The following is a 111,196-nucleotide window of genomic DNA, read 5'->3' as shown; positions in this document are numbered from 1 at the left end:
ACAATTTTGTAGATACCACACTATTATTGAATGTCTTATATGCTAATTTTATTTGAGGTTGTGCTTTTCGAGAAATTGGCATAGAGTGGTTGAATGTTCATAATGAACTACATAAGGTAATCCCATTATTTCTGCACAAGAAATTTGGAAGACTATCAATGAGTATTTCCACCATTCACGGTGATGATGTTTATATGTTTCTTGAGGAAGATTCATTAACCTATAAGAAAGTTGTTACGCCTATGAAGAAGTGTCCTTTTGAAGGATACAACTCCTCTAAAGCTGGACTCTTGATTTATTGGGGGATCTATAGGTTGAATTGGATCTTTAAGAGAAAACTAAAAGCGTGATAGTTGTATTGCAAAATATAATGCTAATAATAATAAAGGGTTTGCAATCGAGAGACAAGATTTATACTATTTTGAAACCTTGCTCATATAACTAGAATTTCTTCTACGTAATTCTAAAGACTCTAGTTGAGTAGTTGTCGGAACTACAATACCAAGTAGTACCGTGTGATGAGTGAAGGTATACAATTTAGTTAAATCTTTGTATGAAGCCGATTCAAGCGTCTATAAATGGCATGAACAATTCAACAACATATTAGTGTCATATGGATGTCAAAGTACCGTTGTTGATAAAAAAATGTGTACTTTCTTTAGAGCAAAGCAAGACATATGTGTTAATCTCTTTGTTTAGATGATTTAATATCATGAGTGCTAGCATTGAGAATGTGTATGAGACAGAGAAATTCTATTTGAAACACATCATAAAACCGTCATTGAAAATGATAGTTTATTATGTTGTTAAACTCATTTCTCAGCTCGCTATATTAGGTTGTCAAGATGTTGACGTTTGAATATGGTTGAAGCCACTGGCATCTTTTTAAACCGGACCGGCCGGATGGTATAGGGGAATTTCGGGCACTCTGAGAATTCCGGTGAATATAGGAATTAAAACTCATGTTGGTCTCATTATGTTGTTATAACACTTAGTAGAAATATTTTTCATTGAAAAGTATGGGTATTATGATAGTAAGCATGTGTTAACACCTTTTGTGGCAAATATCCATCTTATGAAAAATAATCTCCTTGTGTTTTCTCATACTAAATATGTCAATATCATTGGTAGCCAATTGTACTTGATGGATAATGTATGTGAGACATAACATTGCCTACATTAATGGCATCTTGGTGATAACCCATTGTGTCCTTATAAGGAACTTTGATGTATATTGTCGATTATCCAAGTACTATAGCAGAGCCATTGATTATGGATGATATTTAGTAGATTTCCATCATTGTTAGAAGGGTAATATGTTATAAACCGGATCGGTAATGTTTATGTGTTTACCTTTGGTGGAAATTGAGTGTCTTGGATATCATCCAAGCTAATCGCCTTTAGAAAAGGCATGTGATGATCTTTGAGTGGGTTAGCAACCTCTTGGCAAATCTTCCCATTGGCTCTAAATAGCCTCGATGTGTATATGCTTTGTAACTGCCTCATTGCAATAGCTAAGACATGTTAACTTATGTCTGCAAAGGAAAAGAATACATGTAAGTTGAGATATAACTTAATCAAGCGGTACTGCTAGAGATTATGTTAGGTTGGACTTAGTTTGGCCACATGTCTAACCGCACCACTTCTTTGGAGGCAAGTGGTTATAAGTCGAGGGGATGGGACTTTTTGCCTTAGATAGAGGGCGACAATCGACGGCAACCCACCTATGTGATTGGAGATCCCATGAAGTAGGTTCAAAGGGAAAAACAAGTCACCTCGTCGCTCTGGTATGCTATTGTCTTTCTTTGAGACGTCCCACCCTATGACTAGATAGCATTATTGTATACTTTGTATAACTTGAATAGCAATGAGAAAAGGATGAGTTATTTTACTCTTAATGGAATCCATAGTCCATTATTTTTTATGAGATAGTGTATTTTAACTGCTATGTACACTTGATGGATATCCACCTACGTGAATGTAGAACTGGGTCGGTTCTTATGAGTATTCAGGCAAGTACTCTAGAGCATTCACATAACATAAGGCAAAAGTATGAGGGCCAAAAAGCAACACCATGAAATGGGGCATATAATGAAAGAGCAATGTGGGTGCATGTCCTCTATTTTACTACAAGGAATGTTGGTTCAAAGATTTTTTTAATCCACCACTTTCACGTATTATAAGACATGTTACCCTAATTTGGTTCAAGCCGAAAAGCACAAGATCTTATGCATTGTTTTTCGATTCTCTCGGCATTTCGTTAACCCATTTCTTTTGTAATATCCTATTCCAAAATAGTGGGGACTATTAGTATTTTGAAATAGTGGGGATTGTTGGAATCTCTAAGTGTATTTCAAATACTTGTGAAGTGTGTGCAAAGTGGAGGAGATGAACCATATGTGTTCTCTCCACTTTAGTGCATAGTAGATAGTCCCATTGGTTATCCACCACATCGGGTAAGGTTCGGCCCTGGGCTTGGGACTTCTTGTTGTGGGTAGTGGTTTGACCAATAGCTTTAAACTTGTTTTGCCTTTTTCTTAAGCAAACAAGTTTAGGTGTTCTATTAGGAGTTGGTCTCTCTTTCTCCTAACCTCTATAAATAGATTTGTGAGTCCATAGAGAGAATAGACTTGATCGAAACTCAACTTGGAGAAACGAAACTCAAACCCGGTTCTTTTCTTCTTCTTCTTCTTCTTGTCGGAGGAGAGAGTTATATTCTTTGTTCTAGAGGGTAGTCCGTTTCTAGTGCAAAGTCAGCCGCTGTTAACCATTGAATCGTGGAGGGAAGACGCATCATTGTTGCCTTTCGCACCATTGGAAGGGGCGAAATCTTTCCTTAAGGACTGACCCTAATCCAGCGCTTTGGTTATTCCGATTCTTTTGCTGTCCTTGTTTCTTTATTGCTCTTGTTCCTTACGTTTCTACTTTTGGATTCTTTGTGTTCATACAACTATTCTAACGATTCGAATCATAAGAGTGCGACGGTTGGGAGGATGGTGGAGAAGTGTTTGCTAGAGTGGGAAATTGATGGAGTTTTTACTGTAACGTGTGATAATGCAAGCTCGAATAACTTAGGAGTTGAGTTTTTAAAGAAAGGTAGTCTTGGAGCATGAGTTTTTGCATGTTAGATGTTCAGCTCATATATTAAGTCTTATTGTTCGTGATGGATTGAAAACATTTGATGAATATCAGTTAAGGTGCGGAATGCGGTGAGATATATGAGGTCTTCCCTGTCTAGGTGGGCTACTTGGAAAGAGTGTGTGAAGATGGAGAAAATTGATTGTGATATAAATGTGTGCTTAGATGTACCGACTAAGTGGAACACCACATATAAGATGTTGGAGGCGGCAGAAAAGTTTGAAAGAGCATTTGAGAGACTAAAGGATGAAGATGGTGGATATATGCAATACTTTGATGAATCCATAGAGCACGGGGATGGTGATGAGGATGAGGGACGTACAAGTAATCCAAGCAAAAAGTCTTATAGTGGCTCTCCAGAAAAGAGTGATTGGGACAGAGTTAGAATGTTTGTTCAAGTTCCTCCAAGATTATTTAGAATCAACAAACAACATATTTGGGTCTAACTATGTCACTTCCGATATTTTGTTTCATGAGCTTATCACAGTGAGGAGTAGTTTGAAACAATTATGCGACTCTGAGGAAATCCATTTATGTGAAATGGGTTTGAGCATGGTTGAAAAGTTTGACATGCATTGGAGCCTCGAAAATAAGATCAACTCGTTATTGTTAGTTGCGGTTGTTCTCGATCCTAGGTTCAAGTTTGAATATGTGAGGTTTAGTTTGATGGATTTATATGAAGCCTCGAAGATCGATTCGATTGTAAGGAAAGTGAAGACTACATTACAGCGTTTGCATGAGTGGTATGCTGGGAATAGCTCAAGTATGGCAATACAGAATGAGAGTGAAGAAATTGTCTCTGACGATGAGGTCAACGACTTTGCTACTGAATGGAGAAGGTATATCCAGAAGTAGCAAATTAAGGTTAGGGAGTGTGTCAGAGGTTGAGAAGTATTTGACATATCCTCTTGAAGAAGAAAGTGGACATAAAGCTTTTGAAATCTTGGGCTGGTGGAAGAATAATGCCACCGAGTATCCATTCCTCTCTCTCCTGGCGCACAACAAGTCGTATACTTGATCCATTTCACTGTTCCTTGCGGCCTAACACGGTTGAAGCCCTCATATGCATACAAGATTGGCTCCGGTCTAATGCAAAGCCAATCGATCTTCAAGCTTCAATGAAAGAAATAGAACAATATGACGTAATGGATACAGGTACACTTTTCAGCAGCTTTGTACTGATATCTTTTGTTTATAGCTTTAATTAGTTATTTATTTAATCAGAATTGTTCGAAGCAGCAACTTCATCGTTATTATTGCAGACTTCTTCTCAAAAAGTTGAAAGTTCCATTTAACTCTATCATTTCTTTTCAGTACAACCTTCAAGCCCCTACAACGTTTTTAACATCGATCGATGATAAGTGACTATCTCATCCCCAAGACGCGGTCAATGAGAATTGGGGTCTTGGGGACCATATACACAACCAAATGCAGGAAAAAGGCTCAAGATCTAAATCGAATTAAGGTATGTGATGAAAAAAGGCAAGGTCAATATTTGTTATTTGAATTATTGTGTTCTCATTTTTTTTTTCTTTCTCTTCTCTTGGTTAGTTATTTATTTTTTGTATCTATTTCAAAAACGTGCATGTTATTGTGAGGTTCTTCTTTGTTTTGCTTCTGGTAATGACCTGCCTATGTTTTGGTGTCCTTCTTCTATTTGAAGAAACGCTTATTGAGATGTATTGAATTTGGGCTAGAAAGAGCATACTTCTTGACCTTTTTTTTTGTCATTTAATTGTTTTTTAAATTGATGATGAAGTATGTTTAAATTCTCCTTTTGTTTCTAATATATTTTTTCTAAAAACGTTTGTTCTGTGTTATCCTTTTTATTTTTTTATGGAGAAATTGGGATACTGGAGGGAATTCAAGACATGAGGTGGAAGTTCAGTGGGGAATGCTACCGAGCAATGGTGCTCTCAAAGTGCTAAACATATGCATATTAAGGAGTTTATAACAATATTATAATTAAGATATGGAATAGGAGACAACAGAGTGGACGACAAAATTTCTTAGGATTTAACTTCTCAAGCTCTTCCGGAACAGACAATGATACCTACCATAGATTGTTGCAAAGGTGTCTAAAAAGGGAGTTGCTATAGTAACTATTTTGTCATTAGTGAAAAATCTAGCATCGGGCTAGCTATTATATAAAGATATAGCTAATCTGAATAAGCATTAGCTATAAGCATGACTTATTGTAGGTATTTATTTGCACCTGCCTTGAGATACCCTGGATCATTTCTCCACGGCAACAATGCAAGCATTGGGTAGCAAGATAAGGAGATATACCCTGCATCATGAAAACCAAATGGCTAAAAAATATGGGATCACTAATTATCATGTACTTACCTCTTCTAACTTTTGGTGTTCACCTATTTAAGATCAATAAATTTTAGCCTTGGGGCACTTTATTACAATTTAGACTATGCATGCTCCTAGGCATTTCTATGCCATAAAACATCTTGCAGTCATTACTTTTCACTTCTTCTAATACAATTGTTGCTACTATGCAACTCTGGAAGCAAATTTAAAGAGTTGGAAAGAGAATTTTATGCAAGCTTCATATATGTTATGCCATTTCTGATTTTTTATTTTTATTTTTTTGTTAACAGTAGTATATCCAAGAAATAAAGTTTGGAAGCAGTGATTGTATGACATGCAGCTTGAGAGGTAACTATCAATATTTCATCCAATATTAAATCATTTTGTTTTATGATTTTTATAAATTTATTTCTTAACCTCTTCCAAATGAAATTTTGATTTTCTAATAAGAAGTGAACCTTGGCTACAGTACAGGTGTAGTTTTTCTACCTAATTTTCATCAACAGTTTTCTGTTGCACACCATCAGGTTTTGTTCAAGGATGGGAGGGAAACGTGTCAGCAAGTGTGAGACCTTATTTACCCATTTTGACATTGTACATTCTATTTCCTTAAATCACAAATTGAGTAGTTATTATAAGCTTCCCGCTTACCTAATTTATGTCTTCCACGATTTAAATATCTATAGTGTTCTTTGTTGAAGCTCTATTTGAGACCGCCATGGTTCTATATTTCAAAACTGTAGAAATGGTTATTTGATGGGTATTTTTATAGCTTAGACTCTACATTAATCATTTAACCCAAAGAGTAAATTGAATTTTCTATTAAACATATCATAGTTGATGTTAATTGCTATTGTTTGAAATGCTTCCATACCTTTGTCGGTTATTGTCATGAAAATGTTATGTATCTTAGAATGTTTCTCACGCATTAATTATAAACTTATGGAATGGTAGGAAGAATCTTAGTTTTAGTTTTTATTTAAATAAAATTACATTAGACCTCAAAATCTTAATTGGAATGCGTATGGAATTCTATTTTCATTTGTTAGTGTAACTTCATCTCATCAAAATAGTATTATATTATCTGACATCAATTTACTATGTAAGATGTTTGCAAGTCAGTAACGGGCAGTTGAATGCTTAACGTTTTCTGGAGCTCTTAGACGTTGCGGTAGTCCCTCCTAATAATTAATAATATAGATTTTTGCTTTCTATAAAAGTTTGATTTTTTTTTCCTATTCTTTAGTCATATTAATGGCTATTTTTTTTTATGTGATCAAATGGTTTTAATTGTGAGTTTGACTGTTTGAGGAGTTATCTCATAGAATGGTTCCATTAGTTTTGATCAGGCACTTTGTTACCTATGCTAGGGATGTCGGTCAGTATATATAACAGTGACAAATGTGATAATCTGTTTACTCTTGCATTTAAAATTTCTAATATTGTTTTCATCAATAATTTCAACAGCTATAGAAGCTTAAAGAATTGAAGAACCAAAGGCACTCGCTTGGCGGCTCTAGAAAAATTGTACGGTGATTTCAAACAAGACCATTACGAGCCAACGACAAGCAAAGTGAGTCCAACGTACCCTGCTTAACAAATATTATGGTTATGATCTATATGATATATGCAGTTAGAACTACCACTAAATATATTTATTTGCATTTGGCAATATATTAGATATTCCATTCAAGGTTTAGGCTAGACATATTGGTAACAACATAATTTGGCACATATACAAAACCGACATGTACGCAATATGCATGTTTGTTATATATATAAGCACATAGCTTAAATTTTTTGTATAGACTTTTGAATTGGTGTGGTATATTGACCTTCTTTTGGCATTGCAAGACGAGTGGTAGAACAAACTCTAGGGATGCAAAGATCAGTGGTTAATCACATGGCCACTTTCAAGGTGCACAACATATATGTTCATGGTGCACAACGAATTGCAACTATTTATGGTCGTACAAGTACCAAACAATGAAGGATCAACGTATAAAACAATTATATTATGTGGTATACCATAGAGAGTGATTAGACTATGCATATAGTTTTTTTGTATGAAAAAGCAAAAAAAAAATGTACAATTGAACGAGTTTTTGGAGTATGTGAGAGTTTAGGACTACTAATGAGATCATTTAGTTATGTAAATGTATTGCTCTCTATGTGAAATGTGAAAGAGAAATATAAAGTTGAACGTGCGGAATTTTGTCGTATTTTTGTGTCTATTGATATTTTTGTGTATCTACTTATCTACTGATATGTTCAATGGCAATGGCAGTTCATTTTTGTGTTTCCAATGATCATCTTCGATCTCTTTACTTCTTCAAGTTTTTTAGTCTTCTTTTAACTTTATGTTCTTTTCAAGGCAAGTTAGAAGTTTGCAACTACTCTTCAACAACAAATATCTCCTCTTTTCACCAAATTGCAAGCATCACAGCTCTTACCTTATCTTTTGTTTCATGGATGAGATTGCATCACACAATCATTAGGTGAGGTTCTTTGGGTAGCTATGAATAAATAATAGGAAAATAAAATACCATTGATTGATATAAGACCATGTTAAGTTCTTAGTGATGTCTATGTCTTAAAAGTTATAACTCATGTAATTTCCGTTCACTGAGAAACTTTGAATACAATGGTTTGCTAACATTGTTAAATAACATGTGAGAACTACTCTTAAAATTGTGCTTCAATAACATTCATTTTTCTCCATTGTTATGTTAACAAGTTTGGGATTAATTTGAAAGGAATCGAACTTATAATCTTTAGTTAATTATATTTGTAACTTCATAATGTTACTGTTTCGGCAAAAGCTAACGCTAGGAACTGTATATATATTATACAAATTAAAAGCCTGAAAATTAACATGCCTACACATAATAGGTTTAAGAATAGCAAGCCCGGACCACAGGTCGGGCTTCATGGCTAGTCATATTAATCGAGATGCAAAATGGAACGCTATGGTGAGGAGAGAGAATATGCACGAGCTTATATATATATATATATATATATATATATGTCTTCAATGGGATTGCTGGCATGATTTTTTTTTTACAAATCGTTGTATTCAAAGACCATTAATACTGAGTAGTTGAGAATGCTCACATTGAAACACGTCATCCCCCTTTTTTCTCTGAGATCGACACCTCAGCTTTTCCAATTATTCGGCAGGAAAAAAAACAAACTCACGCCCTCTTTTTCCAATTGTTCGCGATTAATATTAATAACCCAAAACAGATAACCCTTCCCTTCGTCAAACCCCAAACCTTTCTTCTCTTCTTCAAAAAAAAAAAAAAAAAAGCTAATATTAAAAAAAAACAGTCTCGGTCTATTTTCCTTCAATTTCACTTTCACTTTCTCTCTCTCTGTTTCTTGAATTTCATTGCTACCTCGAAGAATCATCAAGGTTTGCTTCTTTTCAAACTTTATATACATGTACTAATTTTGCACTAGACATTCTACTGTTATGCAACTAGATATTAGTGGCCACTGTGTTTGTTGACATTTCGTGTGTATATTCTAAATTTTCACAATCTATAAAACCAAACTCATGTTATTGTAGGCAAACTTTGGTTAGTGGTATTTGCGCGAAAAGCGGGGCCAATGTGCAGTCAAGAAGAGGTGTAAGGAGTGCTAACGTGATGTATCTTAAAGACCTTGCACTAGGCGAAGCTAAAAACAAGAACTTTGTTTTCTCATCCATGTCCGTTCAACTACTACCTGTGAGTTTCACTCTTTTTGACAAGTTTTTACACCGTTAAATAATTGTGTGTTTGTCCGGGTTTTCATAATTTAGGATGTGTTTGATTGCATTGCACAAGGGAATCAATGCTTGCAATGTGAATGCTCTTACTCTACCTAGGATCAGTTTGCCCATGGTGAAGACTGAAGAGTATGTCTACTATTTGACTAAACATCATCATAGTTATAGCAGTTTTGGCGTTTTGTGAGTCTGTGCTATTGCCTTAATAATGGCCTCGATACATACATTTGGTAAATGTTTCAGTGTGCTTGCACAGGGAGTTATTATATATACAAACCTGAGGTTTCATCGGAAGGCCCCAGGCTTTTAGTAGCTAGAATCAAGAGGATATAATCGAAAATCAATAGTTAACATATGTCTTTTGCAATTCCTTCATTGTTTCTTTATATTTTTTCCACTTTTGTTTACAGCTGTATATTTCAGTAACATATTTTATGGTTATAATGAAGGCAACAGGGGAAGATCATGATGGGTTCCTCAGCAAATGGATTCAAAAGGTTACGAATGCACTAATGCCATCGAAGGGATATCAGATTTGGCAGATGGCCCAACTCAATGAACAACTTGGAGTGGAATGAGAATGTAAAATGGATATCAAGGACTCGCAATTCTATCTCCTTGAAGGAGACTCTGTTGAAGTTCCCTACGTGACTAGCGCCACAGCACAACTCATCAATACTTTCAAAGATTTGAAAGTGCTAGGGATTCCTTTTCGCTTTAAAACCTTATCTATGTACATTCTTCTTCCTAACAACGGAGACAAGCTCTGGTCTCTTATTGAGAGGGTGGATTCTGATCCATGGTTCTTGAAAAGATGTCTTTGTCCAAGTACAGATGCAGTTAGTATGGGGAGTTCATGGTACCAGAATTCAAGATCGAATATGCGGTGGCATCTCCTATGATTCTTCGTGGCTTAAAATTAAAACCGCGCTCTACTCTGATAGCAGATTCGAATGCGTTCTTTGATGAACTAAAGACTGAGGAAGCTAATGAGGTTGAAGCTCCTGATGCTACTGCTACAGCTGTGGAATCCACATCTGTGCCCGAGCCGCATGTGGATGAGGCCGATTTTGTGGTAGGCACGAGAAATTAAAGTGGGAAGGTAGTGCTTATGGGACATGTCCTATTTAGAGAAACAAGAGGCGCTCCCATGGATACCACATGAATGGGACAAGAATACTATCTCCATAAGAATTTTCTAACCTTGGATATGATGCAAGCAATGTGGCAGTATGCGCTCGACATTCCCCTTTCATATGCATGTATGCCTGCAAATGACATCTAGCTCACCAATTGTTTCTTTTGATCTTGAGGTGCAAGCAGTACTCAATCATCCTGAATTGATGGAAGTGTTAAATCAAAATCCCAGTTTTGCTGCTTCTACCGACCAGTGGTTTTGAATGATGGGTGGTTTGAATGATAAGGAGATAAATCAAACGTATGTGAAGGTAAGCTTTTTCCTCTCCTCTTTTTCTGTTGAAATTGTCAAATCTTTTGAAGTGTGTGTTCGTAGCATATGAGAAGAGGCAATGTGAAATTGGAGCTTGCACATTTATAACTATTTCGATATTTTTTTTCTTTGTTTTGTGGTGTAAGTTTTTAGAACTAGCTGCTTAGTTTGGATTAATTGGATTAAGGAGGGGATGCTCTCGGTTGGAATTGGAGATGGCACACTTATTGCTTTGCTTGCGACATGGGCCAGATAAGTCGTTAAATTTTATTAATCGGTGCGAGTTCTTAGACTATCGTGATCTTGATTTGGTCAAGGATCAGGCACAAATGTCGGCTCTATTGCTCTATCGATTGTTGCAGAAAGCTTATTCAAGTAATGGCTACAATCATGGGGGAGGAAGTAGCGAAAAAAAGGCAAGAAAAGAAATTCTTTGCTGCACAAGCAACAACATTGAAGGTTATAGTCCAAGTCCCAGTGTCCATTGCGAGAAAAAATGAATATATCAACATTGGATGTCATTAGTAATTTTAAACCTACTAGGGCGAACCAAAGTAGTAAGTCGGCTCCATCAAATTAGAGTCTTAGCAACACCAAGTTGCTTGAGAAGAAATCCTCATTGGCTGCAATAGCAGCTGGAGCAGCAACAGTTTTCCGTGAAAGGTTTTGCAGAGATATAGTTATTGTCGCAAACATGCTATCAAAAGCCAATTTTAACCATTAAACTCCGGTGAAGTATGAGGCACTGAGCTGCTGCTGATGGGATTAGCCACCGGTGTTCAGGTTCTACCCCTTGAAGAGACCTCTCTTTGTACAAAAGGTTATTTCTAGGAAATTTTGTTCACCTACCTCTGTATGTATTTATGTAGTTAGTTTCTTTGCAACTGTTTATGTTATAAGATGTTCTCATTCTATTAATGTAGTAAGCCCGGCGAATGCCGGGCAAATTATCTAGTTATAAGTAAAGATGTACTTTAATGACACGTTGTCAGGATTGGAAAATTTCCGGAAAAGGTTGAACATCGCATGATATCAGGAACGCCAAGTTTGGTGACCAACATACATATAAATCGAGTGAATGATGTTCGTAAGTGTCTTATGGACGGCCACGCTATGTTAAATTGTCTTGATGAAACTCTTCTCTAGAGAAAGCTCGATTGGACCCGTCTCAATTCCAAGGGATAAACCAGTTAGACTTGGATATGGCTTTTTTTATTGGGTTAACTAGTTCAGTGAGTGAGTTTCAAGGACAAAACCGATCGACGAAATAATCACCCGGCAGAACCACTTTTTTTTTTCATAATAAGCCACAAGGACCGGGTAGAGGAAATCTCCAGTCTACCCCTAAAACTTTAAAAAGCCAACTTAACCACCCACCATCCTTCGTCTGTTCTTCAAAACCCCCAAAAACTGGAAACTCTCCAAAATCGTGTGCATAACCCAAAAAACTGAGAACCCCAAAAAAACTGAGGCGCAATCAACTAAGGGCATCACCAATGCAGGCCTTTAAAACCCAGGGCCACGTCAGCATTTTGGAGGGCCACGTCAGCGTTTTGGAGGGCAATAAGGAGGAGCTAAAACTCTATATCATGGGTGTTCCAACGGAGAAGATGACTACTCCTTTATAACATGTGAAACAAGACTGAAAAATCAAAAAGTGAAGTCACGTGCTGACTTAAGTGAAGTCATGTGCAAAGTTTTGAGCTTCAGGTTCTTTATAAACATCTATAGAAATAAAGACAAATATCCAGGATGGTTAAATTGGAGGCCCATTTAGGGGCTGCATTGGAAACGGTTTTTTGCTAAAGTCCGTTAAATTTGGAGATAAAGGCCCGTATCCAGGCCCCATTAGTGATGCCCTAATCATTCTAAAGTATTCAAATAAACCCCCACACGTGGCTGTGCTAACCACTAGGAATTCAATTAATTCCTAAAATTGAGAATTTTTGTTGATTTTTCGTTATTATATCGATCACTCGCCGGAGCCGTATTTGCAATTTGCAAGCACAACCATCACAGCTTCTGGGGAACCAAAATTCTATATTTGAGTGGATGCTTTTTTTACAGTTGTAAAGATGATCTTATAGTGTGAGCAAATGTTTAGAGGAGGAAGTTAGTGGTGTTTCCTCGCTTAAGGCGAGAAGAAAAAAGAATACGTACACATTGTTTACTTCAATTTGAACTATATACATTTCTAAAAACCTGGTAATATGCTCACTATCTATTTGGACTATGAACAATGATTGTTCACAGTGAACACTCATTGTTTCATACCCGTAGTGGACTGTAAACAATCATTGTTCATACCTCGTGGACTATGAACAATCATTGTTCATACCCCTCGTGGACTATGAACAATGATTGTTCATACCTATTGCACTATGAGCAATCATAGTTCATACTGAACAATGATTGTTCATACTCCTAATGGACTATGAACAATCATTGTTCATACCTATACCTATTGGACTATGAACATGAACAATCATTGTTCATACCTATACCTATTGGACTATGAACATGAACAATCATTGTTCACACTAAACAATAATTGTTCATACCCCTAGGCCCTAGTAGACTATGAACAATCATTGTTCATATTGAACAATCATTGTTCATACCCCTAGTAGATTGACTATGAACAATCATTGTTCATACTTATACCTATTGGACTATGAACAATGATTGTTCACACTGAACAATCATATTGTTCATACCCCTAGTGGATCGACTATGAACAATCATTATTCATACCTATACCTATTGGACTATAAACAATCATTGTTCTCACTGAACAATAATTGTTCATACCCCTAGTGGATTATGAACAATCAATGTTCTCATTGAACAATAATTGTTCATACCTATTGGACTATGAACAATGATTGTTCACACTGAACAATCATTGTTCATACCCCTAGTGGATCGACTAGGAACAATCATTGATCATACTCCTAGTGGATCGACTATGAACAATCATTGTTCATACCCCTAGTGATTGTTCATAGTCCACAACTTATAACAACATTTACAATGAGGCTAGAAGTGGGGGAATATTTGGAGGTGGCATGGTATGGGAGGTAGTGGCAGAGGGGATGGGAATCATATTACGATGGTTATGAAATTGTTTTGTCTTGAAACCATTCAATATTTGGCATCATTACTGCCCAATCTAACAAGATGACTGCACTAACTCATTTGTTAAGCAGACCACAAGTTCATCAACATCATCCCTGGACAAGCAAAGTTACTAAAAGTCACCATGGTCATTCATCAATTTGCAGACCAAATCTTGAGAAGCACGGTCATACTTCATGGCATCACATGCATCACAGACGTGGTGGTCCTGCATCATTACACAAATCATACAATGGGAAGCGTGCATGGACATGCATGATCAAAGGCACTGAAATAGACAAATAGTTCCATAAGTTCTGGAAGAAGCAGGGAATTTTAATGACATAAATTATGCTTCATCATGTTGGATGTATTTTTTTCTTTCGTTGCGCTGTAAGAAGAATCATTTCAAACTTTTTGCAAATTGAACTGTCCAATTTACAACTATAATTGTCTAATGGTATATTGGACTTGAATTTTCATTCACCTTTCAGAGCGGCAGCTAAACAAACAACAAATCTAATGTTTATAAAGCCAACCTGAAACCTCTCCAATAGTGTTGCAGCATAAAAAAACATACATATTATTGACGACAAATCCAAAGAAATTATTTCTTTCACAATGTAATAGTCGTTTTCATAGATGGACCATAGTATGTATGGGCCCCAGAAAATAGGCCCAAGACCATACTATACCCCATGAGGATAAACCTAAGGAGGAGATATTAAAGAGAAGTGATGAGAGAAAGAAGAGGGGAGGGGGGAGAAAGGAGGCAACTCGGGAGAAAAGAGAGAGAGTGGGTGTGAACTATGGCGGCTTGATCCCGAAATGGGTACGTAGGCAACCTAATTGGTGCAGCTGATAAAAAATAGAGCTTGGAGATTAGTAAAGTTAGAGGTCGTGGTATATGGGTGCGACAAATGGCGCCGTCTGTGGGGAACTTTGAGAGGTGTACCTAGGCTTTGGTTGCCTTGAGGGAGTTCCTCAATTGTCAGTCTCACTGGTGCTTTCCATGCTAGGCTGATATCCACTCAGTGAGATATCGTATCATGAAAGGTTCGTGGATGAACCCGAGGAGGGATTGTGGGTCAAAGTTATGGTGGTCTAAGATATTATAATGATTGATTGGGTTGTTGAATATTGTCGGGGATTGTAGTGTGTGGAGCGGCTGGTTGATGGATGCATCCCTAGTTAGAGTTAGTACGTGTTCTTTGTTTCTTTGATTGGGACGTTGTGGGTTTTGGTCCAATGGTTCTCTTACTAGCTAGACAGAGTAGTGAAGTGTGATGGAGTTGTATTTGTTTCCTGACTAAGCGGTGGGTGGTATTTGGCAGTGGTCCTGTGGTCGGGCTCGGTGGTGGTATTGGGTTGGAAGGACACATGGCGTTTGACGGTGAAGAGAAGTAATTAATTAGAGTGTTGGGAGATAGTGATATTGAGTTGTTTGTGTTAGTGGTAGTTGTGTTGGATGTAGTTGTGTTGATTGTAGTTGTGTTATCCAATGAGGTAGTATCGATGGTGGCTGATGAGGTATTGGTGGGTGTGAGTTGTGAATCTGTGGTGGAGCTGGTAATGTTAATGGCAGGACTACGTACAGGTGGGGGAGATGGGTTTGGTTGGGGATCGATTGGTTCAGAACTCTGTTTGTTGTTGGTGGTGGTGAATTAGTCATATCTGGTGGTGAGTGGAGAGATGGGTGAAGAAAATGGAGAAATGGGTCGGTTTGGACCCATTTCAGATCTTGGCAAAATGGGCTTATTTGGATGTTGTTGGGCCTCTTAGCTATTTGGGGTGTGGAGTAGTGTGTGGGCTTATGGAGTGTGGATGATGGCGTAGTGTGGGAACTGGGGGTAAAGCGTGGGCAGTGGTGGACTAGTAGGGTGTGGACGGTGGTAGCAGGATAGTTGTACCACCTCAGGTTTGTGCGGGGATGTTAAAAAGGGGTTTGACAATCATCTCGAGTATTGACGGGTCTAACAAGGGTCTAACAAATAATAATATAAAAATTTATTTTAAGTGTATCACATCGATAATTCGTAAAATGCAGTGGAAATTGCTGCCTGTTGTTGATAAACCATGGATTTGTATAGGAGACTTTAATGATATAGCAAGTTTTGATGAAAAAAGAGGTGGCCCATATGCTGTATCTTTATATCAGATTCGAGCTTTTAATGAGTTGATTCATCAATGCCGTTTGCTGGATTTGGGTTTCATTGGCTCCTCTTTTACATGGTGCAATCAACAACAAGGTCTTGGAAGAGTACACAAGAGACTTGATCGAGCTTTATGTAACTCTCTTTGGTGGGTTCTTTTTCCGAATGCACAACTACACCATATTCCTACAGTTTATTTCGATCATAAGATACTTTTGTTAGATTGTGCACCAGAACAAAGAAGATGTTAAAGACCTTTTCGCTTTGAAGTGATGTGGCTTACAGATCCAACATGCTAATCTGTTATCCACAACTCCATGAATTCAGGTTATCACGGTTCAGCCTCATTCGTGCTTTCTCGACATCTTGCATTATGCCGGAAGAACTTATCTCGTTGGAATCGTACTCATTTTGGGAACATTCATCACCAACTAGCAGACATTAAAGGTCAACTTTAGAAAATTCAGTCGGTCCAACATCGGTATATTGGTTCTTCAAATACATATGAAGATATCGAGGAACAAGAAAAGGAATTGCTACAAAGGTATAATCTTTTATTAAAGAGGGTACATATGCACTTGGGGTCAGAAAGCTATAGTTGATAAGCTGCTCTTTCATGAATTAAATACCAGATATTTTCATACTTCTGTAGTTAAAAGACGACATAGAACCCATATCCATAGAATTTTGGATGATTATGGAACCATTTTAACTAGCCAGGATAAAATTTTGCATCATTTTGAGCAATATTTTCAAGGCATTCTATCTACGTCTCAACCTGTTATTAATCATGATTTGTTAGAATTAATTCATGAGAGAGTTTCACCATCTGAAAATGAAGATTTACTTTGGCCTGTTACTGATGAGGAGATTTTGGTAGCATTGAAGGGTATTGGCTCTTATAAATCTCCAGGTCCAGATGGTTTTCAGGTCATTTTCTATAAAAGATTTTGGAGCGAAGTGGGTACAGAAGTCATACAGATGGTAAAATACTTTTTTCAGCATGGTACTTTCGGCAAAGAAATCAATCACATATTTCTGGTCCTTATTCCTAAAATTGGTCAACCTACAAAAGCTGAACACTTTCGACCAATTAGTTTGACAAATGTCACTTACAGGATCATTTCCAAAATTATGGTGAATCGAATGAGATCCATTATGACCTCCATTATTAGCCCAAATCAGAGTGCATTTCTTCCTGGAAGATTGATACATGATAATGTTTTACTAGCTCATGAAGCTTTTCACCAGATTCGAGGAAAGAAAAATAAGAAGCATAATTTCTATGCTCTTAAGTTCGACATGAGAAAAGCCTATGATAAACTTGAGTGGTCTTTCATTGAAGCAGTACTAAAGAAATTGGGTTTTGCTGATCAGTGGATTCAGAAAATCATGTTCTGTATCACTAGCCCAACAAACTCGGTTTTGGTAAATGGCTCTCTTTCAGGATTTTTCAAAGCTTCTTGTGGAGTACGACAGGGTGATCCTTTATCGCCATATTTGTTTATTCTGTGTGCCGAAGTACTATCTTTACAGTTCCATCATCTCCAAGCCACCAATCAGCTAAAAGGGCTAAAGTTGGCTAATAATTGTTCGTCTTTAACCCATCTTATGTATGCGGATGACTTACTGATTTTTGCCAAAGCGGACATACTTGAAGCACATACAATCTAAAAGGCTATTGAGGTTTATTGTGCGGCATCTGGCCAAAGTATCAATACAGCAAAGTCCCAGCTGATTCATAGCAAGCATCTGCCTACAAGTTTCTCTCTTATGTGCTTCATGCTATTTATAAAGTTCCTTGCACGACTCACTTCCCAAATTATCTAGGAGTTCCTTCTATACTTGGTCGAGCATCCATGGATCAGTACTCTCCTCTCATTCAAAGATTTCAACAAAGATTAGCTGGTTGGAAATCTTATATTTTATCAAAAGGAGGTAGGCTGACTCTTGTTAATTCAGTACTTTCTACACTACCTACTTATATTATGTCATGTCTCAGATTACCAATCAAGTTGATTGAGACCTTAGATCAATATCGTAAATCGTTTTTCTGGGGACATGAAAAGGGTCAACACAAATTACATTATTTTGCTTGGGAGTTAGCTTGTAAACCATTGACACAAGGAGGATTAGGAATCAAAGATCTAGAGGTGCAAAATGTTGCTTTATTGGGTAAACAGGCCTGGTCTTTATTAAACCCTACTTCTTTATGGGCTAAGTATATGAAGGCTAAGTATTTCCCAAATGACAACTTCATGAGATCCAAATGTCCTAGAAGTGCATCTCTGGTTTGGAAGTCACTGTACAAATTGAAGCATCTCCTAGCTTTTGGTCTACACTGGCATATTGGCAATGGCATTTCTGTAAGGGCCTGGCTTGACTCTTGGGTTCCAGATACCCCTGCACCTCTTCCTTTACTACCACAACCAGATGGATGCGTACTCAACAAAGTCTCTGATTTTATAGACCCAGTACATCGGCAATGGAGGCATGATCTTGTTCTATCATATTGGCCCCCTTCTTATGTTGATTGTATTTTATCTATGCCTTTGAGTTGCTCTCCTCATTAGGATTCTCAATACCGGGCACCTGATAAGCATGGAACTTACACCGTCAAGAGTGCCTAGACAAAAGTGATGGAATTTATTCAACCGATAGAGGACATTCCAGCAACTTTGTATAAGCGAATTTGGTCATTAAAGGTGCCTTACAAGATTCGATTTTTTCTATGGCAAGGCGCATAAGGTGTAATTCCCACGGCTGATTTACTAGCGGCAAAATCATTCATTGTTGATCCATATTGTTATGTTTGCACTGATAAAGATGAAGCAGCTATGCATCTTTTTGTCGATTGCTCTTTTGCTCGTGCGGTATGGTTTGGTCTTAATTTCGGTCATACTGTTAATCAAGCATCGCAGGTCAATTTCCATTCTTGGATGGCAGATGTTCTCAAAGTCCTTGTTCAATACATTGATTCCACCTACCTATTGATACTTTTTGCCACCACGATGTGGCAGTTGTGGCTTGAACGCAATAAATTCCGATTTCAAGCAGTACATGGCAGGCCTAATCCTCATTTGTCATTCGACTGAGTCAAAAGTTTGCATAGGAACTACATCTACTCCATCTTAATGTAGCTTCCAACTCCATTCGGGCTGATAAAAGAACAATTCCTCTTTATTGGATGTCCCCACCTTTCGACTACTTAAAGTTCAATGTCGATGGTTCGTCTCTGGGTAATCCGGGACTGCCGGTCTTTGGAGGAGTTTTTGCGTGATGTCCTTTGGTAAGTTCTTCTTTGGGATTTGCTTTTCCTATGCGCAGAGGATCAACTTTGCAAGCTAAAATTATTGCACTTCGCACTAGTATGCAATTGTCGCAGAGATTGGGACTTACAAATGTGATTTTTGAGACTGATTCCAAGTATATATACCAGTGCATTACTTCTCAATGCTCCGAAGTGCTATGGGAGCTCCGAGCTGTCATTGGTGATATCAAAGAGTTGTTCAATTTGAATCCAACTTATATCTTGAAATGGATGTATAGGGAGTGTAATTTTGTTGCAGACGCTATAGCAAAACTCGCATCACAACAAGCAAGGGATTCAACTTGGTGGGGTAATCTAGAAGTTGTTCGTTCAAATCTGCCTGCAAGTCTGTCCAATTTAGATATGAGAGAACTTTCTTTACGGTTCTCTACACCACCAGATTGTATAAATGTTGGGGTATTTAGCTTTTTGGCCACTTTTATAATGCATAATTTGCAGTTGGTCACCAATTGATCGTTTATTAGCCTTTGGGCCAAAAATAATAAAAATGCTATAAATTTCTAAAAAGAATTTACCCTTGCACGTGTATTCCCTTCGCGGATTGAAATAAACGGCTAAGATCAATGTTCTGTTCAAATCAATGGCCACCATGACTATTGATCCCGAACATTTATTTGTAACACGTGTCGTAATCTATCCCGATAAAAAATCCTAACACTCTACTAAAAAACACAACTTTTATTTCCATTTGTAAAAGTCAGTCAACACCAAGCTAGTGATGGCAACCACACACCCGCCAACATTAACACCGGGTTTCTTTCTTCGCATTCTCAAACATTTTTCTCCCGCTTCCATCATTTTAAGAAGCTTTCCTTTGCTCGTTTCTACAGCAGGAAATTTCTCCTCTGCAAAGACTAGCTATTTCCCAACCTGGTTCTCTTCCGCTTCCTAGTCAGAAGTGAAACATACAAATACCTTCCCCTTCTGAGTGAACCTCAAGTACACATCTCTAATTAAGGCCCAATAAAAACAGAAACTAATGAACTGAAACTACTACTAAAATTTTCCATGCTCTTGCATAGAAAAGCAACAAAAAAATCACTAACAAAAACGACAATGCAATGACAATACGTTGATGACCAGAAAGAAACTTACAATGTGGAACAAAAGCCTATGCTAACCCCACAGAAAAATGGATAGCAAAAGAAATAGGACTGATTGTGACATTTGAAGCAGTACACAAATCATACCACCTTAATTAGAAACTGTGCCACTCAACACAGATTGGCAGACTTTAGAGAGACAAAGCAAGTTACGAAGGGAGTATGAGAAACCATGAGACAGATGTACAAGAGTACAAGATGAATTAAGGGCTAAATATTTGTCGATACGACCATCAGAACACCTCACTTTAAGGGCTAATTTTTGGTTTGATAATTGGAGTTATTTGATTAATTAATGTTGTTGGGTTTTGAGTGGAGAGCAAAACCGAATGGTTTTGTTGGGATGATGGTGGTAATTTTGATGGTGGAGAAAGATGTTCGGAGAAGATGATGAGAGCACAATCGGTGGCCCTTGTTTAGTTACATAGATCTATGTAAATTTAATTTAGACCGTTGGATTTGATCATTATTTGTTCACTTTAAAAACTCACGTGTGCGAGGGTGTTTTAGTCATTATACAAAAACTCTTTTTGAGACCAACGATTAAATCACAGTCAACACAAAGTCAACCGTTAATTTTAGCCCAAAGGCTAATAAACGATCAATTAGTGTCCAACTGCAACTGCATTATAAAAGTGGCCCAAAATCTAAATACCCCATAAATGTTTTACTTTTCAGAAATGTAACTGCAACCTGTACCTATCGCACTGTATAAATAATAAAAATGCCAAATTACCAAAAAAAAAAAAGAATACTCGACATCCAAAAATTAAAAATAAAAACCGAAAACCTTACTAATTAAAAATTCTACTTGAAAACCGAAACCTTACTTGAACTTGCCTCGATCAAATTCTACGAACAATTTTGTGGAACTCCTTACTAATTAAAAGGAGGACGAGAGAGTGACGAGGCAACAAATTTCTCTTTTAAGGTAAACTTAAATTTGATTTTCTCGACTACAATTTTTTTTTTTTTTTTTTTTTTTTGTCCTGTCTTTATACTCAAATTATTCATCCTTTTCGTTTAAAATATTTCGTTGATGATAAAAATCGTCCCTTTGCAGAATGTCTTTGTTTAGACCTTTACTGATGTTGCGTAATAAGGCAGCATCAAGTGGGAATTTTTCTTCTCATCTCCTCAGACGCAATAATCATGCTTGTTTGATGACGAAGAAACATCCTTCTCAGTCTCCTTGGAAGATACAGAGGCGCTCTCTTATGGAGGCAGCAGCAGGAGGTTTTGAAGCCGGAAAAGTTTCCGATATTGTCTATCTGTACCCCTTCTTGAGGTCTACAGCTGCCTTGTGGGCTTACACGCTCATGTTTAGCGGAGGTCTAGGCTGGAAATTGATGGGAGTAGGAGGTGCCCTCCCAAGTTTTCATCCTATAGGGGACTACAAGCTTGCATCATTATTCGGAAAGGATTCCTACTTTTTGTCCATGCTGTCTTCAGTCTTAGAAGCTCTTAAAATGGTTGCTAGAGCTATCTACCTCTCCATTCTGTTTACGCCAGTGATAGCAATGCCGCTGTTTGCAAACTATTTTGGTTCTCAGTATAGGAAAACATGGCTTCACTTTGTCTATGTTGCTTTGGAGAAAGCAGGGCCTGCATTCATTAAATGGGGTCAGTGGGCATCTACTAGACGGGATCTCTTCCCTGCTGATCTATGCAATGAGCTCTCAAAGCTACTAACTATAACAGCGCTAGAGCATAGTTTTGACTACACTAAACAAACTGTTGAGAAGGCATTTGGGCGCAACCTTCTTGACATTTTTGTTGATTTCGAAGAGGCACCTGTAGGATCTGGACATCTTACCCAAGTGCATCGAGCTACTCTAAGATGCGATAATCCAGGCAAAGAAAAAAAGAACCATGTGGTTGCTGTAAAAATTAGGCATCCTGGTGTTAGTGAATCACTTGAGAGGGATTTATCGATAGTTCGGTTTTTCGCTAAAATTTTGAGGTCAATATTCCCTAATACTAAATTTAAGTGGTCGAGGTTTGATGAAACTTTACAACAGTTTGCAGTTTTCATGGAGTCTCAAGTTGATCTCTCCAGGAAAGCTGTGCTTATGAGCCATTTCTATCATAGGTTCGACATCTGTAAGGGTTTGGCTTCCCCAGAACCTCTATACCCTCTTGTGCATCCTGATGTCTTGGTGGAGACTTTTGAGGAAGGGGAAAGTCTTGCACGCTATATTCAGGGCAACAGCAATCTGGAACCAAGTTTTAAGGACAGGGATACTATTGTTGGTGATGGGACACGTGTACTGCTCAAGATGTTTGCGGTAAAATATTTGTGTGCTTTACTTTGAAATAGTTGTATTCTGGATCTTATTTTCTTATGTGAAAGCTAGCGATTCCGTGATTTTTTTTTAGCTTTGCACCTATTACACTGTGCATCAGTGACATGCTCTTTTGGGGCTGCACAATCTGTGTCAGTACCCCCCTGTCTAGGTCTGGATTTTTGCTAGAAACTGTAGCATTAGAAACTAGTACTAGGGCATTCTACGTGTCCAGATTTCAAGGACATTAGAAATCAGTTTATGTGTGAGATGTTTTTTAACTAGCATATAAGTTTTTGCATCATCATTTGAAAAGTGTAAAGGTGGGATTTCTCTTGTTGAGAATCGGCATGATAGCCTTTCCCTTGTTTTATCAAGAAGGAAAAAGCAGTGTCGTACACTTGTATGAGAGGGTCCCGAATCAAAACTTGTACAAAATTATTGAAGAAGTACCTTATTGTTCATTTCATGACACTATTGCCAGAGAGATCTTGGACTTGAGTAAATTAGGATGAAACCTTTGGTTTGGGAACCAGAATGTAATGTTCGTTTGAGAATTAATTTGGATAAGGAGTGACCAATGTAAGAGCCAACGAAGGTAGCCTCTGTAGCAGGCTAAGCTGAAACGAGATAGTTTGTGTGGCCTTGTATTGAGAGAATGCGAGTACATTTACTCCCTATATTTTGGCATAATCCCAAAATATCTGGTTGTTGGACACTTGGACTACATTGGATGGGGAAGATATAAAAAAGTGTGCTAAAGTAGGTATCTCTTTCTTGATCACAACCTCCTAGGTATATGTTGCAAGTTGAGTTTGAAGCTTTACATTGATGATGCATTTTACACGAAAGATATAAAACCTTAATTATAAACATGTCTTTATATTGCTACAATTTCTGTGTGTGTGTGTCTTGAGGTTGTGCCGTTAACAGTAAGTCAGTAACTACATATTTTACAGGGGAACAAGTTTCTTGGTGCTGACATTAGTCCTAGAAATATCCTCTTCCGAGTGGATAAGGAGTGGCCTCGTTTTATCATCCTTGATGTAGGCATGACATCTATATTTCCAAGGAGTTATTTTCGTACTGTAGTGGATGTCATCCAGGCTGTTGGCAAACGGGATGGTCGCTCTGCTGCAGAAGGCACTCTGAAATTGTCAATGAAACAGGAGTGTCCATGTCCTCATGCCTTCATTGAGGTAACATCATCATTTCATTACAGTTGGGGTTAAATTATGCAAATAATTGAATGTGTAGCTATATTAAGCTGGAGGATTGAGCACGCCCTCTGGTGGTGTTGGAGGTTTTTGTGAACATCTAGCTGCTCTGCTATTTTTTAAAAGTACTTAGTCGGTCCCATCTATTTCCTAGACAATTAGTGGTAGAACACTGCTCTTTGGACGTCTTGCTTCAAATTCAAATCATTTTAAATCCAGAAACAAATGTTCTTAATATGTGCCTGGTGCCAATTGGGTTACTTGGTTAAGTTCATGGGAGTCTTTGCCACCCCAAGTTTGAACCAACCAACAACTTAATAAATCTTACCAACGTAAGTATTAATTATATTGTCCATATTGAATTTGTTCGAAGGTAATTCTTTTTCTGTCAGTTTGCCAGTGTACTCTAATTTGTTCCTCCATTTAATATCTTTCAGATGCTTATCTAATTAACATTTACATGGAAACAACCCACTCTAGTATGTTCCATTTTTTATTTTATTTTATTGTTTATACACTTAAATTGTCAGAAATTCCTATACTACATCGTGTTAACTTCACGATTAGATTGTTGTTGTCTTATGTTTGTCCTTGGTAAACTCTGAAAACTATTTATAGAGTTGCCAACTTTTCCGACAGCCAAGGGAAATACGCTTGTGTTTTCCGATACATTTGTCCCAATAAAATTAATCTTAGACTCACCAAATTTTCCTTAATTGTCTACCATTTCTCACCATTCTTACTTGGGATTTAATTGACTCAGCTTCCACAATTTTCCCCTCTCTTCTTCAACAACTATCTGTGTGTATCTCTTGGATCTTTACCAGCAAGCTCTCATGAGAATATAGAACTATGAATGCTAGTTTACTGTTGCCTTTTAATAATTTCTTGTTCCTTTTTAGTTTTAGTAGAAGGTTTGCTGATGATCATGCATGTATTTTAGCTGTCACCTATTATTAAATGCGTCTGATTATTAGGCTGTTTATTAGGATGTGAAGGAGTCATTTACTACATGGGACAGTACCAAAGAACTCGCATGTCCGTCGGAATTCTTGCAGCGCTTGTTTGAGAAAGCTCAAAACTATGATGTGAATATCGATGACAGTGCTTTCTCCGTGATGGAACTCTTTCTGGTTCTCGAGGTATTTTGCCCCTTACATAGTCTTTATTCTTTAATCTTTGTTGAAAAGCCTGAATAATGGCGGCCTAATTCGTCGTGTCCAGCTAGCATTGACTGTGTTCAAGAAGTCCTGATGTAGTAAAGCACTAAGCAGGCTGCATTGAATCTAAAATGTGCATTTGGTGGTTTGGCCAAATGATAACCGCCCCTAGTTATAGGGGCATGATCAAAATGTAGTCTTGGTTGGCCCTATATGTCCATTCAAAGGACATAGGTTCTTAAGTTGCACTGGTCTTCCTTGCATTTTATAAGCGGACTTTTTTTGGATGCAGAGGGAATTATTACCTTAGCCTTAGACCTTGTGACAGATTTTACTGGTCCCGACTTGGGCTTATGTACTAAATTAAGATTTTCATTAAATTTGTAAGATAATAGATTTCAAAAAAAATCCCTGTAGAGTTATATATGTCCCACTTATAACATGAGTTTATATTAATATATAGGACCAAATATGATGTGGGACGTTGTAAAATAGTTTGTCTTTGGATTAGTAAAGGTTGATTAAAATTTAATTACACCATTATCGTGTGATAAGGGTCACCTGATATCACTCTAGTGTATACATATTTCCCTATAGATAATTGGACTTGTTTTATTTCATCCTTGACACTGTAAATATTGCACATAATTTCTCAAAAAAATATGCATAGAATATATATTAAAAAGCTAAAAATACTTGGATAACCTAATAAATATTATTTAATGGATTAATTAACACACTAATACTTAGGTGTTCCTCTTTCCAAAGTTCGTGTCTAGTCTTTTCAACTTCCACAGCGATTGTGTCTGGGATTGGTTGTGCTAAATCCATATCCACTAGAACACTGACGTAATAGCGATTATTTAGGGTGTTGCCGTCTACTTTAATTGGGCATGCTAAGGTCACCGGTGGTTGGAGTAGTTTCAGTGGTGTTTCCCTTTAAATGTTACTAAAGGAGGTGGGTTTTAGAAGACAAGGTTGAAGGAGGAATAATAAGTTTCACTAAAATAGGTTGAAAAGAGATAAGGTTATATAATTCTTAGTGAGAGAATCCTAGTTATTATTTCTTAGAGAATCAGAACAATCTCTCTTTATCTACACCCACAACTCACACACACACATGGTTTCTTTTTCGTTTATTTTTTCCTCTTAAAAAGAAAGAAAGAAAGAATTGTGAAATACTGAAATATGCTTTCCACTTTTTCTTTTACTTTTGTTTACCAAATAAGCATAAGACTATAAGAGAATGGGCATTACCATTTTGCTTTCAATCTACGCCCTCCTTTGGGGAATTCACTGTGATTTTTTGTCTTTTTTGTAGGGTTGGCAGCAGATTGTTTGTATCCAATCAATGAATAGAGCAATTCCAATCATGCAAAGCATGTACTCAAGGGAGCCAATATATCGTGGTGTAACCGAGAATCGGAATGAGAGGGGACAAAGGTCCTATACAGCCATCTAATAACGCGCGCACACACTCTTAGTACTTAATTGGGTAGGACAGTGATGGTACTGTTTCAACTTCTATTTTTGTTTCTAGAACTTATGCATGCTCACATAATTTTTTAAATTGTTGGTAGTTGTGGCTGACGGAGTGGCATCAGACATGTATAAGGTGCCCACCCCCTCGTCATTGTTGAACTAGTTAGAATGCCTGTCTTCAATGGGCTTGCTGCATGATTTTTTTTTTACAAATCGTTGTATTTGTAAGTAAAGATGTACTTTAATGACACGTTGTGAGGATTGGAAAATTTCCGGAAAAGGTTGAACATCACATGATATCAGGAACGCCAAGTTTGGTGACCAACATACATATAAATCAAGTGAATGATGTTCGTAAGTGTGTCTTATGGACGGCCAAGCTATGTTAAATTGTCTTGATGAAACTCTTCTCTAGAGAAAGCTCGATTGGACCTGTCTCAATTCCAAGGGATAAACCAGTTAGACTTGGATATGGCTTTTTAGATTGGGTTAACTAGTATTTCCCCCACTAGATGGGAAAATGAGTTAGGAACAACACTTCCTCATTTCTTTGCCCGTTACCAAAAATTTCAAATTTCACATCTCTTTTTTCTCTTTCTCTCTCCTCAACGGCTATATTCCACTCCTTGTTTCTTGTCTGCATCTCGAACTTCATCTTAAGAGAACAAACTGAAACTTGTTCACCAAACCCTCATTCTTTAAAACACAAATTATCACCATCCCCATCTTCTTCTTCTTCAAGAAAACAGAAATCTTTTAAAGAAAATGCCCCACCACCATCTTCAGATTTCAATACATTACATGATATTGGGAAACCCCCTTTGTCTGGTGGAAAGATTAGTAAAAGCCCATTATTACCACCCAGACCACCATCTTCAAATAATAATAATAATAATCCTTTGAAAAGAAAGCTTAATATGGGGACTGTTCTTGAACATTCTGTTGCTGGCTCTTCTGATTCCGGTGTCAAGGTATAAAATTTTATTGAATTTTGTTAGATTTACTAGTAATTGGGTTGTTATAAGTAGATGGGAACTGATTTTAGTCTTGTGTTGTGATTTAAGGTTATTGTGCGAATGCGACCTCTGAATAAGAATGAGGAGGAAGGAGAGATGATAGTGCAGAAAGTTTCGAGTGATTCGTTGTCGATACTTAATCAGACTTTCACGTTTGATTCTGTCGCTGATGCGGATTCATCGCAGGTGAAACTTACTACTAACATTTTTTGTTGTTATTGTGATTGTGATTGTGAGAAAGGTTTTCTTTAATTTGTGATTAATGTCGTTGTTATTCCTTGCAGCAAGAAATCTTCCAGCTTGTAGGTGTGCCTTTGGTGGAAAACTGCCTTGCTGGTTTTAACAGCTCCATATTTGCTTATGGCCAGGTATAAAATTCAATTGACACGAGACCTCAATTTCATTTCATACTATTTATGTTAACAAGAGTTAGTTAGTACTAGACTTCTTACATTCTTTTGATTATTTAGATCGGGGAGTGGAAAGACTTACACCATGTGGGGACCGGCCATCGCCTTGTTGGATGGAAGTCTTGCTACCAGTCAACAGGGTTTAACACCCCGAGTTTTTGAGCAGCTGTTCGCACGTATACATGAGGTGAGATTCTGTATTTCTTTGTTTTGGAATGTGTCATAAGTTAAATATGTGGAATACTTGAATGGTAATCTTACTCTTTTCTGTTTCCTTCACCAGGATGAAGTTAAGCATATCGACAAACAACTTAAGTATCAATGCCGCTGCTCTTTTCTTGAGGTAGCTTTTAATTAAACTCTGTTTGTTTAGTACATACAGTTTGGTTTCATTTCCACTTTATAGTTTCTAACATATCTCTGACAGATTTACAATGAACAAATCACTGATTTATTGGACCCAACTCAAAGGAACCTTCTGGTAAGAATAGTTTGTTTGCGTATCTACTTGTATCAATGTTTCTAGGCTTTTATAGTGGGCCAATTATTTGTTTTCATTGTTTATTGTTCCAGATCCGAGAAGATGTCAAATCTGGTGTATATGTTGAGAATTTGACCGAGGAGATAGTTTGTACAATGGAGGATGTGACACAAATTTTAATTAAGGTAATTTAATTGATCTTTTGCTCCTATCAAATTTGTGTTCTGCAATAGTAGGATGATTTATAGTAGGTTTTTGCTTGTAAAAGATTTCACTGTGACGTATCCCTGTTTAAAATTCTAACTTGTACACGGTTAGGGCATTTTGCTTCATTTTCCTCATTTTTTTGCTTGAAACTCTTGATTTTCTGTTACACATTCTTGCCTCCATGTTTTTGCTGAAAACTTAATTTGAAAGGATTTTTATCTCAGTAATTGCTTAGCAATACAACAGTTTACCATTCTGTTGCACATTGCTACAGGGGTTTTCAAACAGGAAGACTGGTGCAACAAGTATAAATGCAGAGAGTTCACGATCACACAGTGTATTTACTTGTGTTGTCGAGTCATGATGCAAGGTAATTTTTGTTGGTTGATTTAGAAGCACTTTTACTTTAGAGGCATGTCGATTAGTAACTACAAATATGTTATCGAACTACAAATATGGTCATACAATTGGACTTAATGTTGTGTAACTTGCGAATGATAGTGATCTATAGAGCATTGTCTAACGTAAATGTATATGCAACAGTGTGCATCCGATGGTTTAAGCAGCATGCGGATAAGTAGAATAAATCTAGTTGATCTTGCTGGATCAGAAAGACAGAAGCTAACTGGTGCAGCAGGAGAGCGGCTGAAAGAAGCAGGGAACATTAATCGTTCTCTTTCCCAGCTCGGGTATAATTTTTTTTCTATTGTGTTTTGTTTTATAACGAAACTTTAAGTTGGAAAATGTGGTGCATGAATGTGACAACTGATAACTAAACCAATCAAGAAAAATAAAAATGTGAGTACTGGAGTTAGTTATGTGATGATATAGATTTAGAACCAGTTAAGAATGCCTGATTAATGTGGTGAGAGCTTGCAGACATGAATATCTCTCATGATTGTTACGCTGGTTTAAACTTTAAGTGTTACGATCTTAAAAAATATAAAAGACTATTCAACATGATATCTGCATAGACAATTATTATATGGTATTAGCATAAGTTTAGCTAATCAGTGAACATAACTGATTGGAAAGAAGAGCAAAAAATGCATGAGTGTAACCTATAGAAAGAAGTGCAATGAAAGAACGAGCCTGTTATATGAACTCCAAATGAACTCTGCCACCAAAAGGGGATTTATATGATGAATTGAGGCTGATTTTTGGTGAAGATAGTCTTCTCATAATGGAGAATCTCCCTATAGAAAATCAGCCCAAACGAAAATGTTTATCCTTGTCAAAAGTTGTTTGAAATTTGAAAAATCTGTACCGCTGGATAATTTTATAACATTGTAAACAAATTTTGATACGTCTAGACATTTTCAAATGTGTTGATTTTTTGTAAGGATAATCTATATTGTGGGGAGAACATCTCCACCAAAAATCAGCTTCCAATTCATTGTTTTTCATGGTGGAGTTTTTCTGGAGTTCGTATAAGTGGAGTTCATATAACGGGCAGAATTAAAGAAAATGCACAAAGGTTCATTCCCTTTTATTTTGGAGTGTATTCACTTGCCTAATATTGAGACTTGACCAAAGTACTGTGGTCATAATAAACCCCGTCACTTCTGTGAAATAGTCATTGGAGAGAAAAAATGACCAATGTTGCGGTAGTGTGCAGGCGTCATGTGGTATTGATACAGACTGGTTCTTGTGAGTTTCATAATATATATTGAGCCAATCATGGGCATTTAAAATTTTAAACCAATTTGGAGAACTATGTGCTTCACTTTTTGCATGGATGCTAGTTAATTAAAAGCCTGAAAATTAACAGGCCTACACATAATGGGTTTAAGAATAGCAGGCCCGACCACAGGTCGGGCTGCATGGCTAGTCTTCTACAGTAATGAGATATCACTTCATGGAGTACGACTTGTACGAGTTTATGGCTTCCTTGCCTACGAGTGAAAAGTGAAAATGGCGAACTCCAATTTTCATAATTAATAATTAAAAAGAATAAAAAGTGAAAGCTACACATCACTTCAATGTCAAACTTCGTTGCTTACATGGAAATAGGTGCAATTGCATGCAAGTACATCCAACCAAACAGAGCATATAGCCATTTGCAATTTGACCCAAAAGTTATGATGTAAGCATCCATGCCAAAGACGAAAGCGGAACGTGTTTGTTTTGGGATGCATGATTTTCACAGTGCAAACCGGAGAGAGTTGGGCCACTTGATTGCCCACTCTGACGTAGAACACACACTTATAAAGTTGAGGGCCATATCGCATTGAAGCCCACTGCTCAAGGTGGGTTCGAGACTTCGAGCAGATATTGCTCAAAATTCTGGATTGAAGATATCTTATTTTCAGAGGCTTTTAGAGACCACGCCATACCGTAGCCTTGATCCTATGTGCTGTTGCGTGTGTTAAGGACACTGAATGGATATCATGAATGTCACTATGTCAGATATGTGATTTAGTAACACATCATTTGGGAATGTTAGTGTGAACCTCATTTCAGTGGGTACCATGAGCCAATTTGAACATGTTGTTTTTCATTGCCCCGTCTCTACTCGTCTACTGTTTGAAGCATGTGCATAAAGCAGTGAAGTTTTTACCTTGTAATAGTTTTCCATTTTACTGCCAAGACTGTAATTGCGAAGTTTATTGTAAGTTTGTATATATTTTTCGGTTGTCTTGTTTAGATGTATGGTTTATGCAATTACGCAAGTGTAATCTATGGAAAATGGCAGCACTTTGATCTACTTTCAGGAAATCGATCAGAAATCCTCGAATGGATGAAACGCAATTTGGTCAACAATCTATTTAACTTACTTATCAAGATTCAAGACTATGGTCTTGCATAGAAACTTTTCGGGTTTGTTAACTAAGCAGAACTAAGATCCGTTTAAATATTTGACTCTTTTAGCTCTCTCAGTTAACGGTTTTTTTCTTCATTCTCGCGCCGATTTTTGCAATCTATGGTTTCTCTCTGCAACTCTTTTCAGTCAAACCTTCTACTGAGACAATGTAAGTAATCTATGCAAATCTCAATTTCAGTTTCATCTTCAATCATTTATATAGTTAGTTTAGCAACATCAGATTTAACTCATTACTGTAATGTTCCATTTTCAAATCGCATAGTTCCATTGTGTTTGACCCCTGAACCTATTTAGGTCAATATACACTAAGACCGTATGTTATTCTTTTTATTTAACACAATGAAAATATGGCATGGCAATGAGTATGCAGAAGCCTGCAAAGCAGGGTTACGAGGAGCAAGAACCTGATGTACATCGTATTAGGATTACTCTTTCCTCCAAGAATGTCAAGAATCTCGAGAAAGGTAAACAGTGTGTGTTGATTTTGTAAAGTTATTGTAATATTTTTTTTTTACCGAGCGAAGACCAGAACCCTGAAGGTGAAGGGACCAGTAAGAATGCCCACCAAAATTCTGAAAATTACTATCAGGAAAGCTCCATGTGGAGAAGGTATGTTTGTATTATGTCACTCCTTTTTGTTAAGAATGGCTGTTTCCTGTCTATGGTCTGTTGAAAAGATATTCATAATTTAGCTTTAGATGTAGTAGGGACAATGTAGTTTTTCAAACAGTGCCTCATATGTTAAACTGTTTGAGATATTAGATATACTTTGCTTGTCTGTTTATCATGCAACACACATTATTGTTAACATCTTATTTGCAACTGCTTCTGATTTTTATTTTAGTTATGTCATGTTTCTGCGCTTAAAATGTGATTGTGAGCGAGCTATGAATATTGTTTGCTAAGAGGGTGATAGAATAATAGGTAGACTGGAAGGTGGAGTTATTCCACGGGCGTCGTTTTTTTGTTTATAATATGGAATATGGAGAAGGGTTCTTCCTTCAAAGAAAAAAGGAGATGCAATGCATCTTACTCTGAATTTTATTCGTCTTCTATACCAAGGTTCAAAATATCGATATCGATCAATATATCGGTGTACCCAAAAACCGATATATATCGGATATATCGGATATATCCATTTTTTTGTTGACCATTCCAAATTATTTAAAATATCGGAAATATCGAATATATCGGACATATAATCTCGGAAATATCGGAAATATATTAGAAATATCGGATTTATATTAAAAAATGGTCAAAAAGTCAAACGATATATATCGGATATATCGATTATATCGGTGATATAAATTTTTATATCGGAAATTCCGATATATATCGGAAAAAAAGGGTACTATATTCGGTGGATATATGTCGGAAATATCAATATCGGTGTACTAAAATACCGATATATATCGGCGATATATCAGATATATCGTTGATATTTTGAACCTTGTTCTATACTACTGATGAATGGCTACTTGGATATATTCTTTTAGAACGTTATCGAATTTTTTTGACATTTTTGTGCTTGCATGAGATGTCTCTAAATACTGCCTTACTTGGATATATTCTGTAAGGCAATGCATGTTTATAATTACGCTCCCTTTTGTACTCGTCCTTTCTTCTGATGCGTACCCATTATTCTTGTCATTTATAGGTACAAATACCTTTGATCGGTTTGAGATGCGTGTCCACAAGAGGGTTATTGATCTTCTGAGTTTGTCCGAAGTTGTGAAACAGATCACTTCCATCCAGATTGAACCAGGCGTTGAGGTTGAGGTTACCATAGCTGATCCTTGAATGATTTGTCAACCAGATTGTTACCAGTTTTGACAAGGGTAACAATCTGGTTGGTTAGTTGGTTATCTATTTGTTGGTTAGGATGCTTTTATCAATTAGTTGGTTATCTATTTAATGACTCATCTGTGGTATAATTTCTTTTTCCCAGAATGCACTGGAGGTCTGGAGCCTGCTTTGTTTCTTTAATTAAATTGGATTAGTCCATACCCAGAAAGAAAATTGAAACTGTTGGAGTAATTTGATTGTTTAACTTGGTTTTGTGCTTGATGGTGCTTAATGTCTAATGTTTTTTTTTTTTTGAATATTGAGCTAGGGTTAGGCAGGCCCTTACCTGTATTAAAATGAGAATCTCAAGTACACTTTCCCTGTAACATCCTCCCTTACAATAGTAGTGAGTTTATTATCTAGAGGAGGGACATAGTAAACATGTTGTCTGCTACAAAATTACACTCCCTGAATACATTAACAAAATCAATAGAAACCTAATACATAAAGATTGTATATGTCCTCCTAGTAAGTTGAACTCCAAGGTGCTTCAACCCTTCTGTTAATGAGATTAACAGCCATAAGGGAGTCAAAGTGTATAGCTATCCTCTTGGTATGCATCTGCAGACAACCACTCATCCCATCACATGTGGAATAGCTAGGGGTGACTTCGGATTGGATCGGATTAACCTCCTTCGGAATTTTTCCAAATTTTTTTCGGAACCTAATATGCTAGCCAAATCCGATCCAATATTTTTTCGGATTCAAAATATATTTCTAATTTCGGAACTTTTGGAAATTTCGGAATAACTCGGAAATTTCGGAATACTTGGTAAATTTTCAAAGATCACTTTATTTTCAATTATTTTTGGAATATCATACCAATGTTCATTGTAGGAGAGAAAACCATGTAACACTTGTTTCTTGAGAAAACTCATTTTCATTCAAATAAATGATCCAAGAAAAAGCGAGAAAAAGAAATACAAAAGCAAGCATTGCATTATGTTGAGGTCAGGTATTTGTAATGTTTCAATCTTTTTCCTGGAAATTGAAGCGTGAAGTGTCTGCGATAAATAATGGATTCGGTCTTGGACTCCTTTACATAATATTTATCTATTGGAATTTGGCTTTTGGATTGTGCGGAAGTCATTGTATGATTTTCAATGACATTTTTTTTCATATCATTGTTGTTTGTTATGGCAGACGATTGTAATGACAATAAGTGGTCTAATTCATTGTGATTGGGGAAGTAGCGAATGGTTTAGGTTATGTTTTTGGAAGTAAAAACTAGAAAATGAATAAGGGAGAGATCTAATCAAAGTGGATAGTGAGAGAGCTATCTATATTTTCGGAATAAATTGGAATTTTCGGATCGGATTTTAGAATTATATCCAAATCTGATGCAGACAACGGAAAATCGGCCCATGAAAACTACATCCCAATTTATAGAATAGACACCCCTAGGAATAGCATTAAGCCCCTGGTGAAGCACTGACATGTTCTGGTCACCACCCGTATAGACCACGATCGCGGACCCAAAATGATCTGGTATGATGCCACCAAATCCACCCCCTATATCCTTGCTGACCGAACCATCAGTATTGAGAATGAAACCATCAGTATTAATGTGGAATGTTTGGCTATCTATATAACAATACACAGCAGTGTCTACAACTCTTCCTCCCATCTTATGTCATGGCGGATCCAACCTTTTTCCAACCTAGTTCATCTAATTTGATGGAACAATCAACATTCAAAACTCTCTCTCCCAACAAAGTCAACATTAGCTGCTGGGTCTTTGGCCTATTTCTCTACAGGTTTATGGGCCAACAAAGCAACATTTTCTATGAGCTTGTGGAGCGTCGGGGGTCGCGCCGCAGGTGCGTCAAGGCATCGCGGGCTGGGGGGGTGGGATGTTTAGGATCAGGGGTGTCGAGGCAGTCTGGGGTTGGGGCGGCTCACCGGCTCACCCCAGTGGGTAAGCCCGTAGGTGCGTCGAGACATCGCTGGGCCGTAGGCACGGGCATACACTAGTGTGCCTATATGTTTAGGTTGGAGTCACATAACCCGGTGGATCGTACATTCGTACATCCATCTTTGCTTTGAGTCAGATGTGCTTCTTCGATTATTATTATCTCTGTTAAGTTTTTAAAAATCTGGATCGGAAAGGGAACCTCATTTAAAATTTGGTAATCTAATCCTAAAGCATCGTAGCCTCTTAGGGCTAGATATCATTTTTTTTTTCGATAAAACTTAGGGCTAGATATCAAGTCATAAAGGATGTTGTATTTTGTACTGGCAGGCTTGGAAAACAAATTAGACAGGAGCTGCAAATGATGCGTGAATATGAGAGGCTTGACTGCTTGAGGAACATAGCCTGTTCATTATGTAAACTCTACATTGTTGATGTCTTGTACAATTTGAAAAACCAGAAAAAGGATTGTGAATTGCAGACAAAGGAGATGTTTGGTTTTCAAAACAGAAATTTTGTTTTTTCGTATTTTGAAGACCAAAATATTAACAAGGAAAATGTCGTTGCCTCGCTTTTATTGTTCATAAAAGTGCAGTATGATGTCTCAAATGATTCCCGTAGTCAAGCAACAGGAATGACAATCATCATCATCATGGTCACTAACTTACTATCACATCACACATGCAGCTTTTCTACCCCAAATTTAGGGCTGGTCATCGAGCTACTCATGTCGAGTACTAGGGTGCTCAAGCTCGGCTCGTGTATCTCTCGAGTCGAGCGCGAGTCGAGCTCAAATTTTGTTCGAGCTTTATTTCATGCTCAAGCTCGACTCATCGAGTATTCGAGTAGCTCAATGAGTCTAGATTCCTATTCATCTAGACTACAAATTTGAATTCGATCATAGGCTCCAGAGTTTGATTTGACTTGTATTATGTATATGCTTGATTTCAACCACAAACTAGAGATAATTGAGTACAAATAGACTCTAAATTTTACCTCAAGACCAAAATAACTTGCTAAACTCATCTAAATAAAATGCTAAAATGCAACTACAATTCACTAATACCACAATAACCACTATCAAACAACTATTTCAAGGTGTGCACATTATAAATACAATCAATATGTGTTGAGTAATTATTATCCAACACACTAACATAAATAATTATCTCAAATAAGCGTTAACATAACTATGTACAATGCGAACTGCGAGTAGCTTGCGAGCGTCTCGAGTTCGAGCTCGAGTTTTAAAATGTGCTCAAACTCGACTCATATTAATGAATGAGCGAGTTTGAGTCGAGCCTTTGTCGAGCCGAGCTCGAGTTACTCACGAACAGCTCGACTCAATGACCAGCCCTACCCAAATTCCTACACAATTTACGTATTTCAGATCCAAATCAATCGTCAGTATCCCTCTTATTATGCTCTCAGTAAGTCAGTAGTCATATTCCGCGTTTTCCATCTATTCTACAGAGTCACCAACAACAAACAAGAAAGTCACTCTTGATTTTGTAGTCCTCCTCTTAATCCACCCCATGTGGCTATCTATCTTGCTCCTAAACTGAAACTTCAAATCATCCAACGGTGTATAACATTCTCCTCAAGTACCATGTTCCATGGGCCCACTAACATAACGTGCATGGGCTTGGGCTGTCCTTAAATCTCCATTTCCAAAACCAGAAAGAAATTTCCTCACTCACAATCAAAAGCCAAGGTGACAACCAACGGACAAGAAATTAGGCTCCAGACACTTTTTTTAGCGTGCTATTTCCTCACTCACAATCAAAAGCCAAGGTGACAACCAACGGACAAGAAATTAGGCTCCAGACACTTTTTTTAGCGTGCTTTTTGTTTAGAGAAATACTAATATTATCTTTTGATTCTACTCCAATTTTAACCACACGTCACTTTTCTGGGTATATTAACTGTTTTTAAAACTTCTTATTTCTCCTTTTTACCATTTTATTTATAAAGGTCAATTTCTTCCACAAATAAATAATACGAAAATCTACTGTACGCAGGCTGTAGGTAGGTGTGTGCGTCAATCGAGGCCACTCATCAGGCAAGGGTGCGTGTGTATTGCTCCAAGATGTACTGCAATCAAATAATACAATTGTCTTATAATAAAAAAATCATTTGTCCTTTCACAATTTCATAATTTGAATTACATCAAACAAAACTTAAACATGTTATTCAAAATTATCATAGATGCATTTTAAATTGCTAAAGCTGTATTGAAATTAGTTGTAATCAATATACTTTTTTTCTATTTTTGAAGTTGATGTTTTCCACATTGTTTTTGTCTCCCAGAAATTCATCTCACTTTTAATTGGAATTTTGTAGATTTCGGATGAATTTTAGTTATTTTGATTAACCCACAACTCTTTTGGAACTAATAAAATAGGTCAAAATTGTAAAATTCAGTCTGAAATTTGAGACATATGTCAAATTTCAGTTTTTATGAAAGAAAAACAAAATATTTTTTTGCTATTTCCTCTTAACTTAATAAATGTGTGGCTGTGTACCTATACCCAATTTTCTATAGGGCTGGTCATCGAGTCGAGCTGTTCGTGAGTAACTCGAGCTCGGCTCGACTCAAACTCGCTCATTCAATAGTATGAGTCGAGTTTGAGCACATTTTAAAACTCGAGCTCAAACTCGAGACGCTCGCAAGCTACTCGCAGTTCGCACTTTACATAGTTATGTTAACGCTTATTTGGGATAATTATTTATGTTAGTGTGTTGGATAATAATTACTCAACACATATTGATTGTATTTATAATGTGCACACCTTGAAATAGTTGTTTGATAGTGGTTATTGTGGTATTAGTGAATTGTAGTTATATTTTAGCATTTTACTTATATGAGTTTAGCAAGTTATTTTGGTCTTGAGGTAAAATTTAGAGTCTATTTGTACTCAATTATCTCTAGTTTGTGGTTGAAGTCAAGCATATACATAATACAAATCAAATCAAACTTTAGAGCCTATGATCGAATTCAAATTTGTAGTCTAGATGAATAGGAATCTAGACTCATTGAGCTACTCTAATACTCAATGAGTCGAGCTTGAGCATGAAATAAAGCTCGAACAAAATTTGAGCTCGACTCGCGCTCGACTCGAGATATACACAAGTCGAGCTTGAGCACCCTAGTACTCGAGATGAGTAGCTCGATGACCAGCCCTAATTTTCTGAACCAACGGACCCACTTAACAGAACTAGTAAGAACCCCCCCCCCACAACTCCATAAATACCCCCCAATTAACACCACTATTTCTCTCTTCTCCATTTTTCTTCACAAATCACACAGCAAACAGAGAAAGAAAAGAAATGGCATCTGAAAATGAGACACCCAGATCTGGATCTTCGCCCAAACAGAAAATAGCATTAATCGCAGGGATAACAGGGCAAGACGGTTCATACCTGACAGAATTCCTCTTAGAAAAAGGGTACGAAGTCCATGAACTAATCAGACGTTCCTCAAATTTCAACACCTAACGCATCAACCACATCTACATCGACCCACACAACTCTCAAAAGGCCCGAATGAAGCTACACTATGCCGACTTAACCGACGCGTCTTCTTTACGGTGCTGGTTCGATTCTATACTCCCAGACGAAGTTTACCGAAGTTCGTCCAAAACTTCGGTAAGATCGCCGGTCCACTTACCAAAATGTTACAGAAGGACTCTTTTGTATGGACACCAGTTGCTGAAGAAGCATTTGCACGCTTAAAAGAAGCCATGACAAAAGCTCCGGTATTAGCTCTACCTGACTTCGCCAACCAGTTTGTAGTCGAGTGTGATGCTAGTGGTTCGGGTGTTGGTGCTGTTCTAATGCAAGACCGCCCTATAGCATTTTATAGTCATGCATTACAGGGAAAGAATTTGTTGATGTCGACTTATGAGAAGGAGATGTTAGCATTGGTACTGGCTGTGCAAAAGTGGCGTCCATACTTATTAGGACGACAGTTCGTGGTTCGAACTGATCAGCAAAGCTTGAAATATTTGTGGTCCCAAAGAATTATTACAGTAGCTCAGCAACGATGGTTGTACAAACTGATGGGATTTGATTTTGTTATTGAATACAAAAAAGGAAAGGAAAATACAGTGGCAGATGCTCTTTCTAGAAGAAATGGTTTTGCACAAGATGAGAAGAACAAAAGTGAACTTGCAGCTATTACTCATCTTGTTCCTCACTGGTTAGAAGCTATCAAAGAGGAAGTACAGACTGATTCCGTATTGCAAAACCTCATTCAACGCATCAATGATGACGAAGCGGTAGGACCATGGAAATTTCAAGCTGGAGTTATTTTTTTTAAAGAGAGAATTTATCTACCTGAAAATTCTTCTTTACTTAATGATATCCTAGGACAGTTTCACAACAGTACCCATGAAGGCTATCAAAAAACTCTTCAAAGAGTTCGAGCTACTTTTTATTGGAAAGGAATGAGACGATATATCCGGGGATTCATTGCTGCTTGTGATGTTTGTCAACGCCACAAATCAGAACAACTTGCTCCAGCAGGGTTGCTTTAGCCACTTCCTATTCCAAATCAGGTATGGGAGGACATCTCTATGGATTTCATTAATGGTCTGCCTATTTCTAATGGGAAAACTACTATTCTAGTAGTTGTTGATAGGCTGTCTAAATATGCACACTTTCTTCCTTTGTCACATCCTTACACGGCAATTGGTGTTGCACGAGTTTTCTTTGATAATATTTTCAAGCTGCATGGTATGCCATGGACAGTTGTGTGTGATAGGGATCCAACATTCACAAGTATCTTTTGGTCAGAGTTATTTAAATGGAATGGAACTGATTTTAATTATAGTTCAGCATACCACCCTCAAACTGATGGCCAAAGCGAAGTGGTGAACCGAAAGGTGGAGATGTACTTGCGCTGCTTCACAAGTTCTCAGCCCCGCAATTGGATTAAATGGTTATCATGGGCTGAGTATTGCTATAATACTAGTTGGCACTCGGCTATTAAAACTACTCCTTTCCAATATGGCCGACCACCACGCACTTTACTGTCATACATTCCGGGAATGAATGTTGTTGATTCTGTGGAAAGACAACTGATGGATCGAGATCAGATCATTAAAGATTTGCAGACTACTCTCAAGGAAGCCCAATCCCGCATGAAAAAGATTTATGATCGTCACCACACAGATAGAGAGTTTGTAGAAGGAGACTGGGTTTACCTAAAGCTTTAACCATATCGTCAAACATCACTGTCCATGCGGAAAAATCTCAAACTTTCTCCTAAGTACTACGGTCCTTTCAAAGTGTTAAAAAAAATTGGGGCAGTTGCTTACAAGTTAGGAACTTCCGACAGGTACCCGAATTCATCTAGTGTTCCATGTTTCTTTTATTGGGGAAAACATTTCTGTCCAAACTGAACTTCCTATTGCACAAAGTCCTGCAGATACTCTTTACCCCAAGCCACAATCAATTTTGAATTATCGGGTGCGCAAGAAGAAGAAGGAGATTCTAATTCATTGGCAGGGGTTATCTCCAGCATAAGCTACTTGGGAAGATTTTGATACACTACAGAACCAGTTTCCTGATCTTGGCCTTGAGGACAAGGCCGTTTTTTAAGGGCAGGGGAGTTGATACGTGTCTATCTATATCACTTCTTTATTATTATTATTATTTACAATAAGTGTCATCTAGCAGCAGTTATGTAACTTCTAGAGTTTAGGAGTATTTGAAGTTGTTGAGTCCTAGTTGAAGTAAACTTAGTAGTGGGAGACCTAGTTTTCTGGAAGTGAAAGTTGTAACTTTTTTCCTTAGTGCCTATATAAGAAAAGGCAAGTCATGAATGAAAGAACAAGTTATCATCTAATATCTTTTAGCACACTGTGTTAACCGGAGGTCAAGGCTCCTCAATAAGCCTCTATCCATTTTCTATTTTAATTCTCTTATTACACTATAGGTACTATCAAAAACAAGAAGAACAACCCTCAGTACATACCACCATATTTCTAATTAAACCCATTTTTAAATATTTTGGAAAAAATGCACACAAATTGAACTCTACACCCACCATTCATTCTTTCTTTCTCCCTCCTTCACCCAAGTCACTTCCAAGTAAAAAAAAGTTTCAATTTCAATGGAATGTGATAGCTCAAGGATATAAAAATTATCCCTAATTCCAGTAACAAATTACTTATCATGTGTTATGTTAAACCCTATTATATTAGTCACATCAATACCCAAAAGTCAATTAGCACACACAAGTAGTACATTATTTCACAAAGTAAAATTTACAAATTGACAAAACAAATAAAATTGATTCTCACAACCAAAACTCAAATTGATCATTGCCACACTACGGGTCCTATGAAAAGCATGTGATCCAATTTAACCTGTTGTGATTTTAGGATAATGGAGGAAGAACTAAAAAGAAATGGCAGTAGATTTCAATTTATGAGCACTTTAGTCTAAAATCTTAAAAGTGGGTTTAGTTAGAAATATGGTGGGTCTATATATCACCACCCCTCATTAAAGTACTACTAGTGGAGGTATTAGATTCTGCCTCCACTATGTCATTGCCCCCTTCATATGGTTGGAAATTGTTTTGCCAACTATTCCAAGCATTATTCCATATAGCGTTCATGGATACTTTATCACCTTCTCTAATGACCTTGTTCATCTATATAGCCATATTTCATGTAAGAGAATGAGGCCATACCCCTATTGTGTACTTCTTGGTCTTCATCAGAAAACCAAAGTAATGAATTTTGAAATCCCTATCTTGCAATATAATTGGTGATATTCATGGCCTCCACCCTTATATATAGCAGCTGGGAAAGGAGTAACTTCTTGTTCCTATGATCGCATCTGAGATTCTGAGTAGCCTTAGGTACTTGTATGGTTGGGTTGAGTTGGGTTGCCAAAAAATGTGTTGCCTCATATTTTACGCCAATTTGGGGCCAAGTGGACAACCCAGTGCGGTTAGGACTTGGGACTGAGGAGCGTGAATTGTAACAGTGTTCGTAGTAAAAACGTACGTGGGGAGTAGTAGAGATAGTATTTTCATGGGGAATTGCTTTACTCGGGAGCCTCCACCTCCACCAACTCCTTTATCAACTACAGTGTTCTGGTCATGTGTCCTCCTATTTACTTTATATATTTTCAATCCATCTTCCAATAAAAAAACCAACACGAAGACCTCATTAACTAAGACTCAAGAAAGTTCCCATTCTTCGAAAAATATAGCCAAGGAATATGTTCCAAAGTCGGAGGAAAAGAAACCAATAGCTCCTAATACCTCTACCTCATCAGTTCCAGTTAGGAATGGAGCAGGAGCAGATCCACTTCCACGTAATTCCTTTAAGCCGCCTGCGCTTTGTTCCTTAGATACCCCTCCATCTCCATCTCCTTCAAATGGACCCAACAAAACTAACAAGCCGCCTCCCCTTTGTTCCCTAGACCCCCCTCCATCTCCATCAACTCCAAGTCCTTCAAATGGACCCAACAAAACTAATTATGTTTGGTTTCAGAACGGTACTACTACTCCCCTTTACTCAATTCCAGATGATATCAAGAAATTGATTGAGAAGGACATCGTACCTGAAGTTCTCCGCAAACCTTTGACTCCGTCAACCTATGGGAACTACTTTACTGCTTTGCTTTATGCCGAGGATTACTACATCGAGGTACAAAACTGTTGAAACTTTTGTTTGCATAGCAATGAAACTAGCAACTAGCTGGACCTGGACATGCATATTTTGCAATAGTTGTTAATTATTTAGTTTATGAAATTCGTATGTAGTATGGCTAGATATGCATGTTACGTGTAAATGTTACGTAAATGAATGCGGAAGCGTGACAATTGGACAAAGAAGATTGAATGTGGTGATAGAAATCGACAAAAACAAATCAATTAAAATACTTATACCAATGCAAAACGAATAACCAATAGAAGTGGAGACGAGATTTATGTGGTTTGGCGTTAGCCTAATCCACTAAGCAAAAGAGGAAAACTTTACTAACCAAGAGATAAACAAATAGAGTAGAATCACTCACAAACGAATTCCGAAGAATTCACAAACTCTCTCTCACAAACTTGAGCATTACAAATCCCACAAACCGGTCTCGTATTTATAGAGGTCGTGGGTATCAAATTAGAATCCTATTTAGAATAGGAAACCAAAACCTTAACCGTGTGGTTTATCCAAATCTGAGTTGTATACCAACAATGCAGTTATGCTATGATACAATGATGTTGCTCGAGTCAAGCTTGAGCGCAGCTAACTGGAATTTTATTGGTATCAGAAATGGAATGATTACTGTTTACATGATGTCAAGCTAGAATTGCATAAAGCAGCGATATATTCAAAGTCTAGCAAGAACAAGAACTTGATTGAGAATGATGAAGACAAGCTTTTTGTAGCCTTTCGAATCGATTCTGTTCCTGAGAAACCGCCTTTCCTCATATCAAGGGACTTTGTTCTTGTACGTCCTTCAGGAATGAATGGAAAACCATTTCAGGTTAGTCTCTATTTGCTCCAATATCCTATCTTGTTCCACATCTTTAATAACTTATTCTGCAAATAGAAATTTATGATGAGTACTAGTAACTAGTAAGAACACAGACCATGTAAATGCTGATTTATCCCAGGAAAAAAGAATAGAAAAGAAAAGAAAAGAAAAACAAAACTAGTCTCCTCTCACGTTTAACTTGGATGTATGTTGGAAGCCTTTAGTCTACACAATCTCTACATAACCATTCTAATGGGCATTGGCACCGAGTAGCAAGTGATTATCAGGCTTGTGCCGCTAGTGTTAACTATTACAAGACATTCGTATGTGAAACCATGAACTAGTCAAGTCCAACCAGTTATCATGTCTGCATTGATTTTATTGGAAGCCAGATGAGATAGGCTGTCTTATGGTACAATATACAAGTTGAAGCCAAATCAAACCTGAAGAAAACTTGACACAGACTGAGTTCGGTGAGTGTCTTTTGTACCTTTATCAGGTTTATTTGCCGACGGTCTAATGAGCACACTTAGACACCCTGACTCCAGCTTAAGCATACTTCATAAATCTAAATAAAACATTACCGTTGCTCTCATTGTAACAAAAGTTTAAGATTATATTTTCGTAGGGACAGTTTCTCTGAGTTTTACCTTTACTTGTTTCTAATATCTTCGTTACAGGGGATTCTGTACCGTGTGGTAAAAAGTAATCTTGTGTTAGCAGAGTTTGGAGATGATTTTCGTCTGCAACATTCTTCGACGCGTAGATATGATGTTAGCTTCTCATTCAATAGAGTCTGCTTAAAACGTTGTCACCAAGCAGTCGCATCAGCAACTGACCGTTTGTTTCGCAACTTTCTCTTTCCAAGCCAGAAAAGTAGGATTAGCTGGGCCAGTCCAAGTGTCATCACTTCCCTCCGAAACCTCAACAAGGACCAGGTCTCTGCAGTCTGCAGTATATTAAGTCTCAACGCTTTTCCACCTTTCCTAGTTGTAGGTCAGCTCTCTGTATATACTACAAGAGGGTTGTCAAGTACAGGATCTGCTGTTCGAGAAAAGAGACTATCGGCAACTGGTTTGGTAATTCGAGAAGCAGTCCTCCAAATTTGCAGAAGGTCTCCTGGTTGCCGAATCCTTATAAGTGCACCTACCAATAACACATGTGATGTGCTAATGGAAAGCTTGATGGAGGAGATTCATGAATCTGAAGTTTTTCGAGCTAACGCTGCCTTTCGAGAGATTGATGGTGTACCCTATGAAATCCTTCCGTTGTGCCCTTATAACAGAGAGTGTTTTACATGTCCACCTCTGCAAGAGCTCCGCAGATTTAAGGTGGTACTATCAACATTTGCGAGTAGTTTTCGGCTACACAATGAAGGCATAACTTCCGGCCATTTTAGTCATATTTTTCTGGTCGATGCTTCTTCCACTACTGAACCAGAGACGATGGTGGCTCTTGCAAATCTTGCTGATGAAAAAACAGCAGTTGTAGTCACTGGTGCTACTAACAACTACTCAGGGTGGGTTCGATCAGATATTGCTCGAAATTATGGATTGAAGATATCATATTTTCGCAGGCTTTTAGAGACCGCGCCATACAGTAGCCTTGATCCTATGTTTGTTGCGTGTGTTAAAGACAATGGGGGAGAGTCGGGATCACATCAATCATACTGAATGGATATCATGAATGTCACTATGTCAGATAGTAATTTAGTACCACATCATTTGGGAATGTTAGTGTGAACCTCATTTCAGTGGGTACCGTGAGCCAATTTGAACATGTTGTTTTTCATTGCCCCGTCTCTACTCATCTACTGTGTTGAAGTGTGTGCATAAAGCAGTGAAGTTTTTACCTTGTAATGGTTTTCCATTTTGCTGCCAAGACTGTAATTGCGAAGTTTATTGTAAGTTTGTATATATTTTTCGGTTGTCTTGTTTAGATGTATGGTTTACGCAAGTGTAATCTATGGAAAATGGCAGCACTTTGATCTACTTTCAGGAAATCGATCAGAAATCCTCGAATGGATGAAACGCAATTTGGTCAACAATCTATTGAACTTGCTTATCAAGATTCAAGACTACACATCCGAAATTTTTCACAAATTAACGTGCATGTGCATGGGCTTGGGCTGTCCCATAAATACCCCCAATTAAAAATTTAAAACCATCATTATTTTTCTTCACAAATCACACAGAAACAAAAGAAAGAAAAAAAAAGAAATGGCATCTGAAAATGAGACACCCAAATATGATGAATCTTCGCCCAAACAGAAAATAGCATTAATCGCAGGGATAACAGGGCAAGATGGTTCATACCTGACAGAATTCCTCTTAGAAAAAGGGTACGAAGTCCATGGACTAATCAGACGTTCCTCAAATTTCAACACCCAACGCATCAACCACATCTACATCGACCCGCACAACTCTCAAAAGGCCCGAATGAAGCTACACTACGCCGACTTAACCGACGCGTCTTCTTTACGCCGCTGGTTCGATTCTATACTCCCAGACGAAGTTTACAATCTCGCCGCGCAATCACACGTGGCAGTCTCCTTCGAAATTCCTGATTACACTGCCGATGTCGTCGCTACCGGAGCCCTTCGCCTTCTAGAAGCGGTCCGATCTCATATCGCGACGACAGGGAGGAGTCATATTAAGTATTATCAAGCTGGATCTTCAGAAATGTTTGGATCTACACCACCCCCACAATCTGAAACCACCCCATTTCATCCAAGATCGCCTTATGCAGCTTCGAAATGTGCTGCACATTGGTATACTGTGAATTATAGAGAAGCTTATGGGTTGTTTGCTTGTAATGGGATCTTGTTTAATCATGAATCGCCTCGTCGAGGGGAGAATTTTGTAACTAGGAAGATTACTAGAGCTGTGGGGAGGATTAAGATTGGGTTGCAGAGTAAATTGTTTTTGGGGAATTTGGTTGCGTCTAGAGATTGGGGATTTGCTGGTGATTATGTTGAAGCAATGTGGTTAATGTTACAGCAAGAGAAACCTGATGATTATGTTGTTGCGACGGAGGAGTCGCATTCGGTTGAGGAGTTTTTGGAAGTGGCATTTGGGTATGTGGGATTGAATTGGAGAGATCATGTTGTGATTGATAAAAGGTATTTCAGGCCAGCTGAGGTGGACAATTTGAAAGGGGATTCGAGTAAGGCGAGAAAGGTTCTTGGGTGGAAGCCTAAAGTTGGGTTTGAGCAGTTGGTGAAGATGATGGTTGATGAAGATGTGGAGTTGGCCAAGAGGGAGAAGGTTCTTGTTGATGCTGGATATATGGATGCTCAGCAGCAGCCTTGAAGAAGCTGGGGAGATTTTTTTTAACCAAATTGTTTCCATTGGTTTCGTAGTGTTCTATATAGATTGATTGGGAAAATTTTGTTTTGTGCTGTTATGATCATTGTTGCCTTTGTTTTGTTATGAATCATATGATCTGAAAAGATCTCATTCATTTGATTCTAGTAAGTTGATAAATTTCTCCTTCTATAGTATTTATGCCTGTTGATTATTTGCTCCACATTACTTTGTATTGAGTTCATTTGGGTCATTTGCTGCAATCTGCAATGATTTACAGACTCATTTTATATCCTCCAAAGTTCTTGGTTTCTGCGTAATACATTATAATGAGAGATTGAGAGCCTGTAAAATATTGGATTTTGCAGTAGTAATTCGTAAATGGTGAACTAAACTAGTTAGTTTGAACGTTAAAGTCATTCACAATGCAAGTATAAAACTGCAGCTATGGAACTGTGAGAACTTTCATAGTAACTGTTTGTGTCAGCAGTTTGATAGTAAAGCTGACCAGTTTGATGAAGATCTAAACAGAATGACAAAGATAGGTATATAATGGTTAAAATTGTACTTTTAAGGCATGGTCCTTCAGAAATGAAATGCAGTTCCAGCAGTAGAAATCTCTCTTTACTGCTTAGTATACTCCCAACCATTGCAGCCAGGTTGCGAGGTAAATAAAACATGAGGTTAAACTGTTTATGAACAGAATTGCCGCAGAAAAATGCATATATGTGTCACCTCATGATCTCACCTTTCTTTCTTTGTACTTTTTTTCTCGTCTTCGATAGAGCAAACATGCATATCATCACTTCATCAGTCAAGGGAACAAACACTTGTAAAACCCTTTCTTTAAAAATAGAAAGACTGTTTGCTTCAGACTTTTACAAACAAAAATTAAGAGGTTAAGCTTATTGTTCACTAATTGTTGTACTAATGGAATTAGTTACTAAGACAGTTGGTAAGGATGATAAACTTTGCTCGGGTTCTGTGTCAACAATGGAAGAAGAAAATGGCTTGACTGACGACCGTAGTGATTCTGGCCCTTCTAATGCAATTCTTTTGCACAAGGCATCGCAATTACTGATGACTTCCGTCAGTCTTCCTTTCAATTCACCAACCTCAACCTGCAACGGTTGAACTGCACAAAGTATGTGATATAAGGTTACAAATGGTTGGTGCAAAAAAGTAGAAAACTATAATTATTAAACGAGCATATATAGACTAGAAACGACAGTAATGCATCCAGCTTCACGCATTTCTGGTGCCAGACATAACATCTAGGTGAGTCTGGGATTGGCACCTGATGGCTACCGTTATGAATTAACAAACAGAAGAGTCCACTCAGTGGCACACCCAAATGGAGAGTGAAGCGTGCAACTTATGAGGAGAGAGGACATGTTCCAAATTCTTGCACTGCATTTATCTTTATAATTGACACATTAACATGTTCCAGTAAGTTCAATTGAAGAGCTTACACGTAAGGTGATCAATGTCGTCAAAACCACCAACTGGCAGAATTTGGTGATGATTAAGTATGAACTTTGAACTTTAAAAGGAAACGATATTATCTCCTATTTTAATACAAGGTTTAAAACCAACCAGCTAATGTGAACTTGGTGCAGAGAACAACTGAGAGGTGACTGACTAATTGGTAATCTACAGTCTTTACTCGTGGCTTAAATATTGAGGAAAAAACTCAAAAAAAGAGTGTTTAAACAAAATTTCCACTTGGGATTCAGCCTAATATAAAGTAGATGACAATTTTCCCTTTTAAATTAATAGCTAATAGTTGCATCGCAGAAAAGTGAGCCTTGTACCTTCTGATAAATGATGGGCAGTGGTTCTCATAGCTGATACAGAGTAATTGAAACGCTGAAGAAGTTTAACTGCCAACGCATCTGCAACTTCAATTTTGTTTTCTACTTCCTCCTGCAGCATAGGTAACAATATCAAGCCCGAAATTCTCTGACATGGATGTGCAATGACTTATAATCCAACACAAAGTTTGGTTGTCCACGAAGGAATATGGAAAAATAACCAACAATTTGATTGTCCACAAATATGCTAACATTACAATTCAAACACCTAAAGAATGAAAGGATTTAAATCCTTCAACTCGTATATCTACATCAAAACTTCAAGTTTCCTTCTGTTCGGCCTCAACAGAGAAAACAAATCATATTTGTTTACTGAGTTACAACCCAAGTGATATTACTTTTGCAAACTAAACTATCAGATGGTGTGGTGTTTATAGTTTGACGTATATACAAACTAATTGCCACTCTTAGAATTATTGAACATTCCTAACTCTCCATATTTATGTAATTGAATGCTCATCAAAGTGTAAAAGCACCTGTCTCTGACTAATTTTTTTCGCCTTGTCCTCTTGCCAGTCTTGATACATAGAAAATAGTTCCAACAGAACTTTGGGATTCAATGTACCTACGTAGAATACAATGAAAGCATCAAATTAACTATGCAACTGTTGAACAAAAAAAAAAAGTGGCAATGTTACCTGGAATTGAAGGGGGAGGTGGTTTCTTGATAAGAATATCAGTCAAGGTCCCTTCAGTTGGTGAAGAAGTGAGTATAGGTGTTGTCTGCAATTCTTATGAAATACCAAAATCAATAAAAACACACAAATATAGGAAAATTTAGATAGAAATGAAAATAAAAAATAATAAACTTACGATTTTAAGGGAATTGAAACGTTCTAAAAGAGGATCAACTCCCTCGGTTTTTCTCTCGTTAACTGTCGTGATCACATCATGATGACCCACGGCCTATGATCCATCACGTAGAAAATTATTAGAAGAAGAAAATAAGAGAAATGAATAAGTTTAAAAAAAAAAAAAAAAAAAACCTCTGGGCTTCTGGACGAGAGTGTGGATTCTGAGGAACCCATGGGGTTGGTTGGTTGAGGTCGAAGAAGAAGAAGAAGATTTAGCTTGTTATACTCTTTCGGATTTGTCGTTTTTTATCAAAAAAAAATGGAAACTTCTAAGCTTTCATTTTTACCATCGAACATGATTGCTTATAAAGAGGTTTTTACTCATCCAACGAACAGAAACGAGTTTGCGAAAAATTGAAAAAAAAGTACCAAACTCCCCATTAAAAATATCCCAAGTTTTAGTCATGAATTATCATAAACTTTCCATATTAGCAGAGATTATGGTAACTAGCTACTAATAGCATCTTTAGGAGAGTAACCAAAATAACACCAAAATTTTTAACCAAACCAAACACCAACAATCAACATCAAATTTTCGACATCAAATCATGCGGTTTTGGATAAACGGCCCCATATAGTCCACATGGTTTTTCAGTGAAACACATCTTAAAACCCAAGCCCACGCGGTTTTTCAAAAACTGCGCGATTAACTTTCTTATGATTGAAGCCCACAATCTAGCCCAAGCCCACGATAAGCCCACGATGTGATTTTGACAAAACTAAAACCAAATATTTTTTGGTGTTTTTGGTTTGATGTTTTTAATGTTTTCATCAACAAACTCTCCCGAATTAAAAACACCAAATTGTTGAAAATTTTGTGTTTTTTTAGTTTTTATCACTCCTAAAGATGCTCTCCAAACACTAAAAACACCAAATTGTTAGAAATTTGGTGTTTGATGCTAATTTGGTATCACTCCTAAAGATGCTCTAAGCAGCAGTACAGTGGCTTTCTTTTGAAGTTTTGATTTTCAGATGATCTGGAACCCTTCACAAATTACAACATGAGAAGGTGCAAGGAACCTTCCTGGTGTTCAAAGACCAACCCGTGCATTGAGTTTTAACATTGAAGACAAACACATAAAAAGTTCCATAGTATATTACAAGCAACCTCTCTTCCAACAACAGTTCAAACATCATCATCGTCTCAAAAGCCAAACCAGGTGATATTACAAACAAACAAATTGAAAAAAACAGACACACGAGCAATCCTGAAGGTAGAACCGTAGAACTTTCTGATGTACACCAAATCCATGTTCCAGTCTCTCTCTATTCGTTAATTTGTCCAATACAACATACATGGGATATAATAAAATGCACAAACAAGAATTAAAACCCAAAACTCCAGTACGTTCGTTACTCTGCAATGAACCTAAACATTAGTCTCCACTCCAGAAGCTAGTGAGGCCTGTCCAATATCATCGCAATGTTTGAGCCCAATGCCATTTCAATGAGCATTATCATCTCTGCCATTTTCTATCTGGAAAAAATAGGAGCAGTAAATTGTCAGAAAAATTGCAGTACTCATTAGCTCTTATTATTCTGTAAGAAAAGGTAACAGCCTAGTTGTCTTTAATTGAACAAATCTGTATTAAAGCAAGTAAATGAATGGAAATATACAAAAGTAGAACTATCAAGAAGACCCACGTGCATGTAAATGGATCCATAACGTGCATGTAAATATACATTTATTGGTATGATTTATCTAAGTCCATGCCACAAACATGGACCATCCAACCCAGTCCGACGATTGCCAACACTAATTAACAGAAGGTGGATGACACTTTTCGTAATCACTCATGGTTATCGATGTAACAGTTCTTGTAGTTAACATACTCCCCATTCGAAAATTGGTATTTTAATTTAATCAAGACTATTAACTTCTCAGGGTAAAGGCATCTCTAACTATTAGGTATTGACATTTTCTTTTGATACATAACAATGAAATAACAAAATCCTCTCTCCATATTTTTACTGTTGTTACTCATAAATGTCTTGATTCCCTAGACTGCCAGGGCCATGGTAGCTCAAAATGTAATTGTGAGGACCATAACTCTATTCAGACGGTAAAATAGACTTCATCTGGGATGATTAAGTTGGGTGACTGGTTGGATAACTCACCTAGCTTTCAACTCACCCATCCATTCACCATTTCATGGAGATGAACATTTTCCCAATGCAATGTGATGTGACTATCACTCACTCACCTAGTGTATTCACCATTTTCACCTTGCATTGGGAATGATCTAAGAGGGTAGTCCGACACAGTTACCACTAAAGTGAGGGGTTTGAAAAGAAAGATCTCCAATTTAACAAATTGGCTGTCTTGTCTCTTCCACAAAAGATCATAGATCATTTTTTGGATGCATCTACTATTCTAGGAGAAGGCCATAACTATCGCTGATAAACTGCTATTATTAAAAAAAATGCTTTCGAAGGGCAAGTACCATCTTACCGTGAAAAATCATACCGTCCAAGTTATGTTGTGATGAGAGTGACTAGATGCTAAGAGATTGGGGACAATATGAGCATGCATACGAGTAAGAAATTTCTAGCTCATCTAGTTACTTTCCGTAAACAAGTAAGATGCTACCTTGAGTAACTGTTCCATTTCCTTTTGGACCCTGTTGTGCTTGGGACATTGAGCGCTGAATACGAGGAGACAGCTGCTTGCCGTTTGCACCAGGAAGAGAATGGCGCTTCTTAATATAGATATCCTTGTCTTGCACATCTGGACTAGACCTTGGAGAGCTGTTTGCGAGAGCCTTGGCCTTAGCAGATTCTGTGGCTTGCATATAACTGGGAAGGGAACTACTGCTATTGTCTCTTTGATCCTGGTCAACGTGTTCAGGTTTTGTTGAGCCAAATGAGTTTCGTCTCTTCCCATTTTTAGAGTCCCTCGGTAGTTGCTCTGTACTACTTCTTGCACCAGAATCGTGGTTTGGATTTGATGGGGACTTCTTTCCGGCTGACAGTGACTTTCTGCTTTGGCTGGAGCCGCTTTTATCCACTTTGTTCCTTTTAGCCCTCACAGAAACCTGACTTGATGGTGTTCCATTCAAATCCTGGATAGTTATGTGACTTCTAGGAGATCCCTCTGGGGACGACTTGTATGCTAGTTGATCTGATGCAATTTCCATTTGAATCTGCATATCCGATGCACTTCTCTCTGGCTTCTGCTCTAATGGTGCAGAAATTAAAGGCACGGCTACTTCAACAGATTCGCTATTAGCATCCTCACGCTTTACTTGCTCAGGCATGATGTAAGATGAATTGGACTCTGAAGTAAGAGAACTATTATTAGCTTCAACATCTATACTCTTAAGGATAGCACCATTATCAGTTGTTTTATGTGGTTCAGAACCAATGTTTTCTGCAACTACAGTTTCAGGCTCATACCCCACCACTTCAGATCTATCTGGTGAATCAAGTGTGGAAGTGATAGAGAGCTCAGTGTCACAATCTGAACCCCCAATATGGAATCTTGGTTCATGAGAAACTGAATTTTCCACTGGGCTAATCTCTTTTTTCCATGTTCCAGAATCTGCAGTAGATGCAACGCTGTCTAACTTTGATTCTATTCCCACAACTTGAGAAGAATTGTTCGACCTACCTGCGGTGGCAGATGAACTCAGCTCTTCAAATTTTGACTGGACAGCGGCAAATGCAGGATTGCATGCCTTTCTTGATCCAAACCCAAACTTCTTGCCCTCAGTTTCAGGTTGTTCAGTGGCTACTCTTTTCACAGACCGTCTTGGTTGTTCACTGCCTGCTTCAGAATTTTTGGGTGATGTTTGAGAAGTGGCCTCGAGTTGCATCTCCATTCGACTTGTATCAACTGTTGGAGAGACATTTTGTGTTTTTTTGAAATCCACGTCACCTACTGAAGGCTTGTGCATAGCATCTATCTGTGAGGAGGAGGATTGATGGCTTGCCTGAAATTTAAAGTTATCATCATCGTAACTGATCATATTTTCTTCAGACTCAAGTGATGGTGCTGCTTTTGTTACATTCTGCTTCAAATCTACTATACCAAATGCCGCTTCGGCTGGAACTTCAGTTTCTGCTTCAAAGGGGCTGCTTATTTTTTCTTCTTCTTTCTGGAAACCCTGGGCTACTCTCGGGCTTTTGTGCCTGTGCCCATCTCTCTAACCACTTCCATGCAGAATCTGGTTTAGAAGGATCACATTTCATTTGAATTCGTTTTTTCTTCGGTGCTGATTCCAAGAGCTTATGAAAAGGAGAAAAAATAATTTCTGTGAGAAGCAACAGAAAATTCCTGTTTCACTGCGACAATTAAAAGGGGGAAAGGACAAATGATGACCATACCTGACGAGCAAACCCATTGCTCAGCAACTTTTCTGTTGAAGAACAACTTATGTTTGCTTTTGATCCAGACTGTTCTTTTCCCTACACAAATGACTTCGCTATGAGAAACTACTTATAGTAAGATATCTCCCTAATCATAGTAATAATAAGAAATAGAAAAATAAAATCTTATATACAAAAACACAGAACCAAATTACAAAAAAAACAAGTTTGTGACTTAGACATGTCTTCACCCAGTCGAATCCAGGTTGATTAAGAAAATACATCGCTTAAAAGCTGTCCGTCGATATGTGAAGTTGAAGATGGCAAGAATGTATTGACTGATTGTGCGTGTGATTCATCTGCTTAGTGTCTACCCATTGTCTATTACAGGTAATATTCATTAACATTTAAAATTATACTTTGGATGGACAGACACCGTACAGACCTTAGAAGCAAATTATCTACTCGGGCTTGGATGTCTCTTGAAGCCGAAACCACGGCAAGGTATCTTCGGCTGGATGACCTCATGCTGATATGGAAACATATTTTCTCACTTGACATATTTTGCATGAGCAATGTAGTGTAATTATCACTCAACCCAGTACCTACTATCTAATTCTACTTGTTTCGCTCAGCAAAGAAAATACTACCAACATCTAAAAAGATAAATCTTAGTCAAATATATTTTTTTTAAATAATTACCAATGCAACATCAATCTTCTCCTCAGTTGTTGACCCTTGCAATGAAACACGAGCACGGCGGGCACGGACAAGGACCTGCATTTTGACAATGGCCTGAACACAGCGCAGTGCTCCTACAGCCTGCCTTCTTTCCAAATGCCCACGGAAAGCAGCTTGCAACTTAACTATATTCTTGAGCTTCAAGAGTGCTCTCTGAGCCTATGAAAGTCAATGTAAAGAAGAAAAAACAAATATCAGATCCACAAATATTAAGTAACCTATCAAATATTCAACAAGCACGGAGTCGACGGAAGAAATCCTGTTTCCTCCATTCAAATCTATTAGTTAGAACCATATCATGGAAAAAAATAAAATAAAATGTAAGGAAAAGAAAATACCAAGTATGCTCTGATGGCAGCTTGGACGACGGTGGCAGAAGATTCATCCAGGTTGTGACTAATCTCACTCATATTCTCTTTTGTTATTAACGAACCAGTTTTTTCAGCGGTTTGCGTGGAAACTAAGGGGTCAGTCTTGCCAACACTTTCTTTAGCAATCAACAGGTCAGAAAATTTTGAATTCACTGTAGTTGACAAGGGAGGTATTTCTTCAGTCCATTGCGATACAGAGACTTTTTCAGCAACACTGCACTCAGTTTGTGCATGGAACTCATTACTAGTTGATTCCAGGTTCTCCTTATTTCCAGAAGATGGAATTTCTGAGGTCACAGTGTTACTTAGCACCCGGTGCCGTGTAGATTTCTTCCGGAAACTCCATCCACGTTTGTCTATTGAGCCTTTGCCCTGAGAAAGATATAGAAAAAATTAAGAAGATAAGTCAACCTCCTAAATGGTATCATCCAGGGGACTGTTTTAAACTTATATCTCCATCTGTAATTTATGGTATCAAAATCATACAATGGGGATTCACACTTCATTATAATTATGATCAACAATTCAACATATCCGATTAATTTCATAGAATCCTGATCTAGTCTAATTGGAGTGCAATTACTATGACTATAGCAGTGGATCCAAAGTGATTACTATATCATATCAAGATAAATACAACCACTACATTGACTTTCAGTAGATCCTCCGTTGAAACAGGTTAAAATAGTAGATCAGTCCATAAATTCATCGATATATCTAATGTGAAACACCAAAAGTCAATGCATCTGTTATAACTAGAATTTCATCAAACAAAACAAACTCTATTACCTCAGATCGTTCGATATCATCATCATCATTATTGTTATCGATTGAATCACCACCGCTGCATGACATCATCTTAAAACAAGAGCTGCTCGATCTCACCATTTTGTTTTGTTTTTCTTCTCCTATCTTAAAACCTTAAAAAAACAGCTTGTGTTTGTAGTTTGTTTGTTTGTGTTCAGTTCGTAGATAATAATGAAGGGAAGTGATGAAGTGAAACTGAAGCTTATGTTAGCAGTTAAGAGAGGACATGGACATAAACACCCTCATAAAATCTAGTTAACTCAAGGCATGGCATTGGATTCCGAGATACTGTGATTATTTTAATTATGTTTTAGTTGGGGCTCCGTTTTTGCTCCCGTTGCTGAGAAAGCAAGAAACTAAATAAAGCTGTCAAGTCTGGTCAGTTTTCGCTATACTCTAAACGGATAATAATATCTTATCTATTTGTCAAGCAAATATACGTGAGAAGATGTTACTTTTTTATTCCCCATTATCTCGCGTTTTTTAAATCACAACTTGGCGGTGTTCTCTAGTCAACTTATTTACCAATTTATCCATAAAAAATCGTATTTCAATAAAAATCAGGGCAGGGTGTTTAAGTGCTCACGAAAACGAAAAGTTCGGAACTGAATGTCTCCGACATCCAAAGACATTTACCAATCACAAAATTGTCATTCTAATGGGACTACTAAAAGGGTCTTAAATTTGGAAGTAGTCAAAAATTCAATCAAAGTTAAAATTTTTGCTAGCAGGTGCTATAATAAGTTCGGGATATGGACGAGGAGATATGGCCCATTATTTTTTGAATTTTTTTTTTTTCTGTTGTTAAATTTCGAATTTCGATGGGCGGCAATTAAAAAAATAATGGATGATCCATCTCCCAAAAAATAAATGTTTATGTCCCATCTCCATCTCATTTAACAATTCAAAGCGAAATTTTAACTTTGGTTGGATTTTTTTATTTCCTTCCAAATTGAAATTTGACTTTTAAGCTAAAAGTCCCATTAGAATGACATTTTTTTTAGGGGTGTTATATTTGCTTTTAATTTAACAACTTTCCATTGGATTTGCTCTAAAATGCACTAAAGTCATATGTAAAGGTTTATTTTGCTCATAACATTACAAATAATAATAAGGCAAAATTGGGGAAAATAGAGTTGAATATGGATTTGAATGAACTCGAGTTCTATGCAAGCTGTCTACGTATCAAGTTTTCAAATGAATTCGAATCAAATCATATGTAGTTTCTTATTGGAATTGTGTAATAAAATGGTAAATAGAGAATATAAAATATGCCTATAATTCTCATCCTCTATCTTGGTAACCACCTTGTGCTTTAATAGTAATCTCTATGATATTTGCTTTTCCTTTTGGTAAGGTCAAAGTTCTTTTAATGTATAACATGAATTAGTTTAATGGAGACTCAATAAAGCGCATGGCAGCTGTTACGAAACTGTTGGATGGTTATATATTCATTTCTAGCCATTACAGAATCTCACTGAACGATCAGCTCGCTGCATTGGTTCTACCTGTCTTGTCTTGTAGGTTGCCAAATGCCAATGCGTCTTGTTAGAGATGTCTTTTATTAACTGAAGCGAGCTTTAGGATAAATCTTATGTATAGTATCGAGCCATACACGTGTAAAGTATTTAGGTGTGGTGAATATTAGTCTCTCACATCAAAGAATATATGAATTTGCTAATTTTAAGAGATCGGCATCTAAAATGTGAGTCGAGAATCCACGAAAGCTGGTTTTGTATATTCGTGGGTAACGAAATTTCAGGGCTGATCCTACGCCAATGCCACAAACGCATGTCAAAACTTGGTATATCGTATTATATATTCGTGGGTGACTGGGTGGCATGAGAAGTAGTTGGAAACATGAGATGAGGAGAAAATAGTTGGTCCCCAGCTAGTGTCAATTCACGTGGTGCAACGGTGGGTTCGAACAAACACGAAAAAATGGTGAATGAAAATGACTTCAAATGAAATGAATACGTTGCATTGAAAAACAGGAGTATCGGTTGCTGTCTGGGATGCAGTTGGTGTGGATGGTATAACGGTAGGGGGTACCCTAACATAACAATACCACCGTTTTGACAGCTTTGTTTTTGTATTTTTCTGCCACGTTCTCTACTCACATAAAGTGCGCCACATTTCGCTACAAAAAAATCTGCCCCATTCGAGCACAGGTATTTGATTGTTTCTGTATGATCCAGTCCCAATGTGTTAGCAGTCCACGTTAGTGGGACCATTCGGCCCATGATGCACAGTCCACTCTCCATAACACTTTTTATATCTCCGACTTTTTCGACTTGTTTTGCTTTACAAAAAAGAAGAAACAAAATACGGATCATGGTTCATGGACGCCGAATTTCTATTCATACATGTTCTCTCATTTTATACAATTTCAATATTTCATATCATACTCAATACATCTAATATTGGATGCAAAACTAACTCCTTCCATTCTTTAATTTCGTACTTAAATTTTGGGACTTGCAACGAGTATGCAGTGCATTTGGTACGCCTAAGTCGATAATCAGCAAATAATGTTTACAATTTACACAGTCCGCAGTTCGACAATCCACAAATGGTAATAATTAACAATCATCACAGTCCAGCCTCCAGACTTCAGTGTCGACTTGAATTTGGTATCTTTCTTAGTGGTTATATTTCCAGTATGACCAAATATTGAATACTACGTCGATGTCAAATAGCTGTTGCAGTATCGGCAAAAAAAATAATAATATGCCAAATACCTGCTTCGCAAAACCTGGAATAAAAAACAAGATGAATATTAATCTAACGAGATTGTCAAATTTGTCCTATTAACCCAGCTTTCAACTTACAAAGATAAGTCTCTTCTTGCATCATTTTTTTTTTCAATTGTGATATATATGAATTGGTATCCCATGCATTGCAATGTGAAAATAATACAGCATCACATGCAAAGGTGTCCTCAACCTCAACAGCAAACAAGTACCAGAAATAGATCTTTAGGAATTTTTTTATGAATACCATAGGCGTCTATCCACTTCTTCTTGTGAACTTCTTTATTTTGAAAAAGCTAAGAAAGGCAAAAAACTAAAAAAACAAACGAAGAATAGGGGGAAAAATCCTCTCTTCTGGCATCAATGCGACAATGCAGCTTATGTTATGAAGCCTTTCTTTATAAACTGGAAGTTGCAACCTCTCTACTACTACTACTAAACTCATCGGCTTTGTCGCTCTGAAGGTGACTGCCACCCATTTAATAGTAGCTGACGGGCCCATTCCAGCGCAACCGTCACTTAGTGTTCCCCAAGTGAGTTTTCACTCGAGCATTTAATTGGACCCAATGCCTAATGATGTTAGCTTAAGGATTGGTCACTTGGTCTATTTCCGGTTATGGATCTAGGGTCAGTTACTCTTTGTTGAACAGCTATGTCAGCCTTTTGGTTAATGTGGACTAAATCATCAAAAAAGAATGAGGGCTAGACACAATCAAAATGTGACTTAGTACCAAGGAACTTACCTTCAAACTTTATTAGTTAGGATTAATACATCTTCAACCCCATTCACCAACTAAGCAGTACGTCACCCTTTAAACCTTTATTTCGCCTTTTAGCTGCTCAAAGTTTGCCATGACATTATAGTGTTTGATTGCAATGTGCTAAGAGTCCGAAAGTAATATGCAGTTTAATTTTGGAAAACAGGCATATATCAGATATACCATAACGGTTTAGCTCCTACTATCATCGACGATGCCGGTCGGATCAAAATTTAGTAATACAATACAAGAATATTTGATTTATTAAGAGTGTCCACCAGCGAGAATGAGGGCAATTCAAACAGGCGGCTTTCAGAGTAGTGAAATGTTGTTTTCAACACTTCAACAGAGACATGATACTAGTCTTACCGATTTTTCAGTCTGAGGAAGTCTCTGCATTTCCAGATTTGGTTTGCAGACAAAAAAAAAGGGAGTATTTTAGTGTAAGAGTACTCCTAATATCATCAATAATGACTGGTTAACTTTTGTTTCAAACGCACCCTTATTACAGGTGATGGTCGAGTTTATCTAGTAGCACTGTAGCAGTGGTGTTGATGCCTTGATGGCTTGATGGTAGGTTTCATCTAAACCAAGAATGTGTATAGGGATTAGATGGTTACTCAATCATTCCGTATTAAGAGAAAAAGCTAGAAAGCTCCCCGCACCCCCTTGCCTCAACCCCCACGATGTGCTGATTCGTCGAGAGGAATAAAAAATAGCTCGAAAGCTGCAAAAATTAGTCATATATAAGATATAATTAGGTATACCAGTGTACGATAGCATCATCAGGCATGAAAGAAAAAGAACAATCTCCAACCTACTTCTGGCAATATCGCCAGTTTTATAATTACCACCCCCAACATTTCTAGATGTTCATTCTGTGTCGCACAAGTTGAGCTACCTCATGATTTCCAAAGTGAGGTTCAGTTCCAAGGAAACAGAGTTAATCATTTAAGCATATAGTGGACTATTAGTGTCATCTAGAATCGCCGCGTGTGAACCCCCTTCTATGCTTACATGCAACCTTCAGAAAAATGACTCAATTGCCGATGCGTTAATTTCATATTGCTCTTCGGCTGCAGCTATCAAAAAGGCTACGGACCACCCAACTACAATTTGCAGCCGTCCAAACTAGTCACTCTCCCTGTCCTTCAGGAAAACAGCTTCTTCATTTTATTGTTTATGAATGGCAAATAATTTATTTTATTTTTTGTTGCATAGGATAAGAAATAAAAGTTCAATGGAATATAAGAAACACGATATAATATCTTACATATTCCAAAAATTGGTGTCAAATAGATCACAAGATCCAAAATTCAAAGATTAATCCTAGCATGCATTACCATGGAAACCTGTCCGGTACAAAAATATTCTCGACAACTTGAGAATCTACTTGAGAAAAAAGTGCATCTCCATATGGTTTTGCAGGTATAATAAATCAAGCTTTCCCATTGCTAGCATCCATTATCTATTTTAAAAGTATGGTCTCTGTCCCCATGTATTTCGCCCAAGAAAATAGTTTTTACCGCAACTAAGCTAGTTAATTGGATTGACGAATTTAATACATATCGAATCATAACAATGGAAATAATAGTACAAAATTTGAATAATAGAGGAAAACCTCATGACTTGCGAGGCCTGCCTCTCTTTCCGGATTTTACACTACCTCCACCAGACTGAGAGCTTTTCTTCTCACCAGGGGGGCGCCCTCGTCCACGGCCTGTAGGATTCTTGGCACCCCTACCTCGGCCACTGCCAGAAGCCTTACCACCCCGTTTAGTCTGGCCATTGGCATCCTCTTCATTAACATCACTGCCATCATTGCTACTGTCATCAATGCCATTCACTTCATCTTCCGAATCTGATACATCCTTTGACTTCTTCCTTTTATTATTAGGGGAAGCTTTAGAAGCACCCTGTTTAGGAGTTTTCTTAGCAGGACTTTCGTTCTCAAGTACAGCACTCCCTGCTATACAAGTACAATACACATCCGTGAACCACTTGCATAAACAAGACAGATATGACTAGCAAACTAACAGCATATAGAATTAAATCACAGGAGGGAAAAAAAAAAAAAAATGCATAGAGATATGTATACACATCAGATAAGAATCACTAGGTCCGTTAATAAAGGTTCATTTTTTAGGGGACCCAATTGGTGGATCTCATGACAAATTCCAGTCTCGCAACTACAGATTAAGGACCATGCACAAGCATACAATCCATACATGTCGGCATTCACATGGTTCGTTAGAATCTAAATTTATAGACTGGACCGCAAAATATATATAAAAACACTCTTTGTCCCCTAAGGATCTCATGACAAATTCCAATCTTGTAACTACAGATGAAGAACCATGCCCAAGTATACCATCCATACACGTTAATATTGACATGGCTTCTTAGAATCAAAATCCATGACGGGGCTGTAAGATATATAAAACAGCGTTATTCGTCCCCAACCAGGCATCCTAACAGCCTACCCCCAATTTCCAAAAGAAAAACCAAAAGAGGAGCACCCTAATATCAGATACTGAATGTCACATACCTTCACCGGGGGGTTTCCCATCGTAGACCTCAAGCTGCCAAATCAATAGAGCAACCCAAGAGCAAAATAAAAAAATATATCAAAAACAAGAAAATAAATACTTGCAAACAACGTAATAAGATGGTTTTCATAAAGTAGCACCATGAAAAACATAAAAAAAAAGTATATGAACTGTAAGAAAAGAGAAATCACCTTTCAGAATCATTTATCTACTGTTTTTAATAGATATCTCATACCATAATTAAACATTAACAAAAAAAAAATGTAATAAGATAACACATGAGGCTTTAAACATCAAACCTCACCATCAAACCATTTTCACCCCATAAGTTCAGGCTAATAGGTCATCTTCTCTAGTTTGAAGATTTTTCGAATGAATTCAACCAGCACTTATTAGCAGCCTGGGTAGTTTCAAGATGATTTCCTCGGTATTTTCTTCCCACATGTGAAAAGGCCTTCTACTTTCATATTATTGGCATCCACACTCTTATTTTACAGTGTCATTGATCATAAGTCAACATCTTCAAGATTTTATATTCCAAGTAATTGCAACCAATCTTTGCTATGTCACTTAGTATGTCGCCATACTGGCCGAAGAAAACAAACCTTGCAATTTGGGGTGCAAATGCACCCTTACAGCCTAATCTTGGACCCAGCCCAAACAAATTGTACAAATTTAGCCCGCTTTTGTAGGAAAAGTCATCTCCATTATGAACATATATGACAAACTATTTGCCTCTAGGATTTCAAAAGGGAACAGTTATGCTGTGTCGCAAAATCATGGTTTCAATTCCACTTTCACCAGTATATTACCCCCACTCAGAGATTTCAATATTGCAAACTTAATTCAATATTACTGAAATAGAAAGGAAGACGTAGAATGAAGGAAAACTTTGAATCTGGAATTAGCATATCAAGAGGATCAATATGTACGTGTGACAACAAACTAAAAATACCTGGTCAAGTCGGTCAACAACATTTGTTCTATCAACAACAATCAGTGAATGAGCCAAGCCACAGGCAACACTATAGTGGAAAAAGTCAATAGTCAAATACAATAATTGAGGCAGTGAAAGGAACTTTACTATAATAATATAAAACACTGTTAACACCTTATAACGTGCATGCTGTTAAGGATTTCAACTTTTTTGGGATTCGCAGACGACCTGTAGTAGACAAAAGATATACCCATACATAAAGGTTTTACCAAAATCAATTTTTTTTTTTAGAAAGTAAGCATATGAGGTATCATACTTCGTTTTTAATCAAGCAGGTGTATAAATAAAAAACATTAAACCATAAACACCTACTTTGGTCCCATAGGCCCATGTCCAAGCTCTCCATTCTGCGCAACACCCCAACTTATACATGAGTCATCAGCACCAACAAAATGGTGCATCGAACCTGAATCCATGCATCGGATATTCCATCCACTGCAAACAAACAAGGAAATCTTATAGAGAAAGCCACCTCAAACAGAAAAACAACATATAAAAAAATATGAATGGGAAACGAAAAAAAGGCAAGTAAAACAGAATACACAACCTTAAATCCAAAAGAGGCTTTGGATACATCCAGTCGTCACCATTATTCTTTAATTTGCCCCACATATACAACTGCCCTCCACCTGGAGAAAATTAGATTGAAAAGCAGGAAACTCCGGAGAAACTTCATAAACTACGAATGAAAATAGATACTCTAAAAAGTAAAAACAAGTAGACTAAGCAACATGCCATATGAGATCACTATGTAATTTCCACTATAGTATAACATATACAATGGATTGTTGAGGTTATCATTTAGTGATAAAACGACACATCAAAAAAGTTAAGTATATACCCGCCGTGCAAGCACAATTAACAGAACCAGCTGATATCACTGCATCGGGAGGTAACACATTATTCCTTTGGAAGACTTCAACAAGTCGAGGCGCCCATTCATCCTTCTGCTCCCTATGTCCAAGCCTGTGCTCACCAACCCAACATCAGAAAGATCAGATTTAATGAAAAGATACAAATCTTTTATACATCAGCAACCAGTCCAGCTTTATCATATATCACCCATCATATAGCAAAGAGGCCACCAATTGTGGAATGACAAGATAAATTTTCATTGCTAAGTACCTTCCATAGCCACCATAACCCCACCTGATTATACATCAGCAAAAGAACACCAGAAGAAAAGGATTCAATTAAGGCATAATGAAACTGAAGGGAAAACAAATGAATTCATCAAAAGAACAATGAAAGATAAAACAAGGATACTCAATTCAAAGGTATGATTGGGATACGTACGTGTAAACAAAACCTTTAGAATCCACAGCAACTGGAATGGCAGATATGCAAAAAAGGCCGAAAAAATCAACATTAAATCATTCATACAAAATTATGTAATTCACAAATACATACCCAATTTTGATTTTATACAGGGCCAACATGAGGATGATCCAAAAGAACAAAACAGAGATTTTGGAGATGATGACCTACTTATAATTAAGAAGGAATAATACTAATATCATATTTTTTTTTGTTAGTTATTCTATTTTTTCTATCAAGAACAAAGTTTATATTTATATGAATCAGTATACATTAATAGAACAACACAGTTTGGAAGAGTTGGTTTGTAGTGCGCGCTGGGAATCTGTGTTGTATATTTAGGCTTGTAAAAACGCAAGACTATAAATACGACTATGAGATTGAATAATTTACACTTTCGATTTTCAATCAGTTTCTTCCCCAAGTTTTTTTTAATAATTTCTATATTCCTGTCTGTTAATTTCGATTTACATAACTTCACCTCAGCTGTAGCATTATATGAAATTTCTTTCACCAATAAGAATGATTAATATATCTATCTAATAAAACAGCTTGGTCTTTAAGCTCTTTGTGTGAAGCCTACATCGGACGGCTAACAGTTAATACAGTCAGTACATCTGACGGCTAACAGTATATTAATCCTCATAGATATATATATTAATCCGACGGCTAACATATCCACGTGGTGGATTATATCTCATATGATATATATCCGAACAAGCTTTTACCTGATTATATCTCATATGATATATATCCAAAGAAGCTTTTACCATATATATCCGAATAAGCTTTTACCTGATTATATCTCATATGATATATATCCAAAGAAGCTTTTACCTGCGCCATATGATATATCTCATATGATATATATCTCATATGATATATATCCAAGGCTATATAAAGCTCTCACGCTTTAGAAGCATTGAAGCCTGACTCTCAACATCTATTTTTTTGAGCACAGTATTTCCTTTTTCCTTTCTGAGGGGGAAAAAACCAACAACGATTTTGCAACAGTCACGCAATGTTGGAAAGGAGTGGAAGTTGTTGTTGGTAGCAGCTTGAAGAATGGGGAGTTTTCTCTTTCAAAAGTGCTGGAAGTATTGGCTGAAGAAGGATTGAGTGTAGTAAGCTGTGTTACAGCTAAAGTGAATGGCAGGTTAATGTACACAATTCAGTCTGAGGTATGGTCATTTTCTCCATCTAAGTTCAGATATCCGGCCGTAGGGTTTTTTTTTTTGCAAGATATATTTCTTAGATGCACAGTACATAGCCTACTACACCCTAATTAAAGTTTCCAAGTGAATATACAGGTCAGCAATCAAGCATGCATCGATCCATCCAGCCTTCAACAAAAGCTTGTGAGTTTAAGTCAATCCGCTTCCTATGCTCCGCTTGCATGATTCGATGTTCGGTGATTTTGATTCTACAAATATATATAGGACCTCCTTAAAATAGTCTAATGTTTAATTTTCAGTGTTAGTGTATGATGAGGTTCCACAAAGTTTTTTTTTCCCTATCAACTTGAATCTTTAATTAAATCTATGTTGTTTTCTGGGATTTTCGTCTAACTGTTAAGTTGGCCACTACAACATACTATAGGATGCATAGCCTACTTATAAGTTATAACCATGCTTAGTTGATTTCTGAAGAACATATCATGCTCGTGCCAGACCACATCAATGCAATCTAGCTAGCATACGCGCGATGCTACACCATATGGGAAGTACGTTGATATAATCCTCGCAATTCAGTTAATCCTATTATCATGCGTGCAAGACATATTCTAATCAGGTAGCTTTATATATGATCATCCTTCAAGATTAGAACAAACTGAGAAGATCCGAACTCAACTGAGAATATTATGCTTTCTCTTGCAGTATAACCTAATTGTAGTCAATATTCCGCTCTCCATGAATTGACCCCTGGCATTAAAACTAATAGACTATTAAACTTGCCTCATTTTGAGTTTTTTGTCGATTTGTACGTGCGTATCCATCCTTTGTGGAGTCTAGGCCATTTTTTATACACGAGAATCATTCCCACTATTGACTATCCTGTCCCACGTCACATGCCCAGAGCCCCCAGATACCTCATATAGAGGTGTCGATCATCACTCACACGAAGTGAGAATCATGTCATGTCCTGTTATGTCACATTGAAAGGTTCCTTTTGGTTAATACTATTTTTTTTATAAGATGTTGTTAGTTTTATCATTTTTCAACTGCAGGTTGGTTCAGTACATCGACTCTTATGATCCACCACTGCCCCATCGAAATATTTTGTAGGTCTCTGCGCCTGCCCCATCGAAATATCCACGCACATTCATCAACTTTAGCTGCTATTGTTAGTACTACTTCTCCTGCTATTGGTGTTGCTGCTTCGTCTCTGCTTATTTTGAAGCTTGCTGCCTCTCTTTCTTTACTACAGCCTCTGCGCCTGCCCCATCGAGCTGCTTCGTCTCTGTTTATTTTGAAGTTTGCTGCCTCTCTTTCTTTACTACAGCCTCTGCGCCTGCCCCATCGAGCTGCTTCGTCTCTGTTTATTTTGAAGCTTGCTGCCTCTCTTTCTTTACTGCAGTCTCTGCGCCTGCCCCATCGAGGTATTTGCACTTTTAAGCTGTGTATACAATTACTGATTATATTGATGTAAAGTTGGCGTCCACAATGTAACATAGAGTGTTTCCGTTTGGCAGGTCTGAAGGGGTCTCTTTGGTATACTACGAAGACCAAGCTTGCTACCTCTCTTTCTTTACTGCGGTCTCTGCGCCTGCTCCCCCTTTTAGGACAGAGTTTCAAATGCTAGGTCAGTTTCTACTTTATAGGCATTAAGCAACAATCTGCATGGGCGCCATAGATCGAAATATATAGTCCTTTAATTTTGGCCTCCGTGTTACAGCTTCCAAATCTGTATCTTTTAGTGAGTTTAACTTTCCATGCATCACATGGTTGGCCGGCCATCCATGTTTGTCATGGTGAACTACCCAGGCCAATCAACTCTTAAATCCCAACCACTAAACGTACCCATTTTCAGATGGGTCATACCAGTTGTCTCCTTAAAATTATAATCCTTCTACTATTCAAGAATCGTGGATTTCTTTTATATGCATTACGATATATCGCAAAGAGACACCAATTTTATTTATTTATGTTTTGTTTTGCCATTTAATTTAGTGTATAAATAGTAAATAGTGGTTGTTGCTATAAATCTATAAATACGTCAAATTTAGACCTTGAAAAATCGAAAAATATAACTTCATGGAGCAAAAACAACACATGTCGTTGTTGAGAAAGATCACAATCCAATTTATATTTATATAACATACTAACATGAACATTAACTTCTTGCAGTTACCAAAAAAAATTAAACTTTTACATGCAAATTAAATAGACCTAATGATCTATATTTCAGTGTTTGTGTTGGACATATTTACATGGTCTAGGAGTCTAGGCCACACTATCAGATATATTTTTATGTTTTTTTGTCTAAACAATGGCATATAGATGGCTTCGACAAGTACCAGGCCGATGAGCTGAGCAAGATTTCACTACTTTCTTTTAGTCAGCATTTTTAGGTTTTTTATATCCATTGTATATGTTTGGTATCTGGGAATCTGCAATACATTTAATTAAGTATGATTCTGACTTCAAATAAAATAACTCTTTATTACTAAGCTTGGTCGCTAACATGACAAGATGAGTCTAGATTTACAATACACCCTTTGAGGTCGAAAACATTACATTAATATATATGTGGTGATTAAAGGAAGGATGAAGGTTGGTAATATAGACATCTCCCGTATATACTCATTTTCTTAGCTCATATAGGAAGGATACTTACAGGTCATAAGTCACAATGGTAGATGAAGTCTTGAATTGATAGACAAATACCTCATCACCTATAACGACATTTTACTGCTGCCTAAACTAAATTAGAAAGTTTCATTATTCTGTTCATCTCACATGGTTTTTGTAGTATGTCATGTTCTCATAAATATTTTATTGTTTTCCATTTTCTCCTCAGCATGGATAAGACACAAACTATTTCTACCAGTGAACGTGCTGCATTTGCTGAGGTATTTTTTCAAGTTTTTTTTTATCTTCTTTTATTCTTTCACGTTTTTTTTTTCTTTTATTCTTACATGAATTGTAAAACTCCACAATCTATACAATGTTTGTTTTATGCTTACGTTAATATTGTTAATTTTAAATGTATTTAACCTTTCACCAATTACAAAATAAAGGTTATGAACAAACAGCTACATGAAAACCATCAAGTCCAATCAGCTTATGAGGTTGTCGAGATACCTCCACGGTCAACTCTACTTAGTGTTACTCCTTCTAAGCGCAAGTTGGCTCAACGCACAAGAAGGGAGAGAGAGCGCATAAGTGCTAATTCGTCAACCTCAGAAATACCTTCACATCAAGTCCAATCAGCTCATGAGGTAGTAGTCACACCTCATCCACAGTCAACTATTACAGTTATTCCAACCAATCCTAATGCTAAGGTATATATGTCTTATATTGATATATACAATATTTGTTTTCTGTCGTACGCTAATTTTGTGATGTACAGGTTATTAAAAAACAATTGCATGAGAACCGCCAAGTCCAATTAGCTCAAGAGATTGTCGTGACACCTTCACGATTAACTCTTGGAGTCACCCCACCAATGCTTTCTTATCTTCGCAGAACTTTCTAGGCTTAAAGTTGGCCCAACACACAAGAAGAGAGAGAGAGCGCATAAGTGCTAATACGTCAACCTTAGAAAAATGTTTGCATCAAGTCCAATCAGCTCATGGGGAGGTGGTGACACCTCCACAGTCAACTATTACTGTTAGTCCGACCAATGCTAAGGCATGTATTATATTTTCACAATATATGCAATATTTGTTACGTTCATTTGTGATGTCTCACACCTCCACAGTTAACTCTTGAATTCAGTCCAACCAATGTTTTCATACCTTCCCAGCTTTCTAACCGCAAGTTAGCCCAACTACCTAAGAGATAGAGAGCGCGAAAAGTGCTAATTAAAATTGACCTCAAGCTTGAGGAAACACACTCAAAAAAGCCTTCCGATCGAGCGTTGGCACAATGGACAAGAAGAGAAAGACAACGAGTTCAAAATGTGGCATTAAATGTCACTACTCCACTTCCTATTAGTGTTTCTGAATCAAGAGAATTCCCCTTAGTAACAAGTTTTAGGGTGAGGAGCAAAAGAAAGCAAAGAGTCAATGATGATTTGACTATAATTAAAAAGAAGCGGACTAGGAGAAACTTAGCATCAAACTTTTGAAGAATATTCCAAATGGGTGTCTCACACGTAAGTTCATTTATCCATCTATTTTTTTTTAGTTTGTTTTTTTTCTCGATCAAAATATTATCTCTGACATACTTTTTATTTCTTTCCCGACTTAACAATCTTTAGCAATGTTACGACTCATCTAGAGGAATCTTCTACTGATATGCATATTCACTCCCGACATTATCTTGGAAAGATGGATGTGGCATGTCCCTTCTGTAAAGCACTGCACTGGATGGATGAAAGACTTGCAAATTCATCACTTAGTAGACCTCTTTTTGGGACGTGTTGCAAACAAGGAAAAGTCAGTCTTCCTTTACTTAGTCCATTGCCTTATGCGATTCAAGATCTATATGATGGTAGTGACGCCAAAGCCAGGTCTTTTAGACAACATCTTCGTCAGTATAACTTGGCTAATGCATTTACCAGTCTCGGTTGTCAACCGGATGACCGAATATTTGGTAGCGGTCCTATTCCATTCACCGTTCATGGTGAGTTCGCCATCAAATTGGATCGTTACTACCGTAACACGAGAAAGATCCGACTTATGCTCAACTCTATGTTTATGACCCGGCCGATTGCCCTTGATGCGCCATCGCCAAATCCAGAATTGAGGCGTGATGTTTTAGATGTCATTCGTGAGTACATAATCGTCAATTGTAATAGATTTGCTGAAAAATTTCGGCGGGCATATGATATATTAACCGAGGAAAATGACGCGGGCGCTTATCTCCATTATAATACATCTCATCGACCGACGCCGATACAATCTTCCTTCAAAGAAATGAAATTGCGGTTGTTTGTTATAAGGGGATGGAACTCAAATCGAAGCACAAGAGATATCATTCTTCATTATAGATCGTGCAAGCGAAGCGGATTGATGAATGTAATCCCGCTTTATCTACCCCCTGATTATCCTTTTGTTTTTCCCTCGGGGTGAGCTTGGATGGTCAACCGAAATGAAACTTTATGATGTCAATGACGACGATTCGAGGCGATTGATTTCGGATGGCGCTTTTATGCATATCGCTTGTTTGAACGTCATAATCGAATATTCAAAGAATACTCCGTGGTGGAAAATTATTTCGGAGCTTCGCGGTGATGCTTGGGCTTCATCGAGCAAAATCGGCTATACTATCATTATACCCACCAAAAGGATCTTCGCGGAAGTGTACATGAGTTTGATGATTTAGCGAGGATACGGATCCCCGATCAGGTTGGTCACGGGTTTATTTTGCCATCATCGTTCATTGGAAGTCCAAGGTACATGTATGAGATCTTTCAAGACTTCGATGGCTATAACATCGTTACAATAAGCATCCGGATATATTCCTTACGATGACGACTAATCCTCACCGGCCGGTGCAAGAAGCCCTTTTAGAGAACCAAAATGCATTTGATCGACGATGTTGTTCTTGCCCGTGTTTTCGAATCAAGAGAAGAGCTTTAATGAAATTTATCAAGAAGAAAAAAATGTGTTTGGCCGTGAAGTAGCTCATGTGTACACCATTGAATTTCCAAAAAGCGTGGCCTCCCCGCATTATGCATGCACTCTTTTTCCTCAAGCATGAAGATAAAATTGCACCGCTGCCCCAAATTGATCGAATTATATCCGCAGAATTTCCCGACCGGATAAGGATCCCTTGCTCTTTGATACAATAAAAAGTTGTATGATCCATGGACCGTGTGGTGTTAAAAATATGAACTCACGTGTATGGAAAATGGCAAGTGCACAAAGCATTTTCCACATGAGTTTCTGACGCCGACAACCATACAAAAAGACGGTTATCCACTTTTTATAAAACGCGAACGGGACGGTGTCTATATGATGAAAGACAAAGAGGTTGACAATAGGAACGTTGTCCCATATAATCCCGGTTGGTGAGGATGTTTAATTGTCACATTAATGTTGAAGTGTGTGCGGGATTGCAATGTGTTAAGTACATCCACAAGTACATCTACAAGGGCAATGAATGTAACAACAATGGTGTTGGTTGGGCTGAAATGAGATTAAACAAAGACATTGATGCGGATATATTGGACCACCGCTTGGCTTGGCGGCTATTTGGGTTTTTTCCTTACATGAAGAGTTTCCAATTTGTTGTAAGGTTATCTCTTCACTTGCCGTGCATTTAACACCTAATTAAACAAATTTCATCAATATACTATTAAGTTATACTGGAATGCCATACTATTAAGTTATGATTTGTTGCCAGGTATGCATCATGTTGTGTTCAACCCTAAGGAACCGATTGAGAATATTCTTGAGAGGGCGAAACAACAAAAGTCGAGTCTCACTGCATTCTTCGACTGTTGTGCTTCAAATCCAGATGCTCGGCCCTATACTTACCAAGAATTTCCCGAGCATTTTGTTTGGCACAAAACAGATAAGGTATGGACTAAAAGAAGTAGTGGTTATGCTATTGGCAGGATGTATTTTGCCAAGCCCAACGAGGGAGAGAGGTTTTACTTGGCGCCTACTATCACCATCGTAAAGGGCCCAACATCATTTGAGGATCTACGCGAAATTTGAAGGTATTCCTCATCCAACATTCAAGGCCGCATGTGTTGACGTGGACTCTTTGAAGATGATGGAGAGTGGATACATTGTTTAAAAAGAAGCGGCGATAATGAATAATCGGATATCGACTAAGGAGATTGTTCGGCATTATTCTCATTGAATGCAATCCGGTGCAACCACATTTGTTGTGGGATAGATTTTCAACAAGTATATGCTAACGACTTGGCGACAAATTACTTAACTATCTTCAACATTCCTAATCCATCAAAAGAGGTGTGATGATATTATATTAATGCCTCCTTCATGTAGCCTATATTATATTATTAATACACAATTTTCCCTGCAGGTGACAGATTACGGGTTGCATCTATTGGAGCAGTTCCTCATGGAATCTAAAACAAAACTCTAGAAAACTTTCCTCCAATGCCCCAACCACTCAAAAATGGAACAAAGGGATTGGAAATAGACTAATTTGGGAGCAACGCCAACTCCGGTTTGATTTACAAGATGAACAAATCAATCGTAACATTGATCGCCTTAACAATGAGCAACGCCACGCGTTTTGATACCGTGGTTGATTGAGTCATGCAAAATGCGGGGAATTTTCTTCTTAAATGGGCAGTACGGGAAAGACATTTGTGTATAATACGATTGCGGCTAAATGTCGCCATCTAGGACATATTGGATTGCAGGTTGCCCTCATCCGGTATTGCGTCACTTTTATTAGATGGTGGTAGAACAGCTCATTCAACTTTTTCTATTCCTTTTGATGTGTTGGAGAACTCTATGCGGCTTCAAAAAGGATTCGGCTCCAAGGTGTCCGTTTAAAGAAACAAAATTGATAATTTGGGATGAAGTCTCGATCGCAAAGATAGGTTTTGTATTGAAGCAAATGAATCGCTCACTTCGGGATGTTTGTAACAATGAAAGACCATTTGGTGGAATCATCAATTGTTCTAGGCGGTGACTTCCGACAAATTCTGCCAGTTGTCCCACAAGGTGAACGTGAGGATATTGTAGGTGCATCACTGAAAAGGTCTTTGCTCTGGAAACACGTAAATGTTTTATCTTTGGTGCAAAATATGAGATTAGACAGTGACTTGCCAGAGAACGTGTTGTTCTCTAATTTCTTGATTGAGGTATTACTTAATTTATTGAAAAAATAATGTTTCTTGGTCGACCATTTTAAATTATACACAATCACTCATCTCATATGCTCTCATTTGAAATTTTCGGGTTGGAATGAAACAAGAAAGAAAGTGTTCAATTGTCACGGAGATTCAAAATTGTAGCAATCTTCATGACTTGCTAAATAATGTATATCCCGATCTAAGTGAAGCAAAGATGAAGTCGACCCAAATTATTTGACCAAGCGGACTATCCTTTCAAAAGACGAACGATGGCGTTAGCACTATAAATGCTCGCACTAGATACGTTTCTCGGGAAGAAATTGTTTGCTTAGGTGTCGACAAGTTAGAATTTGCCGGTGTTGTTGATAGTGGTAACGCAAATAGCTATCCAACGAGAGTACTTGAACTCACTCGATCCTTCCGGGTTGCCTCCATTCAAGCTTACGCCGAAGCGGATGCCCAAAATGTTGTTATGGAGAAATATAAGCAACACGGATGGACTTTGTAACGGCACTACTGATGATTGTGTGCACAAAGCCACACGTGGTGCAAGTTCTAATCTTAACGGGAGAAAAGCAGGAATGTACGCTTTATCCCGAGAATATCATTAACGCCTTCAACCAATGAAATACCATTCAAATGACCGGGGCGACGGTTTCGATTCGATTGTCGTTTTGCAATGACGATAAACAAATCACAAGGACAAATTGAAATACGTTGGTATTGATTTTATAAAACCGGTGTTTAGCCATGGTCAATTATATGTGGCGTTATCAAGATGCACTTCTTCAAAACAAATCGGTGTCATCCTCCTCCCCGATTCTTCAAACCACACAACTAATATCGTATCCCCAAGTCCCCGCTTTTAGTTTGAGAGAAGGTATATTTCGTAACTTTTGAGCTTTAATGTTTATTTTCAATTTCTTTTTATACAAAATTTAAAATTTATACAAAATTACTTCTAAAGTTATTAATATTTTTCTTGCGGTACTTGGAATTATCTTATTATGCCGCATCATTAGCTTAACTTTGAAGGTAATTAACATACTACGACCGCATTCCATAACTATTTACATTCATTATTTGTTCAAGGTTTTCGGTGACATCCTTTTCTTTGAGGCCAAACTCTTCAATAAACTTCTTCATATTGTCGTTTTAGTTTGAACAGAGGCCAAACTCATGCAAAGCAACTGGAAATGTGGCCTACTATATATGGAGAAAACTGCAGACAAGTGGGGAAGCATAGAATGGGTGATGAGTGGCATGAGAAGTGGTGGGAACATTACGATGCCTCCGCCAAAGCTGAGAACATTACTATACATTCGTATTGTAAAAATGTCATTCAAGTTAGATCAATTATATATGTACGATTATTTGAAAACATATGCAATTTTTTATCACCTCCACGAAGACTAGATGTAATTTTTACATCCATAATGACTTGAGTGGCATAGCCACGGGTTAAATTCTAGTATATATATATATATATATATATATATATATATATATATCCCCACCCGTCGCGAGGGAGGGAGGTTACTAACCTGTATGGTTTGTTCCACAAGCAACTTTGACAATAGTTTTTCCTGCAAGAGAAGCTATTGCTTTCGGACGGGGCTGGGCCTCATAAGCAAGTTTCACCGAGCTGTCTTTGGTGTTGTACTGCAAAGCAAGAGTATCCAATCTTATAATTTCTAAGAAATAAAAGGGCCTTCCCATAACCTGATGAAACCTGCTATAACATACCTCATTGTCTGTTCCATGTCCAAGTTGACCATACTGTGGAAGACCTGCAGTTCTGAAAACCAGTAAACATTTTGCAAATCAGCAAGAGATAAACCGGAAAGGAAATCGTACATCCCTCAACATTAAGAATTGGTAACAAAGTTACATTCGGTGGATTTTACAAAGAAGAAGTAGCATACAACATGACTTTAGAGAATTTACAAACCATACAATATGGAAGATCCTTCAACAGAAGACAGCCACACAGTAAATTCGCCCCCACAAACAGCAGTGGTGACTTCAGAAACCTGACAACGGACTGGAGATTGCTCACATTCTACAAAATAACCAGATACCTTATTAGAGGACGCGGCCATAAAGCAAGAAACGTCAAGGACCATATAGATTTCGGGGTAATCGGGAATTGAGATTGCAGTCCAAAATGAAACAATTAAAATGTACACTAATGTGTGAAAAGAATTCTCGCAATGAAATTAAGCCATCGTTTAAGAGATCGGAGATTGTATTTTATAAATTTAATTGTACACTAAGTATATATTACTGTTTGTCTGTAGGTTCCTTGAGCTAGAACAAAAAAAAAACAAAAAACTTTGCCACCATTAAGGGCAGAGAGACAAGAGCTTACCATTCTTTAGGGAACCACTCCCAAGTTGTCCATGCTTATTCCAGCCAAATGAAAATGAGTTTCCATCGTCAGTTACCACCACTGTGTGGTTCCTCCCAGCTCCAGCTGTAACAATTTTGTATCTACAACAAACAAAAAAGGCCCAATTGAAGATACAAACACTAAAGGAATACAACTTCATCTCTTGTCAATAACTTCAAGAAATGCACCAAACTTGATTCCCCCATCATAAACTTAAGCACTATGTTTATTCTGATTATCATTTCTCAAGGCAATATCCATTGTGATTAGTGAGGATATCATATTTAGACAAAAAAAGCTAATTGACAGCTTATAAGTATATATTACTGTTTCTCTGTAGGTTCCTTGAGCTAGAAGGCTCAAAATGTATGACAATATAACGTGATGGTTAGATGGTAAACGGTGGTAAAAAATAAAATTGCAATCATATTCTCATTTCTTTGCCAATCAACTCCAAAACTTAATACATTCTCCACCAAATACAACAAAGAAATATATGTATCTATGCAGTGAAATGCTCGCCTAGGTTGCGGCCACTTGTACCTATCACCTAGAATTGCCTGGTATCGCCTAGGCTCACCAACACGGCTACCAAGCACCTGCTCTTTCCAGTGCATAATATACTCCAACATACGTATACAGGCATTGCACAAATATAGGTTGATTTTAATCATTAGAACATTTTATAGCAACTACTTAGAATAAACCCATAATAAGCCTGTGTTAATTTCCCAACCTCTTGACACGGTTCAACTCCTACAAAGATGACCTACACTCCAAAATAACTTTTTTGAAATACTTACTTATTCATCTCAAACTTAAAATTTAATAAACAACAGAACATATTCACTTCAAATCTGAGTTACCGAACCTCGCAACAATAAGTCATTAACTAAAAAATATAGATAGATATTGACTTACTTGGACAGCCCAGAGACAACAGTTGGCCTATCTCGTTGAATCATATCTCCATGCCCCAGTTGCCCATTCTGCACAATCATAATCTCATATTTAAAAATGTAAAAAACAGAGTCAACAAATACCTTTGATTATCCTTATCTAGTCAAATAAATAACAGTATCAAAAGATACCTTATTTCTTCCCCACGTATAGCAGCGACCCTCGACATCCAACGCCACACAATGAGCAGATGCTATACAAACCAAACCATTTATCAAAACAAGTCAATAAATATTCCAAATAATAAAAACACTAGTCCAATATACAATCAAAACAAAACTACTTACTGGAACCAGAAGCAACAAACCGAATATCCACACCAACAAGTGGACGCAACCGAGTTGGCGAAATCAAATTCGTTTCAGCAGGAATACCCTTACGACCAAACATGTCCCAACAAGTCCCACCACAAAAAAGTATCTCCCCACTCTTCTCCTCCACCTTCTTCTCCACATTTCCTTCAGCTTCAACTCCAGACATTTCTAATCAAACCAAACAAAAGAAAAAAAAAAAAAAAAAAACAGAGAGGGAATAAAAGAGGGAGTTGAGAGAGTGGGAAAGTTGGCGGGAATGGGTGGATATGAGGATGGGGACAAAAAAGAGAGGGGAGAGGTTTAGGGTTTAAGAATGACCTAGATCTGAGAAGCCAATAAAAATGAAAAAATAGATGAAGCCTCGATGTCAAGGAAAGAATGTTGGGACTTTATTAATTAATTTTTTTTTTTTTTTTGACAGATTTCGAATATATCTAATCAATGCCGAGTTGCCTCTTTTAAAATTTTAAAATCTTTTATTATTTTTAGCTTACCACTTGGTCATTTGGCCCATTAGTTAGCAACAACTAATTGAATTGAATGAACAAATTTTTTTTTTAGTAATCTCCATGCTTATATTCATGTTCTCAACTTCTCATCACTGAAATGGAAGGATGATTATGTTGGGTGTGCAGCAGAGAATGAGAAGATTGTGTTGCCATTTTAGTCTTAATCATGATCACGAAATGGTACAAGTAGAAGTCTCTACGTACCCGACTAATGAGACTAACGTACAAAGCAACAAATTTCGCGCAATTTTTCGGTTTTTACTCTTTCCAAAATTTCAGACGTTTACAAGTTTGGAAGGAAATTGTTTGTTTGAGGTGGACACTAAGGCCCAAGAAGTATGCCACAAACATTAAATAGGCCCATCAAGGGACAGCACATTACGGGCCAGAAGCCCGGATACCAAACCACAGTTCCTTTGCAGATTCTACAATGATATTACTACGGCACCAATTTAAAACAGATCCAACCTAGTTTCACCCGGCAAAGACCACTTTTCATTCTCTAATATACTAGATAACTGCAAGGCAGTAGAAACGTGAGCGGAGGTGGAGAAGAGAGAGGGAGAGATGAGTTTGTGGTAGAGAGAGAGAGTTGGGTTTGGTTGAGAATGAAAGAGAGAGAGGGAGAGAAATAGTGATTGAGGTTGTGTAAATCACTTTTAGATTGTGATAACAGTTTGGAGGATGAGAGATTGGGAGAAGTTGGAAGCGAAGACGGGAAAATGAGAGAAGGGGGATACGGTCAGACACAAAAGAAGGATTATTTAGGGATACGGACAGACACCTGGAAGAGTGACACGTATAAAGTGGTTTTTTGTTAGAGTGTTGAATAGTGACCTCAAGAGTTCGCTCACGCTCACGGATTAATAGCCAGGCAGAAGTGGAACAGTAGAAGTATCATTACAAACCAGACGGCAAGAGCACATGAGAAACGAGTTTTACCGTGTTGAGTCATACATCATATTAGCATGCTAAGAGTGGAACGTCTCCAAATGATTTAAATTTATTTTCTAGGTTTGACAAGTTTTTCATGAAATCAGTAAATCAATTAAGTTGAATTGCCTTAACACTTGCAATATCGGGATCAATTTGATTCGGTTAGCAAAACTAATGACAGATGAAAAGGATGTCGACGCCTGGAAGACATTAGCAACTCGCCCCTGTAACTATCACTCACCCATTCTCTGCTTTATCATAGGCATTGGATTTATGTTTGGGTGAAAATGTGAAGCCGTCTGGAACCTTGCCAAGCAGCATCTCAGAAATTTTTATCTGTGTGGAAAATGGAATACAGCAGCTTAAAAGCATGCATCACAGCTAAATGATGGTTTATGGTCCATTGACCCGATCAAAGTACATACCCAGTCAGCTGCAGATTCCGAGGCCATTAGCGTCTCAAGGTCATCACGGCCACAGTAGCTGGGTGGACGCCAGTTCAGCCGTTGTGGGATAACATCTAATAAGCCTACAGGAACATACCTATATGTATAGCTGAGCCATTCAAGCAAGAAGTGCCTGGTTGTCTCCACACCTGCAGATGCATAAAACATGTTAACTTCCGGATACCTCCAGATAGTTGTCTTTGCCAAAGCGACAACTATGTCTCGACAACTATGAAGCAATTGCAAACAAAAGAAAGTGGAGAACTATTCAATTGTGAATGATGAATCTATAAACTGTTACATTCGTGCTGCAAAAGCTCAGAATTTCTCTTCAAGACCTCTGCTTTAACCTGTTACCGTCAATGAAGAAGTCAACCAAACAGACAAATTCCTTCAGTGTCTCATCTAATGAGTTCTTAGTTCTTACACTTGGTGCAGCCAAAGGACGTCAATGATGTAAACCACATCCAATACGCAAAGCTGGCTGTCCTTGTGGATGGGGTTTGAAAGCCTTCATCTAGTGGCAGAGACGTTGAAATTTATAATTTTACAGTTTGAGGTTGCAAATTTATTCCACTAATAATACTTCTTCATACAATATGTTTTGTTGGATTTTTTTCCAGTATAAAGCAATTTGCATCATCGGTATTTACATCTAGATGAATTGAAGATGTTTCATTAGATAGATGAGATATGGGAAATGTTTGGTTTGCTGACTGTCACATGGTGTGGTGTTTATCTGTGAAAAGGACGTCTCAAGAAATGCTACGATGCTCGTCAAAGAGCATATGACAATCATTTTTTAAAGAGATATTTTACAGGAACTGCAAAGCTTAACAAAGCAGTTAAGGAACTACCTAGATATAGCACTACAAAAAGAATATAAAATTTATCTGCCAAAACCAAGGGGAGTCGAGGTGGACATGAACAAAAGCAAGTTTTATCAAATGGGCATGTAAAAGGTTATATTAAACCTGTAACACCACAATAATAGTATTTCAAAGAATGCATGGCATTAGAGGGACTGGTTCTGCAGATATTATGAGCATTACTGGATTGACAAGACTCATGACGTACCTTTTGTATCGGATCCCCAGTGTTGAAGGCCGAAATTGGCGTAGTCTTTGAGAATATTCAATCTTTCACCTGAAGAGATGTCCCAATGCCTCTGTTCCTTGATTTCAGTAAATATCCAAGGCTGTTTGGCAAAAGTGCATTTATTCATCATCACCATTTTGGGAAGTCAAATCTTTAACCAAAAGAACCAAATCGAGTATTTCCTTACAACTTCAGGAAAGAAAAGATTGACTAAATAATTCCCTAGACGAGTTGATGACTAAAAGAGCAAGTAAAGCGACTCTGAAGATAAACAACATTGTGAGAAACAAACCTTTACAAGTGAACCTCGAGCAATCATACAAGCAGAAAGCTCAGGGCAGTCAGACAAGTGCTTGTTCCAGTCTAAGTACGAAAAAACATCACCATTCCCCATAACTTGCAACACATCGGGAGCCTTTTTTGCACATTGGTATATGTAGTCCCAATCGGCAAGTTTGCTATAGCGCTGCTGTCGTGAGCGACCATGTATTGTTACCGCACTTGCACCCCATTGACTAATATCTGAAATCAAAGAGTCAACACGATTTCTCCCTTCAAAATAACCAGTTCGTACCTGGAGCATGTTCAACGGAGCATCATTACATGTTATTCTGAACAGTGACAGGTCCATACAATTGAAAAAGAGATTAAAAAAGTACAACTGGAGGAAGGTAGCCATACTCAGTTACTCACAACCTAATCGAAAAGAAAACCACATAAGTTGAATTTCGGATATTTGGTTTGATCTTTCGGTACGACAGTCTGGTTGTATCCATGGTTCCATTGGTGAATCCATGATCAACTTGGGGATGATTTTGGCAAAGATAATTTCCTCACTGCAGAGACCATCCTTACCAAAAATCAATTACTTGAATTTTCTGACAGAGCAATATGGACCCTAAGATTTAAACTCCAGGTAGTTTGATACGTAGAAGTCTTGTTTTCTGATTATTCAATAAAAATACCAGCTAACCGTATAGATGTCCCACAACAAATCCAAATTTTCTACCCCCATAAGAATTGATTTACAAATTGAAGAACTGTGCACTGACCGTTTTAACCATTATATGGATGCTGCTTTTGCAGGGTTGCAATTTTAAAATCTTGGGACGGCTTTAATTTTATTCTTTTGGTGACAACCTATGTGAGTGGAAGATCAAATCCAATATAAATTAGTCATCAATATCTGACAGACAACCTAGATTAAACATTTAAACTTGACTTAGAGCATATATAATAGTTCAAATATAGAGGTAAGAAGAGTAAAAAATGGTCAGTAATTATGATTTAATTCATTATATTCTCTGCACCGAATGTTGTTCTAGAAAGCAATTGTTTCAGCCGAAAAGTGATCTGTATAATTACCTTGACAGTTACTGGTATATCCACTGTGGAAGAAGCTGACTGTATGATGTTCTTAATCCTCATAGGTTTAGTAAGAAGAGAAGATCCAGCACCTTTGCTAACCACAAGATCAATTGGGCACCCCATGTTTATGTCAATGAAATCAACCTCACATTCACGATTTATTAGTTCAACAGTACGTGCCACAGTGTCAGGATATGCCCCACATATCTGTACACCAAAGAGATCCTCCGATGAATGCCGTCTTAACAGTGCCCACTCTGAAGCTTGCCCCTACATTTAGAATTGTAGTCAGAAAAGTTATGGTAGATATACATATTAATATGCAATACAAAATTCCAAAAAGAGAAGTCTAACTAAATTAATTTGACCAATAAAATAAAAAATCATATCTCATTTTCAATTTTAATCTTCATCAAAATGTAAATAGTTTATCACCAACTACAGTGAGAATCCTCACCGGAAATAATTACAGGATGCCCAACTAAATCACAAACCTGCAAGAGATTCGTGCACATAGCCATTTCACCACATGTTATGTCCGCTCCTAGGGATTTGCAAACCCTTCGAAAAGGAAGATTTCCAACGGTAGTCAAAGGTGCAAGATATAGCTTTCCTCTGAAATCTACTAGCTTCTTTTCACGTGGATGGAGTTTCAAGCTTTTATCAGCTTCAGCGGAATAGGTATCAGCTGTTATCTTTTCTACTTGAGTTTGTGTATGTATCTCCTCAGAGCCTTCTTTGACTGAACTTAATCCTGTTCCAACACAATCAATACACCCAAGCTAAACAGAGCTCAATCCAACAATGACAAATTTTATACCCTCAAAATGCAAACCACTTCGAGGGTGAGAGAAGGGGTTGGGTAACAAACCATTATCCTTTTCAGAAGAGCAAGAGTTATCAACAACTTCAATTTTGGCTTTCTTTGGAGGCTGAGGGTCATCAATAGCAACTAAATCATCAAGAGAGCCCTCTTCCACTGGCACTTTATTGAAGGACTCCTCTTTGCAAACAGAATCACAATTCACTTGAACTCCATTATCTTTGGAATCAGCACAACAACCATTCAGTGTGGCTTGATCACCTTCCTCCTCTTCAACCTCCACATCTTTGGTCTTTGATTTGTTCTGCAGTCAAACCAAACGTGAATCTTTGGACAGATGAAATAGGAACAACAACGAGCGTACAGCTTACAAACAGAAATTTATTCCAGGAAACACATAATATGAAAAAGCCGAATGTGCTCTTGGGTGCTAAAGGGAACAAAAACTATGGTTGACAGATTAGGATTCTGAGATCAGAGCATGATTAAGACCTTGACTGCATATATCCAAGCCATAAAGTTCTGATCATTGGCAGCATGTATTTAGTAGGGTACCCAATGTCGTGGTGTAATTGTTAAGAGGATAAAGTCTTCAAGCTATACAGGGGAATATCTTTCAAGTTCTTTATCTTTAGCTATAAAAAATTGGGAGGGCTAATGTAATCTCTAGTGAGCTTTGAGTACCAAGTATTTTCAATTTATTTTGCTAATTATACCACCTACAATTAGAAAGGAAAAGTAATCGGAAAAGTGGTTCTCCAATTAAATAAGATTAATAATAGATTGTTCTACAGATGCATAACTGAAAAAAAAACACTGTAGAATGAAACAGAACATACACTTTTTATATGAGATGATCATACCAATAGTCCAAGGAGTTTAAGCTGAGCGTCCGCCTTAGGAAACTTGGTTTTGTTCTTCCAAAGTAGTTTCTGAACATCTTTCTTAAGTCCGTTAACTTCGGCTTTCTTCTGAACTTTCAAAGCATCCTCAGGGTCTTCAACCTTATGTGTCCCTGAAAATCTACAAGACAATCCAAACGGACACTGCCCATCAAGGTTAAGGAAAGGACAATTTCCTTCAATGTCTGCTGGTTTCTGCATTTCAAAAAAACAAATACCAAGATAAGTAAAAAGACCATCCAAATACAATGCCAAGATAAACATATGATTACCTGAGCTTTATAGGCTTCTACATCGTGGCTGAAACGGCATTTCAAACCATAACGACATGCAAAAACATTCCCAGCCTTTGCTACTTCAGGACAAAGATGCAATGCAGATTTTTGTTCCTAAAGTAAAAAAAAAAATATATTATAAATATTGATTTTTTAAAACTTTAATAGACACATTATTATTATGAAATAATACCTCGCGACGTTCTCGCTTGGACTGCCTTTTGGACTTCTTCTCCTTGACAATGTTGGAAGAAGAAAGTGGTTTCTCGTTGGAGAAGGAATGAGTAGTGGACCTGACAGGTGGAGGTCGAAGAAACTGTTTCTTAACTGGTGCTATTGCTTTGGCTATTAGTTCTTCTGTTGTTAATTCAACTACATCGATTGGTTTCGAAAAATTTGTTGTTTCTTTTTCTTCTTCTTCTTGTTTCATGTTATTTACTTCTTCTACGACTGCTGCTGAAGCTTCTTCTTCCATTGGCGCAATAAGAATTTCAAGGACTCTTTTCTTTTAGGGCTCTGCTATTGACTCTTTTTGGGCCCCCGTTACTTCGACTGGACGACCTATAAACAAAATGTTACTAGTGTAAACTGTAAACTGATGAATCACTGTTACCAGAAACTAAACAGCTGTTGAAGTCATTTTAAAAATCTTCCAGAGGACTTAAATATGAAACAAAAAATTAAAGTAGAATAATATACATGCAAAAGAGTGGTTTCTTTCGTATGATGCTGATGCACTGATGCATGTGCTTGTTAACAAAGCGACAGCAAAAGATGTCTTTGCAGCATAAACAAAACCAGTTCGCAGCTGGATGGTGGTACCTAAAAGCCCATCCGTAGAATCAACATTTATTATATCTTGTATAGTATATTCAGGAAGGCAAGAGAGAGGCTAAAGGTTTAGGTTTCACAGTTTCAGTTTTAATATTAGCGAGAAACAGTAGTTTCATCAAAATATCATAAGAGTAGCATTGACAAACCAGCTATAGTCTGTAGCATTTAACAGAAGCTAGTTATTTTTGTGAACAGCAAAAATCAGGGTTCCTTTCGTAATTGGATCGTAATTGGATCCAGATGGATTTGAACCATCAGCCTCTCAATCAAGAGTGCTCTTACCATTTTGAGTTTATGAATCCATTAGAGAAAACGAAAACGAACTGAGAGATGTATTAGCACCAACCATATGTATTAACAGAAGTACTTGTTGTTGGAATCTCCAAGAGTATTTCAAAATACTTGTGTGTGTGTGCAAAGTGGAGGAGATGAACTATGTGTGTTCTCTCCACTTTAGTGCATTGTGTTTAGTCCCACATTGGTGAACCACCACTAGCAAGTGAGGTATATGAGGAATTCATCTACCATAATGGCGTGCCCTTAGGTATTGTACAAAGGCTTTTGTGTTAGGAGGGAGGACTCACCCAAACTTCCGTTTGGGCCCATTGGGGCTTGTTGTCTAGTGGGTTGTCTAGTGGGTAGAGGAGTATCCATTACAGATGTAGAGAGAGAGACAACGTGGAATTTTTTCGTGCATTGGGATTTAACAAAACTTCGATTAATGATTTGATGTGTTGTATTTATAAAATTCCATTCTGAAAAGCCAAAATCTAGGATGTGATCATAAATTCACATAGAGGAAAAGAAAAAATAAGAATGAATTTCAAAGTCAAAGACACTTCTTTTTAAAAGGAGTGGTACTGGCAATGGAAATTGTTATGTTTGTGGTAAACTGGACATAGGGCTTTTCGGTCTGCACACACAAGAAAAGACATCGATGATCCTCCCAATGCTAATATAGTTGAGGAGATGATATTATTCTTTGTTGTGGTGTCACAAGTGTTCATGGCCACTGGGAAGAAGAACTGGGTACTAGATTCTGGTGCCACCCGCCACGTCTGTGGTGATGTTAAAGCCTTCTCAGACTAGATACTAGTGAAAGATGAAAAGGTCTATATGGGTGACTCAAGGTCTGTTCCTGTTGAGGGAACATGCAAGATTCTTCTGAAGTTAACTTCAGGGAAAACCCTTTCACTTAGTAATGTTCTTCATATTCCTGAGATTTGTCAGAATCTGATTTTTGTGTCCTTACTAGGAAAAGCTAGCGTCAAGGTGACTTTTGAGAGTAACAAGTTCATTCTGACGAAGAATGAGGGTTTTGTTGGGAAAGGTTATTGTAATAATAGTGATCTTTTCATGTTGAATGTATTTGACAACATTATTATTAATAAAGATGAATCTGCTTCTGCTTACTTGCTTGACTCTTTTAATATATGGCATGGTAGACAAGGACATGTGAATATTCAGTATATGAAAAGAATGAAAGAATGTGGTTTATTGTATGATATTTCTGATTTTTCTAATGATAAATGTGAGATATGTGCTGAGACTAAAGCCACAAAGAAACATTGCAGAACTGTTTCTAGAGATAAAACTGGATTGCTAACTCTTATCCATACTGATTTGGGTGAATTCAGAAGTACCATGTCTAGAGGGGGGAAGTTTTATTATATTACATTCATAGATGACTTCTCTAGGTACACCATGGTATATTTACTAAGAAACAAGCATGAGGCGGGTGAGATGTTTCTCAAGTACAAAGTGAAGTTGAAAACCAACTTAAGCGTAAGATTAAAAACATTCGATTCCGATAGGGGTGGAGAATATAAGTCTAACCCCTTCCGGGACTTTTGTGACAAGAATGACATTATTCATGAGACTACTCCACCATACTCTCTCGAGTCAAATGGAGTAGCCGAACGGAAAAAACATAACACTAAAAGAGATGATGAATGCTATGCTTATAAGTTCGGAGCTTCCCGAACTTGTGGGGAAGCAATCCTATCCGCTTGCCATATCTGAGAATAGGATACCCAACAAGAAAAACATGGAATAAGACACCATATGAATTATGAAAAGGTCATGTACCTAACACGAAATACTTCAAAATGTGGGGTGTCTTGCAAAGGTTCTAATGAACGAACCTAAAAAAGAGAAAAATTGGGACCTAGAACCTGTTGATTGTATGTTCATTGGTTATGCTCATAATAGTGTCTCATATAGATTTTTAGTAGTAAAATCTGATAATAACCTTGTCAATGCTAACACTATTATAGAGAGTAAAAATGCTGATTTCTTTGAGAATTTGTTTCCTTTGAAAATTGGCATTGAGAGGTTGGTTGCTTCTAGTGAACAACAATTAACATATCCCTGAAATTTTGAACAAGAAATCGGAAGAGTAAAAAGAGACGAAAAATCCACCAATTTTGGTGATGACTTTTACACGTTTCTTCTTTATGATGATCCTGTGACGTATAATGAGGCAATCAGTTCTCGAGATGCACCTTTTTGGAAGGATGCTATAAACTCAGAACTAGATTCGATTATAGCTAATCACACATGGGAGATAGTTGATCTACCTCCTAGGGGGAAACCTATACGTTACAAGTGGATCTTCAAAAAAAAACTGAAGCTAGATGGTTCCATTGAGAAATACAAGGCTAGACTAGTAGTCAAGAGATTCTCCCAGAAAAAAGGCATTGACTATTTTGATACTTATGCTCTTGTAACTAGGATTTCTTCTATAAGAGTTCTAATGGCTTTGCTGCTATTCATAATTTATTTATTCATCAATCAAATGGATGTAAAAACTGCATTTTTGAATAGTGATCTTGATGAAGAAATATATATGATGCAGCCTGAGGGTACGATAGTACCAGGGAATGAGCAAAAAGTATGCAAATTGGTTAAGTCTTTATATGGGTTGAAACAAGCGGCAAACAATGGCATGAAAAGTTTGACAGTGTCATGATGTCTAATGGATATCACATAAATGATGCTGATAAATGTATTTACTTTAAATATTTTGATGTAAATACATATGTGATTATATGTCTATATGTGGATGACATGTTAATCATGAGTCCTAGCCTTGATGTTGTGAGAAACACCAAGATGTTCTTATCCTCTCCATTTGAAATGAAGGATTTGGGAGAAGTTGATGTGATTCTTGAAATCAAAATCATCGTAAAAAGCGATGATGGCTATCTCGCTTTTCACAAGAGCATTATGTTGAGAAGTTTTTGAAGAAGTTTAACTTTTATGATAATAAGCCCGTGGTCGACACCTTATGAGGCAAATAATGAACTTGAGAAAAATGCTCAACATGGTGTCCTCGATCTAGATATGCCCAAATTATTGGTAGTCTCATGTACTTGATGAATTGCACTAGACCGACATTGCTTATGCAGTTAGCAGGTTAAGTAGATACACTCATTGTCCTAGCCCGGAACATTGGAGTGCGTTAGAGAGACTAGCCAAGTATTTGAGAGGAACAATGAATTACAGCATACGGTTTAGACAAACTCCACCTATGATAGAGGGTTATTGTGATGCAAACTGGATATCTGATTCTCATGATATCAAGTCCACTAGTGGTTATATTTTCACCCTAGGTGGAGGTGCAGTTGTTTGGAAATCTTCTAAGAAAACCTTGATAGCTCGTTCAACCATGGAGTCCGAGCTTATTGCTTTAGATAAAGCAAGTGCTGAGGCTGAGTGGCTTAGAAACCTCTTGGCAGATCTTCCTATTGGTACAAAACCGCCTCTAATTGTACCTATGCATTGTGACTGTCAGGCCGCGATAGCAAAGGCAAAGAGCAAATTGTATAATGGGAAAAGCAAACATATTCCTCTAAGACTATAGTCTATAAAGCAGCTGCTGGAATCTGGAGTTGTGGCTCTAGATTATGTGAGGCCAGAGTTAAATTTGGCCAATCCTCTGACAAAACCGTTTAACAGGAGACAAGTGGTTAAAACGTCGAAGGGGATGGAACTTTTGCCTTAGATAGAGGGCAACACTGACGGCAACCCCACCTATGTGATTGGAGATCCCATGAAGTAGGTTCAAAGGAAAAACAAGTCACCTCATCGCTCTGGTATGCTATTGTCTTTTTTTGAGACGTCCCACCCTATGACTAGATAGCATTTATTTGTATACTTTGTATAACTTGAATTGTAATGAGAAAATGATGAGTTATTTTACTCTTATTGGAATCCATAGTCCATTATTTTTTGAGATAGTGTATTTTAATTGCAATGTACACTTGATGGATATCCACCTACGTGAATGTAGAACTGAGTCGGTTCTTATGAGTATTCAGGCAAGTACTCTAGAGCATTCATGGAACATGCAGTATGAAGGGCCAAAAAGCAACAACACCCTTGAGAACATGCATATAATGAAAGAACAATGTGGGTGCATGTGCTCTATTTTACTACAAGGGAATGTTGGTTCAAAGATTTTTTAATCCACCACTTTCACGTATTATAAAACATGTTATCCTATGACTGGTTCAAGCCCGAAAAGCACCAATATCTTATGCATTATTTTTTCGATTCTCTCTAGCATTTCGTTAACCCATTTCTTTTGTAATATCCTATTCTAAAATAGTGGGGGACTATTAGTATTTTGAAATAGTGGGGGATTGTTGGAATCTCCAAGAGTATTTCAAAATACTTGTGTGTGTGTGCAAAGTGGAAGAGATGAACTATGTGTGTTCTCTCCACTTTAGTGCATTGTGTTTAGTCCCACATTGGTGAACCGCTACTAGCAAGTGAGGTATATGAGGAATTCCTCTACTATAAGGGCGTGCCCTTAGGGTACAAAGGCTTTTCCGTTAGGAGGGAGGATTCACCCAAAGCCACACACGCTTGCCCGCATCGGGTCGGGTTCGGGCTTGGGCTTGGGCTTGCTGTCTAGTGGGTAGTGGCTTACCAATTGCCTAAACTTGTTTTGCTTTTGCAGCAAGTTTTGGTTGGAGTCCTACTTCAAGTTGGTTTCTGCTTCCTTAGCTGTTTGTGAAACCGACTATGAGGAGTCCTTCTCCCATCCGTAACCTACCGCTTTCTCTATATAAACACTCTACCGTGTAGCGCCCATAAAGAAGTATCCATTCTGGGGCGTAGAGAGAGAGAGAACTCGATGCGTGTATACGGACCTTCACCCTTCTACGGAGAAATAGAACCCATCTTATTCTTCTTCCTTCTTCTTCTTCGGAGAAATAGAGAGTTATATTGTTCTTAGAGGGTAGTTCGTTTCTGCAGAAAGTCCGGTTAACCATTGAATCCTCGTGAGGAAGGCGTTATATTGCCTTTTCTATTGGAAGGGGCGAAATCTTTCCTTAAGGACAGCCTAATCCACACCTTGGTTATTACCTATTATTCTGTCCTTGTCTCTTTATTGTTTTCTTTATTCGGGTATAACACTTGTGACCACAACTTGAACTACACATAACTGAAGACTTCTATCCCTACTGCCCTGATCTCATTCACCTTCTCCATTACTTGCTTTTGCTCCACTTCTCCAAAATCATCCAAAAGAGCTCCTTATACGTCATAGCATGCTTACTCTGAAAAAAATAATAGCAGAATGCTGAGGACTAAACAAATCACAACTACTCACCTTAGTTAACAGCCATGAACTTCTTATTCCAATGATGTCTATGGTTTGTTTTACAAGTTCAGAACATCACTCTAACGAGAAAAGGTGCCTATATATATAGTCACAATCACAGTATGGTAAATACAGTAAACAAAACAAAAAAGACCTAGAGAGATATATAGGTACATATTCGTCTTCTTTCTTCCCTCCATGTCCCACATCAAGCATAATTGGAATTGGATCCATTTGTATACAAAGGACCCATGTAAACACACAGGAATTTTGGCTGCTAACATTGTTGAATGATGTCCTAAATCACCACTAGCTTCTTGTTTTTTTCACTTCAGTACAAACAACAAAGACAAAAACCAAAGTTGTTATCAAGTTGAGATTTTGAGATTTTACTTTTCCAGCAAACAGCACCAAGCTCAGCATATGCTTCAATTACCGACTCCAGCACAGAAAAATAAATAGCCCATTAGAAGCCCATTCGCTCAAGTCGATTCTTGGAGAGTTATTGATAGCCCAGCCTTGTACAAGAGGTGGTGCTGTCCCGCATCCATCTTTTATACCCTGAAGACGTCAACAAGAGTGAAGTAAACTACAATTGTAAGAGGTTCTTTACGACAACTCCAGCGCGAAACAACTCTTCACGCCTTCAGCACAAGGCGCGAGGCCAGCCCAATTGCCCATTATCTATAAGTCCAATAATATTAATTTGGCCAGCCAATTGATGCAATTGTATAGTACCATATCAAATTTGGAGGCCCAACAGTTGATAAGCTCAGCCACAATTATTGACTTTTGGCTGATCCTATAGTATTGATTTATTTAACAAAATTGCACAAACCTTCTAAACACTTGGATCTGCCAAGTCATATTTTGGTGAGAATGATTACCTACTATTGGATGGGGCTTTTTGGGCCCCACACTTCCCTATTTTGTTAGATAAGACTAGTTAATGCCCATGCCAATCGGCACTCAAAACACATTGCGTTTAAATAACTCTCCAAAATACCATCTCCATGGTAGCAGTGGATCAATGCTATAACTATTTCTAGCAATTTTATATTTCATAATCATTTCATGCGTACACTGAAGTGAGGTTATGACAATCATATGCATTTCATTTCTCACAAACCAACTCATTACACATATCCCTTACATTTTGATAATTCAACACATAGAATGAGGAACAAATAAGGGGAGAGAGACTTGAATTAAAAGCATCCCCGTCCCTGTTATAAATCGAATCCTAAAAACCCCAAATTTCTTAAAATATAGGATTCGATTTCTAACATCTTCGTATTTAGGAATCTAATGTATTTCACCGATATTTTGAATATTTAGCTCAAGTCCGTTTAAGGATATTCTTCAGATAGTCGGGCTACCTTGACAACTTAAATTGAGATCCTATCTTAACAGCTCACCACATCCATTAGATTCCAGCCCGCTTATAGAGGAAGGGTAACTTGGTCATTTTAGTTTAAATCCAAAAACCACCGGACAACTCCTCCTTCCTCTCTTCATCTCTCCCAACAAAACTCAACCAAACTATTTCATTATGGGTTTAATTTAAGTGCTTCTGATTTACGTGTCTCGTGTTTGTCAATTGGTAAATTGTCAATTCTTTTCAACTATATGATTTAGAAAAGTGCCTGTACAAATAAGAAAATACAATAGAATGGCAGCTTTTGTTTCTTCTGTGTACGCAATACTTTCCATTAGACTTAGATGCTTGTTTCGTAGTCACAACCCAAAAAAATCGGAAGCGATCCAACCCAAAAAAATCGGAAGCAATCCAACCCAAAAAAATAAGTAAAGTTTGTGATATAGAAGTCAACCCTTTATGATGGTTCGTTTTGTGCCAGATTTAACAATTCAAAAAAAGCCGTTATTTTTTCAAACAGATAGATAAAAAGAGAATATGTCAGAAGTGGGATTTGAACCCACGCCCTCTCTCGAAGACCAGAACTTGAGTCTGGCGCCTTAGACCACTCGGCCATCCTGACATTGTTGTTTATCTTTTGTCAACCAAAATATATCAATAAACAAAACAGTATCCTCCCAAAGAGATATGCTTTGAGTTTGAGCACGATCCTCGAATCAGTATGTAGTGCTTAGGGTTTTAAGTTTTAACTCTATCACGCATTTCAAGTGAAACTAGATGAGTTCGAAGCACCCCTCATTACCACCCTTTGAATCGGCACATGATTCTCAAGCCAATTGGACTCAGCCACAAGAGTCATATTACATAGACTTGATGGCAGATAAAGCGAGTACAAAAGGCAATAAATGGTCAGGTACATTTTCCAAAGGTGAATGGTTGGACATGCGGAAGCAATATTATAACAAGTTTGGGCTGAAACATAATCTCAAGTCCTTCAAAAACAAGATGCATAGCCTCAGAGACAGGTGCAGGGAGTATAACAAACTTTTGGAAGGGAGTGGATTGAAGTGGGATCCAGCGCTGAAGAATGTTGTTGCTCCTCATTCTTGGTGGGATGACTATTTAAAGGTGTGGCATGTTAACTACTAGTCTTATTTCAGTTTTTTTTTTTGAGTAATCTAGAATGTAACTGTTTTTTATTTATGAATTAGAAAAATCCGAAAGCAAAGAAATTTCGCAATGAAGGTTGTCCTGAGTACGAAAAGTTTGCTTTGATATTTGGAGAAACAGTGGCGGTTGATGAACATCTCCAAGGTGTAAGCAACCAAGATATGGAGGATATCACCTCTACGGATAGGGAGGACATTTCTAATAATATTGCATCGGGGCCTTCTCACACTGCGCAAATGAGAAGGATGTCCAGTGATAATGCACCAATGGTTGGTCAGCAAGACCAACAACGAAGTCGCTCGCGGAGTCCAATTAATAGTAGAAGTAGAGACACTGGTGGATCTGGGATGTCTGAAGCATTGTTGAGGGTAGCTGAAGCTTCTCAAGCTAGAGCAGCTTTAACAAATCAATACACCATATCAAAGTGTATTCAGATTTTGGATGGGATGGATGTTGGGGACCGTGCGTACATGAAAGCTTTAAAGCTACTTCAGGAGAAAGGTTGGAGGGAGGCCTTTATCTGCATGTCAGCTGAACGAAGGAAGGGGTGGTTGCGAAGCATTAAGGATGGAGACATTTAGGAAATTTCTAGGATCAGGGATGCTTTGATTGTATATGCCTGTTGTGATGATATGTTAAACTGTTTTTTGAAATAGTTGCATGTGAAGTTACTTGCATCTTTTACACATGAATGAATGTACATATATTTTCAGCATTCATATTATCTGTTAAGACATCTCAGGAATGACCAGGATCCATAGTGCTGATTCTGCAGTACACAAAGTGCTGTAGTAGGAGTAAATAATCCATACTAATGGAGGTGCTCACACTAGAGGAGCAATAACAAGGAATGAGAACCTGTTACCACAAGCTCAGTGTGTTCAAAACATGAGAAAGGCCTCATTTCAAGGTCTAGCAATCTCTTAAGGAAAACCTGTTGCTGCAGAGGTTTAAGGATTGTAAAGATGGTAGACGCATAAGTTGAAGCATGGTGCAGAGGAACAAGTGGAGGTTGTTAGCATAAAAGAGGCTTAAAATGATCACCTGCTGAAAATGACGAGCAAATTTGAGGATTAGTTTGTATTTATAAGTTGGATTACACGAGGAAGATTGAAGAGTGTGCCTGAATGAAATAATGCAATGAAAGGTACAGCCATCCATGGACAAAATAAAGATACCTCTCTACTTGTGTTTTCTCTTCCATTGAAGACATGTAATTTTATGAGATTCTTTAATACCTGCCCTTATAAAATGTTGACCGTTTCTCTATCACGGTTTGTCAAAACCTCAAAACCTCTCACAAAATGTTATCTTGTGACTGTCTGCCATTGGACTCCAGTTTCTTGTTCCATGGATGTAACGTGCTAGGTGCTTGCCTCACTTTGTTTCCGACTCTTACCCGATGTTACTACTTGGAAAAAGTCTGATAAGATACAGCTGTAAAATTGATGGACTGGGTTAAAAAGACCAGACCTCTCTATCCCCTACATGATTCTTAGTCATTTCAACAAAGGGTGCCTCGATTTCTTGAAGGAGTAGGTTATTAGAGGCTGGAGCTTAACAAAACCGTGTTTTTACTAAGGTATTGATACAAATGCAATGGCGCCATGATATGCTAGTTCAATAACCTCAATTGACACAGAATTCAAATCCGATACAAGAATTAGGGAAAACCTATATCAATCAATTAAGGTAAAAGAATGAACAGATTTCTTTAAACAAATGAGAGGATTCCAATACACCACATAACATTCTTCATACAAAAATATAAATAAATATAACATTAAATTTGTACTACCACAAAAGCGAATGGATTTCTTCGACCTATTAACATAATATAAAGTACTCTAGGGTAGTGCATGTTGGATCAGGTTGTCCTTAATCGAGTGCTTCAAACAGTAAACAAACAACTGACCAATGGGATGCACCAACAAAAGAAACTTCGAGACAATGAACTGGGTGAATGAAAAGCGGCGAGCGACCACTGGTGCGTCCAAGGTACCATCTTATGAGTATTACAAAAAAAATACTCCCTTTCAATAATTCTATTGCTCCGACTCATGCTTTGTGACTGAGCTGTTGTTCTGCTGCTGTTGTTCCTGTGGCTGAGGTGACATTTGTTGTTGATGCGGCTTCAATTGAAACATGTTAAGCTTGTTAGTCTGTTGATGCTGTTGCTGGAACATCTGGGGGTTCATGGATAATTGCTGAGCAAAGCTGGAATTGTGTACTTCTCCACCCAACTGTGCTGTAGCCAGCTTCAGTCGCTGGACTTCCGCAGTCAATGCCTCATTTAGAGCTGCCATATTTGACACACGTCAAACACCTATTTTACTGAAAATTTAGATTACCTATTAGTTTATTCATAGGTGAAAAGGTCAATTAAATGTGTCGCTAAACAGTTCGATTTGGTTCTTACTAGTCCACTACTCTCATTCCAAATCAGGACAAATGCTGTGTACGTATTTACTTCAATCCAAAACTTGCATCTATTGGGTCGCATTGTTGATACCTAAGTTGGGTGAGGGAAAGAAAAAACAATAGAAAGTCATGAACTTAGACAATAGCTTGTCTCACTCCGATTGACACTGGAAAACTGTAACTAAGAATGTAGTATAATAAGTAATTCTACAATTCTACAGAAAAGTTCCGTCTACAAAACTATCACAGTAAGGGCCTGACCAGTGGACTGGTTGATTCACTAGTGGCACAGTATGTCATGATTGCAGAGACCAGTTTTGGTGGCCTAAAAGGCTTAAAGTGTCTTCAAACTTTTTATTTTTTAAGGAGGAGTTTCTGAGCAGTTATGCTCGATTCTACTGCTTTCATGTTTAGCATGAATCAAGATGGTTAGATGCTAAACCAGGCCAACGCGCAAAATCCAGATAGCAAAGGTAAAGTCATGTGAGGGAGATGCCTCCCAGTACATTGCAGCCTAAATTTCATTTCTTGAGTTGGGATTTTCCCTACCACGCCACAGAAAGAGAGAATTTATACCATCTCTGAGATGCGCCTGCTGCTCCATGGCTTGAAGTCTGAACTTCAACTCATGGTTTTGACTGGTGAGCCCAGAAGAGTCTCTCTGGTAAAAGATTGGGAGTCAATACAACTAACCACCAAATTTTAGAGGAAAAAAAATATATAAGATAACTCAAAGCACTGGATGCTCACCTGAAGCAATGTCAGTTGTGCAGATAATGTGGTAGCTTCTGTCTGCAATGTCTGCACCTTGTGTTCCAATTCTGAAATATATCTCATTTTCCGTTCCTTGGAGCGAGCAGCTGACTGACGATTGGCTAATATCCTGAAAGGTTTCAGTCACACAATACAATATGCAGACCAACATTAGAATAATTTGACAAACAACTACTCTTAAAAAAGATGGAAGTTGAAAAACATAATCACCTTTTGGCGCGTTTTGGGTCGGCCAATGCAATCTCAGCTAGCTTCTCATTTGCCATAATCTTCTTCAACTCTGCTCCATTAAATTCACCGTTCCCAAAATCTAGGCTGAAAGCAGTGGATGTACCATCCATCGAATTGCTATGTGAGTGTTGACCTGACCTGGTCCCAGGAGAGGGTGGCAACTTTGGTGATTCAGCCCCAAAGTTAGGCAGCCCACCCATAAAACTATCCATGGAAACACTTCTGCAATGACGGGTAGTAGGAGCAATATCGCCTCCAGCACTCCTTTTGTTACCTTCCCTCTTCTCTGTCAAAGAAGTAAGTTTCATGCTACTTCCAATCTCATTTACACTGCTCTCTGCTTCATTCTCACTGCTATCAGTACCAATGGTTTTCGTGCCACTAGCTCTGCTGTCCAAATCCTCACGGTTCTCATGAAAGTTCTTGTCTTCAGTTCCTGATGAGTTTAGTGCATCCATGTTATCCAAATTCATATATGCAGAGAACAAGTCATCGGTTACTTCTCCTTCAGACTTTCTTTCACCCATTCCTTCCACATTGCTTTCTCCATCTCTATCCAAATCCGACTCCCTTTTAACCAATTGAATCGGCTTACCCATTCCTGAAATTTCTCTAGCAGAAAACGACCGGTCTAAAATCCCCTGGCCCTTAGGTGGGATCAGTGGAGGCAAAGATTGGATAGCAGCAGAAAATCCAAATGGTATATCACTGCTAGAGCGCCTATGCGCTTTGCGAGGTGGTAGACTTTCACTACCCTTAACTGTATTCCCTTTAGTGAAAGGGGAAGGTGTTAGAGAATGTAAACTTCCATCTCGATCTTCCATTGAGACATCAGATGGCGAGGACGACTCTCTATATGGCGAAGGACTTAATGGAGGTAACAAATCCAAATTAAAAAATGCAGGTTGAGACAATGATCTAGAATGACCTGGACTAAAATTCTGAGCTTGAACCCCAGGTTGTTGAACCATTGTCCGGGGGCCTGGGATTTGTGAGTAAGGCGATAAAGGAGGAATTTGCGGGTAAGATGGAGGTATACCAGGCCTCTTACTACTATCTGGACTAAAATTCTGAGAAAATTGTCGCATACTAGGACCACGATTTTGTCCAGTACTTAAATGAGGAAGATCAAACCGATTATTCGATAAACTCTGCTTAGCAATCGAAGACGAAGTTCCAAATGAAGAATGCAAGCGTTGCTCCCTTTCTTCCATTTTTTAACTCTATATAAAAAAGACTAGTAATAAGTTTTCACACCAGAATCAAATACTTCTTCTTCTTCCACAAACATACACACCTATCAAACAATCATACACAACAACATTAGAAACCCATGTATATAATAATACAAAAAAAAAAAAACCACACAACCCACCATTTCTTCTAAGGTGTATATATTAACAGTGAGTTAAACCTTATCTAATTTAAAAGAGTGAACATACCGAAATTACTCTAACAAGATGAAGCAGTGCAATGTTGAATGTAAAAGAAATCAAATGAATAAATATCGGTAAATATAGCAGAGATTTCGATGAAAGTTTTATATTAAAGACGGAAAGCTCGAAGTTCGCAGGCGCTCTTTTCTCACCTTTTTTTTTTTTCTCGCTTTCTTCACTTTGGGAGTGACTACATGAAATGAATTCCGCGTGAATTTAAGAGGAATTTCGTTTTAATTTAGGAAGCATTTCATTTCCACCGCTTTTTGCTCCCTCAATCAATCTCCCTAATTTTAACTACTTAATTAGACCGGAAGGTTCTTTTATTTGGTCTTAAATAGTCTTCTTCTTTTTTAGGAATTCCATGTATGTCACAATCTTTATTATTAGTCTCAATTTTGAGCATATACTAATTTGATTATTTGAAAACCTGCTCAATTAACAAAAGAATGCCAAATGTGTGAGTGTGGAGTGAGTAAAGAGACTAAATGACTTGATTATTATTAGTAGCAAATATGTAGTGATTATTAATTATTTCCGTACTAATTTTAGTTGGCTCGTATTTATAAACAACTATGGACACGAATTGATAAGAATGAAATAAAGGTATTAATGCTTCTATGATACTCGTATTTTAATTGGTTTCCATACGAATAAATAGTAGATTCTTTTTGGAGGAAGTCTTAATTCTTAATTTCTTATTAATGCTTCTATGATACTCAACAACCCAAGATTTGCGAGAGTTCAGACTAATGTGAAACATATAAGAAAACTCAAAGGTGTCAAGTGTCAACAAAGAAATTAAAGATAATTGAGGATTGGCAGTAATGTAGATACATAAATACAGAAAGAAAAATGGAAATAGTGTACTACTAACCTTTTCCATCCGGGCTCTTCACCAGAATTCTTTCATTACTATTGCTTATTTAACAAGACTAGCTATCAGCCTACACCATTACGCTCCAATATATTTCTTCTTCTGGATTAGATATGATCTACTCCTTTATCTTATTATTGGCTCTATCTTATTTCATGGTACAGGCTAGCTTCTAGTTTTTTAGACTATTAATAACTATAGAAAGTAAATTTATCTAATTGGGTAACTAAATTAAGTGATTCTTGAAATATGACGTGAACTCTAAAATATTTGTTGATATATATGGACAAGTAAATAAAAAAGTTTCTCAAGAAAGATTATAATTCTTTTAGTAAGAAAATCATTTGGTTATTTTTTTGGGATAGCTAGCCACTGAAATGTACTGAAATATTAAGGATAATTATATTTTGCAATGAAATACTTTTTACCAAAGACAAAATAATTGCCCTTTATAACATGGGAATTCATGGAATTGTAAAGAAGTAGAGCGATGATAATGACAAGGTAAAGCTTGTTTGACACTCCCAGTAAGTCACGGCCTATAAGGGCAATTTTGAGTATGAAAAGGGCAATATGTTCTCTTCTCAAGTTCTCAGTTTCTCACTATGTCTACAAATTTCATCATCGCAGTATCCGCAACTTGTCGGCAAACGCCGTCTCAGCACGTTTCCCACTGTTTATTAGTCAACTTTCGCATATTTTCCATTTTTATTAAATAAATCTCTTCCTCAAATGCAATATGTCGGAACTATTTCCCGCCTCTGCATGCTACTTTTCTTATGCCACGTGACAAAGAAATGGATTTTATTAACAACTGCCACGTGGATGACGCAAAAGCTACAAAAAAATGAAAAATTATTATATAAAGTACGTTGATTAATCTATCAAAGTGATCCACCATTTTGAGTGAAGAATGGGCCATTGAGAAATTAAAATCTGTGGGTCAGAGGAGGTGGTCAAGACATAATAAGGAGCGGTTGTATACATAAACAATTGGTATTAGGTAATCGGCCCCACATTTCGGATTTTCAACGTGTCAGCAAGTAATGAGAAACAGTATCCGCTGATGTTGAATTTGGCTTCACCGAGAATTTCTTATGCATTATCGTCAATCAAAATCATTGGGGACTGGGGAGCCTCATGCACGTGGAACAGTGTGGGTCATATTTCTCTGCCCTTCGTACGACCAATTAGTTTAGTTTAAGACTTTAAGTTATTTTGAAACAGCCCACCTTCTCAGTCGTTAGTCGTTACGGCGATATATACATCTTGTGTTATACGGTTATGTTGGGAATGGCGTAATTTGCTAATTATACAGTGTAATAAGATTAAGACCAAAACAGATCACAACCTTGTGTTGTCGAATGTCGATACATGATCAATGATGTGCTGATGTGCATTCGGCATTTCCTTATAATTATAATGGAGCCGGTGAGTATCAATCTAATAATAAAAGGCTTGGTATTGGGTCTGCAATGCCCCATCGGGCGGCTATTATTATATTTCACAAGTTGTGTCCAAAGTTTTATAGAGTATGTGCAATTTACAATGTTAATTTGAAAGAGTACTAGATCATTATTGATTTAGTCAACAATGACTGTTTTGTGGACTGGGCTTTTATCATTCGATTGGTTAGGGTTATTTTGGGTCTAATTAAAAATATTGTTGTAGGCACAAGCTATATACTAGTCCTTAACTAGATTTTTTGGACTCGACTTTTACAAAAGTCTTATACATTAGGGATATTTTATTAAATATTTTGTGTGTTGAAAAGATCTTTACAAAAAACACCAAAATTTTGAACCAAAATACACCAAAAACTTTTTCAAAATCATAATATATTTTTATTGAAAATCAACCGAAATATGTTTAAAAAATATCGAAACATAAACTTTTTCTTTTTTTTTTTCCCAATCTCCTGCGTGGTTTTATGGTGCACGCCAGCGGTTTTTAAGATACAACATCAAACCCGAACCAAATATTGGTCGATTTGGTGTTTGGTTTGGTGTTTTCATCAAAAAACGAAAGTTGAAAAAAGAGATCAAATTGAGATAACTAAAGATGCTGTACTTGAAAACTATGGATCAAATTGAATATTCACTTTGTGGTTTAGGATATTAATCTATAATTTTCAAATAAAATTATCTTAAACTCGAACTAGCTTGTATAATAGTTTTCTTAGATTTATAGTGATTTAGCGGCAAATTTTCGAATCAAAATATATTTTTATTAAAACTAAATTGAAATTCATTAATGAGCAGCGATTATGGTATATAAGTACTTAAAAACTAAGGGATCAAATTGAGATAGCCTATTCACTTTATGGTTTAGGATATTAATATGTAATGTTCAAATGAAATTATTTTAAACTCGATCTATTTTGTATAATAGTTTTCTTAGATTTATAGTGATTTAGCGGTAAATCATCACCGCTCGGCTTACGTACTAATGTGTACAAATAACTAAAATATCTATCAAATCATTAAAATAGATTGATTGTTTCCTTATCCTCAAAGAATACAATACTCTCACTTGAAATTTTTTATCACATGAACATGTTCTACGATGAATTGATGAATACAAAAAAAAAAAATCTCTTTCAAGAAAATATGTTCACCTACTTAGAAGCATAAACCAAATGTGCAAATAAAAGCACCCCTTCATAATAAGTCGGTGTTCTTTTTACAGATTTAGACTTTCAATATGTATTATCATATTGTAGCATGCATGTGTTTGAAAATCAGAATAAGATCCAAGAAAGAAAAACGAAAATGAAGAAAAGTGCATATGTTAAAAATGTAAGAGTACATGATGGGTATTCGGGCACTTACTCAGGAAGTATATTAGTGTACTTCTTAAGAAGTTAATAACCAACAACAAATGCAAATTCCAGGTATATGAAAGGGTTATGTGAATAACATTTTGAGTGTTCTAATTCGGTATATCTCACATAATCCTTAGAGAATGTGGGGAACCGTCAGAAGTTGATTTTACACCTTATAATAAGTTATTAACTAAAGAATATGTAGTGTTTTTAAGGTTGCGTTAAGGATATATTTGAAATAACTCGATGTTTTATCAGAGACACTAAAAGTGTATGATTTGTAATAGGAAATTAGTTTCAACAAATCACCTATTTTTTAGCAATTTTTTTTTTTATTTTATCAAATATATAAGAATTAGAACGCTAAAAGTGTTTAATTCATAATAAGAACCTTCTACAAATCACCTATTTTTTAGCAATTTTTTTTTATTTGATCAAATATATAATAATTGGAATGTCCGATCAATGTTTTTGTAATAAAACCATATTAGGAAAAACCTATATTCCTTCATATTCTTTATCATCTTATACATAAGTACCTAATTGCAAGTGCTTAAAAAACTTCAATGTTGTTTCCATCATCAGTTAGTTGTGTGCTAAAAAAATTCAAAAATAGAGTTTACAAAAAAAAAAAAAAAAAAAAATAAAAAATAAAAAACTTTCAAAACCATTATGTTCATTCTTGTGACTTGTATTGTTTGGGAAGATGGTCTGCAACTTGATATGTCATCAGTTTTTGTATGCCAAATCCCAAACACAATATGCTATGAATTAAAATTAACTCATATACATGTTCAATAGCATTTATAATACTCAGTGCTCTAAGAGAGTCATCTAATTCTCATTATTAGTCTCTTTTGAGCCACAACCTCCTAATCCAACCATAATAGTATTTATTAGTTCACCATATCAAGAAAAGCCTATATTCCTTCATATTCTTTATCATCTTATTCCTTCATATTCTTTAAATATTTTAATGTTGTTTCCAAAAAAATACAATTTTTACGTTTCCAAATTGAAGTAGAGTTTACAAAAAAAAAAAACCTTTCAAAACCATTATGCTTATTTTTGTGACTTGCATTGTTCTGCAACCTGATATATCATCCCTCTTTGTATGCCAAACCCCAAACACAATATGCTTTGAAATAAACTCATATACGTGCTCAATAGTATTTATGATACTCGATCAGTGCTCTAAGAGAGTCATCTAATTCTTGATCAATATAGTTCCAGTTGTATGTAAGAACCCCTTTTATGATACTTGAGTTGTCATAGGATACAATAAGAATTGAACATCCATTACATTTCAATGAAGTTCGATTCTTGCTATTTGCCTATATGATTTGCTTAAATAAACTACATGTTTATTAGTTATTTGAATCTCCCATTGACCCTTTCAATTGTTGATGAATTATCGAAAAAAAATAAAAAAAAAAAAAAATTGTTGACCGATGTTTTTTTCTCGCGCACCCATAATATAAATGAGAATACAATGATCTAAAAAAAACCTTTCAAAACCATTATGCTTATTTTTGTGACTTGCATTGTTCTACAACCTGATATGTCATCCCTCTTTGTATGCCAAACCTCAGACATAATATGCTTTGAAATAAACTCATATCGTGCTCAATAATATTTATGATACTCGATCAGTGCTCTAAGAGAGTCATCTAATTCTCAATATAGTTCCAATTGTATATAAGAACCCCCTTTATGATACTTGAGTTGTCATAATATATGATACAATAACAATTGAACCTCCCTTACATTTCAATGAAGTTCGATTCCTGCTATTTGCCTATATGATTTGCTTAAATAAACTACATGTTTATTTTTTTTATTTTTTATTTTTTTTCCAAACATTTTGATTCATTAACAAATAGCAAATAGTTCATACAGACGGCACTGGACTTCAGAAAAACCAAGTTTTACAGGCATAGGAACTTGGTTAGTACATACTAGAGGACTATGGAGGGTTGCTGATGCTGCCATGAGATGGGCATGTCTGATCAACTCCCTAAGGCAAAAGACAATTTTGCAAAAACTAAAACTAACTACATGTTTATTAGTTATTTGAATCTCCCATTGACCCTTTCAATTGGTGATGAATTATCGGAAAAAAAAAAATAAAAAATAAAAAAATTGTTGATCGATTTTTTTTCTCAGCTCGCGCACCCATAATACAAATGAGAGTGCAATGACCTAGAAAAAACCCTTTCTCGGCTCAACGCAAAAACTGCTAATTTATAGTTCACGTAGAGTATTAATTCGAGGGGAGATATCCGTTGAGTTCTTACTTTTTAAATCAAATAAACTACCTATTTTATTTGATTGGTTATTTGAATCACCCTTTCAATTGTTGATGTTTTGAATTATCGAAACAAAAATTGTTGATGTTTTGTTTATGGTAGATTGAATCCTTTTTTTCTCTTGCGCACCCATATTACAAATGAGAGAGTGCATGCTCTAGGCTAGCTTATAAAACTTCATGTGTTCTACCATAAACAAAAATCACTTATGAAAGACATTGCAGGTGATTTTTGGTTTTCTCCAAATGCATATTAGCATTATGAGCATCTTTTGTTTCATCTTAGTTTCAATATATATTTATATATATGATATGATCTCTAGTTATACTATGGCGATGGTGTTGTCGCCTGCCACCTCAATATGTCTTTGGACGCACACATTCATCTCATTCAATAGTTTCCCAAGGAATATTTTTGAAGTCTGGGTGTTTAAAATCTTTATTTATGACAAAAGCAAAAGAACATTATACTTGATTTGAAATTCCTAGATTATACAATGTTATCAGAAAATCGACTCCTCCAAGTCTTATTACATAAAATATCTACGCAGTTACTTTTGGAGTTGAGAAGTTCAATACACCGTAAATCACTCGATGATTTAAGAATATATGCGTACACAGCTGTGTTTTTTCCGTCTTAAATTACTTTCGAGTCTAAACTTTGGAACTCCCTGCTCCTATAAACTCACCTACCGTTCCATTGAGTAGTGTTCAATTCAATTAAGAAGAGTCCACCTACGATCATAGCATGTTTACATGGCATTCTCCTCAACTTGATATGATGCTTTAAGAGTACATGCATATATAGCTGGGTCCGTCTTAGATTACTTTTGGTCCTAAACTTTGGAACTCCTTGCTCCTATAAACTCACCTACCATTCCATTGAGTAGTGTTCAATTCAATTAAGAAGAGTCCACCTAGGATCATAGCGTGTTTACATGGCATTCTCCTAAACCTGAGAGGAATGCGAGAAAATGCAACCTGAGTAATGAAATAAGTTTATGTGAGCAATAAGTAAGGGCTCAGGTTGTGTTCTCAAGTTTTTGTGAAAGATATATGTCTTCTGCTCTATTTCAGTCAATCAGCTGAGAAGAATGCGAAAAAATGCAACCTGAGTAATGAAATAAGTTTCTGTGACCTGAGAAAGCCTTATTTGTCAAGCTGGATGAGCTATTCACTTCGGTCCAATTGTGCTTTTCTACCCCGACAATAATCAGCCACCATTAGTTCTTGTGGGTGGTTGGCACTGTGGCTGCACCGTCCCTAAACCTACATTTTGTATATAATGACAAAGTTTGTAAAATTGTCCCTTGGCTGCATCGTTCCATAAACCTACATTTTGTATATAATGACAAAGTTTGTAAAATTGGCCCTTGGCTGCATCGTTCCCTAAACCTACATTGTCAACTCTGAATACTACGATAAGATGAATAAATAAATAAAAGGAAAGAGACGCAGAGCGAGATAGTTCATTATATCACAATGGAAATTGACATTGCAAAATCTGGAATCAAATTCTATATTTTTTTCACTAATGCTATTACATAATCAGTAAACAATACCAAATAATCTTAGCTATTGTAATGGAAATATGGAGATTAATCTAATACATAATTGTTCGACCTTAACCAGATATAGGTTAGCTAAGAACTCTAATTCGTCGACTCGACTTCGAAGCATAATATTCTCTTCACGCAACTGAACAATTTGTTTTTTGCAATTGAACAACTTCATTGATATGCACATCAATGATTTGGGTGGGGAAGATAGTCTTCAAGTGCTCCAATGAGACATGAGCGACTTGATTTCCATGGGCCATATTACGGTTCGCACGTTCGCTCATCAAGGATTTCTACATAACCTTGATAACTCTTACTATTTTCAGGACCATCTGTAGAAAAGGAGATAATAGGTGGCAGAAAATCTGATTTCTTTGGCCCCTTATAATAGGACATGAAAATCTTTAACACTTCTTTCAGAATTACTTTAAATGGAACCTCAATGGAAGGCAAATCGCTCATCTTATACCTAAAATCAAGTTTCTACACAAACAAATTTTTTCGGTAACTTCTTTGATAGCATCATTGTATTCTACATGTACCGTGTGTATAGCTTGCCCAATCACACTGAAATTGGTAGTTGTCTTTATAGTAGTTTTTGACATATTCAACGGAAGTATCATGACCGATGAACCCGGCCAATAGTGTGAGTTGAGAAGAAAATCTAATTAGGCTAGCTCTCTCATTACTTACATACTATTTACGTGTTTCAGTTGAATTAGGAAACTGATGAAGGCAAAAAATGTTTCACGTGGACGTGGAGACTTAAACTCTCTTCTATTACAAAGCCACCTAAGGAAGAAAATCTAATTAGGGTAGCTCTCTCATTACTTACATACTATTTACGTGTTTCAGTTGAATTAGGAAACTGATGAAGGCAAAAGATGTTTCACGTGGACGTGGAGACTTAAACTCTCTTATATTACAAAGCCACCTAAGGAAGAAAATCTAATTAGGGTAGCTCTCTCATTACTTACATACTATTTACGTGTTTCAGTTGAATTAGGAAACTGATGAAGGCAAAAGATGTTTCACGTGGACGTGAAGACTTGAACTCTCTTCTATTACAAAGCCACCTAGGAGGGAGCAGAGGCTATCTCTCATATTAGAGGCTATTAGAAAGACTATATTTTATATTAGAGTGGGACATAGGAGAGAGAAAAGACTAACTCTCATATTATAGTACCATATAGGAGAGAGAAATCCTCCATTGGAGGTCTCTGCTTTAGTGAAAGACAATATTTTGGAACCGGGCATACACCGGGATCTATTAAATATTTTGTGTGATGAAAAGGCTTTACAAAATGTCTCACACAAATTTTCGAATCAGAATATATTTTTATTGAAAATAAACTGAAATACGTTAATGAGCAGCGATTATGGTGCATAAGTACTTGGGAACTAAGAGATCAAATTGAGATAGCCTCTTCACTTTGTGGTTTAGGATATTAATCCATATTTTTCAAATATAATTATCTTAAACTCGATCTAGCTTGTATAATAATTTTTTTAGATTTATGGTGATTTATCGGCAAATTTTTGAATCATAATATATTTTTATTGAAAATAAACCGAAATACGTTAATGAGCAGCGATTATAGTGCATAAGTACTTGGAAACTAAGGGATCAAATTGAGATAGCCTCTTCACTTTGTGGTTTAGGATAGTAATCTGTAATTTTCAAATAGAATTATCTTAAACTCGATCTAGCTTGTATAATAGTTTTCTTAGATTTAAGGTGATTTAGTGATAAATTTTCGAATCAGAATATATTTTTATTGAAAATAAACCAAAATACATTAATGAGCAGCGATTATGGTGCATAAGTACTTGGAAACTAAGGGATCAAATTGAGATAGCCTCTTCACTTTGTGGTTTAGGATATTAACCCGTAATTTTCAAATAGAATTATCTTAAACTTGATCTAACTTGTATAATAGTTTTATTTGATTTATGGCGATTTAGCGGTAAATCATCACCACTCGGCTTACGGCCTTACGTACTAATGTGTACAAATCACTAAAACAGATTGATTGTTTCCATATCCTCAAATAATACACTACTCCCACTTGAAAAGATTTATCACATGAACGTGTCCTACGAACGGGTGCTATTATATTAAATTATTCTAAAAAATATTAGCAACTATGCATAGCTATAAGATATGAAAATTATATTAATTACCCATTTAAATTTCTTGCACCACTCTATATAAAAAAAGAAGCATCAAACCTTGATAAAACTCATCAACTTCTTTTTATTGTTAGGTTTAACAATAGAAGTTTGATTGAAGTTTTGTGAGAATGTCCAATGTAGCGAAGATAATATTGAAGCTACTTGAATAGTAAGTCATTCTCAATCACAATAAAAAAATTATGATAAACACTACTTAAAATACAAAACTATATTTGTCGAGACATTTATTCCCACTACATATAATACAAATATGTTTTAGGGTTATTAGTTCAATGCATTTGCATCAAGTTTCTGATTTTTCATTAATTATTCTTTGAGGTTAGTTTAATGTAATACGCTGCATCCAGTTTCCAATTTCTCATTAATTATTCTTTGAGGTTAGTTCAATGCAGTTGCATCAAGTTTCCGATTTCCCGTTAATTATTATTTGAGGTTAGTTCAGTGCAATTGCATCTACTTTATGATTTTCCGTTAGTTATTCATTAAGGTTGATTCAATACAGGTGCATCCAATTTTCAATGTTTCGTTAATTAGTATTTGAGATTAGTTCATTGCATTTGCATCCTGGTTCCAATCTCTCGTTAATTACTCTTTGACGTTAGTTTAATACATCTGCATCCAGTTTCTAATTTCCCGTTAATTGTTTTTCTAGGTTAGTTCGATAGTTTACAATTTCTATACAGTTTGTATATATGTAAGTCTATTTTTATAAACTCACTTTTATTTTGGGTTCCTAATTACTCGTAATTACTCATATGAGAAGGCTAAAAAAGCAAACATTTGTGCTTTGAGTTCAGTGCGATGCAGTTACATCCGACTTCTGATTTCCAGTTAACTATTTTTTAAGGTTATTTCAATGGATTTGCATCCAATTTTTGATTTCTCGTTAGTTAGTCTCTGATTTTAGTTTAATACAGTTGCATCCAGTTTTTGGTTTTCCGTTAATTATTCTTTGAGGTTAGTTCAATACAGTTTCATCCAATTTCCGATTTTATGTTAATTGTTCCTTGAGGTTAGTTCAATGCATTTGCATTAAGTTTTCGATTTCCCGTTAATTATTTTTTGAGGTTAGTTCAATGCAGTTACATCAAATTTATAATTTCCCGTTAATTATTCATTTAGGTTAGTTTAGTGCAGTTTCATCCATTTTTTAATGTTTCGTTAATTAGTCTTTACGATTAGTTCATTGCATTTGGATCTAGTTTCCGATTTCCCGTTAATAACTCTTTAAGGTTAGTTCAATACATCTGCATCTAGTTTATGATTATTTATACTTTGAGGTTAGTTCGATACTTCGATGCAATTATATCCGGTTTCTAATTTCCCGTTAATTATTCTTTGAGATTATTTCAATGCATTTGCATTTAGTTCGTTTCCGATTTCCCACCAATTATTCTATGAAGTTAGTTCAATGCAGTTGCATTTAGTTTTTGATTTTATGTTAATTTTTTTTTTAAGTTTAGTTCAATGCATTTGCATCCAGTTTCCGGTTTCCCATTAATTATTATCTGAGGTTTGTTTGATGTATTTGCATACCGTTTCCGATTTCCCGTTAAATATTTTTCAAGGATTTGCATCAAATTTCTAATTTCCTTTTAGTTATTATCTAACGTTAGTTTAATGCAATTGCATCCAGTTTCCGATTTATAGTTAATTACTTTTTGAGTTTAGTTTATTGCATTTGCATAAAATTTCCGATTTCCCGTTAATTACTATTTGAGTTCAGTTATGTATTTGAATCAAGTTTTCGATTTCCTTTTAATTATCCAATGTGATGTGTAATACCAACTTCTACTGGTCCATCTGTAGTGTCCTTTCAAACATGACATAAAAAATAAATTATGTTTGATTTACTATGTGGGATTATCGAAGATTATCCAGTTCCCTATTTTTCATTAATTATTCTTTAAATTATGCATGACTCATTATGTGGAATCTTCAAAGATTATCTACGAACGGTGTTGTTATATTAATTATTATGAAAAATATTTACAAATATGCAGAACTATTATATATTAATATTATATTGATCACTCAACCAAATTTCTTATAACGTGAAAACCTCACTCTCCAATAAAAAAAAAGAACTCACCTTTGATAAAACCCTTCAACTTCATTTTGTTGTTTAATAAAAAAAGTTTGATTGAGTTTTGTGAGATTGCCTAATAAGGTGAAGTTCATATATATTGAAGTTACTTGAATAGCAAGGAGTTCCCAATCATACGGAAAGAGATAAGATAAACACCATTTTAAATGCAAAACTATACTTATTAAGATATTCCCACAACATATAACCCAACTATGTTTTGAGGTTAGTTCAATGCATTTGCATTCAATTTCTAATTTTCCGTTATTTATATTTTGAGGTTAGTTCAATGCAGTTGCATCCAATTTCCAATTCATGTTATTTATTTTTTGAGATCAGTTTAATGCAGTTGCATCCAGTTTCTTATTTATTGTTAATTATTCTTTTCGGTTAGTTCAATACATTTGCATCCAATTTCCAATTTCCAATTTACTGTTAATTGTTATTTGAGGTCAGTTCAATGCATTTGCATTCAATTTATGATTTTCCGTTAATTATTCTATGAGATTAGTTTAATGCATTTGCATCCAGTTTCCGATTTCTCGTTTATTATTTGATAAAGTTGTATTTGCATATACTTTCCGATTTACCGTTAATTATTGTTTGAGGTTAGTTTAATAAATTTGCATCCAGTTTCCAATTTCCCATTAATTATTTCTTGAGGTTAGTTCAATGCATTTGCATCCAGTTTTTTTTTTTAGATTAGTTCAGTGCAGTTGCATCCAGTTTTCGATTTCTCGTTAATTATTTTTTAAGATTAGTTCCACGCATTTGCATCATGTTTCCAATTTATAATTAATTTTTCTTTGAGGTTAGTTCAATGCAATTGCATCCAGTTTCCGATTTCCTGTTAATTTAATATTCGAGGATTAACTCAATACATTTGCATTCAGTTTCTGATTTTCCGACAATTAATTTTTTATGTTAGTTTGATGTATTTGCATCCAAGTTTTGATTTTCCGTTAATTATTCTTTGAGGTTAGTTTAATATAGTTGTATCAATATTCCAATTTTCTATTAATTACTTTTTAAGATTAGTTTAATGCTTGCATTTGCATCCAATTTCCGATTTCCCGTTAAATATTATTTGAGGTTAGTTCGATGCATTTGCATCCAGTTTTCGGTTCCCCATTAATTGTTTTTTAACGTTAGTTTCATTCAGTATTATATATTTTTTAAAATATTTGTCATTATTGATTTGCTGTTTTTTGTTTTTTCATTTTCTATTATATATTTTGTGATGTTATTTTATGTATAATTGCTTTTAACTATGTTTTGAGGCCGTGTTAAGGATATATTCGAAATAAGTCGATGATTTATCATAGACACTAAAATTGTATGATTTGTAATAGGGAATTAGTTTATACAAATCACCTATTTTTTAGCAATTTTATTTATTTGATTAAATATATAAGAATTGGAACACTAAAAGTGTTTGATTCATAATAGAAAATTACATTTTTTAGCAATTTTTTTTATTTGATCAAATATATAAAAATTGGAAATACACTCAAACTCTCCAAATAGGTTCCATGTACGTTGGATTATAGGCTATTAGAAAAGACTATATTTCATATTAAACTATTAGAGTGCCACATAGGAGAGAGAAAATCCTCTATTAGAGATCTCTACTTTAGTATATAGATAGTAGAAAGTCGGTGTTTTATCATAAATACTAAAAGTGTATGATTTGTAATAGGAAATTAGCTTATACAAATCACCTATTTTTTAGGGGGCTTTCCATGTTTCGTGGACTTGAGTTTTTGTTTGGAGATTGATTGAGGGTTTTGTGAACTCAAGAAATCAAGTCACAGACAACGCTAATGTAAATGATGTTTTTAGTGATCCTTACAAATGTAGGCTTGATCAAGGGATTGGATTATTTGAATGGGTTTGACCGAGTTCATATGGACAAACTGTTTACGTATCAAGTTATCTCTCTGGAGGGAAATTTGAATCAGGTCAGACGTAGTCCCTCATCCTCTTTATATAAGCAAGGGGTTTGCGCCTCCTGCTCTCGTGCGTCAGGTCAGATCCAGGTCTTCAGGTCACTCGCGAGCCATGATGGCAAGTTAAGGACATTTATTGTGAAGCGTGCCTGAAGCTACGGTCTTGATGGTCGTGATAAAGACATATATTACTGACCGTTAAGGTGAGTAACAGT

At 36.9% G+C, this 111,196-nt stretch overlaps 11 protein-coding genes, 1 long non-coding RNA gene, 1 other non-coding gene and 2 pseudogenes across 17 annotated transcripts; 9 read left to right on the top strand and 6 right to left on the bottom strand.

Moving 5' to 3' along the window:
* The first annotated feature begins 8,573 nt into the window (after positions 1 to 8,573).
* LOC147520406 (uncharacterized) lies at positions 8,574 to 9,794 on the top strand. The gene is made up of 3 exons (XR_015214413.1): positions 8,574 to 8,875; positions 9,032 to 9,191; positions 9,682 to 9,794. It is a non-coding gene; the product is annotated as an uncharacterized LOC147520406 (long non-coding RNA).
* A 5,520-nt stretch (positions 9,795 to 15,314) lies between these two features.
* Positions 15,315 to 20,185, top strand: LOC147520405 (uncharacterized). Its single transcript, XM_086594276.1, has 8 exons — positions 15,315 to 15,368; positions 15,847 to 16,059; positions 16,420 to 16,496; positions 16,585 to 17,565; positions 17,955 to 18,487; positions 19,093 to 19,228; positions 19,280 to 19,679; positions 20,117 to 20,185. The coding sequence occupies exons 1-8, from the start codon at positions 15,315 to 15,317 to the stop codon at positions 20,183 to 20,185; spliced, it is 2,463 nt and encodes an 820-aa protein (XP_086450402.1).
* Positions 20,186 to 21,129: 944 nt separating this feature from the next.
* Positions 21,130 to 26,799, top strand: LOC147520404 (uncharacterized). Of its 2 annotated transcripts, none has more exons than XM_086591930.1 (5): positions 21,130 to 21,317; positions 21,450 to 22,674; positions 23,631 to 23,870; positions 24,887 to 25,030; positions 26,370 to 26,799. In XM_086591930.1, the coding sequence occupies exons 2-5, from the start codon at positions 21,451 to 21,453 to the stop codon at positions 26,508 to 26,510; spliced, it is 1,749 nt and encodes a 582-aa protein (XP_086448056.1). In that variant the 5' UTR covers positions 21,130 to 21,317; position 21,450; the 3' UTR covers positions 26,511 to 26,799. The 2 variants fall into 2 exon arrangements, with proteins under 2 accessions (XP_086448056.1, XP_086448055.1); XM_086591929.1 differs by having other exon boundaries at positions 21,131 to 21,317; positions 24,878 to 25,030.
* Positions 26,800 to 26,875: 76 nt separating this feature from the next.
* LOC147520402 (kinesin-like protein KIN-12B) lies at positions 26,876 to 33,487 on the top strand (annotated as a pseudogene). Its single transcript, XR_015213162.1, has 12 exons — positions 26,876 to 26,880; positions 27,060 to 27,501; positions 27,595 to 27,732; positions 27,831 to 27,913; positions 28,017 to 28,143; positions 28,240 to 28,299; positions 28,384 to 28,437; positions 28,530 to 28,622; positions 28,919 to 29,014; positions 29,188 to 29,333; positions 31,359 to 32,077; positions 33,126 to 33,487. The product of XR_015213162.1 is annotated as a kinesin-like protein KIN-12B (transcript).
* Positions 31,821 to 33,268, top strand: LOC147520403 (small ribosomal subunit protein uS10y pseudogene; annotated as a pseudogene).
* Positions 33,488 to 41,745: 8,258 nt separating the features above from the next.
* Positions 41,746 to 45,656, top strand: LOC147520401 (putative RNA helicase SDE3). The gene is made up of 3 exons (XM_086591926.1): positions 41,746 to 42,892; positions 43,512 to 43,727; positions 44,399 to 45,656. Exons 1-3 carry the CDS (start codon positions 42,272 to 42,274, stop codon positions 45,389 to 45,391), a joined length of 1,830 nt encoding a protein of 609 aa, XP_086448052.1. The 5' UTR covers positions 41,746 to 42,271; the 3' UTR covers positions 45,392 to 45,656.
* A 103-nt stretch (positions 45,657 to 45,759) lies between these two features.
* GMD1 (GDP-D-mannose 4,6-dehydratase 1) lies at positions 45,760 to 47,213 on the top strand. Its single transcript, XM_086591927.1, has one exon. The coding sequence runs from the start codon at positions 45,938 to 45,940 to the stop codon at positions 47,027 to 47,029; it is 1,092 nt and encodes a 363-aa protein (XP_086448053.1). The 5' UTR covers positions 45,760 to 45,937; the 3' UTR covers positions 47,030 to 47,213.
* A 640-nt stretch (positions 47,214 to 47,853) lies between these two features.
* LOC147520399 (uncharacterized) lies at positions 47,854 to 50,267 on the bottom strand. Its single transcript, XM_086591928.1, has 6 exons — positions 49,884 to 50,267; positions 49,711 to 49,803; positions 49,536 to 49,620; positions 49,374 to 49,462; positions 48,838 to 48,949; positions 47,854 to 48,158 (listed from the first exon to the last, which is right to left on the bottom strand). Exons 1-6 carry the CDS (start codon positions 49,923 to 49,925, stop codon positions 47,929 to 47,931), a joined length of 651 nt encoding a protein of 216 aa, XP_086448054.1. The 5' UTR covers positions 49,926 to 50,267; the 3' UTR covers positions 47,854 to 47,928.
* A 556-nt stretch (positions 50,268 to 50,823) lies between these two features.
* On the bottom strand, positions 50,824 to 56,193 carry IQD32 (IQ-domain 32). The gene is given in 7 exon segments (XM_086591925.1): positions 50,824 to 51,228; positions 52,342 to 53,858; positions 53,860 to 53,978; positions 54,078 to 54,158; positions 54,762 to 54,959; positions 55,139 to 55,543; positions 55,961 to 56,193. Coding segments are annotated over 7 exon segments (2,439 nt in total). The 5' UTR covers positions 56,060 to 56,193; the 3' UTR covers positions 50,824 to 51,208.
* Positions 56,194 to 60,909: 4,716 nt separating this feature from the next.
* LOC147520396 (Regulator of chromosome condensation (RCC1) family protein) lies at positions 60,910 to 77,364 on the bottom strand. Of its 2 annotated transcripts, none has more exons than XM_086591923.1 (16): positions 76,941 to 77,364; positions 76,785 to 76,846; positions 76,615 to 76,682; positions 75,673 to 75,794; positions 75,258 to 75,363; positions 75,048 to 75,099; positions 74,846 to 74,963; positions 64,332 to 64,362; positions 64,161 to 64,184; positions 63,877 to 64,001; positions 63,583 to 63,664; positions 63,348 to 63,470; positions 63,150 to 63,203; positions 62,994 to 63,063; positions 62,038 to 62,071; positions 60,910 to 61,458 (listed from the first exon to the last, which is right to left on the bottom strand). In XM_086591923.1, exons 1-16 carry the CDS (start codon positions 77,131 to 77,133, stop codon positions 61,112 to 61,114), a joined length of 1,611 nt encoding a protein of 536 aa, XP_086448049.1. In that variant the 5' UTR covers positions 77,134 to 77,364; the 3' UTR covers positions 60,910 to 61,111. The 2 variants fall into 2 exon arrangements, with proteins under 2 accessions (XP_086448049.1, XP_086448050.1); XM_086591924.1 differs by having other exon boundaries at positions 60,910 to 61,455.
* Positions 66,709 to 69,050, top strand: LOC147520397 (uncharacterized). Its single transcript, XM_086595029.1, has 4 exons — positions 66,709 to 67,154; positions 68,373 to 68,424; positions 68,593 to 68,856; positions 68,925 to 69,050. The coding sequence occupies exons 2-4, from the start codon at positions 68,374 to 68,376 to the stop codon at positions 69,048 to 69,050; spliced, it is 441 nt and encodes a 146-aa protein (XP_086451155.1). The 5' UTR covers positions 66,709 to 67,154; position 68,373.
* A 1,136-nt stretch (positions 77,365 to 78,500) lies between the features above and the next one.
* Positions 78,501 to 83,861, bottom strand: LOC147520395 (FMN-linked oxidoreductases superfamily protein). Its single transcript, XM_086591922.1, has 10 exons — positions 83,518 to 83,861; positions 83,322 to 83,438; positions 83,011 to 83,244; positions 82,196 to 82,451; positions 81,819 to 82,078; positions 81,322 to 81,594; positions 80,249 to 80,530; positions 79,936 to 80,056; positions 78,838 to 79,007; positions 78,501 to 78,748 (listed from the first exon to the last, which is right to left on the bottom strand). The coding sequence occupies exons 1-10, from the start codon at positions 83,797 to 83,799 to the stop codon at positions 78,650 to 78,652; spliced, it is 2,094 nt and encodes a 697-aa protein (XP_086448048.1). The 5' UTR covers positions 83,800 to 83,861; the 3' UTR covers positions 78,501 to 78,649.
* A 7,827-nt stretch (positions 83,862 to 91,688) lies between these two features.
* TRNAL-CAA (transfer RNA leucine (anticodon CAA)) lies at positions 91,689 to 91,772 on the bottom strand. Its single transcript has one exon. It is a non-coding gene; the product is annotated as a tRNA-Leu (tRNA).
* On the top strand, positions 91,738 to 92,973 carry LOC147520393 (L10-interacting MYB domain-containing protein-like). Its single transcript, XM_086591921.1, has 2 exons — positions 91,738 to 92,278; positions 92,362 to 92,973. The coding sequence occupies exons 1-2, from the start codon at positions 91,928 to 91,930 to the stop codon at positions 92,899 to 92,901; spliced, it is 891 nt and encodes a 296-aa protein (XP_086448047.1). The 5' UTR covers positions 91,738 to 91,927; the 3' UTR covers positions 92,902 to 92,973.
* A 1,040-nt stretch (positions 92,974 to 94,013) lies between these two features.
* On the bottom strand, positions 94,014 to 97,390 carry LOC147520392 (Basic-leucine zipper (bZIP) transcription factor family protein). 2 transcript variants are annotated; one of them, XR_015212604.1, is made up of 5 exons: positions 97,189 to 97,370; positions 95,726 to 97,043; positions 95,492 to 95,624; positions 94,740 to 95,402; positions 94,014 to 94,654 (listed from the first exon to the last, which is right to left on the bottom strand). XR_015212604.1 is itself a non-coding variant. In XM_086591920.1 (5 exons), the coding sequence occupies exons 2-5, from the start codon at positions 96,958 to 96,960 to the stop codon at positions 94,366 to 94,368; spliced, it is 1,707 nt and encodes a 568-aa protein (XP_086448046.1). In that variant the 5' UTR covers positions 96,961 to 97,043; positions 97,189 to 97,390; the 3' UTR covers positions 94,014 to 94,365. The 2 variants fall into 2 exon arrangements, 1 of the variants encoding a protein (XP_086448046.1); XM_086591920.1 differs by having other exon boundaries at positions 94,014 to 94,619; positions 95,318 to 95,402; positions 97,189 to 97,390.
* Between the last annotated feature and the right edge of the window lie 13,806 nt (positions 97,391 to 111,196).

Source organism: Coptis chinensis, chromosome 2, assembly GCF_015680905.1.
Source record: "Coptis chinensis isolate HL-2020 chromosome 2, ASM1568090v1, whole genome shotgun sequence".
Taxonomy (NCBI): domain Eukaryota; kingdom Viridiplantae; phylum Streptophyta; class Magnoliopsida; order Ranunculales; family Ranunculaceae; genus Coptis; species Coptis chinensis.
The sequence above is the reverse complement of the archived record's forward strand: the minus strand, read 5'-3'. Positions and strand labels throughout refer to the sequence as shown.

Coding starts and splice junctions, on each gene's coding strand:
- LOC147520405 (XM_086594276.1), top strand. CDS start 15,315: ATGGTGGCTGATGAGGTATTGGTGGGTGTGAGTTGTGAATCTGTGGTG. Junction 16,060..16,419: donor AACAACAAGGTCTTGGAAGA/GTACACAAGAGA, acceptor TAGAAAATTCAG/TCGGTCCAACATCGGTATAT. Junction 16,497..16,584: donor GAAAAGGAATTGCTACAAAG/GTATAATCTTTT, acceptor ATTAAATACCAG/ATATTTTCATACTTCTGTAG.
- LOC147520404 (XM_086591929.1), top strand. CDS start 21,451: ATGTCTTTGTTTAGACCTTTACTGATGTTGCGTAATAAGGCAGCATCA. Junction 23,871..24,877: donor GTCCTCATGCCTTCATTGAG/GTAACATCATCA, acceptor GCTGTTTATTAG/GATGTGAAGGAGTCATTTAC. Junction 25,031..26,369: donor AACTCTTTCTGGTTCTCGAG/GTATTTTGCCCC, acceptor TCTTTTTTGTAG/GGTTGGCAGCAGATTGTTTG.
- LOC147520401 (XM_086591926.1), top strand. CDS start 42,272: ATGGGGAATTGCTTTACTCGGGAGCCTCCACCTCCACCAACTCCTTTA. Junction 42,893..43,511: donor CCGAGGATTACTACATCGAG/GTACAAAACTGT, acceptor TATTGGTATCAG/AAATGGAATGATTACTGTTT. Junction 43,728..44,398: donor TGAATGGAAAACCATTTCAG/GTTAGTCTCTAT, acceptor TCTTCGTTACAG/GGGATTCTGTACCGTGTGGT.
- GMD1 (XM_086591927.1), top strand. CDS start 45,938: ATGGCATCTGAAAATGAGACACCCAAATATGATGAATCTTCGCCCAAA.
- LOC147520399 (XM_086591928.1), bottom strand. CDS start 49,925: ATGGGTTCCTCAGAATCCACACTCTCGTCCAGAAGCCCAGAG. Junction 49,621..49,710: donor GTTTCAATTCCCTTAAAATC/GTAAGTTTATTA, acceptor TAAGAATTGCAG/ACAACACCTATACTCACTTC. Junction 48,950..49,373: donor AAAAAATTAGTCAGAGACAG/GTGCTTTTACAC, acceptor CCTATGCTGCAG/GAGGAAGTAGAAAACAAAAT.
- LOC147520397 (XM_086595029.1), top strand. CDS start 68,374: ATGGATAAGACACAAACTATTTCTACCAGTGAACGTGCTGCATTTGCT. Junction 68,425..68,592: donor AACGTGCTGCATTTGCTGAG/GTATTTTTTCAA, acceptor TACAAAATAAAG/GTTATGAACAAACAGCTACA. Junction 68,857..68,924: donor CAACCAATCCTAATGCTAAG/GTATATATGTCT, acceptor TGTGATGTACAG/GTTATTAAAAAACAATTGCA.
- LOC147520396 (XM_086591923.1), bottom strand. CDS start 77,133: ATGTCTGGAGTTGAAGCTGAAGGAAATGTGGAGAAGAAGGTGGAGGAG. Junction 64,363..74,845: donor TTGTGGAACAAACCATACAG/GTTAGTAACCTC, acceptor CTGCCATTCCAG/TTGCTGTGGATTCTAAAGGT. Junction 61,459..62,037: donor TGGGAAACCCCCCGGTGAAG/GTATGTGACATT, acceptor GTACTTGTATAG/CAGGGAGTGCTGTACTTGAG.
- LOC147520395 (XM_086591922.1), bottom strand. CDS start 83,799: ATGGAAGAAGAAGCTTCAGCAGCAGTCGTAGAAGAAGTAAATAACATG. Junction 82,452..83,010: donor TTAAACTCCTTGGACTATTG/GTATGATCATCT, acceptor GTTTGACTGCAG/AACAAATCAAAGACCAAAGA. Junction 81,595..81,818: donor TGTGCACGAATCTCTTGCAG/GTTTGTGATTTA, acceptor TTCTAAATGTAG/GGGCAAGCTTCAGAGTGGGC.
- LOC147520393 (XM_086591921.1), top strand. CDS start 91,928: ATGAGTTCGAAGCACCCCTCATTACCACCCTTTGAATCGGCACATGAT. Junction 92,279..92,361: donor GGTGGGATGACTATTTAAAG/GTGTGGCATGTT, acceptor TTTATGAATTAG/AAAAATCCGAAAGCAAAGAA.
- LOC147520392 (XM_086591920.1), bottom strand. CDS start 96,960: ATGGAAGAAAGGGAGCAACGCTTGCATTCTTCATTTGGAACTTCGTCT. Junction 95,403..95,491: donor CACAACTGACATTGCTTCAG/GTGAGCATCCAG, acceptor ATCTTTTACCAG/AGAGACTCTTCTGGGCTCAC. Junction 94,620..95,317: donor GCAGGCGCATCTCAGAGATG/GTATAAATTCTC, acceptor CAAATATGGCAG/CTCTAAATGAGGCATTGACT.